This window comes from Staurois parvus, unplaced genomic scaffold, assembly GCF_062004578.1.
Source record: "Staurois parvus isolate SC_StPar_1 unplaced genomic scaffold, SC_StPar_1.0 ptg002918l, whole genome shotgun sequence".
In the NCBI taxonomy this organism is placed as follows: domain Eukaryota; kingdom Metazoa; phylum Chordata; class Amphibia; order Anura; family Ranidae; genus Staurois; species Staurois parvus.
Window position 1 is genome coordinate 62637 of NW_028320714.1, and position 125414 is coordinate 188050.

The 125414-nt window shown below is 48.2% G+C and overlaps 1 protein-coding gene across 4 annotated transcripts; it reads left to right on the forward strand.

Moving 5' to 3' along the window:
• The first annotated feature begins 67121 nt into the window (after positions 1-67121).
• On the forward strand, positions 67122-121090 carry MOCS1 (molybdenum cofactor synthesis 1). Of its 4 annotated transcripts, none has more exons than XM_089666929.1 (11): positions 67122-67256; positions 94411-94540; positions 99047-99214; positions 101515-101679; positions 102568-102629; positions 104921-105032; positions 106162-106274; positions 107500-107610; positions 108681-108801; positions 114450-114497; positions 119885-121090. In XM_089666929.1, exons 2-11 carry the CDS (start codon positions 94438-94440, stop codon positions 120658-120660), a joined length of 1779 nt encoding a protein of 592 aa, XP_089523055.1. In that variant the 5' UTR covers positions 67122-67256; positions 94411-94437; the 3' UTR covers positions 120661-121090. The 4 variants fall into 4 exon arrangements, with proteins under 4 accessions (XP_089523055.1, XP_089523059.1, XP_089523058.1 ...); XM_089666933.1 differs by having other exon boundaries at positions 114450-114513; positions 119885-120026; XM_089666931.1 differs by lacking the exon at positions 67122-67256 and adding an exon at positions 71650-71767 and having other exon boundaries at positions 94414-94540.
• Positions 121091-125414: the final 4324 nt, after the last annotated feature.

Genomic DNA, 125414 nt, shown 5'->3' on the forward strand with positions numbered 1-125414 from the left:
CACAAACTATGGTATAGATCTGAATATTGATCAATCCTGAAGTACTGACAGCCAATCTAATTTCTTGAGGTCCAAGAATGTCAGAATAGTACAGATATCCCCCAAATGTCAGGACGGTACAGATATCCCCAAATGACCCCTTTTTGCAGAGTAGACAGTCCGACGTACTTCATAAGAGGCATGGCGAGTTTTTTGAAGTTGTATTTTTTTGTCATAATTTTTCCGAAAATGAAAAAATGAAAAATATTATTTTCACTATTTTTTTTTTTACATACTGTCACCAGTGCAGTACAGCGTCATCATATAACTGGCATGGCGGTGAACAGGGACACTGACTGGTGACAGTATGAAAAAAAAAAAAATTATATTTTTTTTTAATTTTTTTTTATTTTTTTATTATATTTAATTTTTTATTACATTTTTTTTTATTTTTTTTAAGATTTTTTTTCATATTTTACTATGACCAAAATAGTACAATGTTACCATAGTAACATTGTACTACTTTGGGGAAGTGATCAGTATTTTTTTTTTTTTTTTTTTTTACACAATTTGCTTATAGCAAAGAATTACTTTGCTATAAGCAAGCATTTAGCTGAATGAAATCGATTCATTCAGCTTTTTTTTTTTTTTTTTTTTTGTGCTTAGCTGTGATTTGGTCACAGCTAATCACATGACATGTGCATGTGATTAGCTGTGACCATTCACAGCTAGGCACTAGTATACAATGGATGGCATCATGAATGAAGCCATCCATTGTATACAACTGTCATGTGACCTGCTGTGATTGGTCGCGGCAGGTCACATGGTACCGGCAACGGGAGCCGGTACTCGGATCTGTCATCGGCCGTGTCCGAGGTGCACGGGCGGTGACAGATCCCGCTGCTGCGCCGCTCTGCAATAGCGCAAATGGCGCATGTGCGGGAGCACGCCAAATGGCGTGGACCCGGAAAGCTGCAGCGCTTTTCAAGCCGCCAAACGGCTATTGGCCGGGCGGCTAATGGTTAAGGATAGGCACAGGAGAACCTCCCAAATGCCCAGAATGCACTGAAAAGTGGTAAATTATTAACTATCTCAGACTGTTTCAGAGAAATACAGAGAGTAGAAGCAGAGACAGCAGTATGTGTTGAGATTAGCTTAGGTGTGAGTTGCTCATTAACATTTCTTTTGTTTCCAAGGGTGGGAAAGGTGTCTGGTGGAGGGAGTCATTAAGGCCACCTTGCAGGGGGTCTTCATGAGGAATTTGAGGTGTGAATGCTCATTAACATATCTTTTGTTTCCAAGGGTGGGAGAGGTCTGAGGTATGAATTGGTCATTATTATATCTGTTGTTTCCAAGGGTGGGAGAGGTCTGAGGTGTGAATTGGTCATTAACATATCTTTTGTTTCCAAGGGTGGGAGAGGTCTGAGATGTGAATTGGTCATTAACATATCTTTTGTTTCCAAGGGTGGGAGAGGTCTCAGGTGTGAATGCTCATTAACATATCTTTTGTTTCCAAGGGTGGGAGAGGTCTCAGGTGTGAATTGGTCATTAACATATCTGTTGTTTCCAAGGGTGGGAGAGGTCTGAGGTGTGAATTGGTCATTAACATATCTTTTGTTTCCAAGGGTGGGAGAGGTCTGAGGTGTGAATGCTCATTAACATATCTTTTGTTTCCAAGGGTGGGAGAGGTCTGAGGTGTGAATGCTCATTAACATATCTTTTGTTTCCAAGGGTGGGAGAGGTCTGAGGTGTGAATTGGTCATTAATATATCTTTTGTTTCCAAGGGTGGGAGAGGTCTGAGGTGTGAATTGGTCATTAACATATCTTTTGTTTCCAAGGGTGGGAGAGGTCTGAGGTGTGAATTGGTCATTACAATGTGTGACAAGCTCAGTAGGAACATCCTGTGTTCAGTGTTTTGTCCATCTAAGTACCTTGAAAACGCTTTGCATACATTTTTCATGATGAAAAAAGGCTCAGGACAGCACCGAGAACTGGACGAGTTTAAAATTTTTTAACCGCAAACGCTTATAAACACGATTTGCCGCGTTTTGTGTTTGAAATGCTGATAAAATCGACTGCTCAACGCAAGTTTCCTACGTTCAAAAAAACAACTGTAAACTCAACTGCCTGTAAATGACGATGTGGACACACAGGAAACATTAGGGAGAGTTCAGGGGCTGCTGAAAAAAACGCAGAAAAGCTCCTAAACGTGATTTTTGCGGCTGCAGTGTACATGAGCCCTAACACCCTGCTACATGATCATAGCTGGTGCGAGGAGCTCTACATAGGTTCCTGAAAACAGCAGACTGCTTAGTTACCCTTCGTATATGATTCTGAGCCTCCACGATTGAATGAGCTGCATTCCAATAACAGAAAAGCGCGGGTTCAAGGACAATCAAGCTAGGGAGGAAAGAGGTAGATGATGCTTGACGTCCTCTGGGTGCAGCTCTAACTGACTTGCTGCAGCTTCTAATACACATTGTGAGAGGCTCATAGTGTGCAGTAAATCAGAGCAAACAGGAAAGAAACCCGTACGGCTGCTTTAACACCGAAATATACCTCCTAGGCAGTGGCGTCCTCAAGCAGGTGCGGGGGGGGGGTGTGTGTGCCGCACTGCGGATTGAGCATAATGGATCGAAGTCCGATCCATTATGCTCCCCAATCCGCAGATCTGATCCATCCTGCGGGGTTCGTCGGCTTTCTTTACAACTTAAATTTTCGTGGAGCGGGTCCGGTGTCACCCCGTATAGGTTGCATGCTGATGATCCCCGCAGGATGGATCGGATCTGTGGATTGGGGAGCATAATGGATTGGACCAGGGGCGGACTGCCAACTCATGGGCAAATGGGGATCATGGGGCCCCTGTGTCCTCGCCCACACCCAAAAAAGCCTATGAAAAAGCCAATGAAAGGTACCAGGGGCATCTCATGGGGCCACCTACTGACCCCGGGCCCTCGAGTGCTTGAATGGTCAGTCCGCCACTGGATTGGACTCAATCCGCAGATCTCATCCATTCTGCGGGGATCGACGGAGGGGGTGTCACCAAGTGTCACCGGGTGACACCAACACTAGGGACGCTCCTGCTCCTAGGTGGAGGTGACTTCTAAGCTGACCCCGTCTTCAGACAGCATCACAGTACAGGTTCAAAGTCCTGGTACAAGTGAAATGATAACTGCGTGGGGGGGGGGGGGTCCTGACCTCAGATTCACTCCTCCATCCCCTGAATGAGTGTTTTGTAGGGTGTTACCTCCCAAGCCCGGCCAGGTGACGTCACGCGCGTTCACTTCACAAGTCCAAAATAACCAACCCGGACAAAGCGCAACTTGTGTTCTGACAAAAATAACAGCGGAAAAAAATATACACAGGAAAAAGCCGGAGTGTTCATCAGTTGCAGGGATCTGGCTTCATCTCAGTCCAGGAATGGAAATGAGACCTCGGAGAGAAGAGCGCGCTGTGCCTTCAAGGAGAACGAAAAATTCAAACCCTAGGAGCCAAAACTGTTCAATGCTGAAGTTTAGAAAACATTTTTCTCTACAGCTTTAGTTACATAACTTACCTGTAATGAAGGTAGTCCTAGGCTGCTGGATTGTGTAGAAATCTTCACTGCAGAGATGCCCTGTCTTCTTCCTGCTGATGAGCTTCATGGAGTTAACAGCTTGGGGTGCTCAGATTCAGCTGGACTAAAGATAATCCGACAAGATCACGGCCCTCCTGTCCTCTCCTCCAATAAGAAAAGTTATTTCACCGATTACAATGTAACATGATCTATGATTGAGGAAGAGCCTGATGAGTCACATGATTCTCCCCTCCATTCACAGATCATGTTACAGAGTAATCAGTGAAAGAACTTTTTCTCACCCCATCTTTAGTGGCCTCATTGGAGGCAACGTGTCCCCATCAGATCATATTTAATGCAACTGAGCTTGGAGACCCAAAGTTGTTGACCCCCACAGTGCTGGAAGTTCATCAGCGGGAAGAGGACAGGGCAGTAAGAGGATGTCACGTGGGGGTTTTATCTCTAATTCTATCCACAAATTCAAATAATTAAAAGTGAAGTATAGCTTTTTCTCTACAGCCTCAGTTACATTACTTACCTGGAATGAAGAATCTCCCACAATATGCAGGCTGCTGGATTCTGTAGAAAAGGGATGCCCTGTCCTCTTCCTGCTGATGAACTTCTGGCGCCATGGATTTAACAGCTTTGGGTCTCCAGACTCAGCTGGACTAAAGAGGATCTGACAGGGACAGATCCATCCAGTCCTCACACACCCCTCCTGTCCTCTACTCCAGAAAGAAAAGTTCTAGCTACATTGTAACACAATCTGTGAATGAGGAAGTGTCAGGATTGGACTCACCACTGGTGGTGGGACTCATCTGCCGTGTGGGCTGCAGTACCAGGGCTGGCCAGCGGGTGCTCTCAGCAGTCAGAAGCTCACTCCTGCAATCAAGTCATCACCTGAGGCTGATTGCAGGAGGTGTATTTAAGGAGTGGCCAGGCCTGCAGTCAGTGCCTTGGTGTATAGTTTCCCTTGGCCCCGGTATCCTGATCCTGCCTGCTTGAATCCTGACTTTGCATGAACTCTGCCTGTACTGACCTCGGCTATTCCTGACTACTCTTCCGCCTGCTCCTTGTACCTTGCCAGCCCATTTGCTACCGACCCGGCCTGCCCGACTACGTTTAGTATTGTTCTTATTGTTATATGTTGGAGGTTTGGTTTGGTTGCACTGTGTTTATGTTTCGTCTTGCACTGCGTTTATGTATTGTTTAGTCTTGAATAAATTGTATTGTTTATACTATACCTGAAGCCTGCGGTTCCCTGTGTCAGTCCACACACCTCTGGTCATACCTAGAGCCCTGACAGGAAGAGTCTGATCAGTCACAGGATTCTCCCCTCTATTCACAAATCATGTTACAGTGTAATCATTGCAAATATTTTTTTCATTGGAGGAAAGGGTAGGAGGCGGCTTGTCCCCATGGGATCATCTTTAGGGCAGCTGAGCTTGGAAACCCAAAGCTGTTAACCCCCACAGTGCTAGACGTTCAGCAGCAGGAAGAGGATGTCATGATATGCAGGCTGCTGGATTCTGCAGAAATCTTCACTGCAGGGATGCCCTGTCCTCTTCCTGATGATGAACATCTGGTGGCATGAAGTTAACAGCTTGGGGTGCCCAGATTTAGCTGGATTTAAGATAATCCGACAAGATCACATCCCTCCTGTCCTCTCTTCCAATAAGAAAAGTTATTTCACCGATTACAATATAACAAAATCTGTGAATGAGGAAGAGTCTGATGAGTCACATGATTCTCCCCTGCATTCACAGATCTTGTTACAATGTGATCAGTGAAAGAACTTTTTCCATCCCATCTTTAGTGCAGCTGAGCTTTGAGACCCAAAGCTGTTGATCCCCACAGTGCTGGAAGTTCTGAGGCAGGAAGAGGACAGGGCAGTAAGGGGATGTCACATAGAGGTTCTATCTCTATCCAAAAATTCAAATAATTAAAAGTGAAGTTTAGCTTAAAAACTATTTTCTCTACAGCTTCAGTTACATTACTTACCTGTAATGAAGAATATCCCACGTTATGCAGGCTGCTGGATTCTGTAGAAATCTTCACTGCAGGGATGCCCTGTCCTCTTCCTGATGATGAACTTCTGGCGCCATGGAGTTAACAGCTTTGGGTCCCCAGACTCAGCTGGACTAAAGAGGATCTGACAGGGACACATCCATCCTCTCCTCACACACCCCTCCTGTCCTCTACTCCGCATAGAAAAGTTCTAGCTACATTGTTACACAATCTGTGAATGAGGAAGAGTCTGATCAGTCACATGATTCTCCCCTCTATTCACAAATCATGTTACAGTGTAATCATTGCAAATACTTTTCTCATTGGAGGAAAGGGTAGGAGGTGGCTTGTCCCCATGGGATCATCTTTTAGGGCAGCTGAGCTTGGAAACCCAAAGCTGTTGTCCCCAGCTGAACTAAAGATGATCCGACTAGATCACCTCCCTCCTGTCTTCTCCTCCAATAACAAAAGTTATTTCACTAATTACAACGTAACACGATCTGTGAATGAGGAAGAGTCTGATCAGTCACATGATTCTCCCCTCCATTCACAAATCATAATACAGTGTAATCAGTAAAAGAACGTTTCTCATTGGAGGCAGCGTGTCCCCATGGGATCACCTTTAGTGCAGCTGAGCTTGGAGACCCAAAGCCATTAACCCCCACAGTGCTGGAAGTGTTGAAAACATTTTTCACCACTGCTGCCCTGTCCTCTTCCCGCTGCCAAACTTCTGGAACTGTGGGGGGTCATCTGACAGGGACAGGCCCCTTCCTGTAATCTCCTCCAATAAATATATCCTATATTACAGTTACATGTACTTAGTGAAATAAATTTTCGGACTTGAGGAGAGAATCGGAGGGGGTGTGTCCCCATCGGATCATTGTTAGTGCAGCTGAGCCTGGTGACCTGAAGCTGTTAAACATCAACAGGAAGAGGACGGGGCAGCAGGAAGAGGACGGGGCAGCCCTGCAGTGAAGATTTCTACAGAATCCAGCAGGAAATCTCCCCATCAAGGACATAGACAATAAGACTGTGTTACATGGGGGTTCTCTCTAATGTTTGGACAGAATTAGGGATTGTTATAGTGTCCTTGATGGAGAGCTTTCCTCTCAGATCCTCTCCTGGACTGGAGTCACCTAAAATGAACACAATCTGGTTGGGTGTTGCTCTGTAGATTTAGGCTAAGAAAAAGATACCTCCTTCGAATCGGAAAAATAGCCACACGTCCACCATTTCTTCTTTAGCCATTGCTTCAAAAAGTTTGGATACTTAGGCTACTTTTGCAGGCTCCTATTTCATTTGAGCCCATCCACTTTTTTGTTGGGCCTTCCTTTTTCAAGCCTCTCCAGATTTGCCGGGAAACTATCCTCCCATGTCTTGATGACGGCCAGGAGAACCATTCCCATGCACCGGCTTTCTACTACATCTCCTACGAGATCGGAATTGGTGAATGTTATAGCAGAGATTAGGAAAACGGAATACATTGCTGTTTCGCCTACTAACTCTGCCCCCATTACCAACTCTGCCCCCATTACCAACTCTGTCCTCATTACTAACTCTGCCCCCATTACCAACTCTGCCCCCATTACCAACTCTGCCCCCATTACCAACTCTGTCCTCATTACTAACTCTGCCCCCATTACCAACTCTGCCCCCATTACCAACTCTGCCCCCATTACAAACTCTGTCCTCATTACTAACTCTGCCCCCATTACCAACTCTGCCCCCATTACCAACTCTGCCCCCATTACCAACTCTGTCCTCATTACTAACTCTGCCCCCATTACCAACTCTGCCCCCATTACCAACTCTGCCCCCATTACCAACTCTGCCCCCATTACCAACTCTGTCCCCATTACAAACTCTGTCCTCATTACTAACTCTATCCCCATCACTAACTCTGCCCCCATTACCAACTCTGCCCCCATTACCAACTCTGCCCCCATTACCAACTCTGTCCCCATTACAAACTCTGTCCTCATTACTAACTCTATCCCCATCACTAACTCTGTTCCCATCACTAACTCTGTCCCCATTACTATCTCTGTCCCCATTACTATCTCCGTCCCCATCACTAACTCTGTCCCCATTACTAACTCTGTCCCCATTACTATCTCTGTCCCCATCGCTAACTCTGTCCCCATTGCTATCTCTGTCCCCATCACTAACTCTGTCCCCATTACTATCTCTGTCCCCATTGCTAACTCTGTCCCCATTTTTGAGGGAGTTTGGGAACCGTGGGATCTTTCCTTTTCCGATTTGCCTACTCAGTTGTCTGAACATGATGACTAACTCATTGTTATGTATTGACATTGGATGTACCTAAATGCCTCTCATCAATGAGCCTATTTCTCTGTTCTTTACTACTTTGTGATTGTTATTTTGCGATTCTATACACTTCTGTTTGTTGTATGCATTTTGCAAATCAATAAAAAGTAAATTATACAAAAATAAAAACGTTTGGATACAAAGTCACGGCTCTCCACTAGACCCTTCTTCTTCTCCTCCAATGTGTTTCCCCCCCAGCAGGTGCTTAGCCATAGCGGATATGTTCCATCCCAGAGGACATGTTTGACCCCGACAGGACTTGAGTTGGCCATACACTGGTAGAATTTAATTTGACATTTTTAGTACCTATGATTTTCCCTTTCAGATCCTCTCCTGGACTGGAGTCACCTAAAATGAACACAATCTGGTTGGGTGTTCCTCTGTAGATTTAGGCTAAGAAAAAGATACCTCCTTCGAATCGGAAAAATAGCCACACGTCCACCATTTCTTCTTTAGTCATTGCTTCAAAAAGTTTGGATACTTACGGCTACTTTTGCAGGCTCCTATTTCATTTGAGCCCATCCACTTTTTGTTGGGCTTTCCTTTTTCAAGCCTCTCCAAATTTGCCGGGAAACTATCCTCCCATGTCTTGACGACGGCCAGGAGAACCATTCCCATGCACCGGCTTTCTACTACATCTCCTACGAGATCGGAATTGGTGAATGTTATAGCAGAGATTAGGAGAACGGAATACTTCGCTGTTTCACCTACTAACTCTGTCCCCATTACTATCTCTGTCCCCATTACTATCTCCGTATCCATTACTAACTCTGTCCCCATTACCATCTCCGTCCCCATTACTAACTCTGTCCCCATTACTATCTCTGTCCCCATTACTATCTCCGTCCCCATTACTAACTCTGTCCCCATTACTTACTCTGTCCCCATTACTATCTCTGTCCCCATTACTAACTCTGTCCCCATTACTTACTCTGTCCCCATTACTATCTCTGTCCCCATTACTAACTCTGTCCCCATTACTTACTCTGTCCCCATTACTAACTCTGTCCCCATTACTATCTCTGTCCCCATTACTAACTTTGACCCCATTACTTACTCTGTCCCCATATGTGAGGCAGTTTGGGAACCATGCGATCATATTTGACCCCAACGGGAGTTGAGTTGGCCACACACTGGTAGAATTTAATTTGAAACCTTTAGTACCTATGGTTTTCTAATAATGGGGTGAAATTATTTTTCATTTTGAACCACAGTGCCAAATTTCAACCAATTTGTTCTAGAAATCAGAAATGTGTTCCCTAATCAAATGCTAAAAGAAAACAAAATTTCATCAAACCTTCATCAAACATCGAATGTACTGAGAATGTCTGTATGACTGTTCAAACAAACGTTCGTTTGAAAATCTCCAAGTGTATGGCCAGCTATAGTCCTAGAGGACGAGTTTTATGCCTTCAAAAAGCTTTATTACAACTATTACAGTCACCAAGTCAAGCCGAAGCACGTGGTTCTCCACCAGATCCTGCTTCTTCTCCTCCTCTAATAGAGGACCATGATTAAAGCTGGCCATAGAGTAGCAGAAAATTCCTATGAATGACTTGTCGAAGGTCCTTCGAATGTTCTTACTGTTCAGACTGCAATCCCCGAATATCCCTGCAGATATCTGTCCACCAGTGGGAGACTCTTCCAGAAAGCTGACAGAGGAGACCCTGTAGGGGGAAGCCTACTCTTTAGCCGGTCATACACGGGTTGAATTCCGAACTAATTTTCTTTAGAAGATTGGAAATTTTGTGCGTTTTTATAATCCGGCGGCGCCACCATTGATTTCGAAATTCAACCAACCGAGCCTTTCATTTCAGCTCATGTTCCTACAAAAAAGAATTTTCGTGGCCAAGAATTTTTTCTTTCCAGGTCACGGCATTTCTTGTCCAATTCTTCCATCATTGATTAGAAATTTGTTTGCTTTTCAAAAAATTTTGAACATGCTTGATCACTCAAATTCGAAGGTCGCTTGAAAATCGGCCATTTCTGTGGCCTACTAATGGTGCGAAATTTGAACGAAAACTGTTAGAAAAGATTTTCTAAAGAAAATACTTTTGGAATTCAACCCGCGTATGGCCGGCTTTTCCCTCCTCGGCAAGTACCGGCACCTCTCTGTGACAGACCCAATCAGGACAGGGTCTCTTGGAGGGGACTGCAGGCTAGCCTCTTGCCTACTGACTATGGACCCTAGCATTTGAGAGGGCTCTTGTTCTTTGGGAGATGTGTGCCTGGGGAACCTTTCGGCGCAGTTTGACTTCAAGTCCATGTCTCACCAAAACGCACAGATTCTAAGAACTGGAGGACCAGGATACAGATTTGGGGGTCTCTGTACCCAAATCAGGATTGACTGCTTCAACCCCCTCCCTCCTAGACTTACGTACTCTAAGGAGGTGGTAATATAATCAGCTCAACCCAACCTGATACTGAAGTCTCTTGCTGTAATCGGTTACAAATCGGGATGTGTCTACCGTTGTATCTTTGTCCCATTGTTAATTGAGCTAAATGAGTCACCTATTGTTTCTGTCTATTGGCTAGTCCTCCAGGAGGTTCCTACATGATGGGATGAGTCTGGTGTCAACCTGACCACGTTACCTAATCAGTGTGGGATGTTTATCCCAATGTGTAATGTTTGTTTTTATTGCTCATGTGGGGATTGCCCCTATTTCTGCAGTGTATAAAAACCTGTATTTCTGTTCAATAAAACAGTTCCAGTTGCACATCAGCTAGTGTCGTGTAGTTCTTGGGTGCAATGCCCAGTTATAATACCTTGGTCCTTTGTCCCAGCGGTGAGGAAGCAGTTTTCTGACGGAAGCACCCAGGCGGGGGGCCAGGCAGTCCCTCACACTCTCCCTAATGCTACTCCTACTCTCTTCTTAATCTTCAGGGTCTTTGTTCCTATCTCCTACTTATTTTACAAGATTTTGGTATCCGATAGGATTGCTGTCCTCCCCATGATGGTTGTCTGGAGCCCATAGAAGAGGACAATCAGTCCTCAATGGGCTCCTGCCAGCTTGAAGAAACAGCACAGTGCCACCTTTCAGTCGGAGGATATACTGCAGCCTAAAAGCGGGCTTCAGAGCTTAGAGGTTGATGAGGCATGGAAGAGAGGTGCAGAGGTGAGCTGTGGACAGGGGTTGGCTATCACACTGATGCTGACTTGGGTGGGAGGTGCACGTTTGGCGTCTTTGCACCGGGCCCTGGATGACCTAGTCCCAGCACCGGCACAGTTTTAAATGCAGCAGAAACCTCATGGAAGGGGTCTCCTTAGACATCAAGTGACATCACCAACACCGTATTTGGGTTCAGTCCAAACATAGGTGACTATATGTGTGGCAGCTGAACACCAAGCTGGCCCCCAAGCAGCGGGAACACCGATTGCTTCCAGTCACCTGGATTATAGGGGTCACGAGTCACGGCGTTCCTGACATGACCCCATCCTTCAAATGTGAGGGGCAAGGCAGGGTCGCCTGGTGTCAGTCTGCTGTGTTCACACCTGATCCAGTGTCTGTGGGATTTGGCTCCAACAAGGTATTCATCACCAACGACTCCAGCATCCCTTTTCTGACCGGGGCGAAAAAATTCCCACTGAACGCAGACGCGACAACCTCAGGTGTGGAATTCCTGCGCTCACCACAGACCTCCGCTGCCGCTAATGCATTCTGCAGGAAGGGCCCGAGGAGCTCCCAATTCTAACACAGGGAACTGCAATGTGAGACTGGAGGGAAAGGAAAGAGGTGTCCCGGGATTTACCGTCCGTGTCCGTGAAACAAAAATGTCTCCCACCCTCTGCAATGACAAAAATCCCCCCCCCCCCGGGGTGGTATGACAACGCCGAGATCTGGGCTGTGCATGGCAGAAGCATTGAAAGAACAAAGCATAGCCAGATCCGAATTGTAACTCCATTGCATTTGGATTTCTAGCAGATTGACGGGGATTGTTCTGCATTTGCAGGGTCTTTGCTTCGTGCCAGCCGGCCCATTGCTACCACCAGTACCATGACAGGGTGTACAACGCCCAGGGCGAGGATCCAGAATTGTGCCCCCCTCCCTTACTGTTAATATATGCTGTAGAATGGGTGCACCACTCTGTGTTCGGTCTTTGCCTCCTTCCCACATGGGGGCAATATATTTTAAAATATATTGAAATAAAATATATTTGAAATATATTCTTCCCAAATACATTGACATATATTGGAAATATTACAATTTTGTCCGTATTCAATATATTTAAAAAAAAATATTATATATATATATATACACACAAATATATATTTTTCTATGTTAAAAAAAATCTGAAGAATATTTTAAAAAAATATATATTTTTAAAAATATTTTTCATATATTTTGTAATATATAAAAAACACATTTCAACATACAGTGTATATATATATATATTTATATATATATATATATACATACAGTGAAGGAAATGCGTATTTGCTCCCCGGCTGATGGTGAATATTCGCCCCTCACACAGAAATGATCGGTCTAACAATGGAATGTTCGCCCCTCACACAGAAATGATCGGTCTAACAATGGAATGTTCGGTGTAACACTGAGAGACAGAATACAACAACAAATTCAGCAGAAATGCGTCTAACAAATGATGACTGATCTGCATGTTCATGAGGGAAAGAAGGATTTGATCCCCTTCACAAAACATGACTTAGTACTTGGTGGCCAATCCCTTGTTGGCAATCACAGAGGTCAGACGTTACCTGGAGTTTGCCCCCAGGTTCGCACACATCTCAGGAGGGATTTTGGCCCACTCCTCTTGGCAGATCCTCTCCAAGTCATTAAGGTTTGGTGGCTGATGTTTGGCAACTCGAACTTTCAGCTCCTTCCACAGATTTTCAATCGGACGAAGGTCTGGAGGCTGGCTAGGCCACTCCAGGACCTTGATGTGCTTCTTCTTGAGCCGCTCCTTTGTTGCCTTGGCCGTGTGTTTTGGGTCATTGTCATGCTGGAACACCCATCCACCACCCATTTTCAAAGGTTTTGAATGTTCGACCGCGAACCGAACAGGGAGGTGTTCTGCCCCTCACTACTGTTCTATTATCAGCCTGACTGCACCAAGCTGCTAAAAGTGACATCACAGGTCACATGACCAGAGTGGTGCCGCCAACTTCAGAGGTCAGCAGTCAGTTTGGTCTCTTCTCTCTGGATTCTCTCCATCATAGCCGTGTCGTTATGTCAGCCCATAGTGCGCTTCACTTGCAGCTTCTTCATCTCCCTATTCAGATGGAGTGCCGTGCCTCGCAATCACAGGCCGCATGTCTCGCACCAGTGCAAACCGGGCCTTAAAGAGCGCCTGCTGGTAGATCATCCACTCTCTGGATGGTTTTAATTTAGAACTTTATTAACCACTTCCAGTCCGGACACTTTCCCACCCTTCCAGTCCAGACACTTTCCCTCCTTCCAGTCCGGACACTTTCCCCCCCTTCCAGTATAGACACTTTCCCCCCCTTCCAGTCCAGACACTTTCCCTCCTTCCAGTCCGGACACTTTCCCCCCCTTCCAGTCCGGACACTTTCCGCCCCTTCCAGTCCGGACACTTTCCCCCCTTCCAGTCCGGACATTTTCCCCCCCCTTCCAATCCGGACATTTTCCCTCCTTCCAGTCCGGACACTTTCCCCCCCCTTCTAGTCCGGACATTTTCCCTCCTTCCAGCCGAACTCTTTCCCCCCCCTTCCAGTCCGGACACTTTCACTCCCTTCCAGTCCGGACATTTTCCCTCCTTCCAGCCGGACTCTTTCCCCCCCCTTCCAGTCCGGACACTTTCCCCCCCTTCCAGTCCGGACATTTTCCCTCCTTCCAGCCGGACTCTTTCCCCCCCTTCCAGTCCGGACACTTTCCCCCCCTTCCAGTCCGGACATTTTCCCTCCTTCCAGCCGGACTCTTTCCCCCCTTCCAGTCCTGACACTTCAGCCCCTCCCAGTCCGGACACTTTCCCCCCCTTCCAGTCCGGACACTTTCCCCCCTTCCAGTCCGGACACTTTCACCCCCTTCCAGTCCGGACACTTTCCCTTCTTCCAGTCCGGACTCTTTCCCCCCTTCCAGTCCTGACACTTCAGCCCCTCCCAGTCCGGACACTTTCCCCCCCTTCCAGTCCGGACACTTTCCCCCCCCCCAGTCCTGACACTTCAGCCCCTCCCAGTCCGGACACTTTCACCCCCTTCCAGTCCGGACACTTTCCCTCCTTCCAGTCCGGACACTTTCCCCCCTTCCAGTCTGGACACTTTCCCTCCCCTCCCAGTCCGGACACTTCAGCCCCTCCCAGTCCGGACACTTTCACCCCCTTCCAGTCTGGACACTTTCACCCCCTTCCATTCCGGACACTTTTCCCCCTTCTTGTCTGGACACTTCCCCCCCCCTCCCAGTCTGGACACTTCAGCCCCTCCCAGTCCGGACACTTTCACCCCCTTCCAGTCCGGACACTTTTACCCTCTTCCAGTCCGGACACTTTCCCCCCCTTCCAGTCCGAACACTTTCCCCCCCTTCCAGTCTGGACACTTTCCCCCCTTCCAGTCCGGACACTTTCCCCCCTCCAGTCCGGACACTTTCACCCCCTTCCAGTCCGAACACTTTCCCCCCCTTCCAGTCTGGACACTTTCCCCCCTTCCAGTCCGGACACTTTCCCCCCTTCCAGTCCGGACACTTTCCCCCCCTTCCTGTCTGGACACTTTCCCCCCCTTCCAGTCCGGACACTTTCCCCCCTTCCAGTCCGGACACTTTCACCCACTTCCTGCCCGGACACTGCCCCCCCCCTTCCAGTCCGGACACTCCCCCCCCTTCCAGTCCGGACACTCCCCCCCCTTCCAGTCCGGACACTCCCCCCCCCCTTCCAGTCCGGACACTCCCCCCCCCTTCCAGTCCGGACACTCCCCCCCCCCTTCCAGTCCGGACACTCTACCCCCTTCCAGTCCGGACACTCTACCCCCTTCCAGTCCGGACACTCCCCCCCCCCTTCCAGTCCGGACACTCTACCCCCTTCCAGTCCGGACACTTTCACCCCCTTCCTCTCCAGGCCAATTTTCAGCTTTCAGTGCTATCACACTCTGAATGACAATTGCGCGGTCATGCAACACTGTATCCATATGAATTGTTTATCATTTTTTTTAAGACAGATAGAGCTTTATTTTGCTGGTATTTAATCACCTCGGGGTTTTTTTTTTTTGCTAAACAGACCAAAAACCACTGAAAATTTTGGGAAAAAAAGTTTTTTCTTAGTTGTTATAAAATTTTGTAAATAAGTGATTTTTCTCCTTCACTGATGTGCGCTAATGAGGCTGCAGTGATGGGCACTGATAGGCTGCACTGATGGACACTGATAGATGGCACTGATGAGGAGGCACTGGTAGGTGGCACTGATCGGCATTGACAGGCATCACTGATGGGCACTGAAAGGCAGCACTCATATATGGCACTGATAGGTGGCACTGATAGGCAGCACTGACTGGCACTGTTAGGCGGCACTGACTGGCACTGATAGGCAGCACTGACTGGCACTGATAGGCAGCACTGACTGGCATTGATAGGTGGCACTGAAAGGCAGCTCAGATGGGCACTGATATGTGGCATTGATGTGGCACTGATGGGCACTGACAGGTGGCACTGCTGAGGCTACACTGATTATCAGTGCCCTGATGATCAGTGTACATGTCCCCTCCGAGGAATGCTGATTACCGGCATTTCCCTATTTACATGTGATCAGCTGTGATTGGACACAGCTGATCACATGACCGAACCGACATCTTCGGCTCTTTCCGTTGATCGGTGATCCGCTGTGTCCGAGGGACACAACACACCACCAATCGCCGCGCTACACGCTTAGAATGGGAGGACGTCATATGAAGTCCTCCCAGAACGAGAGAACCGCCTTGCGCCCGTCATTACCTTATATGGCAGGTGGGAGGCGGTTAAAGTATATAACTAAAGACAAAACATGTTTTTTTTAGTTTTGGATGGAATGGAGAGGGTTTAGACCCCCTGTCAGTATTTATTGCTGTCTGTGTCCCCGTTAAGGAGATCCCCCCTCTCTATTTGTCCTGTTTACCGAGATCCTCAAAAGTGAGAGTAAAAGAAAATTCCAAATTTTGGGTTTTCCCCAGAAAACGTAATAGAGGAGAAATCTTCCAACAGGGACACTAGGTCTGGTGATCCCCAAGGAATTCCCATGATTTGCAGGGATTTACTCTCACATCCTGTTTGACTTTGAGACAGGAAGTGAAGGGAAATCTCCGAAATGGGACATGGATGGCGAAACGGACGGAGATTATAACCCTCCCTTACTCTATCCAAAATGAAAAAAAAATTGCCTATAGTTCTACTTTAAACCTTTTTACTGTATTGGTGACACAAAAAGTGGAGAAAAAAAGCCAAACTGACGCATTCCACGCAAAACCTCAAAAATGGACTGGACAAAATTATTGGCACCCTCCATGTAATATTTGGTGGCACACCCCTTGGAAAATATAACGGAAATCAATGGCTTCCTGTCACCATCAATTGGCTTCTTCCACCTCTCTACTGGAATTTTGGATCGCTCTCCTTCCTCCAACTGCTCCGGGTCTCTCAGATTGGAAGGTTCCTTTTCCCAACTGCTGGTCTGGGATCTCTCCACAGGAGCTCTATGGGATGGAGATCTGGACTCATTGCTGGCCAGTTCAGTCCTCTCCAGCGCTTTGTCTGAAACCATCTCTGGGGGCTTTGTGACGTGTGCTTTGGGTCATTGTACTGCTGGAAGACCGATGACCTTTGATGGAGACCCAACTTTCTGACACCGGGCCCTACATTGCACCCCAGAATTCTCTGGTAGTCTTCAGATTTCATAATGCCATGCACACGGCCAAGACATGCAGTGCCTGAAGCAGCAAAGCAACCCCAAAACATTAGTGACCCCCCCCACCATGTGTGACTGTAGGGACTGTGACCCCCCCCACCATGTGTGACTGAAGGGACTGTGACCCCCCACCATGTGTGACTGGAGGGACTGGATTCTTTAAGACCTCATTGCTTTTTTCTGAAAACAGTAGAATGATGGGCTTTACCAAAAAGCTGCCATTTTGTTTTGTCTGTCCACAGCACATTCCTCCAAAAAAGATTTTGGCTTCCTCAGGTACGTTTTGGCAAATTTTGATCTGGCTTTTTATGTTTCTGTGTCAGCAGTGGGGTCCTCCTGGGTCTCCTCCCATATTTCCGTGTCAGCGGTGGGGTCCTCCTGGGTCTCCTCCCATATTTCCGTGTCAGCGGTGGGGTCCTCCTGGGTCTCCCACCATATTTCTGTGTCAGCGGTGGTGTCCTCCTGGGTCTCCCACCATATTTCTGTGTCAGCGGTGGTGTCCTCCTGGGTCTCCTACCATATTTCCGTGTCAGCGGTGGTGTCCTCCTGGGTCTCCCACCATATTTCTGTGTCAGCGGTGGTGTCCTCCTTGGTCTCCTACCATATTTCTGTGTCAGCGGTGGGGTCCTCCTGGGTCTCCCACCATATTTCCGTGTCAGTGGTGGGGTCCTCCTGGGTCTCCTACCATATTTCTGTGTCAGCGGTGGGGTCCTCCTGGGTCTCCTACCATATTTCTGTGTCAGCGGTGGGGTCCTCCTGGGTCTCCTCTCATATTTCTGTGTCAGCATTGGTGTCCTCCTGGGTCTCCTCCCATATTTCTGTGTCAGCAGTGGGGTCCTCCTGGGTCTCCTCCCATATTTCTGTGTCAGCGGTGGGGTCCTCCTGGGTCTCCTTCCATATTTCTGTGTCAGCGGTGGTGTCCTCCTGGGTCTCCCACCATATTTCTGTGTCAGCGGTGGGGTCCTCCTGGGTCTCCTACCATATTTCCGTGTCAGCGGTGGGGTCCTCCTTGGTCTCCTACCATATTTCTGTGTCAGCGGTGGGGTCCTCCTGGGTCTCCCACCATATTTCCGTGTCAGCGGTGGGGTCCTCCTGGGTCTCCTCTCATATTTCTGTGTCAGCAGTGGTGTCCTCCTGGGTCTCCTCCCATATTTCTGTGTCAGCGGTGGTGTCCTCCTGGGTCTCCCACCATATTTCTGTGTCAGCGGTGGGGTCCTCCTGGGTCTCCTCCCATATTTCTGTGTCAGCGGTGGGGTCCTCCTGGGTCTCCTACCATATTTCCGTGTCAGCGGTGGGGTCCTCCTTGGTCTCCTACCATATTTCCGTGTCAGCGTTTGGGTCCTCCTGGGTCTCCTACCATATTTCCGTGTCAGCGTTTGGGTCCTCCTGGGTCTCCTACCATATTTCCGTGTCAGCAGTGGGGTCCTCCTGGGTCTCCTACCCGATTTCTGTGTCAGCGGTGGGGTCCTCCTGGGTCTCCTCCCATATTTCTGTGTCAGCGGTGGGGTCCTCCTGGGTCTCCTCCCATATTTCTGTGTCAGCGGTGGGGTCCTCCTGGGTCTCCTCCCATATTTCTGTGTCAGCGGTGGGGTCCTCCTGGGTCTCCTCCCATATTTCTGTGTCAGCAGTGGGGTCCTCCTGGGTCTCCTCCCATAGCGTCCCTTTTCATCAAAACTGAGTAATTGACAGAAAGATTGGAATCAGATTTCAGTCAGACAGACAGAGCCTCAAGCAAGCTTCATCTGCTCTGCTATATCTTTGGCAACTCACAGGGCTTTGGGAATCCTTTGTCGTGTATTTCATGTATTTTTTAAAACTGCCGAGAGTTTTCCTTTTAAAGTTTTTATCAAGCATTAAGTTACATACACAGCTGAGTAATTGCAAGAAAGATTGGAATCAGATTTCAGTTAGACAGACAGAACCTCAAGCAAGCTTCATCTGCTCTGCTATATCTTTAGTTCACTCATGGGGCTCTGGGAATCCGTTGTCATGTATTACCTATATCTGCCGAGAGTTCAGCTATAAAGTTTTTATCAAGTATTAAGTTACATACAAAACTGAGTAATTGCAAGAAAGATTGGAATGAGATTTCAATTAAACAGACAAAACTTCAAGCAAGCTCTTATCTTCTCTGCTATATCTTTAGCTAACCCGTGGGGCTCTGGGAATCCTTTATCATGTATTTTATGTTTATTTATAAAACAAAGGTTGTTTATAGATAAAAAAAAAAGAAACAGATATAAAACAACTGTTAAAGCAGTTTGTCACCAGGGCAGAAAGTCCTATGAGCTCTTCCCAAAGAGGACCATGACAGCACCTTACAGAGGTTCTATACTCTTCCCCATCCCATCCAAAACTTCTCAGAAAGACCTTTGGTTGGAGCTGGTCCTATACGTTGGCCATTATACAAGGCACATAATTCACAAAGGCTGGGAAAGGCTCCTCTAAGGTTACACGTTACTCTCAAGCTCGGTATAATTTATGGGGCTATGCCTCCCTGGCTTCAAAGCTTCTGAAGGATGGGGAAAGTTAGAGACGCAGAGGCCGCAGAATAATCTGACACTTCCCGGGGACTCATTAATGCAACGCACAGGAAAACGTACACAAGAAACTAACACTGCCTATCACACCTAATGAAAGTTTTAACCATGCGCCAGAGCCGAGCCGACCACACAGCGGCAAGACTGCAGCCAATGCCAATACTGGATCGGGTATCAAGCTGTGTACAGAATTCTATCCATCTATATAATGGTGATCAGGCACAACATGACTTTTAGTATCTAAATTTCCCCTAAAGCGGAGTTCCGGCCCCCGCCACCTCCCAAAATAAACGTTAAAAGTCAGCAGCTACAAGTACTCTGGCTGCTGACTTTTAATATTAGGACACTTACCTGTCCAGGCATCCAGCAGTGTCCTCCCCCAAAGCCGATTCTTCAATTGGAGCCGCCATCTTGACTAAGGGAAACCAGCAGTAACCAGAAACCAGCGCTCAGATCCTTCTTGCTGCACTCAAAAATATGAAATCCAGCACTTGCTGAAGTGTCGCCTGTGATAGATCGGGGAATCTTGATACTAGCAGCAAAGAACAAAACAGGGCGCACTCTCCTCGTGGCATTACCGTGGTAGTAAGAAAAAGTGGAAGCTGTGCTTTTCTGCCAACTGCCCCCCTCGCTGCCACATTTGGCACCTTTTGGGGGGGAGGGGGGGAGCAGGTACCTGGTTTTGACAGGTACCTGCTCCCACTTCCAGCTCAGTTCACCATGGCGAACTGAGCCAGACGTTCAGCACTCCCCGCAGCCCTATGGGACACTTCCAAAGTCCCAGCCTATTCACACTGTGCAGCGCACTTCGCGCATGCGTAGTAGGAAACCGCAAGGCTTCACTGCTGGTCTCCCTTAGAAGAAAACAACAAAACAGGGCGCACTCTCCTCGTGCATTACCGTGATAGGAAGAAATGTATTATAAAAATACAAATGCATACTCAGAAGCCAAAAAGGTCATAACAACAGAGACAAGGAGTCAAAAGCTGCCAGTCATGGGCAACAATGGTCCTCGGGGGAAGTGCTAACGTGTTTCGGGAGTCAAACTCCCTCAGAGCAATAGATTAAAAAAAACTGCTTTTCTTTGTGTGTGTGGTCCCATATGATCTGAGGAAGAGGGGGGGGAGAGAGAAGGGACAGAAAGAGAAGAGAGAGAGGGGGGAGAGAGAGAGGGGGGAGAGAGAAGGGACAGAAAGAGAAGAGAGAGAGGGGGGGAGAGAGAAGGGACAGAAAGAGAAGAGAGAGAGAGGGGGGAGAGAGAGAGAAACAGGAGAGAGAGAAGGAAGAGAGAGAGGAGAGAGATGGTAAAGAGAGAGAGGGAGAAACAGGAGAGGGAGAGGGGGGGGAGAGGGGGGAAGAGAGAGAGGGGAGAGAGATGGGGAAGAGAGAGGGGGGGGAGAGAGGGGGGGAGAGAGAGAGAGGAGAGAGAGGGAGAAACAGGAGAGGGAGAGGGGGGAGAGAGAGGGGGGAGAGAGAGGGGGAAGAGAGAGAGGAGAGAGAGATGGGGAAGAGAGAGAGAGGGGGGAGGAGAGAGAGAGGGGGAAGAGAGAGAGGAGAGAGAGAGGGAGAAACAGGAAAGGGAGGGGAGAGAGAGAGGGGGGGAGAGGAGAGCTAGAGGGAGAAGAGAGAGAGAGGGGGGGGGAGAGGGGGAGAGGGAACAGAGAGGGGGAAAGGAGAGAGAGGGGGGTAGAGATGGAGGAGAGAGGGGAGAGAGAGGAGAGAGGGGGAAAGAAAGAGAGAGAGAGGAGGGGGGAGAGAAGATAGAGATAGGGAGAGAGAGGGGGAAGAGAGGGAGAAAGCAGAGAGAGTGAGGGGGGGGGGGGGAAGAGAGAGAATCCTATATACATACACACACTTATTGAACTCTCTCGCTCTCATTGTGGAGGGGGGCACAACATTTTTGTGCTGCCTTGGGCAGCACAAAATCTAAATACTCTACTGGGTACACCTGTGCAAGACCGAAGGGGAGGAGCCGGTACACCTGTGCAAGACCGAAGGGGAGGAGCCGGTACACCTGTGCAAGGCTGAAGGGGAGGAGCCGGTACACCTGTGCAAGGCCGAAGGGGAGGAGCCAAGACACCTGTGCAAGACTGAAGGGGAGGAGCCGGTACACCTGTGCAAGACTGAAGGGGAAGAGCCGGTACACCTGTGCAAGGCTGAAGGGGAGGAGCCGGTACACCTGTGCAAGACTGAAGGGGAAGAGCCGGTACACCTGTGCAAGGCTGAAGGGGAGGAGCCAAGACACCTGTGCAAGGCTGAAGGGGAGGAGCCAAGACACCTGTGCAAGACTGGAGGGGAGGCCGGAGGGAGGATTTATTAATGCACCATGAAACTTTTCCGATGTTTGTGGGTGGACTCGCCTTCAGCAGATTTGCTTTTAGTTTGGGATGAATACTTTGACACGAGGAGAGGAAACAAACATGAGCCGCCATCTGCGGCGTACAAATACACAGAGCGCGAGCCTCTCGCTAATCTAATTACAGGCTAGAGGAGGACATTTTCCAGGAATCAGATAAGGTGACCGCTCTGCAGAGAGATTTACGAATGTCCTCAGAATCCTCGGAGAAGATCACACCATGAGGTCAATGAACACACAGATGGCCCAGTGAGGGTCACAGAGACACGGACTCCGGCCCAAGAGATGAGACGATTCGTATGATTTATATCATTGTTAGGAATTAATATTTTTGTTGTTATTAAGACTACTATTAATAATGATGAATAATCACAAATGATTTTATTTTTTTTAAATAATTGTTAACACTTCAAATATTAGTAACAGTACTTATTATTATTATTCCAGCTCGGAGCCGTCTCCAGCAGATCTCTCTCTCGGCTCTCACAGGAGACTCGGCAGTAGAGGGAGCCATTGAGCCCAGCCCCTCTAGTGACCCCCCATTGTCAGTGACTCCTGTGTCTCCAGTGACCCCTACACTCCTGTGTCTCCAGTGACCCCTACACTCCTGTGTGTCCAGTGACCCCTACACTCCTGTGTCTCCAGTGACCCCTACACTCCTGTGTCTCCAGTGACCCCTACACTCCTGTGTGTCCAGTGACCCCTACACTCCTGTGTGTCCAGTGACCCCTACACTCCTGTGTGTCCTGTGACCCCTACAGTCCTGTGTCTCCAGTGACCCCTACACTCCTGTGTGTCTAGTGACCCCTACACTCCTGTGTCTTCAGTGACCCTGGTAGTCCTCTATCTTCGTTGACCCCAGTGACCCCTACACTCCTGTGTCTTCAGTGACCCCTACACTCCTGTGTCTTCAGTGACCCTGGTAGTCCTCTATCTTCGTTGACCCCAGTGACCCCTGCACTCCTGTGTCTCCAGTGACCTTACAGTCATCAGTGACCCCATTATCTGCAGGGACCTTGGCACTCCTGTGTCTTTGGTGACCCCAGTGACCCCTGTATTCCTGTGTCTCCAGTGACCCCAGAGTCCTCAGTGACCCTGCCAATCCTGTGTCTTCAGTGACCCTAACCCAAACTTGCAATGTACAGTCTGATCACTGTGGGGGAGGGGGAGACTGAGGAAATGCTTCCTTTTCCTTCTACAAAGTTACAATGTACGGTCTGATTGCTGTGGGGGAGGGGAGACTGAGGAAATGCTTCCTTTTCCTTCTACAAAGTTACAATGTACAGTCTGATCGCTGGGGGAGGGGAGACTGAGGAAATGCTTCCCCCTGCCTGCAGCAAACTGATGGCATCATCTCAGCCCAGGCAAAGTCACTGACTGGAGCTCAAGGACGACTTTTTAATGATACACAAGTGGAGTGTTTCTGAGAAATGATATTATTGCTGTAATGAGATTCCGGGATGTGTTTTTACTTCTAAAGACGTCTGTAGTGTCAGGGCTGAGCTGTCATAGAGATAATTGGCAGTCGGGGTTCACTGTCCTTTCCACAAACTTCTTCATCATCTAAAACGAGAAAAAAAAAAGTTTCTTTGTCAGGAAAGAATTCCAACTGGCTGGGAGACAAAGCGCGAGAACAAAACCAAACGATTTCTATGAAGAGCGAAGTTCTATCGGGAGTCTTTATTAAAACCATCAGAGATGTCTTAGAAGTGCTTGTAAACATCAGAGTCTCGGCCCCTCCGCCGCGCACAGTGCGCCCGCCGCCCGCTATTTATAGCCTCGCCGTCAGCAGACTGAAGACGCTTCGCAGACCCGGACACATGAACAGACACCGAGGAGCCCTACAGACATATAAAGGAGTCCGGGCCAATCGGGTGAAAGATCTCCAAGATCTGAGGGCCCCAGAAAGCCCAACTCCAGCCAACGTTTTTATTTTGACTTGGAAGGGTTAAATCTGACCTCCGGCCCCCCCTTCAGTCTTGCACAGGTGTCCCGGCTCCTCCCTCTTCAGTCTTGCACAGGTGTAGAGGCTCCTCCCCTTCAGTCTTGCACAGGTGTACCGGCTCCTCCCCTTTGCTTGCCTCTATCTGGCCCTTGGAACACCATTTCTCCAACTAACACCAATGATGAGGTACCATTCCTCCCACTGACGCCATCAATGGGGCACCATTCCTTCCACTGACACTAATGATGGGGCACTATTCCTCCCACTGACACCAATCATAGGGCACCATTCCTCCCACTGACACCAATGATGGGGCACTATTCCTCCCACTGACACCAATGATGATGCACTATTCTTCCCACTGACACCAATGATGGGGCACTATTCCTCCCACTGACACCAATGATGGAGCACTATTCCTCCCACTGACAGCAATGATGGAGCACTATTCCTCCCACTGACACTAATGATGGGGCACTATTCCTCCCACTGACACCAATGATGGGGCACTATTCCTCCCACTGACACCAATTATGGGGCACTATTCCTCCCCCTGACACCAATGATGGGGCACTATTCCTCCCACTGATACCAATGATGGGGCACTATTCCTCCCACTGACACCAATGATGGGGCACTATTCCTCCCACTGACATCAATGATGGGGCACTATTCCTCCCACTGACACCAATGATGAGGGACTATTCCTCCCACTGACACCAATGATGGGGCACTATTCCTCCCACTGACACCAATGATGGGGCACTATTCCCCCTCCTAATACCATTAATGGGACATTTTCTATTCATACTGGACCCCTGGTCTAGCCCCTTCCTCTGCAGCCTGACTGCCCCGGCCCTCCACTTTTATTCATTGAATTTCAGTTTGTCTAATCATGGAGGCTCGGCATCACAAGTGTTCCTTACGGTGGTCCTTTCCAAATTTATTTTCTCTTGCCTGCTCTTTTCATCCATTGGATTGCAGTTTGTTTAACCATGGAGGCTCAGCATCACATGTGGTCGGGCCCTGGGCAGTCCACTGTCTTCAGGAACCAGGGGCGCACTGACAACTCATAAGGCCCCCGGGCAATAGGGGATCATGGGGCCCCTGTGTCCTTGCCCAAACTCAAAAAAGCCTATGAAAAAGGTACCAGGGGCATCTCATGGGGCCCCCTACTGACCCCGGGCCCTCGGGCAGTGCCCAAGTTTCCAAATGGTCAGTCCGCCCCTCAGGAACCTATGTATGGACCCTTCCACTAGACACAATCTGCCTACATTGTAACAGGGTGTTAGATGTGTAGTTCACACTTTTCACCACTAGATGCCCCCGTCAACCTTTCATTTCTTAATTGGGATCGTTTTTCCAGAGATTTTTTCCCTTTTGTTCTATGGAGGACAAGGCACCTTACAGGGGATTGACCGGTTCTCTGTATTGGGCTTCCAGTGGCCAGTTTGGGAAGCCAATGGTTGAGATTTGGGCAGCAGAGATAGCCCCTGCTTGGTCTTGTGGGGAATCCTGCAATGTGGGGAGTGCGAGATAGTGACAGAGATACACTGGCTAGGGATAGGGATGGGCAGAGCTGGCGCTCCTCATTGGGGGCCTGGCTGTCTGAACCTGTGTGCGCCAAGATGGCGTCATGAAACTCCAGCGTGATCAGCAGATTACTGCAGGACAACCTTAGAGATAGCCCCTGCTTGGTCTTGTGGGGAATCCTGCAATGTGGGGAGTGCGAGATAGTGACAGAGATACACTAGCTAGGGATAGGGGTGGGCAGAGTTGGCGCTCCTCATTGGGGGCCTGTCTGTCTGAACCTGCATGCGCCAAGATGGTGGCATGAGACTCCAGCATGATCAGCAGATTACTGCAGGACAACCTTAGAGAAAGCCCCTACTTGGTCTTGTGGGGAATCCTGCAATATGGGGAGTGTGAGATAGTGACAGAGATACACTGGCTAGGGATAGGGGTGGGCAGAGCTGGCGCTCCTCATTGGGGGCCTGGCTGTCTGAACCTACTTGCACCAAGATGGCGGCATGAGACTCCAGTGTGATCAGCAGATTACTGCAGGACAACCTTAGAGATAGCCCCTGCTTGGTCTTGTGGGGAGTCCTGCAATATGGGGAGTGTGAGATAGTGACAGAGATACACTGGCAAGGGATAGGGGTGGGCAGAGCTGGCGCTCCTCATTGGGGGCCTGGCTGTCTGAACCTACTTGCACCAAGATGGCGGCATGAGACTCCAGTGTGATCAGCAGATTACTGCAGGACAACCTTAGAGAAAGCCCCTACTTGGTCTTGTGGGGAATCCTGCAATATGGGGAGTGTGAGATAGTGACAGAGATACACTGGCAAGGGATAGGGGTGGGCAGAGCTGGCGCTCCTCATTGGGGGCCTGGCTGTCTGAACCTACTTGCACCAAGATGGCGGCATGAGACTCCAGTGTGATCAGCAGATTACTGCAGGACAACCTTAGAGATAGCTCCTGCTTGGTCTTGTGGGGAATCCTGCAATGTGAGGAGTGTGAGATAGGGACAGAGATACACTGGCTAGGGATAGGGGTGGGCAGAGCTGGCGCTCCTCATTGGGGGCCTGGCTGTCTGAACCTACTTGCACCAAGATGGCGGCATGAGACTCCAGTGTGATCAGCAGATTACTGCAGGACAACCTTAGTGATAGCTCCTGCTTGGTCTTGTGGGGAATCCTGCAATGTGAGGAGTGTGAGATAGGGACAGAGATACACTGGCTAGGGATAGTGGTGGGCAGAGTTGGCGCTCCTCATTGGGGGCCTGTCTGTCTGAACCTGCGTGCGCCAAGATGGCGGCATGAGACTCCAGCGTGATCAACAGATTACTGCAGGACAACCTTAGATCTGCTGGGCAGGTGAGTGATTTCTGACGCGTTAGACCAACTTCACAGGTAAATGGGGACGGATGGATGAAAAGCAAAGGGGAAGTGAATTTCCTCTTAAAAAATTAGGCAAAAATTTTTTCAAAATTGTAAGAAATTTTAGACAAATTTATTGCTGCTCCAAAAAATATATTTGTGTTTCAACCTGGCGGTTGAATTTTCCTCGTGAACGTTTTTATTCCTCGTAAGGCAACGGCGAGGATATTCGGCAAGGAATGCCGCGCACACATGACCTTGTTAAATAAATTAACGTAAAAAAAAAAAAAAATCCTGCTTCTCTAAACAAAAGAAATCCGCAAAAAAAAAAAAAAAGCGAAACCATCTGCCGTAACGAGCCAGGTTTACAAGCAATGTACTTGGATTATTTTTCTTAGCACATAGTAAAAAAATCATTAATGCAAAAAAGGTAAAAAGTGCTTGTCGAGAGGCCCGCGTCCGCTCCCAGCGACAGACCCGAGCCAAATGGAGAGATTACGAGAGCGCATTCTGCACGGGGGCTCGGAGTTGGGGGCGGGGGAGGGGGTTCTTGGCGGGAAGCACTTTCACATTTTATCACATAATATGGGAGCAAAGACCAAAAAAATAATGGACTTTCCAGAGAAGACCTTTGTTTTCTGCAGAGGCAAGCAATAAAAGGAGCGAAGTTTACCCGAAAAGTCAGCCGCTTGCCAACCAGGGAATTTTATTAATAAAAAGAGGAAAAAGGATGGCCGCTCCTGGCACCAGCCGGAGGTGACAGAACTCGCTCTGGGTCTCCCTGTCTATAAACCGAATCACGCATGCATGATGGTTTTTACTTCTGTAATAAGGAACATCTGTAACGGAATCGTTTGTGACTGCGAGTGTTTCGTTCTTCTACACAGCGCCGTATGAAGGACAATTTCCTCTTTTTTAGTTATTTCTTTTTAGACTGAACTATAATAGTGTCAAAAGTATACGTAGATCCTCCATGCCACCAGGTGGAGATGTTCAGGTAACCTGAAGATGCTGGACTCTGGCCTCTCTTTTCAGCCCTCCCTCTTCATTGACCTACCTCTGCCTCTGCTATCTTGTTGACCTCCCTTTTTGGTGGTCTACCTCTGTCTCTATTATCTTGTTGATCTCTCTTCTTATTGGCCTCCACCTACCTATTTTGCTTTTTTGACCTCTCTTGTCATTTTAACTTTACTTCTACTATCTTGCTGATCTCCTTCCTTGCTGGCCTACCTCTACCTTGACTGCCTTGTTGACCTCCCTCCTTGTTGGTCTACCTTTACCTCTTTTGCTTTGTTGACCTCCCTCGTCAGCTTACCTTTACCTCTACAATCTTGCTGACCTCCCTCCTTGTTGGCCTACCTCTAACCTTACCGCTTTTGCTTTGTTGACCTCCCTCGCCAGTTTACCTTTACCTCTACTGTTTTGTTGACCTCCCTTCTTGATGGCCTACCTCTACCTCTTTTGCCTTGTGGACCTCACTCCTTATTGGCTTACCTTTACCTCTATCTTGTTGACTTCCCTTTTTGGTGGTCTATGTCTGTCTCTGCTATCTTGTTGATCTCCCTCCTTATTGGCCTCCCCCTACCTCTTTTGCTTTGTTGACCTCCCTCGTCATCTTACCTTTACCTCTCCTATCTTGTTGACCTCCCTCCTTGTTGGTCTTCCTTTACCTCTTTTGCTTTGTTTACCTCCCTCGCCAGTTTACCTTTACCACTACTTTTTTGTTTACCTCTCTTCTTGTTGGCCTACCTCTACCTCTTTTGCCTTGTTGACCTCACTCCTTATTGGCTTACCTTTACCTCTACTACCTTGTTGACCTTCCTCTTTGTTGGCCTACCTTTACTATTTTTTTCACCTCATTCCTTATTGGCCTACCTCTACCTCTATTGCTTTTTTGACCACACTCTTTATTGGTTTGCCTTTACCTCTACTATCTTGTTGACCTCCCTCCGTCTTTGTTGGCCTACCTCTGCTATCCTGTTTACCAACCTTGTTATTGGCCTACCTCTACCTCTATTGCCTTGTTGATCTCACTCCTTATTGGCTTACCTTTACAACTACTATCCTGTTGACTTCTCTCTTTGTTGGCCTACTTCAGATTTTACTACCTTGTTGTCCTCCCTCTTTGTTGGCCTACCTCTACTATTTTGTTGACCTCCCTCTTTGTTGGTCTACCTCTACCTCTAATATCCTGTTAACATTCTTCCTTATTGGCCTACCTCTACCTCTATTGCCTGTTGACTTTACTCCTTGTTGGCTTACCTTTACCTCTACTATCTTGTTGAACTCCCTCCTTGTTGGCCTACCTCTGCCTTTTCTACCTTGGTACCTCCCTCTTTGGTGGCCTACCTCAAACTCTACTACCTTGTTGACCTCCCTCTTTGTTGACAATTTCGTCTTTTATAGTTTTTGCTTTAGACATAAGTAGAATAGTGTCAATAAAATAGGCAGATCCTCCATACCACCAGGATAAGGTAACTTGAAAATGCTAGACTCTGATCTCTCCTTTTGGTCCCTCATCCAATAACTGTACAAATCTTGCCACCTTCACCTCCATAATATTTCCAACATTTGCCTCTTCTTAACCAATGAAACAACCAAGGTACTTATTCACTCTTTTGTTATCTCTTTTTTTGACTACTGCAACTCTCTGTTGGTCTACCTCTACCTCTACAACCTTGTTGACTTCCCTCTTTGTTGGCCTACCTCTACCTTTTTCTCTACTATCTTGTTGACCTCCCTCTTTGTCGGCCTACTTCTACCTCTACTATCTTGTTGATATTCCTCTTTGTTTGTTTCTTAACCAATAAAACCACCCAGATACTCAATCACTTTTTTGTTATCTCTCTCCTTGGCTATTGCAACTTCCTAATTGCTGGCCAACCTCTACTGCCTACCTCCACCTCTACTACTCTTGCTGGCCGAGCTCTACTACCATGTTGACCTTCCTCCTTGCTGGCCAACCTCTACTGTCTTGTTGACCTCCTTCCTTCTTGATCTACCTATACCTTTGCTACCTTGGTGACCTCCCTCCTTGTTGGCCTACCTCTACTTCTACTACTCTGTTGGCCTTCCTACTTTTTGGCCTACCTTTACCTCTACTATCTTGTTGACCTCCCTCCTTATTGGCCTATCTCTACCTCCACTACCTTTAGATTCCCTCATTGTTGGTCTACCTCTACTCGAGCTATCCTCCCCCTCATAGTTTCATGAATGCGGTTGCCAGAGTCTATCAAATTACTAATTACTCAGCGTTTGCAACCACACTCTATTATTACTTCCATGGGCTTCCAATCACCCAACGAATAACATTCAAATACTAGCACCAGTATACAAAGCCATGCAAAACTCTGCCTCCAGTTAGATCATCAACCTTGCCTCAAAATATCAACTAAACCATCTTCTTCACCCTTCCCAAGACCTCCTGCTCTCTAGCTCCCTCATCACTGACTTCTATGTTCACCTCCAGAACTACTGCAGAGCCTCTGCTCTCCTTTAGATCTCCTTACCCCAATCTGTCCAGATCCTTGCCCATCCTCTGGAACCCCCTAACCCAATTGTTCCAGAGCTTCTCCCATCCTCTGGAACCCCCTCCCCCAATCTGTCCAGAGCCTTTCCCATCCTCTGGAACCCCCAAACCCAATTTTTACAAAGCTTCTCCTATCCTCTGGAACCCCCTCCCCCAATCTGTCCACAGTGTCTCCCATCCTCTTGAGCTCCCTACCCCAATCTCTGCAGAGCTAGGGGGTTTCAAATTTGCTGCGGAGTAATTGCATGTCCTTGTTTAGGAGGGTGACTTTGGCTCAACTGCCTACCACCTGCCCACCCTGTGAATAATCCCTTCGAGATGCTTCTGAGATCATTCAGAATACGATGACAGGTGCATTTGTCCTTCTGTTGACTTTCTTCTGATCTACATTTGACTTGGTTTTAGATTCACATGAACTTGTATGGGGAGTGATACAGTTGTGGTGCAAACCAAAGCCAGTCGACCCGTGTCCATCAGCACCGGCCCTTATGGTGTTTATTGCTCTCAAAATGTCATTGTCAACGAACAGAAATGTTTTTCTGTAAAACTGGATTGGACATTGAAGGTTGTGCAAGACGTTGGGAAAGCTGAAATATCGTAGAATGTCTTTCCAAGCCGAGACACAAAGCCAATCTGTGTTTTTCCTCTGGAAAATAATCCTCTATAACTCTATCTTCGTTCTGACAATCTGCACTGCGCTGCGGTCACAAAGCTCCGATGTGAGGAGAGCTGAATGAAGGAATCCAGCACAAACCCAGCAAGAGGTCAGTCTAGAGAAACCCCAAGATAAGCATCTTCTGTAATGTTAGTTTTGGAGAAACTTATCACCAAATGTTCCCAAAGCTTTGAAAAGTGAAGAATGTAATGGTTTTCACAATTTGTTTACTGCAAGCCAGGCTGAATGCTGGGACATGGGGTCTGCCATAAGCCATGGGCTGTGGTTTGATTCCTAAAATATAAAACATTGACTGGCAATGCCTTAAACACCCAACACACCAAAAAGAAACAGAGTAAAATCATCCATTCACTAGAGAGCGCTGACATCACTGAGAATGCAGCCTATCCATTCACTAGAGAGCGGTGACGTTACTGAGAATGCAGCCTATCCATTCACTAGAGAGCGCTGACATCACTGAGAATGCAGCCTATCCATTCACTAGAGAGCGGTGACGTTACTGAGAATGCAGCCTATCCATTCACTAGAGAGCGGTGACATCACTGAGAATGCAGCCTATCCATTCACTAGAGACCGGTGATATCACTGAGAGTGCAGCCTATCCATTCACTAGAGAGCGGTGACGTCAATGAGAATGCAGCCTATCCATTCACTAGAGAGCGGTGACGTCAATGAGAATGCAGCCTATCCATTCACTAGAGAGCGGTGACGTTACTGAAAATGCAGCCTATCCATTCACTAGAGAGCGGTGACGTTACTGAGAATGCAGCCTATCCATTCACTAGAGAGTGGAGACATTACTGAGAATTTAGCCTATCCATTCACTAGAGAGCGGTGACGTTACTGAGAATGCAGCCTATCCATTCACTAGAGAGCGGTGACGTTACTGAGAATGCAGCCTATCCATTCACTAGAGAGCGGAGACATCACTGAGAATTCAGCCTATCCATTCACTAGAGAGCGGTGACATCACTGAGAATGCAGCCTATCCATTCACTAGAGAGCGGTGACATCACTGAGAATGCAGCCTATCCATTCACTAGAGAGCGGTGACGTTAATGAGAATGCAGCCTATCCATTCACTAGAGAGCGGTGACGTTAATGAGAATGCAGCCTATCCATTCACTAGAGAGCGGTGAAGTTACTAAGAATGCAGCCTATCCATTCACTAGAGAGCGGTGACATCACTGAGAATGCAGCCTATCCATTCACTAGAGGGCAGTGACATCACTGAGAATGCAGCCTATCCAATCACTAGAGAGCGATGACATCAATGATAGTGCAGCCTATCCATTCACTAGAGAGTGGTGACGTCAATGAGAACGCAGCCTATCCATTCACTAGAGAGCAGTGACGTTACTGAGAACGCAGCCTATCCATTCACTAGAGAGTGGTGACGTCACTGAGAATGCAGTCTATCCATTCACTAGAGAGCGGTGACATCACTGAGAATGCAGCCTATCCATTCACTAGAGAGCGGTGACATCACTGAGAACGCAGCCTATCCATTCACTAGAGAGCGGTGACATCACTGAGAACGCAGCCTATCCATTCACTAGAGAGCGGTGACATCACTGAGAATGCAGTCTATCCATTCACTAGAGAGTGGTGACATCACTGAGAACGCAGCCTATCCATTCACTAGAGGGCGGTGACATCACTGAGAACGCAGCCTATCCATTAGCTAGAGGGCGGTGACATCACTGAGAACGCAGCCTATCCATTCACTAGAGGGCGGTGACATCACTGAGAACGCAGCGTATCCATTCACTAGAGGGCGGTGACATCACTGAGAACGCAGCCTATCCATTCACTAGAGGGCGGTGACATCACTGAGAACGCAGCCTATCCATTCACTAGAGAGCGGTGACATCACTGGGAACGCAGCCTATCCATTCACTAGAGAGCGGTGACATCACTGAGAACGCAGCCTATCCATTCACTAGAGAGCGGTGACATCACTGAGAACGCAGCCTATCCATTCACTAGAGAGCGGTGACGTGGCAAAGGACTCCCAGAGCAGTATGGGTTAGCTAACAAGACAGCACATCTGTAATCATCTCCTTCCATGCATCTGAGCTCTCACCGATATCCTGACAAGTACAAACAGGGAAGGAAAATATGTATAAAACCGTCACACATTCGCTTGAAGGAAAATGACCATTTTCAGTAACAGAAAACTGCGGGGCAGCTTACTCCGGGATATATATAGATTTATTTTCCACAAACAACAAATCCCTGGAATCATCATGTAAGCTCCGCCTCCGCTATTGTATCATGTCATTGTTATGTGTTGCTAAACAACCCTATGTATGTCCTAATCATTGGAAAGTCACTTTTTCTCTCCATCACTTTGCACTGTGTCGTGGAACATGATGGTGCAAGGAAAGAAAACGAATAAAAATAATAACAATAAAATATGACATGAAAAACCATAAAGAAAAAATTGGGCTGGAGATCATTTATTTCTGCAAGTAGGACAAACAAAAAGCAAAAGCCCCCCTCTAGTGGTGCTATACTGCCATCTAAAGAGCATCATTGGTAATGCAGATGAAAAGGTCAGCTAATAGGGAAATATTATTATTATTATACAGGATTTATATAGCGCCAGAAGGTTTGCTCAGCGCTGTACATTATAGTGGGGACAGAACATGAGACAATACAGTAACAATACAATACACGAGGGGTTCGAGGGCCCTGATCCTGGGAGCTTACAATCTAGGAGGGAGGGGGTAGTGGTACAGGAGGAGATGGCTGTGGGGGATGGAGTGGTAGGAGGAGATCGGCTGTTAGGTGAGGGCGGGGTCGGCTTCCCTGAAGAGATGGCTTTTCAGGGTGCGCCTAAAGGTGAGGAGGGTAGGTGACAGTCTGATGGATTGGGGTAGTGAGTTCCAGAGGATGGGGGAAGTCCTGGAGAAGTCCTGCAGTCGGGCGTGGGAGGTGGAGACCAGGGAGCTAGAAAGTAGGAGGTCTTGTGAGGAGTGAAGGGTGTGGGTTGGGTGGTATTTGGGTATCAGGTCAGTGAGGTAGTTTGGGGCGGCGTCATGAATGGCTTTGTATGTCAGTGTTAGTAGTTTGAATTTAATGTGCTGGGCAATCGGGAGCCAGTGGAGGGAATGACAGAGGGGGTGAAGCCAGTGGAGGGAATGACAGAGGGGGGTGGAGCCAGTGGAGGGAATGACAGAGGGGGGTGGAGCCAGTGGAGGGAATGACAGAGGGGGTGGCAGAAGCGGAGTGGTTGGTGGGGTGGATGAGTCTGGCCGCTGAGTTCAGGATAGACTGAAGCGGGGATAGTCTGTGATGAGGTCGGCCGGTGAGGAGGGAGTTGCAGTAGTCCAGACGTGAGATAATAAGGGAGTGAACAAGTAGTTTAGTAGTGTCTGGGGCAGGGGTGGACTGACAACTCATGGGGCCCCCGGGCAATAGGGGATCATGGGGCCCCTGTGTGCTTGCCCAAACTCAAAAAAGCCTATGAAAAAGGTACCAGGGGCATCTCATGGGGCCCCCTACTGACCCCGGGCCCTCGGGCAGTGCCTGAGTTTCCAAATGGTCAGTCCGCCCCTGGTCTGGGGTTAGGAACGAACGTATTTTGGAGATGTTGCGGAGGTGGAGCCTGAGTTTGCCAGCGATTGGACAAGGGGTTGGAAGGACAGGTCTGAGTCTAGAGTGACACCTAGGACTTTGGCTTGTGGGGTGGGACTGATGGTGGTGTTGTTGCTCGTGATGGAGAGGATGGGGGGGGCGCACGGACTGGGGGGAGGACTAGGAGCTTGGTTTTGGAAAAGTTCAGTTTGAGGAAATGGAGCGACATCCAGTCTGATAAATACTGTATTGCTCTGCAGTGGGGTATCTACATCTAATCACCCCTAATTCCAGGCGCTGAAATCAGCAACATTTTGTGTTTTTATGTACTGCTAGGCTGGCTTTGACTGGCAGAAGTATCATCTGCAACAGGGGCGGACTGACCATTTGGAAACTCGAGCACTGCCCGAGGGCCTGGGGTCAGTAGGGGGCCCCATGAGATGCCCCTGGTACCTTTTTCATAGGCTTTTTTGAGTTTGGCCAAGGACACAGGGGCCCCATGATCCCCTATTGCCTGGGGGCCCCATGAGTTGTCAGTCCGCCCCTGGTCTGCAACATGCTTTTATTTTTCTGAAAAAAAAAAAAGGACTTTCTTCTAGATCACTAATTTTACCAGGTATAGTGGTCATGGCAGGGGAGGAAGTTCTGGGTTTATAAGGTATGCCCAAATACTTCAAGGGGTTAACCCAGGGGTGGGCAAACTTTTTGACTTGAGGGCCGCAATGGGTTCATATATTGGACGCGGGGGCCGGACTAGCTGCTGGCCGGCCCAGCCACTACCATGCCATCCATAGTAAGCATAGTAATTCATCCCCCATAGTAATTCATCCCCCATATAGTAATCCATCCCCCCTATAGTAATTAATCCCCCATATAGTAATTCATCCCCCATAGTAATTCATCCCCCCCATAGTAATTCATCCCCCATAGTAATTCATCCCCCATATAGTAATTCATCCCCCATAGTAATTCATCCCCCATATAGTAATTAATCCCCCATATAGTAATTCATCCCCCATATAGTAATTCATCCCCCATAGTAATTCATCCCCCATATAGTAATTCATCCCCCCTATAGTAATTAATCCCCCATATAGTAATTCATCCCCCATAGTAATTCATCCCCCATATAGTAATTCATCCCCCATAGTAATTCATCCCCCATATAGTAATTCATCCCCCATAGTAATTCATCCCCCATATAGTAATTCATCCCCCATAGTAATTCATCCCCCATATAGTAATTCATCCCCCATATAGTAATTCATCCCCCATAGTAATTCATCCCCCATATAGTAATTCATCCCCCATATAGTAATTCATCCCCCATATAGTAATTCATCCCCCATATAGTAATTCATCCCCCATAGTAATTCATCCCCCATATAGTAATTAATCCCCCATAGTAATTCATCCCCCATATAGTAATTCATCCCCCATAGTAATTAATCCCCCATATAGTAATTAATCCGCAATAGTAATTCATCCCACATATAGTAATTCATCCCCCATATAGTAATTCATCCCCCATATAGTAATTAATCCCCCATATAGTAATTCATCCCCCATAGTAATTCATCCCCCATAGTAATTCATCCCCCATATAGTAATTCATCCCCCATAGTAATTCATCCCCCCTATAGTAATTCATCCCCCATATAGTAATTCATCCCCCATATAGTAATTCATCCCCCATATATAGTAATTCATCCCCCATAGTAATTCATCCCCCATATAGTAATTCATCCCCCATAGTAATTCATCCCCCATATAGTAATTCATCCCCCATATAGTAATTCATCCCCCATAGTAATTCATCCCCCCTATAGTAATTCATCCCCCATATAGTAATTCATCCCCCATAGTAATTCATCCCCCATATAGTAATTCATCCCCCATAGTAATTCATCCCCCATATAGTAATTCATCCCCCATATAGTAATTCATCCCCCATAGTAATTCATCCCCCCTATAGTAATTCATCCCCCATATAGTAATTCATCCCCCATAGTAATTCATCCCCCCTATAGTAATTCATCCCCCATATAGTAATTCATCCCCCATAGTAATTCATCCCCCATATAGTAATTCATCCCCCATAGTAATTCATCCCCCATATAGTAATTCATCCCCCATATAGTAATTCATCCCCCATAGTAATTCATCCCCCCTATAGTAATTCATCCCCCATATAGTAATTCATCCCCCATAGTAATTCATCCCCCATATAGTAATTCATCCCCCATAGTAATTCATCCCCCATATAGTAATTCATCCCCCCTATAGTAATTTATCCCCCCTATAGTAATTCATCCCCCATATAGTAATTCATCCCCCATATAGTAATTCATCCCCCATAGTAATTCATCCCCCATAGTAATTCATCCCCCATATAGTAATTAATCCCCCATAGTAATTCATCCCCCATATAGTAATTCATCCCCCATAGTAATTAATCCCCCATATAGTAATTAATCCGCAATAGTAATTCATCCCACATATAGTAATTCATCCCCCATATAGTAATTCATCCCCCATATAGCAATTAATCCCCCATATAGTAATTCATCCCCCATAGTAATTCATCCCCCATAGTAATTCATCCCCCCTATAGTAATTCATCCCCCATATAGTAATTCATCCCCCATAGTAATTCATCCCCCATATAGTAATTCATCCCCCATAGTAATTCATCCCCCATATAGTAATTCATCCCCCATATAGTAATTCATCCCCCATAGTAATTCATCCCCCCTATAGTAATTCATCCCCCATATAGTAATTCATCCCCCATAGTAATTCATCCCCCATATAGTAATTCATCCCCCATATAGTAATTCATCCCCCATAGTAATTCATCCCCCCTATAGTAATTCATCCCCCATATAGTAATTCATCCCCCATAGTAATTCATCCCCCATATAGTAATTCATCCCCCATAGTAATTCATCCCCCATATAGTAATTCATCCCCCATATAGTAATTCATCCCCCATAGTAATTCATCCCCCCTATAGTAATTCATCCCCCATATAGTAATTCATCCCCCATAGTAATTCATCCCCCATATAGTAATTCATCCCCCATATAGTAATTCATCCCCCATAGTAATTCATCCCCCATATAGTAATTCATCCCCCATATAGTAATTCATCCCCCCTATAGTAATTCATCCCCCATATAGTAATTCATCCCCCATAGTAATTCATCCCCCATATAGTAATTCATCCCCCCTATAGTAATTCATCCCCCATATAGTAATTAATCCCCCCATAGTAATTCATCCCCCATATAGTAATTAATCCCCCATATAGTAATTCATCCCCCCTATAGTAATTCATCCCCCATATAGTAATTCATCCCCCATAGTAATTCATCCCCCATAGTAATTAATCCCCCATAGTAATTCATCCCCCCTATAGTAATTCATTCCCCATATTGTGTCAATTCACTTACCTTTGCTCTGCGCGTTCCTCTCGCCGTGTTCCCGCGCCGTTCGGGTCTTCAGGGCGGACTGTGAGAGGAGAGGAGTTCGTCACGCTGCCCCGCCTACATCCTGACAGCCAATGTTTGCCACGCTTTAACCGGATTAAAAGGGCCGCCGGGCCGTATATGGCCTGCGGGCTGTAGTTTGCCCATTGCTGGGTTAACCACTTGCCCTCCGAAAGGTTTTACCCAGGCCGTTTTTTTCCTGTTCGGCACTGCGCTGTTTTAACTGGTAATTGTGCGGTCATGCAACACCGCACCCAAAAGAAATTGATATATTGTAAAGCGCTGAGCAAACTGTTGGCGCTATATAAATCCAGTATAATAATAATAATATAATTTTTTTTTCACACAAATAGAATTCTTTTGGTGGCATTTAATGACGACTGTTTTATTTTTTTTTTGCTAGAAAAACAAAAAAAGATACTGAAAATTAAAAATAAAAAAACAAAAACATTTTAGTTTCTGTTATAAAATCTAGCAAACAAGTAATCTTTCTTCATTCATTTAGGCCAAAATGTATTCAGCTACTTTTATTTTGATATAAATAACCCAAATCAGTGGATATTGTTTAGTCTGCGTGGGAGCTACAGAGTCCACAAACTACGGGATATGTATTTGAAAATCGATCAATCCTGATGTACTGACGGCCGATCTCATTTCCTGAGGCCCTAATATGCCAGGAAAGGACAACTACCCACCAAATGTCAGGACGGTACAAATCCCCCCCAAATATCAGGACAGTGCAAATCCCCCCCAAATATCAGGACAGTGCAAATCCCCCCAAATGTCAGGACAGTACAAATCCCCCCCAAATGTCAGGACGGTACAAATCCCCCCCAAATATCAGGACAGTGCAAATCCCCCCCAAATGTCAGGACAGTACAAATCCCCCCCAAATGTCAGGATGGTACAAATCCCCCCCAAATGTCAGGACGGTACAAATCCCCCCCAAATATCAGGACAGTGCAAATCCCCCCCAAATGTCAGGACAGTACAAATTCCCCCAAATGTCAGGACAGTGCAAATCCCCCCCAAATGTCAGGACAGTACAAATTCCCCCAAATGTTGGGACAATACAAATCCCCCCCAAATGTCAGGACAGTACAAATCCCCCCAAATGTCAGGACAGTGCAAATCCCCCCCAAATGTCAGGACGGTGCAAATCCCCCCCAAATGTCAGAACGGTGCAAATCCCCCCCAAATATCAGGACAGTGCAAATCCCCCCCAAATGTCAGGACAGTACAAATCCCCCACAAATGTCAGGACGGTACAAATCCCCCCCAAATGTCAGGACGGTACAAATCCCCCCCAAATATCAGGACAGTGCAAATCCCCCCCAAATGTCAGGACAGTACAAATTCCCCCAAATGTTGGGACAATACAAATCCCCCCCAAATGTCAGGACAGTACAAATCCCCCCAAATGTCAGGACAATACAAATCTCCCCCAAATGTCAGGACAATACAAATCTCCCCCAAATATCAGGAGAGTGCAAATCCCCCCAAATGTCAGGACAGTGCAAATCCCCCCCAAATGTCAGGACAGTGCAAATCCCCCCCAAATGTCAGAACGGTGCAAATCCCCCCCCAAATGTCAGGACAGTACAAATCTCCCCAAATGTCAGGACAGTACAAATCCCCCCAAATGTCAGGACAGTATAAATCCCCCCAAATGTCAGGACAGTGCAAATCCCCCCAAATGTCAGGACGGTACAAATCCCCCCAAATGTCAGGACAGTACAAATCTCCCCAAATGTCAGGACAGTACAAATCCCCCCAAATGTCAGGACGGTACAAATCCCCCCAAATGTCAGGACAATACAAATCTCCCCCAAATGTCAGGACAGTACAAATCCCCCCAAATGTCAGGACAGTACAAATCTCCCCAAATGTCAGGACAGTGCAAATCCCCCCCAAATGTCAGAACGGTGCAAATCCCCCCCAAATGTCAGGACAGTACAAATCTCCCCAAATGTCAGGACAGTACAAATCCCCCCAAATGTCAGGACGGTACAAATCCCCCCAAATGTCAGGACAGTGCAAATCCCCCCAAATGTCAGGACAGTGCAAATCCCCCCCCCAAATTTCAGGACGGTACAAATCTCCTCAAATGTCAGGACAGTACAAATCCCCCCCAAATGTCAGGACAGTACAAATCCCCCCCAAATGTCAGGACAGTACAAATCTCCCCCAAATGTCAGGACAGTACAAATCTCCCCAAATGTAAGGACAGTACAAATCCCCCCAAATGTCAGGACAATACAAATCTCCCCCAAATGTCAGGACAGTACAAATCCCCCCAAATGTCAGGACAGTACAAATCCCCCCCAAATGTCAGGACAGTACAAATCCCCCCCAAATGTCAGGACAGTACAAATCCCCCCAAATGTGAGGACAGTACAAATCCCCCCCAAATATCAGGACAGTGCAAATCCCCCCCAAATGTCAGGACAGTACAAATCTCCCCAAATGTAAGGACAGTACAAATCTCCCCAAATGTCAGGACGGTACAAATCCCCCCAAATGTCAGGACAATACAAATCTCCCCCAAATGTCAGGACAGTACAAATCCCCCCAAATGTCAGGACAGTACAAATCCCCCCAAATGTCAGGACAGTACAAATCCCCCCCAAATGTCAGGACAGTACAAATCCCCCCCAAATGTCAGGACAGTACAAATCCCCCCAAATGTGAGGACAGTACAAATCCCCCCCAAATATCAGGAGAGTGCAAATCCCCCCCAAATGTCAGGACAGTACAAATCTCCCCAAATGTCAGGACAGTGCAAATCCCCCCCAAATGTCAGAACAGTACAAATCTCCCCAAATGTCAGGACAATACAAATCCCCCCAAATGTCAGGACAGTACAAATCCCCCCCAAATGTCAGGACAGTGCAAATCCCCCCAAATGTCAGGAAAGTACAAATCCCCCCCAAATGTCAGGACAGTGCAAATCCCCCCAAATGTCAGGACAGTGCAAATCCCCCCAAATGTCAGGACAGTGCAAATCTCCCCAAATGTCAGGACAGTGCAAATCCCCCCCAAATTTCAGGATGGTACAAATCTCCTCAAATGTCAGGACAGTACAAATCCCCCCCAAATCTCAGGACAGTACAAATCCTCCCCAAATGTCAGGACGGTACAAATCCCCCCAAATGTCAGGACAGTACAAATCCCCCCCAAATGTCAGGACAGTGCAAATCCCCCCCAAATGTGAGGACAGTACAAATCTCCCCCAAATGTCAGGACAGTACAAATCCCCCCAAATGTCAGGACAGTACAAATCCCCCCCCCCCCCCAAATGTTAGGACAGTACAAATCCCCCCCAAATCTCAGGACAGTACAAATCCCCCCAAATGTCAGGATGGTACAAATCCCCCCCAAATGTCAGGACAGGACAAATCTCCCCAAATATCAGGATGGTACAGATCCCCCCAAATGACCCCTTTTTGGAAAGTAGATAGACCAAGGTATTTACTAAGTGGGTGGTGAGTTTTTCAAAGTTATAATTTTTTTGTCAAAATTTTTGGAAAATGAAGAAATATAATAAAAATGTGTTATTTTTGACAATTTGGGTTTTTTTCCACATGCAGATGAAACTCACAAAATGAGAGTATAGAGCAGAAGTTGATTTATTTCAGTGCAGCAACTTAAAAGGTGAAACTAATATATGAGACTCATTCCATGCAAAGCAAGATAGTTCCAGCCGTGATTTGTCATCATTGTGATGATTATGGCTTACAGCTCATGAAAACCCCAAATCCACAATCTCAGAAAATGAGAATATTGTGAAAAGGTGGAATAATCTCGGCTCAAAGTGTCCCACTCTAATCAGATCATTCAGCCATAACACCTGCAAAGGGTTCCTGAGCCTTTAAATGGTCTCTCAGTCTGGTTCAGTAGGAATCACAATCATGGGAAAGACTGCTCACCTGACACCATCACTGACACCCTCCATAAGGAGGGAAAGCCTCAAAAGGGAATTGCAGAAGAAGTTGGATGTTCCCAAAGTGCTGTATCAAAGCACATTAATAGAAAGTTATGTGGAAGGGAAAAGTGTGGAAGAAAAAGGTGCACAAGCAGCAGGGATGACCGCAGCCTGGAGAGGATTGTCAGGAAAAGGCCATTCAAAAGTGTTGGGGACTTTCACAAGGAGTGGACTGAGGCTGGAGTCAGTGCATCAAGAGCCACCACACACAGACGGATCCTGGACATGGGCTTCAAATGTCGTATTCCTCTTGTCAAGCCGCTCCTGAACAACAAACAATGTCAGAAGTGTCTTACCTGGGCTAAAGAAAAACACACCTGGTCTGCTGCTCAGTGGTCCAAAGTCCTCTTTTCTGATGGGAGCAACTTTTGCATGTCATTTGGAAAACCAAGGACCCCAAGTATAGAGGAAGAATGGAGAGGCCCAAGGACCCCGAGTATGGAGGAAGAATGGAGAGGCACAAGGACCACGAGTATGGAGGAAGAATGGAGAGGCATAAGGACCCCAAGTATGGAGGAAGAATGGAGAGGCCCAAGGACCCCGAGTATGGAGGAAGAATGGAGAGGCACAAGGACCCCGAGTATGGAGGAAGAATGGAGAGGCACAAGGACCCCGAGTATGGAGGAAGAATGGAGAGGCACAAGGACCCCGAGTATGGAGGAAGAATGGAGAGGCACAAGGACCCCGAGTATGGAGGAAGAATGGAGAGGCCCAAGGACCCCGAGTATGGAGGAAGAATGGAGAGGCCCAAGGACCCCGAGTATGGAGGAAGAATGGAGAGGCACAAGGACCCCGAGTATGGAGGAAGAATGGAGAGGCACAAGGACCCCGAGTATGGAGAAAAATGGAGAGGCACAAGGACCCCAAGTATGGAGGAAGAATGGAGAGGCACAAGGAACCCGAGTATGGAGGAAGAATGGAGAGGCCCAAGGACCCCGAGTATGGAGGAAGAATGGAGAGGCCCAAGGACCCCGAGTATGGAGGAAGAATGGAGAGGCACAAGGACCCAGAGTATGGAGGAAGAATGGAGAGGCCCAAGGACCCCGAGTATGGAGGAAGAATGGAGAGGCCCAAGGACCCCGAGTATGGAGGAAGAAAGGAGAGGCCCAAGGACCCCGAGTATGGGGGAAGAATGGAGAGGCCCAAGGACCCCGAGTATGGAGGAAGAATGGAGAGGCCCAAGGACCCCGAGTATGGAGGAAGAATGGAGAGGCCCAAGGACCCCGAGTATGGAGGAAGAATGGAGGGGCACACACTGCAAGATGCTTGAAGTCCAGTGTGAAGTTTCCACAGTCTGTGTTGATTTGGGGGGCCATGTCATCTGCTGGTGTTGGTCCACTGTGCTTCATTAAGTCCAGGGTCAACGCAGCCGTCTACCAGGAGATTTTGGAGCACTTCATGCTTCCTTCCGCAGACCAGCTTTATGGGGGAGCTGACTTCATTTTCCAGCAGGACTTGGCTCCGCCCACACTGCCAAAAGCACCAAAACCTGGTTCAATGACCGTGGGATTACTGTGCTTCATTGGCCAGCAAACTCGCCTGACCTGAACCCCATAGAGAATCTATGGGGCATTGCCAAGAGAAAGATGAGAGACATGAGACCCAACAATGCAGAAGAGCTGAAGGCCGCTATTGAAGCATCCTGGTCTTCCATAACACCTCAGCAGTGCCACAGGCTGATAGCTTCCATGCCACGCCGCATTGAGGCAGTAATTGCTGCAAAAGGGGCCCAAACCAAGTACTGAGTACATATGCAGCTTCTACTTTTCAGAGGTGCGATATTGTTCTATGTACAATCCGTGTTTTATTGATTGCATGGAATATTCTCATTTTCTGAGATTGTGGATTTGGGGTTTTCATGAGCTGTAAGCCATAATCATCACAATGATGACAAATCACGGCTGGAACTATCTTGCTTTGCATGGAATGAGTCTCATATATTAGTTTCACCTTTTAAGTTGCTGCACTGAAATAAATCAACTTTTGCACAATATTCTCATTTTTCAAGTTTCACCTGTACTGTGACCAGTGCAGTACGGCATCATCATATAACTGGTGTGGTGGTGGACACTGACTGGTGACAGTAGGTTTAAAAAAAAGTAATATTTTCTTTTACATACTGTTACCACAGTGACAGCGTACTACTCTGGGGAGGTGATCAGATTTTTTTTTTCACCATGATTGCGTGTTACAGTGATGATCGCTGTATCAGCTATCGCTTGAACTGTCGCGAATGGCTTCAATTCATGGCTCATTACTTACTTATGTGATGCTGTGATTGGCCACAGCTGTCACATGGTACAGGGTGCTGCTGTGATTGGCCCAGGTACCATGTGACCAATCACAGATCACACACAGCAGTAAAGAATGATGTCATGAACGGATTCTATTCATGACTGGTGTTAACTAGGTGACACGTGACCGCTGTGATTAGTTACAGCGATCACATGGTATACGGGCCAATCACAGCAGCCCGATCTCGAGCACTGTAATTCACAGATCGTGCTGCTGCATTCATGAGGCGCTATATTGTGAGGGCGCACCAGTACGTTGTCTGGGAATACAGAGCCGCCAGCCAGCAGTAAAATGACTACTTGTCGGTTGGCAAGTGATTAAATATACCTTGTGTACAACACATACATAGACAAGCTCAGACTAAATAGCAATCGCACACAATGTAGTGGAAATTAAACTATTTAGACTTTGCCTGTGTTACACACCTACAATATTAGCATTAACTGTTATGTAGCAGAACCAGGGGCGGACTGACAACTCATGGGGCCCCCGGGCAATAGGGGATCATGGGGCCCCTGTGTCCTTGCCCAAACTCAAAAAAGCCAATGAAAAAGGTACCAGGGGTACCACTGGGCCCCCTACTGACCCCGGGCCCTCGTTTCCAAATGGTCAGTCCGCCCCTGAGCAGAACACTAATACTACAAAATTTGATTTTTCAGCATATAATAATTTATGATTATATTTACCCAGAATTTTTTAAGACATTTACAGCAGCAATGTTATCGATGGCACCGCCCACATGGAAGAGAAATATATTTCCAATATATTTAGAACAAAAATTATATATATGTGACACATATTTACAATATATTGGCCTACGCTAATATATTTTTAACACGTATTCTAAAAAAATGTTAATTCAAATATATTTTCTAAAGGCATCTATTTAAAAATATATATTTTTAAAATATATTCTTCCAATTTTTTTTTAACATATAAAAAAGTCATTTAACATATATTTTTATACATATATTTGTAAATGCGTTCCGAAAATGTAGATGAAGTGTATTTTCAAAGACATGCAATTGAAAATGTATTTTTAAAAATATTTTTCATATATTTTTTAATAAATAAAAAAATGCATTTCAACATACAGTATATATATATATATATATATATATATATATATATATATATATATATATATAAAATATATAATATAATATATATATATAAAATATACAGTTGCAAGAAAAAGTATGTGAACCCCTTGGGATTACGTGGAGTTTTGCATGAATTGGGCATAAAATGTGCTCTGAACGTCATCTAAGTCACAACAATAGAAGAACACAGTCTGCTGAACATAATACTACACAAACGTTAGATGTTGCCATGGTTTAATTGCACATAACATGTAAACATTCACAGTGCAGGGAGGAAAAAGTATGTGAACCTTTGGACTTAATAACTGGTTGACCCTCCTTTGGCAGCAATAACCTCAACCAAACGTTTCCTGTAGTTGCAGATCAGACCTGCACAACGATCTGGAGTCATTTTGGACCACTCCTCTTCACAAAACTGTTTCAGTGTAGCAATATTCTTGGGATGTCTGGTGTGAATCGCTCTCTTAAGGTCATGCCACAGCATTTCAATCGGGTTGAGGTCAGGACTCTGACTGGGCCACTCCAGAAGGCGTATTCTGTGCTGTTGCAGCCATTGTTTTGTTGAATGACTTGTATGCTTTGGGTCATTGTCCTGTTGCATCACCCATCCTCTGCGGAGCTTCAGTTGGCGGACAGATGGTCGTACGTTTTCCTGCAAAATGTCTTGATAAACTCTGGAATTCATTTTCCCATCAATGACAACAATCCGTCCAGGCCCTGAGGCAGCAAAGCAGCCCCAAACCATGATGCTCCCTCCGCCATGTTTCACAGTGGGGATGAGGTTTTGATGTTGGTGTGCTGTGCATTTTTTTCTCCACACATAGTGTTGTGTGTTCTTCCCAAACAACTCAATCTTGGTTTCATCTGTCCACAGTATATTCTGCCAGTAGTGCTGTGGAACATCCAGGTGCTCTTTTGCAAACTTCAAACGTGCTGCAATATTCTTTTTGGACAGCAATGGCTTCCTCCGTGGTGTCCTCCCATGTACTCCATTCTTGTTTCATGTTTTCCTTATTGTAGATGTGTCAACAAAAATGTTAGCATGTGCCAGAGATTTCTGTAGGTCTTTAGCTGACACTCTGGGATTCTTCTTTATCTCATGCAGCATTCTGTGCTGTGCTCTTGCAGTCATTTTTACAGGACGACCACGCCTAGGGAGAGTAGCAACAGTGCTAAACTTTCTCCATTTGTAGACAGTCTGTCTTACCGTGGACACATGAACATCAAGGCTCAAGGAGATACTTTTGTAACCCTTTCCAGCTTCATGCAAGTCAACAATTCTTGATCGTAGGTCTTCTGAGAGCTCTTTTCTGCGAGGCATGGTTCACATCAGACAGTGCTTCTTGAAACCAGTAAACCCAAAACAGGTGTGTGTTTTTTAAGGGCAGGACAGCTGTCAGCAACACATTCAATATCCTCACACTGATTGGAGTCAAGGTTGGCTCACTCCTGGCTCCAATTAGCTCAGGGAGAAGTCATTAAGCTAGGGCCTCACATACTTTTTCCTCCCTGCACTGTGAATGTTTACATGTTATGTGCAATTAAACCATGGCAACATCTAATGTTTGTGTAGTATTATTTTCAGCAGACTGTGTTCTTCTATTGTTGTGACTTAGATGACGTTCAGAGCACATTTTATGCCCAATTCATGCAAAACTCCACGTAATCCCAAGGGGTTCACATACTTTTTCTTGCAACTGTATATATATATATATATATATATAAATAAATAAATATATTTTTGAAATAAATTGAATACGGACAAAATTGTAGTATTTCAAATATATAATGTCAATATATTTGGGAAGAATATTTTTAAAATATACTTAGCTTTCCACGTGGGCATTAGCAGTGCCCTAGTTAGGTGCCTCTGGTTACCTCTTGGGGGTCACCCATCTTACGTCTTGATCTGTCACTCCTGAAGAATCTGTAGAAAGCACACTACATGGCCAAAAGAATGTGAACCCCACTTCCCCCCAACTTTCAAACAACGGAGTTCATGTGTCTCGAGTGAAGGGTCTTGGTAATACTACATCATGGAAAGACATTGTAGACAATTGTGCTCTTCCAGTCTTGTGATAACAGTTTGGTGAAGACCCTTTCCTGTGCCACCATGACAGTGCCCTTGTGTACAAAGCCAGCTCCATAAAGACATGGTTTGACCAGTTTGGTGTGGAGGAAGACTTTGGTGTCCTGCACAGAGCCCTGACCTCAACCCTAATGAACACCTTTGGGATGAACTGGAATCATTGTGAATCATTGTGAACCTGGTCTTTTCCTCCAAAATCGGTACTTGACCTCATGAATTGGCACAAAGACACCCTCCAACATCTTGTGGAAAGTCTTCCCAGAAGAGTGGAGAATGTCATAGCTACAAAGAAGGGAAGGAGTAGGGACCAACTCCATATTAATGGCCATGGTTTCTGTCAGAAGAATACTTTCAAACTTTGTAAACAATGGTGCTCTTCCAACCTGTAGTAACAGTTTGGTGAAGACCCTTTTCTGTTCCACCATGACTGTGCCCCTGTGTACAAGGCCAGTTCCATAAAGACATGGTTTGACCAGTTTGGTGTGGAGGAACTCGAGTGTCCTGTACAGAGCCCTCAACCCTACTGAACACCATTGGGATGAATTTGAACTGAGCCAGACCTTCTCATCCAACATCAGTACCTAACCTCACCAATAATACAAATTCCTACAGACTGCCTCCAAAATCTTGTGGAAAGTCTTCCCAGAAGAGTGAAGGATGTTATAGACATAAAAGGGAAGTCAACTCCATCCTAATGGCCATGGTTGTGGAATGGGATCAGAGAACAAGCTCATATAGGTGTGATGGTCAGGAGATGTCTACCAACTTTTGGAACTCAAGTGTCCTGCACGAAGCCCTGACCTCAGCCCTACAAAACACCTTTGGAATGAACTGAAACACCGATGGTGAGCCAGGCCTTCTCATCCAACATCAGTACCTATCCTCACCAATAATACAAATTCCCACAGACTGCCTACAAATCTTGTGGAAAGTCTTCCTAGAAGAGTGGAGGATTTTATAGACATAAAAGGGAAGTCAACTCCATCCTAATGGCCATGGTTTTGGAATGGGATGGAAGAACAAGCTCATATAGGTATGATGGTCAGGAGATGTCTACCAACTTTTGGAACTCAAGTGTCCTCCACTAAGCCCTGACCTCAGCCCCACAAAACACCTTTGGAATGAACTGAAACACCGATGGTGAGCCAGATCTTCTAATCCAACATCAGTAAACGACCTCATAAATGGGAAAAAAAAACCCTACAGACCCACTCAAAGTTGAACTGGGACACTGGGGCCCTCCAGATGAACTGAGATCTGGAGGGTCAACCTCATGGTGATGCATATAGCATTCCATTGCAGACAGTGCCACGTGTACGTTGAAACATTGCTGTTTTTCGGGACATTATTAGATAGTGACAGGCCTACAAATTAGGCAATGGTGATGGCTGATTTACTAACAATGGAACGTGCAAAATCTGGTGCAACTGTACATGGTAGCCAATCAGCTTCTAACTTCAGCTTGTTCAATTAGGCTTTGACAAAAAAAAAATCTGGAAGTTGATTGGTTTCTATTCAGATTTTGCACACTCCAGTTTTAGTAAACCAACCCCGTTGTCTCTATAGTACATTACGGTCCTACAACACATAATACCATGGCACTAGCACAGGGGTGTCAAACTGGTGGCCTCTACAGCTGCGGCGAAACCACAAGTCTCGTCATGCCTCTGCCTTTGGGAGTCACGCTTGTAACTGTCAATCTTGCAATGCCTCATGGGACTTGTAGTTTGGCAACAGCTGGAGGCTGACACCCGCGCACTAGCATATTATAGACACACTTGGAGGGGTGAAGGGTAGGAGGTATTAGTGGCGCTCACAGAACATTGCATCCAAACAGATGCACAGGTAGTGGTGCTAGTGCACCGATGCCACCTATGGGGCTAACAGTGCTGCTGCAAATGGTGATAATGGCCGGCAAGGAAGTTGCCACAAATGGATTGCTTAAAGCCAGAGGCGTAACTAGAACCTTTCAGGGTTCGGGTGCAAGAAACCATAAAGGGCCCTCCTGACCCCTAACTTATTCTGGGACCCTATACGCCTGTCACAGGGGCCCTTTATTACAGACCCTTTCACATGTTCTGCAGTGGGCCCAATTCCTGCTATCTCAGGGCCTCCCTCAACGGTGGCAGAACACCAGGGACTGGTCGCAAGTGCAACCTTTGCAACCCTGGTAGTTCCGCCTCTGGTGTCAGTAGTTTTTTTTCTTGTTATTTAATTTTTTTTATTCTTATTTATCAAAAAGGAATTCTCCAAGACTTTTAGAAAGCAGTATTACATGGAATCACCCTATACATGTAATATAGAGGCTTACAGCGCAACGCAACAGCACGGGGTCCAAAACACGTATGGGTTTGGTGAACCATTTACAACGATACAAAGTCAAATGCGAACCATTAATGGTCTATGGTTGAACTGGATGGACTTTTGTCTTTTTTTCAGCCAGACTAACTATGTAACCAAGGATAGATCCCGGTCAATAAAGACCAATTGAAGCCCATAGTGGCAAAAATGGTGTAGACATAAAGTCCAGAGGAAAACCAACTTAATTTTAGCATTTTACATAGAAGGGAGGAAAGAAGAAATAATAAATTAAAGGTAAAGAGAAGGGGAGAGAGAGAGAGGGAGAGGAGGGGGGAGAAGAGAAGAAAGGAGAAGAGAACTGGGGTGCCACCAGCACCTTCAACTGGCGGAACCAGGTTCAAAAATGGCCTCACCTTCTTCAGAGTAGGCAAAAATGTTCCAGAAGGGAAGGGAAGAATGTTCCAGAAGGGAAGATTGATTGTCTTTATGGCAAGAATTATTCCAAAGCCTCGCTCCCGGCGTTCATCACGTTATTATCTAACATCACAGACTGATCTGCTCTCTCCATGTGACCAGAGGCCGGACCGAGCTCCTTTTTCCATGCTCTGACCATATGAAGCAGACAAAATCCCCGGTCTCCTCCATGGGCCATAATCATTGGGTAGAAGGCTAGCCCCTAGTCCCCTCCAAAAGCCTCTGTCCAGGTTGGGTCTGCCACACCATCCAGCTTGACCTGCAGTAACCCCACCCTGATCTCTCTGTACGTCTGGAGGAAAAGAAATGTAATCTCCAAACACGGAAAGGTTTCTTCACAGTGAGAGCTGTGAGAATGTGGAATAGACTCCCTCCAGAGTTGGTTGTGGCCAGCTCAGTGGATTGCTGTAGGAAAGTCCTGGATTCTTTCTTGGATACACAGAATATAACTGGATATAACCAGGGGCGGACTGACCATTTGGAAACTCAGGCACTGCCCGAGGGCCCCTGGTACCTTTTTCATAGGCTTTTTTGAGTTTGGGCAAGGACACAGGGGCCCCATGATCTCCTATTGCCCGGGGGCCCCATGAGTTGTCAGTCCGCCCCTGGATATAACATTTATAGGTAAAGTTGATCCAGGGAATATCCGATTGCCTCTCGGGGGATCAGGAAGGAATTGTTCCCCTGAAGGAGCAAATTGCATTGTGCTTTGCTGGGTTTTTTCGCCTTCCTCTGGATCAACTGTGTTTGTAGGATGCTCATACAGGAAGGTAAAAAAGGGAAAACCCCAACGATACTGATGTCAATTGATGCCGAGAAAGCATTTGATAGAGTGAGCTGGGGCTTTATGATGGACACCTTGGAGGTGTTGGGGATAGGAGATAGAATGAGGAAGTGGATCGGAAGGTTATATAGAGGGCCTACTGCCGCTATCATGGTTAATGGAGGAAGATCTGAGCTTTTCGAGATGTCAAATGGTACAAGACAGGGATGCCCATTATCCCCACTGTTATATGTTCTATCATTGGAGCCACTGCTGTCTACGATAAGGAAGAACATAGATATAAAAGGAATATGGATAGGAGATAGAGAACATAAGGTGGCGGCTTATGCGGATGATTTGATGTTCTATGTTGGAAATCCCAGAATGTCACTTCCAAATTTGATGAAGATACTGAAGGAATACGGGGAATTTTCAAATTTAAAAATTAACCCGACAAAAACCGAAATCTTAAATATAAACCTTAAAAATAGTGAAAAAGAAAAAATACAAGGAGAATTCCCATTTATTTGGAGAGATAAAGAACTAAAGTATCTAGGGATAAAGCTGTCAGCCTTAACCAAGAATCTATATAAAGCTAATTATATTTCACTATTAAATGAACTTAAGGAGGAGCTGAAGAGAGTGGGAGGTGGTCGCATAAATTTGATAAAAATGGTAATTGTGCCCAAAGTATTGTATAAATTTCAAATGATTCCAATTAAACTCCCAGAGACATATTTTAAAGAACTTAAAAAAATGATAATAAGATTTATATGGAGGAATAAAAAGCCTAGAATACGCTATAAAGTCTTGACTAGAAGTAAAGAAAGAGGCGGATTGGGTGTACCAGACTCTAAGAGATATTATAAAGCAGTGATAATGGCGGGAATTTTTGACTGGACTCATAATCCAGAGAAAAGCTGGGTCAAAATCGAAAATACACTGAGTGGATCAAATTTAAGTAAGATTATATGGGTGCCAGCACAATATAGGGCAGCGGTTCTCAACCTGGGGGTCGCGACCCCTTTGGGGGTCGAATGACGCTTCCACAGGGGTCGCCTAAGACCATCGGAAAACACATATTTCCGATGGTCTTAGGAACCGAGACACCGCTCCTCGCCGCCGCCGCCGCCACCGCCGTCTCCAGGTGTGGGCGGGATGACATGCCGCCCCTGTCATCTGGACACACCTCGAGATCAATCCTCGCCTGTGATTGGCCGCCGGCACTGTAGCTCAGGAGAGGCACACAGGCGGCCAATCACCGGCAAGGAGGTGGAGCTTGGAGAGGAGGAGCCGAGCGGCACCGCGAAGATCGAGCGAGTGAAGAGGAGGAGAGCGGCCGGAGAAGGAAGACATCTGACAGGTAAGTGTCGGTACCATGGGAGAGGGAGGGAGCGAGCGAGCCCAGGCTGGAGCAGGGGTCTGCAAGGTAAGTATCATTGGTGTCAGTGGGAATAGTGCCCCATCATTGGTGTCACTAATACCAATGATGGGGCACTATTCCTCCCACTGACACCAATGACGGGGCACTATTCCTCCCACTGACACCAATGATGGGGCACTATTCCTCCCACTGACACCAATGACGGGGCACTATTCTTCCCACTTATACCAATGACGGGGCACTATTCTTCCCACTGATACCAACGATGGGGCACTATTCCTCCCACTGACACCAATGACGGGGCACTATTCTTCCCACTGACACCAATGACGGGGCACTATTCCTCCCACTGACACCAATGAAGGGGGCACTATTCCTCCCACTGACACCAATGATGGGGCACTATTCCTCCCACTGATACCAATGATGGGGCACTATTCCTCCTACTGCAAAATTACAGTTATGAAGTAGCAATGAAAATAATTTTATGGTTGGGGGTCAACACAACATGAGGAACTGTATTAAGGGGTCGCGGCGCTAGAAAGGTTGAGAACCACTGATATAGGGGATTAGAGGAAAGCACAAGCACGTATACTTTTAATGTTTTGAGAGTGTGGGAAATGTTACACAGACAGAGGGGATGGGCTTTTAATTCACAGTTAATGCCACTAAGGAACACAAAATATTTTACCCCTGGGCAGGAAAACATTGCAGGAAAATGGATTATAAAACAAGAGGCACAATTGAGAGATATAATGGTTGGGGAGGAATTGGGATCATTTGGAGAGTTTGAGAAAAAAAAAGGGAGAAGTTTTCAATAAGATGGATAGATTCCGATATTACCAACTGAAACATTTCTTTGAAAATCTCCCAAAGCCTATGAGAACTAGAAAAGAGTGGAATCCATTGGAGAGATTGTTGGACGCACGGGGAGATGGGAGACACGGAATTGCAAAAATATATAAACTATTAACCGAATTAGACACTGATATAAAATTAATATATATAGAGAAATGGGAAAGAGATATGGGAAGGGAAATAGATGAGGAGGAGCAAAGGAAAATGTTCAGATTAATTCACGAAAATATTAGTATGCGAGAGGTGGAAAAAAATTACAAGTGTTTGGTGAGATGGCACATTACACCTAATGTAGAGCATGAATTGAATGGGGAGATTTCACGGATGTGTTGGAGAAGTTGTGGAGAGATAGGTATGTGGTATCATACGTGGTGGGAGTGTTCAAGAATACAGGTGTTTTGGCGGAAAACAGTTTATTTAGTAAGGAAAATGACTAAAATTAATATTGGACTAGACCCAGAGCTATGTCTCCTCCATATCACAGAGCTTCCAGTGAAATTATATAAGGCCTTGGGGATATGGCATTACTTGAGTGCAGCGAAGAGTCTGATGTGTAGGTTCTGGAAAAAAAGAGAGGTGCCAACTAGAGATGAGCGAATCGAACCAGGCGAACCGGAATTCGATACGAATTTCAGGAAAAATTCGATTTGCGTCGAATCCGAATATTTGCCTACTTCGGGTGCGCGAATCGGATTTTTCCCGATCAGCCAGCAAAAGTGTCCCTGCAGAGAGCTCCGCTATTTCTGACAGTTCTCTGACAGTTCCTTCACATGTACAGCGGTTGAAACATTGTATCTATTAGTTTCCATTTAGGATACAGATGTTTCAACCGCTGTACATGTGAAGAAGCTGTCAGAGAACTGTCAGAAATAGAGGAACTCTGCACATACACTTTTTGCCGGTTTGGAATTCTTATTTTCATCCTACTTCTTCTTCTTCTTCTTCATCCTCATCCTCAGAAGAAGAAGAAGAGGATGAGGATGAAGAAGAAGAAGAAGAAGAAGTAGGATGAAAATAAGAATAATTCCAAGCCGGCAAAAAGTGTATCTGCAGAGCTCCTCTAAGTGTATCTGCAGAGCTCCGCTATTTCTGACAGTTCTGGGACACTCACTCCATACAGCGGTTGAAACATTGTATCTATTTGTTTCCATAAATGGATCCATTTATGGAAACAAATAGATACAATGTTTCAACCGCTGTATGGAGTGAATGTCACAGAACTGTCAGAAATAGACAGAAACTGTCACAGAACTGTCCTTCTTCTCATCCTTCTCCTTCTTCTCATCCTTCTTCTCATCCTTCTCCTTCTTCTCATCCTTCTCCTTCTTCTCATCCTTCTCCTTCTCCTTCTCCTTCTTCTCATCCTTCTCCTTCTTCTCATCCTTCTTCTTCTCATCCTTCTCCTTCTTCTCATCCTTCTTCTCATCCTTCTCCTTCTCCTTCTTCTCATCCTTCTCCTTCTTCTCATCCTTCTCCTTCTTCTCATCCTTCTCCTTCTCCTTCTTCTCATCCTTCTCCTTCTCCTTCTTCTCATCCTTCTCCTTCTCCTTCTTCTCATCCTTCTCCTTCTTCTCATCCTTCTTCTCATCCTTCTCCCTCTTCTCATCCTTCTCCTTCTCCTTCTTCTCATCCTTCTCCTTCTTCTCATCCTTCTTCTCATCCTTCTCCTTCTTCTCATCCTTCTTCTCATCCTTCTTCTCATCCTTCTCCTTCTTCTCATCCTTCTCCTTCTCCTTCTTCTCATCCTTCTCCTTCTCCTTCTTCTCATCCTTCTCCTTCTCCATCTTCTCATCCTTCTCCTTCTCCTTCTTCTCATCCTTCTCCTTCTCCTTCTTCTCATCCTTCTCCTTCTTCTCATCCTTATTCTCATCCTTCTCCTTCTTCTCATCCTTCTCCTTCTTCTCATCCTTCTCCTTCTCCTTCTTCTCATCCTTCTCCTTCTTCTCATCCTTCTCCTTCTTCTCATCCTTCTCCTTCTCCTTCTTCTCATCCTTCTCCTTCTCCTTCTCCTTCCTCATCTCCAAGGGCATTTAAATTAAAGATACAGTGTTCTGCACTAATTTAAAGGCTCTCTGAAGCCTAGAAACCCTTTTTATAAGTTAACTTCGTAGCGAATTAATTCGCATCGAATCGAATTTCTTCCTGAAATTCAGCGAATCAGCCGAATCGAATTTTTGAATAATTCGCTCATCTCTAGTGCCAACAGAGGAGGATTGGATGGGCAGAGTGAAGCAGATATGCGGGTTAGAAAGATTGTATTACATGCATATAGATAAGATGGAGATGTACAATACAAAGTGGAAAAAATGGGAAGAGTATAGAGAAAAAGTGAAATATATGAGGATATAACACCCTTGAAATAGATTTAGAAATAACAGAAATGTATGGTGTGAAGGAGAAGAGAAAAAACGCAGAGTGGGAGAGGCAGGTGGGGGGGGGGGGGGGCTGAGGAGGGGGGGGAGGGGGGAAGAGGGAGGATTGAGGAGAGGGATTTAAATAATTTATGTAAATAGGAGGATATTATCTAAATGTCTTTTTAATAGAAATGTGAATATGATTTGTATTTTGATTGATAAACTAATAAACATTTATAATAAAAAAAAAAACTGTGGGTGTAGGATTATAACTTTTTTGCTGGTTGACCTGGATGGACTTTTGTCTTTTTCAGCCAGACTAACTATGTAACTATGTACAGTTGTGTTCAAAATAATAGCAGTGTGTTGAAAAAAGTGAATAAAGCTGAAAATCCTTCTAATCCTTTTATTTCCATCCACACAAATGCATTGGGAACACGACACATTCTATTCCAAATCACAACATGAAGAAAAATACATCAAATTTGTGTTGTTCCTCTAAAGAAATGGAAGAAAAGTGAATATTAGACGGTTCAAAAAAATCTCAGTTTTTGTATTCTTCTTTACAAACTCAAACATTCACTATATAAACTGAGAAATGTTTGAAGATTTTGCTTTCCTTTGAATGACTTCATGAATATTTGGTTGTAGTCGCACTGTTTCTGAGAACTGCTGTACATCTGTGTTGCATGGAGTCCCCCAACTTCTGCCCCTGTGATCAGGTATTCCAGCCCAGGATGATTGGACCACATTCCACAGTTCTTCTCTATTTCTTGGTTTGGCCTCAGAAACGGCATTTTTGATGTCACCCCACAAGTTTTCTATTGGATGAAGATCCGGGGATTGGGCTGGCCACTCCATAACGTCCATCTTGTTGGTCTGGAACCAAGATGTTGCACGTTTACTGGTGTGTTTGGGGTCGTTGTCTTGTTGGAACACCCATTTCAAGGGCATTTCCTCTTCAGCATAAGGCAGCATGACCTCTTCAAGTATTCTGATGGATTCAAACTGATCCATGATCCCTGGTATGCGATAAATAGGCCCAACACCGTAGTATGAGAAACATCCCCATATCATGATGCTTGCACCACCATGCTTCACGGTCTTCACAGTGTACTGTGGCTTGAATTCAGTGTTTGGGGGTTGTCTGACAAACTGTCTCCGCCCACTAGACCCAAAAAGAACAATCTTACTTCCATCAGTCCACAAAATGTTGCACCATTTCTCTTTAGGCCGGTCAATGTGCTCTTTGGCAGATTGTAACCTCTTCAGCACACGTCTTTTTCCCAACAGTGGGACTTTGCGGGGACTTCTTGCAGATAGCTTGGCTTCACATCGGCGTCTTCTAATTGTAACAGTCCTCACAGGGAACGTCACACCTTCTTTCATCTTCCTGGAGCTGATTGTTGGCTGAGTCCGCCCCATTTTGGCTATTCTTCTATCCATTCCAATGGTAGTTTTTCGCTTTCTTCCTCGTCTTTCAGGTTTTGGTTGCCATTTTAAAGCATTTGCCATCATTTTAGCTGAGCAGCCGATCATTTTCTGCACTTCTTTATATGTTTTCCCCTCCAATCAACTTTTTAATCAAGGTACGCTGTTATTCTGAACAATGTCTGGAACGACCCATTTTCCTCAGAATTTCAGAGAGAAATGCCCTGTAACCAGCATGTCCAACATTTACTGCCTTCCTTCCTTAAATAAGGGCAATAATTGCCGCCTGTTTATCAAAGAATGAATGACCTCACTAATAGAACTCCACACTGCTATTATTTTGAACACGCCCCTTTCATTGAGTGATTCAATGACACAGAATCAGCAGCATGCATGTCATGACTGTTGGGTCTGTTGGATTTCTATGACTCTACTACACCTGCTAGGAAATTATTTGCCATGTAGAAATATCATTTCCACCAAAAACAGCGATTGATCCGGTTAGTGATGTCTGACGGCTATTATTTTGAACACAACTGTATGTAATCACAGACGCGCATGGTTACCATGAGTCATATATAATAGATTTCCCTGCACTACTCTAGTAGCACACTAGAAGGCGCTCCTCAGGTCCAAAAACATTATTGATCTCCTAATAGATATTCCCTGACTGCAGGTACTGGATAGTCTGAGCTGCTCATTTGCTTTGTTGGAGCGCCGTCTTGTGGAAACTCTCAAAAAGACATCTGAAAAACATTCTCCATCATCAACGCATGTAAGGGCCCCATGTACACTGCAGCTGCTGAACTGAAGTTTAGGAGCAGGTGAGCGTGTTTTTTTTCAGCAGCCCCTGAACTCTCTGTAATGTTTCCCTCTGTGTCCATGTATGTATGTCGTCATTTACAGGCATTATTCTGAAAGCACAAAAATCGCATTCATGAGTAGAGTTTACCGGCGTTTCAAACGCTTGTACTCGAGTGTAAACCCCACATACCTTTACATACATACATACTACCCCACATACCTATACATGCTGCCCCACATACCTATACATACATACATACTACCCCACATACCTATACATGCTGCCCCACATACCTATACATACCTATACATACATACTACCCCACATACCTATACATGCTGCCCCACATACCTATACATACATACATACTACCCCACATACCTATACATGCTGCCCCACATACCTATACATACATACTACCCCACATACCTATACATACATACTACCCCACATACCTATACATGCTGCCCCACATACCTATACATACATACATACTACCCCACATACCTATACATGCTGCCCCACATACCTATACATACATACATACTACCCCACATACCTATACATGCTGCCCCACATACCTATACATACATACTACCCCACATACCTATACATGCTGCCCCACATACCTATACATACATACATACTACCCCACATACCTATACATACATACATACTACCCCACATACCTATACATGCTGCCCCACATACCTATACATACATACATACTACCCCACATACCTATACATACATACATACATATTACCCCACATACCTATACATACATACATACTACCCCACATACCTATACATACATACATACTACCCCACATACCTATACATACATACATACATACATATTACCCCACATACCTATGCATACATACATACTACCTCACATACCTATACATACATACATACTACCCCACATACCTATACATACATACTACCCCACATAACTATACATACATACTACCCCACATACCTATACATACTACCCCACATACCTATACAAACATACTACCCCACATACCTATACATACTACCCCACATACCTATACATACATACTACCCCACATACCTATACATACATACTACCCCACATACCTATACATACATACTACCCCACATAACTATACATACATACTACCCCACATACCTATACATACATACTACCCCACATAACTATACATACATACTACCCCACATACCTATACATACATACTACCCCACATACCTATAGATACTACCCCACATACCTATACATACATACTGCCCCACATACCTATACATACTACCCCACATACCTATACATACATACTACCCCACATACCTATACATACATACTACCCCACATAACTATACATACATACTACCCCACATAACTATACATACATACTACCCCACATACCTATACATACTACCCCACATACCTATACATACATACTGCCCCACATACCTATAGATACTGTGGCAGTGCGGTATCCTGCCACGGTGGAAAGCACGATGCTGACCCAGGATTCTCAACCATAGAGGTTGAGGGGCTCCAGGCAGATCTCCTAATGCAGAGGAAACTGGTTTATCAGTTTCCTCTTTGGTTGGTAAAGCCTGTTTTGGGACCTGTAGCCTGGAGATTTCTTAGAGATTTGGGAGGGATGAAATCTCCAATCCTGGGCCCATATTTTGGGAGCAGCCAGCGTGCTGATTGCACAGGTGTGTGCAGGCCTTTTAGTGGAGGCCAGGCCATGATTCTGGGCTCCACCCCGGCAAACAGAGTCGGGAGGGCTCCACCCCAGCAGGAGGATTCCACCCCGGCAGGCAGGAGGTCTCTGCCGTGGAGTCAGGTGGGCTACACCTAGGAGAGGTGGAAGCCAGACTAGCTGTGTGCTAGTGCCATACTTTGGGAAGAGTCTGCAGGAGGCAGACTTAAAACTGCATACAAGCCAGGAGGCTGAATACTGTTCATTTGAATTCGTGTGATGGTGGATACCCCTGCGTGGGAAACCTTTATGTTATTGAACTGTCATTTAAATAAAAGTGGGCAAACAGGCCCTTAAAAAATAAGCGAGTTGCCGTGTGCTTTGAAGAAGCTCTACCACTTGAAGCGAGGTCCCACATATGGTGGAGGATGCGGGCATAATTGGAGATCCCTGCAAAAGTAAGTTCATCAGTTATATGAACTGTGTTTCTGTGCAATGGACAGCACAATTTGGTGTGTGTGCAGGTGAGGAGAACCTGCCTTAAAGAGACAGTGCTTCATTTCTTGGTTGTTGGACTGTGCAAAAGTGTTGTGAAGTGACTGTGAAGATGGGGCGGTCAAAGCAAAGAAAAGAAGCAAGATTTGCTGATATGAGAGACCGAGCCCTGTGGCTGGAGGGGTTGTTATCCCCAGAACAAGCCCCATACATAAATGAACAAAGTTTGCCAAAATGGGAAGTGCATGTTGTTGCTGCTGGCAACACTGGTGAAAGGAGACCAGCTATGAATGTGCAGAGTCCTAAGCTGGAAAAAGGCTGCAATGTGGGGAGCCTGGACAAGACACGCTGGCAAGAGCGATGCTTGCGGTGCAGGGAGTGGGGGCACACTGTCTCTAAATGCCCTTTGTCTCAGCCTCCATTGCAAAGTTGCATATCAAAGCAAAGGACTGCATCTGTGTTAGGCAAGCCGGCTCTGAGTGCAATGAAGGAGCGACAGCCTGACCACAAGTTTGAGAAGAATGTGGTTGCCCATAGCAACACCTGTGACGTCAGGCCTGCGGACCCTGTAAGAGGAGTGTCTGCAGAGGATTGTGACAACGCAGAAATGAGAGTTCAGCGCATCTGGAGGAACCCACAAAGTTCAGCTGGGAGAGTGCCATCTCCCATAGCAACAGGAGAAAGCCTGGCAACCAGGAGAAGGGGCTACAAGGGAGATGTCTTTCCGTATCCCAAGAAGGTTATCGGTGGAACCATACCCTGCCTGGAATGTGGTCAGTTTGGGCATGGTATCTTTTCTTGCCCCAGATTATGGAATACCACTGATGAGGGTGCTACTGAGCAAAAATCTTCATCTGCAAGCCCAGATTCCTTTTTAAAAATGTTGGCAGCCACCTATGGCAACAGTGAAAAAGTACCTGTTGTGCCTGCAGGGGGTGCCAAGGAGTCAGAAGTGCCTGCCACGGTATCATCCTATAGCTGCATGGATGAACTGGGTGGCCAAAGCCAAGCAGAGGAGAGACTACGCACTCAAGTGAAGGCTATGACACCTGCTTCAGGAAATGGTAAGACTGTTTGTGGGACTGAGTCCAAGGAAGTGAGAGTGTGTCCTTCAGGGAGTTCCACAATACAGATGGACATGGACTGGCTGCTGTGTGCTACCCGGAGTAGTGGGGAGGCACAGGGAACAGCCCAACGATTAGCAGGACTAAATATGGAAAAGGACATGGGGACTCTGCAGGTGCCTGCTATAATCCAGCAGAAGGCTGGGGATGGTAACCTAGGGGTGACCAAAACTGCCATGGCACCGTGTTCCCTAGTGATAGGTGCTGCAGAGATGCCCAGGGAAACCTCCCAGGAGCCCGCAGTGACGGAGCAGAGGATTTCCCAGGTCAGCTATGGAGCTGCAGTCATGTCTATAGGTAATGAGAATGCTGATGGTCATGCCAACAAAAGTGTTACTGTTGGTAAATGTAATGTTATGGTTGGTGATGAGCTAGCACAGCTCACTAAGGATAACAGTGTTGATGTGAATATGATTGAAGATATGTTGTTGCCCTTGGCAACAGTATCCAAGGCTGCAAAGGTGTCCATGGAAACTTCCTGGGAGCTCTGTGTGTTGGAGCCAGAGGTTGCCTGGGACAACTATGGTGCTGCTCTGGACAAGAGAGTACTTGACACAAATGATGATTTAAATGCTAAAACTGAAATCTTTGAAAATGCTCATGGTGATAATGGGCTAACTGAGTCTCAGTACTGACAATATGTATGGAAGTGTTCCTGAGGTGAATGAAGCGCCATCAGAGCACGGTGGTGAAGGTGTGGTATTGCAACCTGTTGAGGTTAAAAATTTAGTGCCACAGTTTTGGTTGAACAAAAGTGATATATGTGATGTGTCTGCTGAGCCACTCTGTCCTGTGTCTCCTCCGGCAGTTGGTGCGGTACTGCGTAGTACCTCTGATTGGAGCGCAGAGAAAGTAGACTGGGACAGATGGGCTGAAAACCTGTTGGCTTTGTTGAAAGGGACCTCTGCTTCCAACAGTGGAGTGGACACGACTTCTGCTGTGCTAAATGGAGGGACTGCAGAGCGGCTTATAGACAAGGGCACACTTGCTGTTGCTGCAGATGATCTCCCTCCCAATATGGACGGGCCAAGTGAGATTGAGCACATAGCAGAGATCGTGCCCACAACCCACAAAGGATCCAATGGTGTAGGATCGAATAGTGTGATACCAAATGAGCCAGTGTTGGTGGAAGTGTCAGATGGCACAAATCAAGTGATTGGGGTCAGTAAACCAAATGTGGAATTGTGTTATGACCGTCAGGTGTCAGGACAGTTGCTGGAAGAGGTACATGTGCCAGTGGAGCTGGTGGATAGCGACGTTGCCATGGGAGACAACCACTCCACGCTGTGCACTTGGTCTCCAGACACTGCCCTGCCAAACTTTGAAATTAATTCTGACAAAGGTGTGGATGTTTCTGGCCAGGAGGAAAAATGCAAGGCCCGTGTAAATGTTGATGATGAGGAAAAGTGCGATGCACTGGTAAATTGTAAATATAATGATGTGGTAGACACAGCTGAGGAAAAAGCTGCAGCTGAATTAGGCCCCCTACAGGTTCAGGAGGGTAGTCTGGGAAGAGAAACTTTAAATAGCTTATCTGCCCAGAGGGAAAACTTTAAGGAAGTGGATAATTTAAAGAGGTCCCCTGACATAAAAACATCTGAAGAGCAAGACAATCGGTCTGTCCTTCAGAAGGATAGTAGGACATTGCTGTCATCTGAGACTGTCAGTGACCAAAGGAAGCATGCAGTGTATGGGGGGAAACCAACCGAGCTAGGTTTTGTCAGCAAGAAGATGCCTGTACATAGAATGCAGCGAGGGTCTAAGGTAACCCCAATAAAAGAGCCCACACTTTTTGTGTTTAAAAGTGTGACCCCTTCAAAGGTAAAGGGAAACCGGCGGTTGAGAGTGCAGTGTAGCTGTAATGTTATCCGACACCGAAAACTCAGGCGTCAACCTCATCCTCAGAAAGGTACGAAGTTTTGGAAGTTCCTTAATGGGAAGGTGATTTGGGTGGCCCCAAGGAAAATAGAGCGGCAACGCTTTTGGAAGCGTACCCGTAAAAAGGCGCAGTGTCTTTATAGGGCCCAAGTCCGTGTAGTAGGAGAACACAGGGAAAGTTGCCTCGTAACAGGGAAAGTTGCCTCGTAAGACAGGAAGGAAAGTTTCCCTTTGAAAGTGATGTCAGTCAGGAATGGGCTCATATAGGTGAAAGCTGGCACAGAGGTGCCAAAGTAAAGAATTTGGGCTTGTGTGTTCTGCCCCCTACGGGATCAAAACAAAGGGGGGGGATATGTGGCAGTGCGGTATCCTGCCACGGTGGAAAGCACGATGCTGACCCAGGATTCTCAACCATAGAGGTTGAGGGGCTCCAGGCAGATCTCCTAATGCAGAGGAAACTGGTTTATCAGTTTCTCTTTGGTTGGTAAAGCCTGTTTTGGGACCTGTAGCCTGGAGATTTCTTAGAGATTTGGGAGGGATGAAATCTCCAATCCTGGGCCCATATTTTGGGAGCAGCCAGCGTGCTGATTGCACAGGTGTGTGCAGGCCTTTTAGTGGAGGCCAGGCCATGATTCTGGGCTCCACCCCGGCAAACGGAGTCGGGAGGGCTCCACCCCAGCAGGAGGATTCCACCCCGGCAGGCAGGAGGTCTCTGCCGTGGAGTCAGGTGGGCTACACCTAGGAGAGGTGGAAGCCAGACTAGCTGCGTGCTAGTGCCATACTTTGGGGAAGAGTCTGCAGGAGGCAGACTTAAAACTGCATACAAGCCAGGAGGCTGAATACTGTTCATTTGAATTCGTGTGATGGTGGATACCCCTGCGTGGGAAACCTTTATGTTATTGAACTGACATTTAAATAAAAGTGGGCAAACAGGCCCTTAAAAAAATAAGCAAGTTGCCGTGTGCTTTGAAGAAGCTCTACCACTTGAAGCGAGTTCCCACATAACATACATACATACTACCCCACATACCTATACTGTACATACATACATACAGTCAGGTCCTTAAATATTGGGACATCTACACAATTCTAACATTTTTGGCTCTATACACCACCACAATGGATTTGAAATGAAACAAACAAGATGTGCTTTAACTGCAGACTGTCAGCTTTAATTTGAGGGTATTTACATCCAAATCAGGTGAACGGTGTAGGAATGACAACACTTTGCATATGTGCTTCCCACTTGTTAAGGGACCAAAAGTAATGGGACAGAATAATAATCATAAATCAAACTTTCACTTTTTAATACTTGGTTAGAAATCCTTTGCAGTCAATGACAGCCTGAAGTGTGGAACGCATAGACATCACCAGACGCTGGGTGTCATCCCTGGTGATGCTCTGCCAGGCCTCTACTGCAACTGTCTTCAGTTCCTGCTTGTTCTTGGGGCATTTTCCCTTCAGTTTTGTCTTCAGCAAGTGAAATGCTCAGTCGGATTCAGGTCAGGTGATGGACTTGGCCATTGCATAACATTCCACTTCTTTCCCTTTGGTTGCTTTTGCAGTCTGCTTTGGGTCATTGTCCATCTGCACTGTGAAGCCTCCAATGAGTTGTGAAGCATTTGGCTGAATATGAGCCGATAATATTCCCGAAACACTTCACAATTCATCCGGCTGCTTCTGTCAGCCGTCACATCATCAATAAATACAAGAGAACCAGTTCCATTGGCAGCCATACATGCCCACGCCATGACACTACCACCACCATGATCACTGATGAGGTGGTATGCTGAGGACCATGAGCAGTTCCTTCTCCATACTCTTCTCTTCCCATCACTCTGGTACAAGTTGATCTCGGTCTCATCTCTCCATAGGATGTTGTTCCAGAACTGTGAAGGCTTTTTTACATGTCGTTTGGCAAACTCTAATCTGGCCTTCCTGTGTTTGAGGCTCACCAATGGTTTCCATCTTGTGGTGAACCCTCTGTATTCACTCTGGTGAAGTCTTCTCTTGATTGGTGACTTTGACACACATACACCTACCTCCTGGAGGGTGTTCTTGATCCGGCCAACTGTTGTGAAGGGTGTTTTCTTCACAAGGGAAAGAATTCTTCGCTCATCCACCACAGTTATTTTCCGTGGTCTTCCGGGTCTTTTGGTGTTGCTGAGCTCACCGATGCGTTCCTTCTTTGTAAGAATTTTCCAAGCAGTTGTTTTGGCCACGCCTAATGTTTTTGCTATCTCTCTGATGGGTTTGTTTTGTTTTTTCAGCCTAATGATGGCTTCACTGATAGTGACAGCTCTTTGGATCTCATCTTGAGAGTTGACAGCAACAGATTCCAAATGCAAATAGCACACTTGAAACGAACTCTGGACCTTTTATCTGCTCATTGTAATTGGGATAATGAGGGAATAACCCACACCTGGCCATGGAACAGCTGAGAAGTCAATTGTCCCATTACTTTTGGTCCCTTAACAAGTGGGAGGCACATATGCAAACTGTTGTAATTCCTACACCGTTCACCTGATTTGGATGTAAATACCCTCAAATTAAAGCTGACAGTCTGCAGTTAAAGCACATCTTGTTCGTTTCATTTCAAATCCATTGTGGTGGTGTATAGAGCCAAAAATGTTAGAATTGTGTCCATGTCCCAATATTTATGGACCTGATTGTAGATACATTCTACCCCACATACCTATACATACAAACATACTATCCCACATACCTATACATACAAACATATTACCCCACATATCAATACATACATACTACCACACATACCTATACATACAAACATACTACCCCACATACCTATACATACATACTACCCCACATACCTATACAAACATACATACATACAACCCCCACATACCTGTACATACATAGAACCCCACATACATACTGCCCCACATATCTATACAAACATACATACTACCCCACATAGCTATACATATATACTACCCCACATAACTATACATACATACTACCCCGCATACCTATACAAACATACATACATACTAACCCACATACCTATACATACATACATACTACCCCACATACTTATACATACATACAACCCCCACATATCTATGCAAACATACATACTACCCCACATACCTATACATGCATACATACTACCCCACATACATACATACATACTACCCCACATACATACATACATACTACCCCACATACCTATACATGCTGCCCCACATACCTATACATACTACCCCACATACCTATACATACATACTACCCCACATAACTATACATGCATACTACCCCACATACATACATACATACTACCCCACATACCTATACATACTACCCCACATACCTATACATGCATACTACCCCACATACATACATACATACTACCCCACATACATACATACATACTACCCCACATACCTGTACATACATACTACCCCACATACCTATACATACATACTACCCCACATACCTATACATACATACTACCCCACATACCTATACATACATACCTATACATACCACATACATGTACACTCATACACACACTTACACATCTGTCTGCACTGTTTGAAAATATCTTTAAATAACATAAATGACGGAGATGTAAGCCCCGCCCACTGTTCGCCCAATCCATCCAATCCGAAGAAGAAGAAGAAATAATAATAATAAAAATGATGATGATAACAATTAATGATAAAAAAATATAGATAGTATTAATTAATAATAATATTAGCAATAATATAACAACAACATAATGATAATAATAATAATAAGATGATAGCGATAAAGAAAAAATAAAAATAGTAAAATAGTATCAATTGATAATAATATTGTTAATAACACAACATAAAAAAGATAGTGATAAGAAGAAGAATATTAAATAAAATAATAATAATAATTATTATTATTATATTAAAAACACTAGGCTGCATTGTACAAAGTGTCCTTTAGGGGGAGCTCCGCCACCTCTCAGTACAAAACACGTGCGGTGTAAATACACCGACTACATTTCCCGGCAACGCTGAGGGATCAGGAGCTCCGTCTCTGATTGGCTGAGGCCCTGATCGCAGAAGGTATACAGGAGGGAGGAAAAGTTCACGTGTAATGCAGAGAGGGGATTGGTTCTTCGGTGACACAGGGGCAGGGATTGTATAAGGGAGGACGACTGGATTGGGGATAGGCGTGAGTGAGGCGGAGCTAATAGGATAGAGGCATTGCAGGGATTGGACTAGGAGTGGAAGCGGGGCGGAGATTGGAAGGAGTGTATGAGCTGGGCAGGCGGTAAAGGAAGCGGGGCGTGGGTTGGATGAAGAATGACAGCGGGGCGGGGTCTTGCAGGATAGTGACAGTAGGCGGGGTCTTGTGGACGGGGCGCTGACTGGGGCCTCGGAGCTCCTGTGGTCGGTGATGGCGTGGTGGATGTGGTCGGTCCGGGGGAGATGTGGCCTGTCCGGGGCCTGGAGGTCCGCCTCTAGGGGGTGTGTGACCCGAGCCTGTACCGAGGCCGGAGACCCAGGGGTGAGACACCTCCCCCCCGCAATACCTCCCCAGCCCCCCCCCATAATATCCCATACTTCTCTCCCCCCCATAATAATCCAGACCTCTCCCCCCCCCCCATAATATTCCATACTTCTCCCCCCCCCCCATAATATTCCAGACCTCTCCTCTCCCCCCCCCCCCATAATATTCCATACTTCCTATCTAATTCTCCCCCCCCCCCATAATATTCTATACTTCTCCCCCCCCCATAATATTCCATACTTCTCCTCCCCCCCCCCACCATAATATTCCATACTTCTCCCCCCCCATATATTCCAGACCTCTCTCCCCCCCCCCCCATAATATTCCATACTTCTCCCCCCGCCAGAAATTCCATACTTCCTCCTCCCCCCCCCCATAATATTCCATACTTCTCTTTCCCCCCCCCATAATATTCCATACTTCTCCTCCCCCCCCGCCATAATATTCCTTACTTCTCCCCCCCCCATAATATTCTATACCTCCCCCCCCATAATATTCCATACTTCTCCCCCCCCCCCATAATATTCCATACTTCTCCTCCCTCCCCCCATAATATTCCATACTTCTCCTCCTCCCCCATAATATTCCATACTTCTCTCCCCCCCATAAGATTCCATACTTCTCCCCCCCATAATATTCCATACCTCTCCCCCCCCCCATAATATTCCATACTTCTCCTCCCTCCCCCATAATATTCCATACTTCTCTCCCCCCCCATAATATTCCATACTTCTCCCCCCCCATATATTCCATACCTCTCCCCCCCCCCCCATAATATTCCATACCTCTCCTCCCCCCCCTAATATTCCATACCTCTCCTCCCCCCCCTAATATTCCATACCTCTTCCCCCCCCATAATATTCCATACCTCTCCTCCCCCCCATAATATTCCATACCTCTCCCCCCCCCCCATAATATTCCATACCTCTCCTCCCCCCCCATAATATTCCATACCTCTCCTCCCCCCCCATAATATTCCATACCTCTCCCCCCTCCCCATAATATTCCATACCTCTCCCCCCTCCCCATAATGTTCCATACCTCTCCCCCCCCCATAATGTTCCATACCTCTCTCCCCCCCCCCCCCATAATGTTCCATACCTCTCCCCCCCCCCCATAATGTTCCATACCTCTCTCCCCCCCCCATAATGTTCCATACCTCTCTTCCCCCCCCCCATAATGTTCCATACCTCTCTCCCCCCCCATAATGTTCCATACCTCTCTCCCCCCCCCATAATGTTCCATACCTCTCTCCCCCCCCCATAATGTTCCATACCTCTCTCCCCCCCCATAATGTTCCATACCTCGCTCCCCCCCCCCATAATGTTCCATACCTCGCTCCCCCCCCCCATAATGTTCCATACCTCGCTCCCCCCCCCTAATGTTCCATACCTCTCTCCCCCCCATAATGTTCCATACCTCCCCCCCATAATGTTCCATACCTCCCCCCCATAATGTTCCATACCTCTCTCCCCCCCCCATAATGTTCCATACCTCCCCCCCATAATGTTCCATACCCCCCCCCCATAATGTTCCATACCTCCCCCCCCCCCATAATGTTCCATACCTCTCCCCCTCCCCATAATGTTCCATACACCTCCCCACCCCCCATAATGTTCCATACCTCCCCCCCCATAATGTTCCATACCTCCCCCCCCATAATGTTCCATACCTCCCCCCCCATAATGTTCCATACCTCTCCCCCTCCCCATAATGTTCCATACCCCTCCCCCCCCATAATATTCCATACCTCCCCCCCCATGATCCATACCTCTCCTCCCCCCCCCCCCCCCCATAATCCATACCTCTCCCCCCCCCCTAAAATTCCATACCTCACCTCTCCCCCCCCCTAAAATTCCATACCTCTCCCCCCCATAATAATCTATTTCTCTCCTCTTCTCCCCCCCCCCCATAATAATCTATACTCCTCCCCCCCCCCCATAATATTCCATAACTCTCTCTCCCCATAATGTTCCATCGATACCTTCCCCCCCCCCCATAATGTTCCACCCCCATACCTCCCCCCTCCCCCCATAATGTTCCACCCATACCTCCCCCCCCATAATATTCCATACCTCTCCCCCCCCATAATAATCTATACTCCTCCTCCCCATAATCTATACTCCCCCCCCCCCCCCCCCATAATAATCTATACCCCCCCCCATAATATTCCATACCTCTCCTCTCCTCATAATGTTCCATCGATACCTTCCCCCCCCCCATAATGTTCCACCCATACCTTCCCCCTCCCCCCCCAGAATGTTCCACCCATACCTTCCCCCTCCCCCCCAGAATGTTCCCACCCATACCTTCCCCCTCCCCCCCAGAATGTTCCACCCATATCTCCCCCCCCCCCCCCATATGTTCCACCAATACCTTCCCCCCCCCCCCATAATGTTCCACCAATACCTTCCCCCCCCCCCATAATGTTCCACCCATACCTTCCCCCCCCCCCCATAATGTTCCACCCATACTTCCCCCCCCCATAATTTTCCACCTATACCTCCTCCCCCCCCATAATGTTCCACCCATACCTCCCCCCCCCCCATAATGTTCCACCCATACCTCCCACCCCATAATGTTCCACCCATACCTCCCCCCCCCCATAATGTTCCACCCATACCTCCCCCCCATAATGTTCCACCCATACCTCCCCCCCATAATGTTCCACCCATACCCCCCCATAATGTTCCACCCATACCTCCCCCCCCATAATGTTCCACCCATACCTCCCCCCCCCCCCCCCATAATGTTCCACCCATACCTCCCCCCCATATGTTCCACCCCTACCTCCCCCCCCCATAATGTTCCACCCATACCCCCCCCCCCATAATGTTCCACCCATACCTCACCCCCCCATAATGTTCCACCCATACCTCCCCCCCCCATAATGTTCCACCCATACCTCCCCCCCATAATGTTCCACCCATACCTCCCCCCCCCCATAATGTTCCACCCATACCTCCCCCCCCCCATAATGTTCCACCCATACCTCCCCCCCCCATAATGTTCCACCCATACCTCCCCCCCCCATAATGTTCCACCCATACCTCCCCCCCCATAATGTTCCACCCATACCTCCCCCCCCCATAATGTTCCACCCATACCTCCCCCCCCCATAATGTTCCACCCATACCTCCCCCCCCATAATGTTCCACCCATACCCCCTCCCCCCATAATGTTCCACCCATACCTCCCCCCCCCCCATAATGTTCCACCCATACCTCCCCCCCCCCCCATAATGTTCCACCCATACCTCCCCCCCCATAATGTTCCACCCATACCTCCCCCCCCATAATGTTCCACCCATACCTTCCCCTTCCCCCCCATAATGTTCCATACCTCTCCCCCCCCCCCATAATGTTCCATACCTCCCCCCCCCATAATGTTCCATACCTCCCCCCCCCCATAATGTTCCATACCTCCCCCCCCATAATGTTCCATACCTCCCCCCCCCCCCCCATAATGTTCCATACCTCCCCCCCCCATAATGTTCCATACCTCCCCCCCCCATAATGTTCCATACCTCTTTCCCCCCCCCCCCCATAATGTTCCATCCATACCTCCCCCCCCCCCCCATAATGTTCCACCCATACCTTCCCCTTCCCCCCCATAATGTTCCATCCATACCTCCCCCCCCCCCTTCCCCATAATGTTCCACCCATACCTTCCCCTCCCCCCATAATGTTCCATCCATACCCCCCCCCTTCCCCATAATGTTCCATCCATACCTCCCCCCCCCATAATGTTCCATCCATACCTCCCCCCCCCCCATAATGTTCCATCCATACCTCCCCCCCCCATAATGTTCCATCCATACCTTCCCCCCCCCCCCATAATGTTCCATCCATACCTTCCCCCTCCCCCCCATAATGTTCCACCCATACCTCCCCCCCCCCCCATAATGTTCCATCCATACCTCCCCCCCCCCATAATGTTCCATCCATACCCCCCCGCCCCCCCCTTCCCCATAATGTTCCATCCATACCTCCCCCCCCCCCATAATGTTCCACCCATACCTCCCCCCCCCCCCCCATAATGTTCCATCCATACCCCCCCCCCCCATAATGTTCCATCCATACCTTCCTAACTAAAAACTAATAAGAAGGAAAATCCTAGCGCTGCATTTTGCAGAGTGGCCCACAGGGGCGCCCCTCCTCCTCTCAGTACGGAACACATGCAGTGTAAATGGTCTATATTCCCATCTGATTGGTCGAGGCCCCAATCCAGAATGAGTGCAGAGGGGAGGGAAAGTCCATGTATAATGCAGACAGGGGATTGGTTGTTCAGTGACGGAGGGGCGGGGACTGTTATGACAAGCAGGAGTTGGGGAGGCGTGAGTGTGTTGGAGTATAAATGCTGAGGAGTCGGGTCCTGGGAGCTCCTGTGGTCGGTGATGGCGGGATGGATGTGGTCAGTTCGGGGGAGGAGCCACCTGTCCAGGGTCTGGAGGTCCGCCTCTAGGGGTGTGTGACCCAAAGTGTGCAGGGCCTGGACAGCCAGGTGAGACAATGACCTCCCCTTTTTAACAACCCCGTGCCTCCCCCCTTCTAACACCCCGTGCCTCCCCCTTCTAACACCCCGTGCCTCCCCCCTTCTAACACCCCCGTGCCTCCCCCCTTCTTAACACCCCGTGCCTCCCCCCTTCTTAACACCCCGTGCCTCCCCCCTTCTTAACACCCCGTGCCTCCCCCCTTCTTAACACCCCGTGCCTCCCCCCTTCTTAACACCCCGTGCCTCCCCCCTTCTTAACACCCCGTGCCTCCCCCTTGTAACACCCCGTGCCTCCCCCACCATCCCTTCCAATACCTCCGTATGTGTCCCATTGACTGTTTGAGTCCAGCTTTATTTCTGTCATCCTCTGCTCTGGCGGTCTCTTGTAACGGGGGGCGCCGGCCTCTGATAACGGGGGGTGCGCTGGTCTATTATAATGGGGGCTGCCGGCCTCTGGCGGTCTCTTGTAACGGGGGGGGCCGGCCTCTGATAACGGGGGGTGCGCTGGTCTATTATAATGGGGGCTGCCGGCCTCTGGCGGTCTCTTGTGATGGGGAAGACGCCGGGCTTTGGCTGTCCCTGGTAATGGGGGGCGGTAAAGCAGCTCTCAGGGCTGAGTTGATGGGTCAGTATAATGTGTGTGGGGTGTACACAGCAGGGGGCGCTCCTTTGCATGTTGGGGGGTCTTCAGAACAGGAAACTTCCTGACCTTCCCCCACTCTCTCTACAGAAACTTCACCTCAATCTGTGAATGTCTGTCCGGGGACGAGCTGCAGAGCTTCCCATGACTCCCCCATTCACCCCCCCCCCCCCCCCATGGTGTAGCTCCTAGTCGCAGTCCTGTAATCAGGATTAGTAAATGGAGACGGGGGGGGGTGGGGGGGAGTTATTGTGTGCGGAGATCATATTCCCGGATTGGTTTCCATTATTTGTCTGGCAGGTCACATGACGTCACATCGAAGGTTATTCCTCCTCATTCCTCACTGCATCCGGCATCACCTCTAAAATCACCTCCATGCCCCCCGAACACCCCCCTCTGTGCGCAGCAGGGGGCGCTCCTCTCCACTGAACACCCCCCTGTGTGCGCAGCAGGGGGCGCTCCTCTCCATGAACACCCCCCTGTGTGCGCAGCAGGGGGCGCTCCTCTCCATGAACACCCCCCTGTGTGCGCAGCAGGGGGCGCTCCTCTCCATGAACACCCCCCTGTGTGCGCAGCAGGGGGCGCTCCTCTCCATGAACACCCCCCTGTGTGCGCAGCAGGGGGCGCTCCTCTCCATCAACACCCCCCTCTGTGTGCGCAGCAGGGGGCGCTCCTCTCCACTGAACACCCCCCTGTGTGCGCAGCAGGGGGCGCTCCTCTCCATCAACACCCCCCTGTGCGCGCAGCAGGGGGCGCTCCTCTCCATCAACACCCCCCTCTGTGTGCGCAGCAGGGGGCGCTCCTCTCCATCAACACCCCCCTCTGTGTGCGCAGCAGGGGGCGCTCCTCTCCATGAACACCCCCCTGTGTGCGCAGCAGGGGGCGCTCCTCTCCATCAACACCCCCCTCTGTGTGCGCAGCAGGGGGTGCTCCTCTCCATCTACACCCCCCTGTGTGCGCAGCAGGGGGCGCTCCTCTCCATCAACACCCCCCTCTGTGCGCAGCAGGGGGCGCTCCTCTCCATCTACACCCCTCTCTGTGCGCAGCAGGGGGCGCTCCTCTCCATCAACACCCCCCTCTGTGTGCGCAGCAGGGGGCGCTCCTCTCCATGAACACCCCTCTCTGTGCGCAGCAGGGGGCGCTCCTCCATCAACACCCCTCTCTGTGCGCAGCAGGGGGCGCTCCTCTCCATGAACACCCCCCCTACCCCTTTTGCCCCTCCCAACACAGAGCCCAGAACCGGGGTGACACCAAGTCAGTCCCCCCCCCCCCCCCCAGTGTGTCAGAATGCCTGCCGCAGTCCCACTATAAGTCGCTGATCGCCGCCATTACTAGTAAAAAAAAAGAACCTCCCAGTATCTTTCCCGCCATTTGTAAACGCTATAACTTCCACATAAACCAATTAATTTACACGTATCGGGATTTTTTCATTAGCGAAGACACGGAGCGGGAGACATTTTGGCCGAAATTTATGAAGAAATTAGATTTTTTGGATTTGTGTGTCCTAACCTACATTTTAAGTGTTTGGTTTTTTTTGTTTTTTTTTTCTCTCTGAAGTTTTGCATTTGTTGCAAATATGGTGCAATATTAAAAATTACAACAGCCACCGTTTTATTCTCTAGGACCTCTGATTTCAGAAAATATATCATGTTTGGGGCCCTTTTTTTTTTTTTTTTTTTTTTCTTAGCAAGAAAAAAAATGCCGATTCTAACCACTTGCCGCCAGCCACTGTATAAGTAGGGCGGGACGGCTGGGCAAAACCACGTTTTAAAACATGCGTTTTGTAAACAGGTAGGGGGGCGCGCGCGAGGTGCACAGCCGCCCTGCCTGTCCCGCCGATCACAGCCGCAGATGTCAGTCGCCGGGTCACAGCCGGTCGTTACCGGCTATGTCCCGGCGATCGGCGACAAGCAGTGACAGAGAGCACAGCTGCAGTAGCTGTGCTTTCTGTCACTTCCCTGACAGCTCCTGACATGCTGAGCCAGAGAGAAGAGTTTCTCTCTCCCGATCAGCGGTGTTCCCTGCAGTACACACCCCCCACCCCGCCCCCTAGTAAAACACTCCCCCTCACACAGTTAACCCTTTCCCTGAATAATAAAGTTAACCCCTTCCTCCCCAGTGCCATTAGTACAGTGTCAGTGGTTTTTTTTTTTGCACTGATCACTGTATTGGTGTCACTGGGGATGTCAGTGACCCCAAGTCAGTACCCCCCAGTGTCAGAATGTCCGCCGCAGTCCCGCCATAAGTCCCTGATTGCCGCCATTATTAGTATAAAAAAAACCTCAAAATCCCAGTATCTTTCCCGCCATTTGTAAACGCTATAACTTTCACGTAAACCAATTAATTTACACGTATTGGGTTTTTTTTTTTAGCAAAGACGTCGCAGAATGCATTTTGGCAGAAATTTATGACTAAATTTGATTTTATAATTTTTTTTTACTGGACATGTTTTATAGCAAAAAGTCCAAAATATTGTTTTTTCCCTCAAAATTGTCAGCCTTTTTTTTTTATAGCGCAAAAAATAAAAACCGCACAGGCGATCAAATACCACCGAAAGAAAGCTCAATTTGTGGGAAAAAAAAGGATGTAAATTTCATTTATGTACCATGTTGCATGACCGCGCAATTGTCCGTTAAACTAGCGCAGCGCTGTATAGCAGAAAAATGGCGTAAATTCCATTATCTATCCCATAGTTTGTAGACGCTATAACTTCACACAAAGCAATCAATATACACTTATTGGGGTTTTCTTTTACCAAAAACATGGAGCGGAATACATTTTGGCCTAAATTTATAACCAACTTGGAGTTTACTATATATTTTTTATAGCTGAAAGTAAAAAAATATTGTTTTTCTTAAAAATGTTTGGGCTTTTTTTGTTTATAGCGTGAAAAATAAAAAGCGCACAGGTGATCAAATACCACCGAAAGAAAGCTCTATTTGTGTGAAAAAAGGACGTAAATTTCGTTTGGAAGCAGCATTGCATGACCGCGCAATTATCAGTTGAATTAGTGCAGCGCCGAGTAGCAAAAAGAGGCGTGGTCATTAAGGGGGGTAAATCCTCAGGAGGGCGAGGGGTTAACATAATGTAGCAGTGTGTTGAAAAAAGTGACTAAAGCTGAAAATCCTTCTAATCCTTTTATTTCCATCCACACAAATGCATTGGGAACACGACACATTCTATTCCAAATCACAACATGAAGAAAAATACATCAAATTTGTGTTGTTCCTCTAAAAAAAATGGAAGAAAAGTGAATATTAGACGGTTCATAATAATCGCAGTGTTTGTATTCTTCTTTACAAACTCCAACATTCACTATATAAACTGAGAAATGTTTGAAGATTTTGCTTTCCTTTGAATGACTTCATGAATATTTGGTTGTAGTCGCACTGTTTCTGAGAACTGCTGTACATCTGTGTTGCATGGAGTCCCCCAACTTCTGGCCCCTGTGATCAGGTATTCCAGCCCAGGATGATTGGACCACATTCCACAGTTCTTCTCTATTTCTTGGTTTGGCCTCAGAAACGGCATTTTTGATGTCACCCCACAAGTTTTCTATTGGATGAAGATCCGGGGATTGGGCTGGCCACTCCATAACGTCCATCTTGTTGGTGTGGAACCAAGATGTTGCCCGTTTACTGGTGTGTTTGGGGTCGTTGTCTTGTTGGAACACCCATTTCAAGGGCATTTCCTCTTCAGCATAAGGCAGCATGACCTCTTCAAGTATTCTGATGGATTCAAACTGATCCATGATCCCTGGTATGCGATAAATAGGCCCAACACCGTAGTATGAGAAACATCCCCATATCATGATGCTTGCACCACCATGCTTCACGGTCTTCACAGTGTACTGTGGTTTGAATTCAGTGTTTGGGGGTCGTCTGACAAACTGTCTCCGCCCACTAGACCCAAAAAGAACAATCTTACTTCCATCAGTCCACAAAATGTTGCGCCATTTCTCTTTAGGCCGGTCAATGTGCTCTTTGGCAGATTGTAACCTCTTCAGCACACATCTTTTTCCCAACAGTGGGACTTTGCGGGGACTTCTTGCAGATAGCTTGGCTTCACATCGGCGTCTTCTAATTGTAACAGTCCTCACAGGGAACGTCACACCTTCTTTCATCTTCCTGGAGCTGATTGTTGGCTGAGTCCTCACAGGGAACGTCACACCTTCTTTCATCTTCCTGGAGCTGATTGTTGGCTGAGTCCGCCCCATTTTGGCTATTCTTCTATCCATTCCAATGGTAGTTTTTCGCTTTTTTCCACGTCTTTCAGGTTTTGGTTGCCATTTTAAAGCATTTGCCATCATTTTGGCTGAGCAGCCGATCATTTTCTGCACTTCTTTATATGTTTTCCCCTCTAATCAACTTTTTAATCAAGGTACGCTGTTCTTCTGAACAATGTCTGGAACGACCCATTTTCCTCAGAATTTCAGGGAGAAATGCACTGTAACCAGCATGTCCAACATTTGCTGCCTTCCTTCCTTAAATAAGGGCAATAATTGCCACCTGTTTATCAAAGAATGAATGACGTCACTAATAGAACTCCACACTGCTATTATTTTGAACACGCCCCTTTCAATGAGTGATTCAATGACACAGAATCAGCAGCATGCATGTCATGACTGTTGGGTCTGTTGGATTTCTATGACTCTACTACACCTGCTAGGAAATTATTTGCCATGTAGGAATATCATTTCCACCAAAAGCAGCGATTGATCCGGTTAGTGATGTCTGATCAGGGGCGGACTGACCATTTGGAAACTCGGGCACTGCCTGAGGGCCCGGGGTCAGTAGGGGGCCCCATGAGATGCCCCTGGTACCTTTTTCATAGGCTTTTTTGAGTGTGGGCAAGGGCACAGGGGCCCCATGATCCCCTATTGCCCGGGGGCCCCATGAGTTGTCAGTCCACCCCTGTGTTTGACTGCTATTATTTTGAACACAACTGTATGGGGGGGGGGGACATCAAGGGGTTAATATTGTAGACATAATCCGCAGCCAGCGGCACTATAAATGGATTAGTTGTGTAATCCATCCGTTCTGATCCCGGGAAGATGAAGCGGAGATCATGTGACCATTCATAGCACCGGCTCTAAGCCAATGACAGGCTGTCGGTAATGTTGGAGGATTCCTGGTGACAGCCGGACCTCCTGCCTGCCGTATAAGACCCAGAACATCCCAGAGGAGACCTCTCTGTTCCTCTAGGCCTGAACTCTGCCCTGATCTCTGCCTGCAGCCGGCTGCTCATAGAAATCAATCCGCTCCCATATATCTTAGTAGAGATGAATACTGCAGTGAGGGCAGCAGGGGCCCCCTGGAGTCGCACCCAATTCCTGATGAATACAGGCAACGTGTGCCACATTGCTGGAGAAGATCGCAAGAGACTGCCAGGTTGCGAATGAATACTTTTTTTTTTTTTTGTTTCTTGTGCTACAGGAGGCTGCTGGTGGGGGGGGGGGGCCTGACTCTGTGCTACAGGAGGCTGGTAGGGGCTGCCGCCACTCTACAGGAGGCTGGTGGTGGGGGGGGGCTGCCTCCGCTACTGCAGGCTGGTGGGGGGGGGCTGCCGCCGCTATACAGGAGGCTGGTGGGGGGGGGCGACCGCTGCTATACAGGAGGCTGGTTGGGGGGGGCTGCTGCGGCGCTACAGGAGGCTGGTGGGGGGCTGCTGCTGCGGCGCTACAGGAGGCTGGTGGGGGGGCTGCTGCGGTGCTACAGGAGGCTGAAGGGGGGGGGGGCTGCCGCCGCGCTACAGGAGGCTGGTGGGGGCTGCCGCCGCTATACAGGAGGCTGGTGGGGGCTGCCGCCGCTATACAGGAGGCTGGTGGGGGCTGCTGCTGCGCTACAGGAGGCTGGTAGGGGGAGGGGCTGCCGCCACTCTACAGGAGGCTGGTGGTGGGGGGGGGGGGGCATCCGCCGCGCTACAGGAGGCTGGTGGGGGCTGCCGCTGCTATACAGGAGGCTGGTGGGGGCTGCCGCTGCGCTACAGGAGGCTGGTGGGGGCTGCCGCTGCGCTACAGGAGGCTGGTGGGGGCTGCCGCTGCGCTACAGGAGGCTGGTGGGGGCTGCCGCTGCTATACAGGAGGCTGGTGGGGGCTGCCGCTGCTATACAGGAGGCTGGTGGGGGCTGCCGCTGCTATACAGGAGGCTGGTGGGGGCTGCCGCTGCTATACAGGAGGCTGGTGGGGGCTGCCGCTGCTATACAGGAGGCTGGTGGGGGCTGCCGCTGCTATACAGGAGGCTGGTGGGGGGGGGCATCCACCACGCTACAGGAGGCTGGTGGGGGGGAGGCTGCCGCCGCGCTACAGGAGGCGGGTGGGGGGGGCTGCCACCGCTATACAGGAGGCGGGTGGGGGGGGCTGCTGCCGCGCTACAGGAGGCTGGGGGGGGGCATCCACCACGCTACTGGAGGCTGGTGGGGGGGGGCTGCCGCCGCTATGCAGGAGGCTGGTTGGGGGGGGCTGCCGCCGCTATACAGGGGGTTGGTTGGGGGGGGGGCTGCCGCCGCTATACAGGAGGCTGGTTGGGGGGGGGGCTGCTGCGGCGCTACAGGAGGCTGGTGGGGGGGGGGGCTGCTGCGGCGCTACAGGAGGCTGGGGGGGGGGCTGCTGCGGCGCTACAGGAGGCTGGTGGGGGGGGCTGGTGGGGGGGGCTGCTGCGGCGCTACAGGAGGCTGGGGGGGGGGGGCGCCGCCGCCGCTATACAGGGGGCTGGTGGGGGGGGCTGCTGCGGCGCTACAGGAGGCTGGTGGGGGGGCTGCCGCCGTGGTACAGGGGGCTGGTGGAGGCTTTCCACCATGTTGAAAGACTGGTAGAAGCTGCCTCTCTGCCCCAGTAGACTGGTAGAGGCTGCCACCACACTACAAGAGTTTGCTTGAAGCTGCTGGTGTGTTACTAGAGACTGGTGGAGGTTGCTGCAAGAGAGTGGTTGAGGCTGCCGCTTTTCTAAGAGACTGATCTAGGCTTCTACCTTACAAAAGATTGTTATTTTGCTGCAAGGGACTTGCAGAGGTTGCTTCTGTGCTACAAGGTTGTTCCTTTTGCAGTACAGGAGGGCTGGTGGTGGGCCGCTTGGCAGGAGGGCTGGTGGTGGGCCGCTTGGCAGGAGGGCTGGTGGTGGGCCGCTTGGCAGGAGGCTGGTGGAGGCTGCTGCAGGCAGCTGGCAAACTAGAAGGGACTGGTAGAGACTGCTGCATGCTACAAGACTGGTATAGGCTTTTAGCATTTTACAAAAGATTGTTAGAGGCTGCGTCTGTGCTACAGAAGACTGGTAGAGGCTGCTGATTTTGTTTGTTTTTGTTTTTTTTTGCTTTTTTGTTTGCTACAAGAGACTGGTAGACTGCCACCATTCTACCATATTACAAAAGATTGTTTGCTGCAAGAGACTGCTGGAGGCTGCTTTGTTGCAACAAGAGGCTGGTAGGGGTTTCTTCCCTGTTGCAGGAGACTGGCAGAAGCTGCTGGTGTGTTTACAAGAGACTGGTAGAGACTGCTGCCACGCTACAAGAGGTAGAGGCTTCTAGCATGTTATAAAAGATTGTTAGAGGCTGCTTTCATGCTACAAGAGGCTGGTGGAGACTGCTGCCATGCTAATAGAGAGTGGTGAGGGTTGTGGTTGTGCCACAAGAGAATGGTAGAGGCTGCTTTTTTTTTTTTTTTTTTTTTTTTTTTTTTTTTTTTCCTTCCCCCTACAGGAGACTGATAGAGGCTGCCACTGGTGTGTCTGGGACCTTCCAGCTCTAGCACCCCCAGACTGACCCAGTGACCCCAGTACTGCAGAAAGTCTGTGGGTTTTTTTTTTCTTTTCTTTTTTTTGTTTTTGTTTTTTGTTTTTTTGTTGTGGTTTTTATTTATTTATTTTTTTTTCTTCAATTCCATCTTCCTCCTCTGATTGCGCCGCACGTGACGTGTGATTGGTCCTCCCAATACACAGACCTTTGGATTGCAGTGCCCTGTATGCGCTGTGCAGCAGGTCAATGATTGTCAGCTCTCCTCTCCCCTCTCTGTAGATGAGTGATAAGCTGGGAGAGGCTTCCTGCTCTGCAGGAGATAATGCCCCCCTCCCTCGTCCCCCCCCCCCCCTCGCCCACCCCGGATTATGACCCGTCATTGAAAGCACCAAATTCTGGCAGTTTTACCGATTTATTACTTTGCTCTGGGCGGTTCTGCAACTTTCTCTTCTATGTGGTGAGCAAGAAAAAAATGGAATGGATTGGATGTAGGGAGATCGTTCGTTGTAAATTGTATCCAATCTTTCCATTTTTCACCAATTATTTTTTTGCCAGCAATTTGCTCAGAATTGGGTGAGCTCTGTGTATGGCCGATTGAAGGGCGTCTGTCTGCATGTGATGTCTCCAGACTACGGCCTGCAGGTCATACCCGGCCCACAGCTGGGGTCAGTGGTGTATCCTCCATTCACACAGATCGAGGGTTCAGATCCGCATCAGAGTCCCCCCCTTACATCAGGGCCCCCATCCCATCAGAGTCCTCCCCCCTTACATCAGGGCCCCCAGAGTCCTCCCCCCTTACATCAGGGCCCCCAGAGTCCTCCCCCCTTACATCAGGGCCCCCAGAGTCCTCCCCCCTTACATCAGGGCCCCCAGAGTCCTCCCCCCTTACATCAGGGCCCCCAGAGTCCTCCCCCCTTACATCAGGGCCCCCAGAGTCCTCCCCCCTTACATCAGGGCCCCCATCCCATCAGAGCCCTCCCCCCTTACATCAGTGTCCCCATTAGAGCCCTCCCCCTTACATCAGTGTCCCCATCAGAACCTGATGTAAGGGGGGGGACTCTGATGGGGACCCAGATGTGGGGGGGGGGCTCTGATGTAAGGAGGGAGGGCTCTAATAGGAACCTTGATGTATGGGGGGAGACCCTGTTATAAGGGGGAGGGCTCTACTGGGGATACTGATGTAAGGGGGGAAGACTCTGATGGGGGCTCTGATGTAAGGGGGGAGGGCTCTGATTGGACAGGGCCCTGATGTAAGGGGGGAGGGCTCTGATTGGACAGGCCCCTGATGTAAGGGGGGAGGGCTCTGATGGGACGGGGCCCTGATGTAAGGGGGAGGGCTCTGATGGGACGGGGCCCTGATGTAAAGGGGGAGGGCTCTGATGGGACGGGGCCCTGCTGTAAGGGGGGAGGGCTCTGATGGGACGGGGCCCTGATGTAAGGGGGGAGGGCTCTGATTGGACGGGGGCCCTGATGTAAGGGGGGAGGGCTCTGATGGGACGGGGGCCCTGATGTAAGGGGGGAGGGCTCTGATGGGACGGGGGCCCTGATGTAAGGGGGGAGGGCTCTGATGGGACGGGGGCCCTGATGTAAGGGGGGAGGGCTCTGATGGGACGGGGGCCCTGATGTAAGGGGGGAGGGCTCTGATGGGACGGGGGCCCTGATGTAAGGGGGGAGGGCTCTGATGGGACGGGGGCCCTGATGTAAGGGGGGAGGGCTCTGATGGGACGGGGGCCCTGATGTAAGGGGGGAGGGCTCTGATGGGACGGGGGCCCTGATGTAAGGGGGGAGGGCTCTGATGGGACGGGGGCCCTGATGTAAGGGGGGAGGGCTCTGATGGGGACCCTGATGTAAGGGGGGACTCTGATGGGGTGATATAAAGGGAAATTTTAATGTAAGGACTCTGATCAGGGTTCTGATGTGAGGGAGAATTCTGATGGGGACATAAGGCGGAGTCTAATATAAAAGAGAGTCCAATAAGGACTCTGATGGGGATTTTATGGCTTATGGACATTTGTAATGTGGACTCTGATGTAGGGGGAGGGGTGTGTGATGTAAAGGGGGGGGGCTTTTATAAGGGCCCTGATGTAAGGTGGGTGGGGTCAATCATTTTCGATGCAAAAAAAAAAAAAAAGTTTTTTTTTTTCCTTAGACCCAACATCATCCTTCATATTTCACCAAACCTGGCTGTTATTTTCTGTGCACTAAAATTCATTTTACTGTCATTTATTTTCCTAAAAATTAGCATTTTGATAAACGGCTACACAAATCCTGTGTGACATAAAAAAAATATATATATTGCAACACCCGCCATTTTCTTCTCCAGGGCCTCTGCCTTCAAAATTATATTCAACGTTTGGGGTGGTTTTTCCGTTTTTTTTTTTTTTTTTTTTTTTTCTAGCAAAAAAAAATAAAAAAATTACTGAATTAGAGTGTAGAAAATTTTTAAATAAAAGTCCGCAGGCAACAAGTGGTTAAACATCCCCCGCTGGTTAAACGTGGGAGTTTCCGCTTCCAGCAGCACCCCCCCCCCCCCCTTCTTCAGAGACGGTGTTTCCAGCAAAGATAAAACCAGCCGCTGAGCGATCGTTTTGAAGGATTTCGGCTCGGGATCGGACCGGCTCGGTATGTACAGAACAGAAGCGGGTAACATTCCGTAGGCAATGGACAACGTAGCGAATCCATGTGATCTCCTGCGGGGAAGAGACGAGTGGATTAGCGCGGGATTTGTAGGTATTTCATGTCTTGTAACGAGATGACCGGCGAAGCGTTAGGCGGCCCAACCCGCTGATTACAAAGGAAACCGCGGCGGAAATAATGAAAATAAACCGACTTTGGGTCGTGTCCTCGGGTGATCCTGCGGTGATGGTGACGTTTACACGCATCAGACATTTTTTTTTTTTTTTTTTTTTTTTCGTTTTTTTTGTTTCTGCAAAATCACTGACGTTTTGGGGTTTTTTTTTGTTGTTTGTTTTTTTTTTTTTTTTTTTTCCCCTTCCTCTAAACTCCTACATGTGCCTGGATATATGGGGGGAGATATACTATAACCGGAGCACCCCGAATCTGGGGCAGCTGTGCATGGCAGCCAATCAGCTTCTCACTTCAGCTGGTTCAGTGAAGCTTTGACAATAAAACCCGGAAGCTGATTGGTTCCTGTGCGGAGCTGCACCAGATTCTGCACTCTCCAGTTTTAGTAAATAACCCCCATAGGCTAACATGCAGGGGCATTTAGAGGCAGAACCCCCCCCCCCCCCCCCGCCTTCCAGTGCAGCTATTCATGCATAGATCGTGCTTGAATAGCTGCATCCTCGGCTACACTAGACATGGAATGACAGCTGTGACCCCCCCCCCCCCCATCCCGAAGGAAAGCTTCTGGGGTTGTTTGTTGGATCGGGGGGGGGGGGGGGGGTGTTGGGTGCACTTTTGAGAATCCCATGAAACAGGGCTGGACAAGTTTGCTCCCGATCTACAAGTCAGCTAAAATGTTAGGAGCCAGTTTTTATTTATTTATTGCATTGAAGTCAGTAGGAGGCACTGTGTGAACCCAGGCACCAGGACGCAATTTCTAGTCGCCATGGTGACCTGGCGCCTGGGATTTGTCGAGCCCTGCCATTAAAAAAATGATGAGCCGCCTGGTTTGCTTTATTCTGAAAGTTTTTGTAGCGATGTGTTCCAGACTCACACATGATGGAGTAGAGTGGCATGCGGAGATGAGCGTTCTCATAGGATTGACTGGAGTTTTTGCATTGAAGTCAGTGGGAGGCTCTTTTTTTGCATTGAAGTCAGTGGAAGGCACTGTGTGAACCCAGGTGCCATGGTGAACTGGCACCTGGGATTTGTTGAGCCCTGCCATAAGAATGATGAGCCGCCTGGTTTGCTTTTAATCGGGAAGTTTTTGTAGCGATGTGTTCCAGACTCGCACGTGATGGATTAGAGCGGCATGTGGAGATGAGCGTTATCATAGGATTGAAGATTTTTGCATTGAAGTCAGTGGGAGGCGCTTTTTTTTTGCATTGAAGTCAGTGGGAGGCGCTTTTTATTGCATTGAAGTCAGTGGGAGGCACTGCGTGAACCCAGGTGCCAGGACGCACTTTCTAGTTGCCATGGTGACCTGGTGCCTGGGATATTTCGAGCCCTGCCCTAAAAATGATGAGCCGCCTGGTTTGCTTTAATCCGAGTTTTTGTAGCGAAGTGTTCCAGACTTGCAAGTGATGGAGTAGAGCGGCATGCGGAGATGAGCGTTCTCATAGGATGGACTGGAGTTTTTGCCATAAAGTCTATGGGAGGCACTGCGTGAACCAAGGTGCCAGGACGCAATTTCTAGTCGCCATGGTGACCTGGCACCTGGGATTTGTCGAGCCCTGCCATAAGTGACGAGCCGCCTGGTTCGCTTTAATCGGAACGCTCTTCGCCGGCTCTTGAAGCTGGGGCAATAGCAGCCATTGGTTCGCTTTTGACCACTTGTCTACCGTGATGTTTATAAACGTACTTTGGTAGGTAAGTGGTTAAGTCATAGGTGCTCAACTGGTGGCCCTCCCATCTGTTCGCCAACTACAAGTCCCATCATGCCTCTGCCTCTGGCAGTCATGCTTGTAACTGTCAGCGGCTTGCAATGCCTAGTGGGACCCGTCTAATGGGCCACCCATTGGTTGAGTGTACCTGACGTTTTTCTATGTACAGTGAAGGAAATGCGTATTTGCTCCCCGGCTGATGCTGAATGTTCGCCCCTCACACAGAAATGATCGGTCTAACAATGGAATGTTCGCCCCTCACACAGAAACGATCGGTCTAACAATGGAATGTTCTCCCCTCACACAGAAATTATCGGTCTAACAATGGAATGTTCGCCCCTTACACAGAAACGATCGGTCTAACAATGGAATGTTCGCCCCTCACACAGAAATGATCGGTCTAACAATGGAATGTTCAGTGTAACACTGAGAGACAGAATACAACAACAAATTCAGCAGAAATGCGTCTAACAAATGATGACTGATCTGCATGTTCATGAGGGAAAGAAGGATTTGATCCCCTATCATTCAGCAGGATTTCTGGCTCCCAGGTGTCTTTCATACAGGTAACAAGCTGAGATTAGAAGCAGTCTCTTAAAGGGAGTGCTGCTAATCTCATTGTGTTACCTGTATAACAGACACCTGTCCACAGGAGCAGTCAAACCATCAGATTCCAAACTCTCCACCATGGCAAAGACCAAAGAGCTGTCCAAGGATGTCAGGGACAAGATGGTAGACCTACACAAGGCTGGACTGGGCTACCAAACTATGGCCAAGCAGCTTGGTGAGAAGGTGACAACAGTTGGTGCAATCATTCACAAATGGAAGAAACACAAAACAAGTGTCAGTCTCCCTAGGTCTGGTGCACCATGCAAGATCTCCCCTCGTGGAGTGTCAATGATCATGAGAACAGTGAGGAATCATCCCAGAACTACACGTGAGGATCTTGTCAATGATCTCCAGGCAGCTGGGACCACAGTCACCAAGAAAACAATTGGTAACACACTACGCCGACAAGGACTGAAATCCTGCAGTGCCCGCAAGGTCCCTCTGCTCAAGAAAGCACATGTCCAGGCCCGTCTGAAGTCTGCCACTGAACATCTGAATGATGCAGAGGAGGACTGGTGGGAAGTGTTGTGGTCAGATGAGACCAAAATCCAGCTCTTTGGCATCAACTCAACTCGCCGTGTTTGGAGGAGGAGGAATGCTGCCTATGACCCCAAGAACACCATCCCAACTGTGAAACATGGTGGTGGAAACATTCTGCTTTGGGGGTGTTTTTCTGCTAAGGGGACAGGACAGCTACACCGCATCAAGGGGACGATGGACGGGGCAATGTACCCTCAAATCTTGGGTGAGAACCTTCTTCCCTCAGCCAGGGCATTGAAAATGGGTGGTGGATGGGTGTTCCAGCATGACAATGACCCAAAACACACGGCCAAGGCAACAAAGGAGCGGCTCAAGAAGAAGCACATTAAGGTCCTGGAGTGGCCTAGTCAGTCTCCAGACCTTCATCCGATTGAAAATCTGTGGAGGGAGCTGAAAGTTCCAGTTGCCAAACGTCAGCCACCGAACCTTAAGGACTTGGAGAGGATCTGCCAAGAGGAGTGGGCCAAAATCCCTCCTGAGATGTGTGCAAACCTGGGGGCCAACTCCAGGAAACGTCTGACCTCTGTGATTGCCAACAAGGGATTGGCCACCAAGTACTAAGTCATGTTTTGTGAAGGGGATCAAATCCTTCTTTCCCTCATGAACATGCAGATCCGTCATCATTTGTTAGACGCATTTCTGCTGAATTTGTTGTTGTATTCTGTCTCTCAGTGTTACACCGAACATTCCATTGTTAGACCGATCATTTCTGTGTGAGGGGCGAACATTCCATTGTTAGACCGATCATTTCTGTGTGAGGGGCGAACATTCACCATCAGCAGGGGAGCAAATACGCATTTCCTTCACTGTATTTTTAGTGTCTTTATTGCAGTGTAGACTTCTGCCGAGACAAAACCATCACATTGCAGAGCGCCTGTGTTCAATGTCACGGTTGTATAACACGCCGGTCACATGATTCTAGGCTGATGAACAGGATTTCTCTTTCTAATTGGTTGGGCGCGGTGATTGCCGTCAGGCTGAAGTACATGTGACTGCTCTTCCTCTACGTTGATAGACGTGCCATGAACGCGTGATAATTCTACGGCAGAAGCATGTGGGTAGCGTGACTTATGGATCCTGTATGTTCCTACGATTGGTGTAATGGAGAAATACAGGCAGCCAGAACCTCCTGGAAAATGTCGCCGCTTCTAGCCTCCTGACCAGCAGCATTCACGCAGATCCCTAAACCTACCAGCCAATCCCCACCACCCTCTCAGCCCATCCCAGGACACCAGTGTTCTGTTCATTGGCAGAGAGAGGAGGGGAAAAAATGGCGTAGCGCTTACCCCCCGAAGGAGCCACTTTTTGTGTAGGTCCCCTGTTCCCATGGTTCATGGCTCTACAAGCAGCACCACCACCACGCTCCTTGACCCACCCGGGCTGAAGAGGGTGTTTATTGTAACTGTTCTATCAAAAAAATTATTTTTGCAGCATCTGGAGAAATGGAAATGGCATCCACCCCTCCAACAAAGTAGCAACCAGGCTGTTCAGATGGTAAACCAACACATGAACCGTAAAAACAAGGGAATACGCTTGGTAATTGGCCAGTGGTCCGGAGATGGACCTGCTAAACCCTACAGCCCTGGCCAAACGTTTTGAGAACTACACAAATATTCGTTTTCACAAAGTCTGCTGCCTCTGTGTTGATCTTTGTGAGATGTTACTCTGGTATACCAAAGTATGTCAAGCATTTTATAAGTGTCAAAGGCTTTTATTGACCATGACCTGAAGTTTAGGCAGAGTCCATAATTGCAGTGGTGGCCCTTCTTTTTCAAGACCTCTGATTCCCCCTGGTGTGCTGGCAATCAATTTCTGGGTCACATCCTGACTGATGGCAGCCCATTCTTGCATAATCAATGCTTGGAGTTTGTCAGCATTTGTTGGGGTTTTTTGGTTCACCCGCCTCTTGAGGATTGACCACACGTTCTCAATGGGATGAAGGTCTGGGTACTTTCCTGGCCATGGACCCAAAATTTTGATGTTTTGTTCCCCAAGCCACTTAGTTATCACTTTTGCCTTCTGGCAAGGTGCTCCATCATGCTGGAAAAGGCCTTGTTCCTCACCAAACTGTTCTTGGACGGTTGGGAGACGTTGCCCTCGGGAGGACAGTTGGGAGACGTTGCCCTCGGGAGGACGGTTGGGAGACGTTGCCCTCGGGTGGACGGTTGGGAGACGTTGCCCTCGGGAGGACGGTTGGGAGACGTTGCCCTCGGGAGGACGGTTGGGAGACGTTGCCCTCGGGAGGACGGTTGGGAGACGTTGCCCTCGGGAGGACGGTTGGGAGACGTTGCCCTCGGGAGGACGGTTGGGAGACGTTGCCCTCGGGAGGACGGTTGGGAGACGTTGCCCTCGGGAGGACGGTTGGGAGACGTTGCCCTCGGAGGACGTTTTTGGACCATTCTTTATTCATGGCTGTGTTCTTAAGCAGAATTGTGAGTGTGCCCGCTCCCTTGGCTGAGAAGCGACCCCACACATGAATGGTCTCAGGATGCTTTACTGTTGGCATGACAGGACTGATGGTAACTCACCTTTTCTTCTCCAGACAAGGTTTTTTGCAGATGCCCCAAACAATTGGAAATGGGATTCATCAGAGAAAATGACTTTACCCCGGTCATCAGCAGTCCAATCCCTGGATCTTTTGCAGATTATCAGTCGGTCCCGGATGTTTTTCCTGGAGAGAAGTGGCTTCTTTGCTGCCCTTCTTGACACCAGGACATCCTCCAAAAGTCTTCTCTTTGCGCGTGCCGATGCATCACACCTGCCTGCTGCCATTCCTGGGCAAGCTCTGCACTGGTGGTGCCCCGATCCCTCAGCTGAATCAACTTTTAGGACACGGTCCTGCTGGACTTTCTTGGGTGCCCTGAAGCCTTCTTCACAACAATTGAACCTCTCTCCTTGAAGTTCCTGATGATCCGATAAATGGCTGATTTGGGTGCAGTGGTATCCTCGCCTGGGAATCCCTTTTTGTGCAAAGCAATGATGACTGTACGGGTCTCCTTGCAGGGATATTAATTAGGGCACTGAAATTTTGGTGGTCGAAACGTTTTGGCCGAAAAAAACCCATTGGCCAATATGAAAATAAGCACCGATACAGGTGCCGAAAATAAGCCCGCCCCCTCGTCGTCACAGCCTGCCACCGCTCGTTGGTTCTCAGCCTTATCTGAGAAACCACCAAACGATCCCGGTGCTGGGCATAGAGATAAGTGAAGGAAAGATGGCCTCCACTCATCTCTATGCCCTTGGAGGACCGGAGTGATGTCACTTCCAGTTCCTGTTGTAAATGAGGCCTTCCTTCCTTCCTTCCTTCCTTCCTTCCTTCCTTCCTTTTCTTCCTTCCTTCCTTCCTTTTCTTCCTTCCTTCCTTTTCTTCCTTCCTTCCCTCCTTTTCTTCCTTCCTTCCTTCCTTCCTTTTCTTCCTTCCTTCCTTCCTTTTCTTCCTTCCTTCCTTCCTTCCTTCCTTCCTTCCTTCCTTCCTTCCTTTCCTTCCTTCCTTCCTTCCTTTCTTTTCTTCCTTCCTTCCTTTCTTTTCCTTCCTTCCTTCCTTTCTTTTCCTTCCTTCCTTCCTTTCTTTTCCTTCCTTCCTTCCTTTCTTTTCCTTCCTTCCTTCCTTCCTTCCTTCCTTCCTTTCTTTTTCTTCCTTTCTTTTCTTCCTTTCTTTTCTTCCTTTCTTTTCTTCCTTTCTTTTCTTCCTTTCTTTTCTTCCTTCCTTCCTTTGTTTTCTTCCTTCCTTCCTTTCTTTTCTTCCTTCCTTCCTTCCTTCCTTTCTTTTCTTCCTTCCTTCCTTCCTTTCTTTTCTTCCTTCCTTCCTTCCTTCCTTTCTTTTCTTCCTTCCTTCCTTCCTTTCTTTTCTTTTCTTCCTTCCTTTCTTTTCTTTTCTTCCTTCCTTCCTTTCTTTTCTTCCTTCCTTCCTTCCTTCCTTCCTTCCTTCCTTTCCTTTCCTTTCTTTTCTTTTCTTCCTTCCTTTCTTTTCTTCCTTCCTTTCCTTTCTTTTCTTCCTTCCTTTCCTTTCTTTTCTTCCTTCCTTTCCTTTCTTTTCTTCCTTCCTTTCCTTTCTTCTTTCCTTTCTTTTCTTCCTTCCTTTCTTTTCTTCCTTCCTTTCTTTTCTTCCTTCCTTTCCTTTCTTCCTTCCTTTCCTTTCTTTTCTTCCTTCCTTTCCTTTCTTTTCTTCCTTCCTTTCCTTTCTTCTTTCCTTTCTTTTCTTCCTTCCTTTCTTTTCTTCCTTCCTTTCTTTTCTTCCTTCCTTTCCTTTCTTCCTTCCTTTCTTTTCTTCCTTCCTTTCCTTTCTTTTCTTCCTTCCTTTCTTTTCTTCCTTCCTTTCCTTTCTTTTCTTCCTTCCTTTCTTTTCTTCCTTCCTTTTCTTCCTTTCTTTTCTTCCTTCCTTCCTTCCTTTCTTTTCTTCCTTCCTTCCTTTCTTTTCTTCCTTCCTTTCTTTTCTTCCTTCCTTTCTTTTCTTCCTTCCTTCCTTTCTTTTCTTCCTTCCTTTTTTTCTTTTTTTTTTTTTCCCCCCCCATATCTCTCCATAAAGAGGACCTGTCACTACTTATTTCTATCACAAGGGATGCATTCCTTGTAATAGGAATAAAAGTGTATAAAAAAAAAAAAGTTTAATGTGCTGCTGTTCCGCCCCCCCAATCCCCCCCCCCCCCCCCCCGTGCTCTCACGTTTTGGTGATTGCAAACATAGGCCACGGCCACATATGTAAACGGTGTTCAAACCACACACGTGAGGCATCGCCACGAACGTCAGAGCAAGAGCAATGATTCTAGCACTAGACCTCCTCTGTACTTTTACACTGGTAACCTGTAAAAATTTTTAAAGAGTCTCTCATGGAGACTCAAGCGTGACGTGTTTGGTATCTATTTACTCGCCGTAACATCATCTTTCACATTTTACACAACAATTGGGGTATATATTGTGTTTGTGTTTGTTTTTGTTTGTTTTTGGGAATTTTTGGATTCGGTACCAGAATTTTCATTTCGGTGCACCACTAATATTCATATTTTTCTGTCATTCTTAAAACGTTTGGCGGGGGCTGTATACTAGGGAGTGGTATCTTACCGCATCAGACTGTGGTGTGTGTGTGGTTTTTTTTGTTTTTTTTGGTTTTTTCTGTTATGTCTATTTGCCCATTCTGGCGCTACAAGCAAGTCTATAGACACGTGGCTACCCCCAGCGTGCTCTCAGGTATTAATAAAATATAAAGAGCAACTCATGACTTGTAAAGATAAATTATTATTGGAGAAGAGTCAACTTTATTTTATCTTTACAAGTCATGAGTTGCTCTTTGTATTTATTAGTACATGAGCGCACACTGAGGGGAGTCGCATTTTGTAGACCTGCCTGCAGCACCAGGATGGGCAAATAGACTACAAAAAAACAAAAAAAAACCACTGGTCTATAGAGATGCGAGTCGACCCTCTCATGTATCAATATCGGGTATTAACAAAACTATCGTACAAAAAACAAACAAACAAAAAAACACATTATAGTAGAATAAAATGTATCAGTCTATTTAATCTTTCCAAGTCCGGGGTGTCTCTTTATATCTGATATTGATACATAAGGGCACTCTGAGGATGCAGCCCCCCCTTCTATAGACCGCCATCTTTTCTTGGTCTGTTTTATGTAGTTTGCCCATCCTGGTGCTACAAGCCGGCCTATGGAAATGGGCCGCTACCCTCGGGGTGCCCTTATGTATCAATATCCCATATAAAGAGGAAGCCACGACTTGGAAAGGTGAAATAACACACTTTATTATACCTTTTTGTTTTTTTTTTTTGTTTTTTTTAGCAGGTTAAAGCAACCTGTATCTGATATTAATCTATGAAAGCATTCTGATGGTAGAGACAGGTTTGTTTGCTTCGTTGGTGCTTTTTTTTATTTTTTATTTAATTTTTTTAAGTTGTTTTTTGTGTATTTGTGTTTTGGTTTTTTTTGGGGTTTTTTTTTTTTTGGTTTTTTTTTTTTTTGGTTTTGTTTTTCTGGTTGTCTCTTTCTGGTTGTCCTGTGTGTGTGTGTGGTTTTGTTTGTTTTTTTTTCTCCTCCATTGAGACTTCATGAGCTCCCCTATTTTTCCATACTGAGTTCTCAAAACTCTGATTTTTTTTTTTTGTTTTTTTTTCCAATGTGTAACCGCGTCATGTTTTGTCGCTGCATTGCACAGATCTCGCTCCAACATACATTCTGGTGCTACAAGTTCTATAATCCTCTCCCTGCCTCCCCCTCCAGCATTCTATGTACTCCCCCCGATCCTCCGTTTTTATTCACGAAGGAAATCATTTTACCTTCACTTTTTTTAGAATCTTTTTAAAGTGAAGCACACTTCATTTTAAAAGATTAAAAAGTCGGGAAGGGGCCCGGGGCAGCGGAGTCGGGTAAGGAAGGGGCAGGGAAGGGGCCCGGGGCAGCGGAGTCGGGTAAGGAAGGGGCAGGGAAGGGGCCCGGGGCAGCGGAGTCGGGTAAGGAAGGGGCAGGGAAGGGGCCCGGGGCAGCGGAGTCGGGTAAGGAAGGGGCAGGGAAGGGGCCCGGGGCAGCGGAGTCGGGTAAGGAAGGGGCAGGGAAGGGGCCCGGGGCAGCGGAGTCGGGTAAGGAAGGGGCAGGGAAGGGGCCCGGGGCAGCGGAGTCGGGTAAGGAAGGGGCAGGGAAGGGGCCCGGGGCAGCGGAGTCGGGTAAGGAAGGGGCGGGGAAGGGGCCCGGGGCAGCGGAGTCGGGTAAGGAAGGGGCGGGGAAGGGGCCCGGGGCAGCGGAGTCGGGTAAGGAAGGGGCGGGGAAGGGGCCGGGGCAGCGGAGTCGGGTAAGGAAGGGGCGGGGAAGGGGCCCGGGGCAGCGGAGTCGGGTAAGGAAGGGGCGGGGAAGGGGCCCGGGGCAGCGGAGTCGGGTAAGGAAGGGGCGGGGAAGGGGCCCGGGGCAGCGGAGTCGGGTAAGGAAGGGGCGGGGAAGGGGCCCGGGGCAGCGGAGTCGGGTAAGGAAGGGGCGGGGAAGGGGCCCGGGGCAGCGGAGTCGGGTAAGGAAGGGGCGGGGAAGGGGCCCGGGGCAGCGGAGTCGGGTAAGGAAGGGGCGGGGAAGGGGCCCGGGGCAGCGGAGTCGGGTAAGGAAGGGGCGGGGAAGGGGCCCGGGGCAGCGGAGTCGGGTAAGGAAGGGGCGGGGAAGGGGCCCGGGGCAGCGGAGTCGGGTAAGGAAGGGGCAGGGAAGGGGCCCGGGGCAGCGGAGTCGGGTAAGGAAGGGGCCCGGGGCAGCGGAGTCGGGTAAGGAAGGGGCAGGGAAGGGGCCCGGGGCAGCGGAGTCGGGCAAGGAAGGGGCAGGGAAGGGGCCCGGGGCAGCGGAGTCGGGCAAGGAAGGGGCAGGGAAGGGGCCCGGGGCAGCGGAGTCGGGCAAGGAAGGGGCAGGGAAGGGGCCCGGGGCAGCGGAGTCGGGTAAGGAAGGGGCAGGGAAGGGGCCGGGGCAGCGGAGTCGGGCAAGGAAGGGGCAGGGAAGGGGCCCGGGGCAGCGGAGTCGGGCAAGGAAGGGGCAGGGAAGGGGCCCGGGGCAGCGGAGTCGGGTAAGGAAGGGGCAGGGAAGGGGCCGGGGCACCGGAGTTGATATCTGGGATGGGTGGGGGCGGGGCTGGGAAGGACAGGGGGGTGTTTGCTCAAACCTCTGCTGGATTTCTGTAACAGAGACCGACAACGGTTCCAGGAGCCACCGAATTCAGCTGAGCAGGCAAACCGTTGTCAGTAAAGAACAGAAGACGGATTGTTTGGCGCAGGTTAGATTTTCTGAGCCAATCAGGAAGTCAGGGTGAACGCTCTCAGGGTGAACGCTCTCAGGGTGAACGCTCTCAGGGTGAACGCTCTCAGGGTGAACGCTCTCAGGGTGAACGCTCTCAGGGTGAACGCTCTCAGGGTGAACGCTCTCAGGGTGAACGCTCTCAGGGTGAACGCTCTCAGGGTGAACGCTCTCAGGGTGAACGCTCTCAGGGTGAACGCTCTCAGGGTGAACGCTCTCAGGGTGAACGCTCTCAGGGTGAACGCTCTCAGGGTGAACGCTCTCAGATTGTAATCAAACAGATTTTTTGACAAATTTTCAATTTTTTTGATTGGAATTCCACTTTTAACACAATCTCATGAAGCCAGTAACTTGGTATTTTTTTTTTTTTTCTCAGCCAATTCCCAGCTGTAGAGTCACCCAATTACTTTTTCAGTACAATGTACATGAAGCCCCTCCCCCTCCCCCCATGGTCTTCTGGAGGAATGGGAGAGCCCAGGGCCACAGTGAATGGATTCAGGATGGAGAGCAGGAGAAATTCCGGGTACACATTCCCTAATCTCCTCTGAATGATCCCGGAATTTTTTCTCTTCTGGGTTTAGAGCTGACAAACTGACACCCGTCCAATCATGCCATTTATGATATTTGCATAACTCCTCCCCCGAGGACCGGGGGAACTGCTTGCACTGAGACTGAGGGCTCCTGGAGAGGAGAACTGAGGAAGGGTGCTCAGGAAGCTATGTACAGCACCTTGCTGGCCCCTCCCAACCTCCATGATCTGCCTGCATTGCATAGAGAAGCACAGAGACCCAGTGATGATAGATATGGATAGAGATACATCTAAGCAGAATGATTGTCAGCTCTGCGGTCTCCTCTTGTCTACTCAGGTCTTGTCGGAGAGGAAGACCTTCATGAAGGAAAACCCGCTGCCGTTCTCCGCCTTCCTCACGGACAGCTTTGGACGTCAGCACAGCTATCTGAGGATCTCATTGACCGAGAAGTGCAACCTTCGATGTGAGTGGTCGAGCCGCTGGGCGTTCGTAGCGGAGCTGTCCAAGTTCACAGCATTTAGGGTGGAACATGTTCCAGCTGCCGCCAGTTCCCCTGATTTCCCCCCCCCCCCCCCCAATGTGACAGGGTGGGGATTCTTCTCTTCGCACCCCTTGCCACTTTTTGCAAAAAGCACGGCCCCACGGGGCTCCGCCCACACTGCCGCTTAATTTATTCCATTTTGTTTTGTATGAATGAACTACAACTGCCATCCGCCACCGTGGCTTGTAGTTCTGAATGACCTGTGGGGGGGCGCTGATGAGCGCTCTTGTAGTTCTGAATGACCTGTGGGGGGGCGCCGATGAGCGCTCTTGTAGTTCTGAATGACCTGTGGGGGGGGGGGGGGCGCCGATGAGTTCTCTTGTAGTTCTGAATGACCTGTGGGGGGGCGCCGATGAGCGCTCTTGTAGTTATGAATGACCTGTGGGGGGGCGCTGATGAGCGCTCTTGTAGTTCTGAATGACCTGTGGGGGGGCGCCGATGAGCGCTCTTGTAGTTCTGAATGACCTGTGGGGGGGGGCGCCGATGAGTTCTCTTGTAGTTCTGAATGACCTGTGTGGGGGGCGCTGATGAGTGCTCTTGTAGTTCCGAATGACCTGTGGGGGGGCGCCGATGAGCGCTCTTGTAGTTATGAATGACCTGTGGGGGGCGCTGATGAGCGCTCTTGTAGTTCTGAATGACCTGTGTGGGGGGCGCTGATGAGCGCTCTTGTAGTTCTGAATGACCTGTGGGGGGGCGCTGATGAGCGCTCTTGTAGTTCTGAATGACCTGTGGGGGGGCGCCGATGAGCGCTCTTGTTCTGAATGACCTGTGTGGGGGGTGCCGATGAGCGCTCTTGTAGTTCTGAATGACCTGTGGGGGGGCGCCGATGAGCGCTCTTGTAGTTCTGAATGACCTGTGGGGGGGTGCTGATGAGCGCTCTTGTAGTTCTGAATGACCTGTGGGGGGGCGCTGATGAGCACTCTTGTAGTTCTGAATGACCTGTGGGGGGGCGCTGATGAGCGCTCTTGTAGTTCTGAATGACCTGTGGGGGGGCGCTGATGAGCGCTCTTGTAGTTCTGAATGACCTGTGGGGGGGCGCTGATGAGCGCTCTTGTAGTTCTGAATGACCTGTGGGGGGGCGCTGATGAGCGCTCTTGTAGTTCCGAATGACCTGTGTGGGGGGCGCCGATGAGCGCTCTTTTAGTTCTGAATGACCTGTGGGGGGGCGCTGATGAGCGCTCTTGTAGTTCTGAATGACCTGTGGGGGGGGCGCTGATGAGCGCTCTTGTAGTTCTGAATGACCTGTGGGGGGGCGCCGATGAGCGCTCTTGTAGTTCTGAATGACCTGTGGGGGGGCGCCGATGAGCGCTCTTGTAGTTCTGAATGACCTGTGTGGGGGGCGCCGATGAGCGCTCTTGTAGTTCTGAATGACCTGTGGGGGGGCGCCGATGAGCGCTCTTGTAGTTCTGAATGACCTGTGGGGGGGCGCTGATGAGCGCTCTTGTAGTTATGAATGACCTGTGGGGGGGCGCCGATGAGCGCTCTTGTAGTTCTGAATGACCTGTGGGGGGGCGCTGATGAGCGCTCTTGTAGTTCTGAATGACCTGTGGGGGGGCGCTGATGAGCGCTCTTGTAGTTCTGAATGACCTGTGTGGGGGGCGCTGATGAGCGCTCTTGTAGTTCTGAATGACCTGTGTGGGGGGCGCTGATGAGCGCTCTTGTAGTTCTGAATGACCTGTGGGGGGACGCCGATGAGCGCTCTTGTAGTTCTGAATGACCTGTGGGGGGGCGCCGATGAGCGCTCTTGTAGTTCTGAATGACCTGTGGGGGGGCGCTGATGAGCGCTCTTGTAGTTATGAATGACCTGTGGGGGGGCGCCGATGAGCGCTCTTGTAGTTCTGAATGACCTGTGGGGGGGCGCTGATGAGCGCTCTTGTAGTTCTGAATGACCTGTGGGGGGGCGCTGATGAGCGCTCTTGTAGTTCTGAATGACCTGTGTGGGGGGCGCTGATGAGCGCTCTTGTAGTTCTGAATGACCTGTGTGGGGGGCGCTGATGAGCGCTCTTGTAGTTCTGAATGACCTGTGGGGGGACGCCGATGAGCGCTCTTGTAGTTCTGAATGACCTGTGGGGGGGCGCCGATGAGCGCTCTTGTAGTTCTGAATGACCTGTGGGGGGGCGCTGATGAGCGCTCTTGTAGTTCTGAATGACCTGTGTGGGGGGTGCCGATGAGCGCTCTTGTAGTTCTGAATGTCCTGTGGGGGGGGCGCCGATGAGCACTCTTGTAGTTCTGAATGACCTGTGGGGGGGCGCTGATGAGCGCTCTTGTAGTTCTGAATGACCTGTGGGGGGGCGCCGATGAGCGCTCTTGTAGTTCTGAATGACCTGTGGGGGGGGCGCTGATGAGCGCTCTTGTAGTTCTGAATGACCTGTGTGGGGGGGCGCTGATGAGCGCTCTTGTAGTTCTGAATGACCTGTGGGGGGGCGCTGATGAGCGCTCTTGTAGTTCTGAATGACCTGTGGGGGGGCGCTGATGAGCGCTCTTGTAGTTCTGAATGACCTGTGTGGGGGGCGCCGATGAGCGCTCTTGTAGTTCTGAATGTCCTGTGGGGGGGGCGCCGATGAGCACTCTTGTAGTTCTGAATGACCTGTGGGGGGGCGCCGATGAGCGCTCTTGTAGTTCTGAATGACCTGTGGGGGGGTGCTGATGAGCGCTCTTGTAGTTCTGAATGACCTGTGTGGGGGGGGGGGTGCTGATGAGCGCTCTTGTAGTTCTGAATGACCTGTGTGGGGGGCGCCGATGAGCACTCTTGTAGTTCTGAATGACCTGTGGGGGGGCGCTGATGAGCGCTCTTGTAGTTCTGAATGATCTGTGTGGGGGGCGCCGATGAGCGCTCTTGTAGTTCTGAATGACCTGTGGGGGGGCGCTGATGAGCGCTCTTGTAGTTCATTCACAAGCTTTGCAGCTTTCAGATATGGAGTTCGGGGCAGAAAGTTGCAGGGCCTGAGAAGCCGGACGTTGTACCCCCTGATCCCCCTGATCCACCGATCACCCATGCAATGCTCACCAGGCAAGAAAAAATATTTAATACACACTACAAATTTCTTCCTTTTTTTTTTTTTTTTTTTTTTTTTTTTTCATTTTTTTTATTTATTTTCTTCTGGAAAGGTGAATTTATACTTTAAGACCCCTTTCACATGGGTGTTCTGTTTTTTTTTTTTTTTTTTTTTTTTTTCATCAGTTCAGTCCGTTTTTTTGGTTTTTTTTTGGAATAAAAATAGGGTTTTCTTCCATCCAAACAAACCCGGATGTTAACGGATGCCGACATCTATGTATGTAAACAGATAACCGTCCGTTTACATCCGCTAGTCCATAGAAATACATGGGTGCCCGACAGATGAAAAACGGACATACAGAACGCCCGTGTGAAAGGGGCCTAAATCTTTAAATAATAATACAAATAAATTAAAAAAAAAAAAAAAAAAAAATATATATATATATATATATATATATATATTTTATTATAATTTTTTTTATTTGTATTATATTATTATTATTATTATTATTATTATTATTATTATTATTATACAGGATTTATATCCCGCCAACCGTTTGCTCAGCGCTTTACAAAATGAAGGCGGGCAATACAGCTACAATACACTTTGGAAACTGTTGGCACCATATAAATGCTGTATAATAATAATAATTTAGGGACGATGATTCCTTTTTTCAGTGGCGGTGCCGTGTCTGTCATCCTGTTGAGGGAAGATGGCGCTGGACTCTTGGGGGTCATCTTGCTGGTATTGATGTTGGTGTCACTGATCTGGTTCCCTGGCACCCCGGAGGATCTCCAGTCTCCTTGGGTTGTAATATAAATAGAATTGTAATTGAAGGGCCACAACACTGCTAAGAGGTCCACATACTTCATTCCATTAAAGTCTGGGGTACAGGAAAAATACCCAACGCGTTTCAGAGTTCCACGGTCCCCCTTCATCAGGGCTTGACTGGCAACGATGAACAACCCAGAAGTGAACTGGACCCACAATTGAGTGAATTACAAGCTCCGGGTCAGGTGCATCAGGCGCTTGGATCCCTGATGAAGGGGGTGGTGCTTGGATCCCTGATGAAGGGGGTTGGGGGAGGTGCTTGGATCCCTGATGAAGGGGGGGGGGGAGGTGCTTGGATCCCTGATGGGGGGGGGGGGTGCTTGGATCCCTGATGAAGGGGGGTGGGGGAGGTGCTTGGATCCCTGATGAAGGGGGGGAGGTGCTTGGATCCCTGATGAAGGGGGGTGGGGGAGGTGCTTGGATCCCTGATGGGGGGGGAGTGCTTGGATCCCTGATGGGGGGGGGAGTGCTTGGATCCCTGAAACGCGTTGGAGTCTTTGGATTGTATCCGTGACTTGTAATGGGAAGTTGTATTTGGACCTCTGAGCCGTGGTGTCCTCCTGGCGGTGATGTTCCGTGTCCCGGTACTCTTGTCTTGCAGGTCAGTATTGTATGCCGGAGGAAGGAGTACCGCTGACCCCGAAAAGCGACCTTCTCAGCACTCAGGAGATCCTCACTCTGGCCCGGATCTTCGTACAGGAAGGGGTGGACAAAATCCGCCTGACCGGTGGGGAGCCTCTGATCCGACCTGATGTGGTGGACATTGTAGGTGAGTCAGTGACACCAAGTCTGGGATTACACACGTCCGTAATGCATGGAGAATGACAGGGCACTGTTCCTCCCACTGACACCAATGATGGGGCACTATTCCTCCCACTGACACCAATGATGGGGCACTATTCCTCCCCCCTGACACCAATGATGGGGCACCATTCCTCCCCCCTGACACCAACGATGGGGCACCATTCCTCCCACTGACACCAACGATGGGGCACCATTCCTCCCACTGACACCAACGATGGGGCACCATTCCTCCCACTGACACCAACGATGGGGCACCATTCCTCCCACTGACACCAACGATGGGGCACCCTTCCTCCCACTGACACCAACGACGGGGCACCCTTCCTCCCACTGACACCAACGACGGGGCACCCTTCCTCCCACTGACACCAACGACGGGGCACCCTTCCTCCCACTGACACCAACGACGGGGCACCCTTCCTCCCACTGACACCAACGACGGGGCACCCTTCCTCCCACTGACACCAACGACGGGGCACCCTTCCTCCCACTGACACCAACGACGGGGCACCCTTCCTCCCACTGACACCAACGACGGGGCACCCTTCCTCCCACTGACACCAACGACGGGGCACCCTTCCTCCCACTGACACCAACGACGGGGCACCCTTCCTCCCACTGACACCAACGACGGGGCACCCTTCCTCCCACTGACACCAACGACGGGGCACCCTTCCTCCCACTGACACCAACGACGGGGCACCCTTCCTCCCACTGACACCAACGAGACCCAGATGATGGGGCATTCTCTACTCCCATTGGCCAATCCAGCCCTCCTAAAGCCTGAAGGACAGTAAGCGGGCCCTTTGTTTGGGGACCCCTGATGTAGCAGATGTGTGGCAATGCTATGAGTTGTTAGTGGTACCCCATACATCTGGGTATCTGCATGCATCTAACAGCACCGTGCGTTTCGGCACATTTTTGGAAAGGAGTCTGGGACCTCTCTTCTGCTCTTCTCCTGCATAGAGCCGCCCTACACACACCGCTGGATTGGGCGGAAACACATCCATGCTTGGCTACCAAGCCTCAGGCCTCATGCACACGGGGCGTTTTTACAGCTGCTGTTTTGGGTGTCAAATCCTTTTTTTTTTTTTCCTGCCTCTAAGCTCCCCTGCATGTTCCCCTGTGTTCACACACACATAGGCTTTCAGCAGCGCTTTCTGGCAGGAGGGATTGGTGGCAGAAAAAACCCCTCTGCCAGTGCGCTCCGGAGCAACAGTGGCAGGAGAAACGCTGACCGCCTCTAAAATCTGCTAAACGCCGATGCCCAGCATCTAGCAGAGTGTTTGTTTTGTCTTTTTGGGGTTTTTTTCAGTTTTTTTGGTTCTTCTATTTTTTTTTTTTTTTTAATTTTTTTTTTTTTCCACGGGTCGTTGAGAAGGTTGGGAAGCCTACTGCCACATTCCTAACAACAAATGAGTCGTCAGCTGTCAGTGGAGTTCCCCAATGCAATGGATTTTAAGGGGAACCCCACGCCAAAATGTTAAAAAATAAATAAACCTTTGCTGGCTTGTATGGATTTTAAGGGGAACCCCACGCCAAAATGAAAAAAATAAATAAAATCCATACAAGACAACAAAGGTTTAAGCGGAACCCCACGCCAAAATGAAAAAAATAAATAAAATCCATACAAGCCAGCAAAGGTTTATTTATTTTTTAACATTTTGGCGTGGGGTTCCCCTTAAAATCCATACAAGACAACAAAGGTTTAAGCGGAACCCCATGCCAAAATGAAAAAAAAAAACCTTTGCTGGCTTGTATGGATCTTATGGGGAACCCCACGCCAAAATGAAAAAAAAAAAAAACCTTTGCCGGGTTGTGTGGATTTTAAGGGGAACCCCACGCCAAAATGAAAAAAAAAAAAACCTTTGCCGGGTTGTGTGGATTTTAAGGGGAACCCCACGCCAAAATTAAAATAAAAAAGAAAATCTTTGCTGGCTTGTATGGATTTTAAGGGGAACCCCACGCCAAAATGAAAAAAAAAAAAAACCTTTGCTGGCTTGTATGGATCTTAAGGGGAACCCCACGCCAAAATTAAAATAAAAAAGTGGTGGGTTCCCCCAAAATCCAGACCCTTATTTGAGACTAAGCATGCAGTCTGGAAGGTCAGGAAAGGGGCGGGGCATGGAGTTTGGCTTTTAAATGCCCGTTCCCCGACATGCTGATCCTTCCATACACCTTCAGTGTCATTGCTGTGACTGTAGAGATAAGACCGGGAGGGTGTATTTCTGTTCCTGTTTTTGCATTTTTTTTGTCTTCCTGCAGCCCAGCTCCGGAAACTGGAAGGCCTGAAAAGCATCGCCATCACCACAAATGGGATCAACCTGAACCGCCAGCTGCCCCAGCTGAAGGAAGCCGGACTGGACGTGCTGAACATCAGTCTGGACACCCTGGTGCCGGCCAAGTTCGAGTTCATTGTGAGGAGGAAAGGTGGGCGCCTGTGATCTCTCCCACTACATTCCCAGTGATGTCACCGCTCTCTAGTGAATGGATAGGCTGCGCTCTCAGTGATGTCACCGCTCTCTAGGGAATGGATAGGCTGCATTCTCTGTGATGTCACCGCTCTCTAGTGAATGGATTGGCTGCGCTCTCAGTGATGTCACCGCTCTCTAGGGAATGGATAGGCTGCATTCTCTGTGATGTCACCGCTCTCTAGTGAATGGATTGGCTGCGCTCTCAGTGATGTCACCGCTCTCTAGGGAATGGATAGGCTGCATTCTCTGTAATGTCACCGCTCTCTAGTGAATGGATAGGCTGCGCTCTCAGTGATGTCACCGCTCTCTAGTGAATGGATAGGCTGCGCTCTCAGTGATGTCATCGCTCTCTAGTGAATGGATACGCTGTGTTCTCAGTGATGTCACCGCCCTCTAGTGAATGGATAGGCTGCATTCTCAGTGATGTCACCGCTCTCTAGTGAATGGATAGGCTGCGTTCTCTGTAATGTCACCGCTCTCTAGTGAATGGATAGGCTGCTCTCTCTGTGATGTCACCGCTCTCTAGTGAATGGATAGGCTGCTCTCTCTGTGATGTCACCGCTCTCTAGTGAATGGATAGGCTGCGCTCTCAGTGATGTCACCGCTCTCTAGTGAATGGATAGGCTGCATTCTCCGTGATGTCACCGCTCTCTAGTGAATGGATAGGCTGCGCTCTCAGTACTGGTCCATGCAGACACATAGAACTTCCCTCCATTCTGCAGAGAGCCGGGTTCAGTCCATTCCTGATGTGGTCAGCCAGAATCTCGGCATGTCATTTTATGAGTTGGCTTGGTTTGATACCCGCCCCCTGCCCTCCTGATCATCTGCGTTCTCCTCCTTGCAGGGTTCCACAAAGTCATGGAGGGGATCAACCGTGCTGTGGAGCTGGGATACAACCCTGTCAAGGTGAGAGACTCCCAGATCAAAGATCATCCAAATACCGCGCCAGGGCAGGGGAGAGATCAGGGGTCTAATGGACCCCTGATGTCTCCATAAAGAGAACCTGTCACCTGCCAATGCTGTTACATTATTGGCCTCCTTGTGACAGGATGATGGTAATACATTTTAAATAAAAAACTATGTTAAACCTAAATACTAAATGAAACTAAAATGACAAAAAAGAGAAAAAAAAAAAAAAAAGCAACCCCCTCTCCACCCCTCACCCCCCCCTTCCCGCGCACACAATCAAATACTCACGTAGAGCATTCATGTATGGATAAACACGTGTTATACATGTGAGGTATCGCCGCCAAGGGTAGGGTGGGAACAATAATTTCAGGGCCATCACTCATGGCGAAATGATGGAAAGACTTTTAATGCCTCACGGGTAATTTTGGGTAGCAACGCTTTCTGCCAATTCACGAGTGCGCACAGATTTAAGGCTTGACATGTTTGGTATCTATTGACTCAATGCAACCCCCATCTCTTATATTAAAAATATAAATATTTAACATTATACACAAATATTTTTAAAAAAGATATACAGTGGGGCAAAAAAGTATTTAGTCCCCACCAATTGTGCAAGTTCTCCCACTTACAGAGATGAGAGAGGCCTGTAATTGGCATCATAGGGAGACCTCAACTATGAGAGACAAAATGAGAAAACAAATCCAGACAATCTCATTGGCTGATCTGGAAAGAATTTATTTGCAAATTATGGTGGAAAATAAGTATTTGGTCGCCTACAAACAAGCAAGATTTCTGGCTCTCACAGACCTGGACCTTCTTCTTTAAGAGGCTCCTCTGTCCTGCACTCATTACCTGTATCAATGGCACCTGTTTGAACTTGTTATCAGTATAAAAGACACCTGTCCACAACCTCAAACAGTCACACTCCAAACTCCACTATGGTGAAGACCACAGAGCTGTCGAAGGACTCCAGAAACACAATTGTAGACCTGCACCAGGCTGGGAAGACTGAATCTGCAATAGGCAAGCAGCTTGGTGTGAACAAATCAACTGTGGGAGCAATAATTAGAAAATGGAAGACATACAAGACCACTGATAATCTCCCTCGATCTGGGGCTCCACGCAAGATCTCACCCCGTGGGGTCAAAATGATCACAAGAACGGTGAGCAAAAATCCCAGGACCACATGGGGGGACCTAGTGAATGACCTGCAGAGAGCTGGGACCAACGTAACAAAGGCTACCATCAGTAACACACTACGCCGCCAGGGACTCAGATCCTGCAGTGCCAGACGTGTCCCCCTGCTTAAGCCAGTACATGTCCGGGGCCCCTCTGAGGTTTGCTAGAGAGCATTTGGATGATCCAGAAGAGGATTGGGAGAATGTCGTATGGTCAGATGAAACCAAAATAGAACTGTTTGGTAGAAACACAACTCGTCGTGTTTGGAGGAGAGAGAATGCTGAGTTGCATCCAAAGAACACCATACCTACTGTGAAGCATGGGGGTGGCAACATCATGCTTTGGGGCTGTTTCTCCGCAAAGGGACCAGGACGACTGATCCATGTACAGGACAGAATGAATGGGGCCATGTATAGTGAGATTGTGAGTGCAAACCTCCTTCCATCAGCAAGGGCATTGAAGATGAAACGTGGCTGGGTCTTCCAACATGACAATGATCCCAAACATACCGCCCGGGCAATGAAGGAGTGGCTTCGTAAGAAGCATTTCAAGGTCCTGGAGTGGCCTAGCCAGTCTCCAGATCTCAACCCCATAGAAAACCTTTGGAGGGAGTTGAAAGTCCGTGTTGCCCAGCGACAGCCCCAAAACATCACTACTCTAGAGGAGATCTGCATGGAGGAGGAGATCTGCATGGAGGATGGGCCAACATACCAGCAACAGTGTGTGCCAACCTTGTGAGGACTTCCAGGAAACGTCTGACCTCTGTCATTGCCAACAAAGGATATATAACAAAGTATTGACATGAACTTTTCATATTCACCAAATACTTATTTTCCACCATAATTTGCAAATAAATTCTTTCCAGATCAGCCAATGAGATTGTCTGGATTTGTTTTCTCATTTTGTCTCTCATAGTTGAGGTCTCCCTATGATGCCAATTACAGGCCTCTCTCATCTTTGTAAGTGGGAGAACTTGTACAATTGGTGGCGACTAAATACTTTTGTGCCTCACTGTGTATATATCTTATATATATATATATATATATAATTTATTTTTTTTTTTCTGGAACTGACTGGTCTGTCTCTCTTTTCTCTGCACCGTCTTTCAGGTGAACTGCGTGGTGATGCGCGGCCTGAATGAAGACGAGCTGCTGGATTTTGTAGCTCTGACGGAGAAGCAGCCGCTGGAGGTGCGCTTCATAGAGTACATGCCCTTTGACGGTAAGTCACCCTGAGCTCGTTGAACTGTCTGTGACACCGTAGCCGGCTGCTGAGTCCTTTATGAATCTTACCCGACACCTATTGATGGAATATTCGTGCCGCCATCTTGGCCATGTGGGATCCCAGTCCTACGTTGGTAGCTTTGGTAGCTTTCAGCGCAGATGTCTTGGTACCCCATAGTCGGGGGCGGACTGACAACTCATAGCCCCCCCCGTGTCCCCGCCCTTACTCAAGCCACACCCACACAAAAGGAAATAACTGCAACTGATCTTTTGCAACTCTCACTGCCTCAGCTGGAGCAGGAGATGTCCGTTGCTGCAATGGGAGCCTCAAAGGATCGGCTTCAGTTCTTTCCCCCACCTGCTGCACCGATCACCTGCTGTGCGTGTGTACTGTATATAATATATTTGTGCATGTTACGTGCACATCAAGGAATTTACAATCTAAGGTCCCTAATTCGCATTCATACATACGTGTGGGAGGAAACCGGAGTATACCCACGCAGGCACAGGGACCTGCCTGGGAGTAAGAGGAGCAGGGACAGGGGGCAGGGACGGACACGGAGAGCCCAGCCGGGGGACCTGGAGCAAGTGGTGCGGGCAGAGGCCTGGGGGTCCAGGCTGCCATCATTCTGGTTCTGGCTTAGGCCCCCTAGGAACCCCCCCCCCCAGTCACATATCCCAGGAGGCTGCGGGAGTCCATTCACAGAACGGCCAGGGGGTCCAGGCTGCCTGAACTCAAGAGGCAACCTGCTAAAGAGGACCAAGATGGCGGCATGGTGGGGCACAGGCTGGTCAACGCTGGATCCACTGGGCAGGGATTACTGTTCCAGTTTGGCCTAGTTGGCCTCTTTCACACCTCCATTGTGAACGGTTTTCCCTCCCCCCCCATCCAAAAGATAGATAGTTGACATCTCTGCCTTGACACAATCAGTGGTGTTTGCACCCATTGGGGTAACTTGGTTGCCCCGATCCAAATAGCAGGAGAAGTTTCCAACACTAGTTAGAAGTGAGGAATCCTCGGGATGAGCTGCACCTTCAATATCACTACTGCTACTGGCTATAATGACTTCACCGTGCTTTGTGAAACCTTTTTTGTTTTTATAAATAAAGTTCTGTCTTTTTGACAGGCAACAAGTGGAACTTTAAGAAGATGATGAGCTACCAGGAAATGTTGGACTGCATCCGTCAGAGGTGGCCGGAACTAGAAAAACTGCCCACCGAACCGTCCAGCACTTCCAAGGTACAGAACAGGAGTTGGGTGTCGTGGATGCCCAATACCCCCCCCCCCCACCCCCACCCCTCAGGGGGTCATTTGTATGTGGACCGATGGTGGCTGGTAATCATATCAAGTGATAAAAATGGAAGCAACAAGACTTTATTCCCATTGGAGCAAATTAGAATTTCAGAGCAGGGGCATTCAGTTGAGTCACCCACCTAATATTGAGTAGATCCCCTTTTGCCACCAAACCGGCCCTGACCTATCAAGGCATGGACTCCACTAGATCTCTGAAGGTACGCTGTGGTATCTGGCACCACGCCGTCAGTAGCAGATCCTTTAAGTCACGTAAATTGGGAGGTGGGGCCTCCATGGATCAGACTTTTTTTTCCAGCACATCCCACAGATACCCAATGAGATCTGGAGAATATGGAGGCCAAGTCGGAACCTCAAACTCCTTGTGTTCCTCAAACTATTCTTGCACCATTTTTGCAGTGTGGCAGGGCACATTATCCTGAAAAAGGTCACTGCCATCAGGGAAAACCTTTTCCATGAAGGGGTGTAGTTGGTCCCCAGCAATGTTTAGGTAGGTGGTACGTGCCAAGTAACATCCACATGAATGTTAAGAGCCAAGGGTTCCCTGAAGAACATTCCCCAAAGCTGCCGGCTTGTCTTCTTCCCATACTGCATCCACATGATGGAAAAATGTGATTTATGTAAAACATTCTCACAGCTAGTCATACATATATTATAAGTACAATATATATATTTAATAAATTAGTACATAAATGGTTCATCTATAAATACAAAAAAAGAGAAAAAAGTGTGTATATGTGTGTGTGTGTGTGTATATATACAGTCAGGTCCATAAATATTGGGACATCGACTCAATTCTAACATTTTGGCTCTATACACCACCACAATGGATTTGAAATGAAACGAACAAGATGTGCTTTAACTGCAGACTGTCAGCTTTAATTTGAGGGTATTTACATCCAAATCAGGTGAACGGTGTAGGAATTACAACAGTTTGCATATGTGCCTCCCACTTGTTTAGGGACCAAAAGTAATGGGACAGAATAATCATAAATCAAACTTTCACTTTTTAATACTTGGTTGCAAATCCTTTGTAGTCAATGACAGCCTGAAGTGTGGAACGCATAGACATCCCCAGATACATAGACCTGATACATGAGGGAGGATCTCGCCAACAAATGAATTCATTGCAGCCATCTTCTTCCATTACTAGGCCTATCGGGTGCCCGGCTTCCAGGGGCGGATCGGCTTCATCACCTCCATGTCTGAACACTTCTGTGGCTCCTGTAACCGGCTGAGGATTACGGCGGATGGAAACCTGAAGGTACGGAGAAGATATGATTGTTCTTTGTTGTATGGTCAGAACAGAAGTCCTCCCATTGCCAAGTCCCATCCATTCACTGACATTTACCTACCTACCTACCTACCTACCAGGGCTGTTCTGACATTTCTCTCCTACATGTAAAAATCATTTTATTTTGGAAAATTATTTGGAAACCCCAAGCATTACATTTTTTTTTTTTTCAGCACAGGCCCTAGAGAATAAAACACATCATTTTTTTTCTTCTTTTTCTTTTTTTTCTTTCCTTTTCTTTTTTCTTTTCTTTTCTTTTCCTCTCCTCTCCTCTCCTCTCTCTTTCCTTTTCTTTTTCTCTCTCTTTCCTTTTCTTTTCTTTTTCTCTCTCTTTCCTTTTCTTTTCTTTTTCTCTCTCTTTCCTTTCCTTTTCTTTTTCTCTCTCTTTCCTTTTCTTTTTCTCTCTCTTTCCTTTTCTTTTCTTTTTCTCTCTTGTTCTTTCTCTCTCTTTGTTTCATATTGAAAATAAAGATGTTACTAAAGTTATAATAATTCTCATACAACTGAATACAACTTCAGAAGTGATGATCTGTATTGTAATGTATTCTTTTGTTTCTGAGCATGCATGGTCTTGGTTTCCATATATATATAATTTTTTTTTTTTTGGATGATTACTGTACTAATTAAAGGAACATTATTCATTCTGGTATCGTACAAGAACAAAATATGTCCCTTCGGATATTGTCTCACGAACTGTCGCGTTGGTCCCTCGGAAGCCGTATGCCAATGATTCGATTGGTGGACGATCGCTCCTCGTACGGAAAATTGAATTTGATTTTTCACATGGTTCGTGAACAGTGGTTTTTTTAAATGCAAATTTTTTGGGGAAAAAATTACAATTTAATGAATTTTGGTGCACAACAAGCACAATACAATACCCAGTTGTTTGGTATCTACTTACTTGACGTAACATCATCTTTTATATTTTACCAAACATGTAAAATTGTATACATCCATAGAATGGAGCCAAACTACAGTATCTCCTCGTACGGAACATTTCATTTGATTTTTCTTATGGTGTGTACGGGTCTCTCTCCCAGGTCTGTCTGTTTGGAAACTCTGAAGTGTCTCTCAGGGACTTGCTGCGGTCGGGGTCCAGCGAGGAGGAACTCATCCAGACCATCGGAGCTGCTGTGGGCAGGAAAAAGAAACAGCACGCAGGTAGGCGTCCGGGGTCTCTGCTGGCCTTGTGTATAGGATGGGACTTCTCTACACACTTCAAATGGCCAGCTCAGCTTTTGTAAAAGGTCCCCAGCAGGGTAAACCTCTTAAGCTCCGGAAGGTTTTACCCCTTTCATGATGAGACCTTTGTTTTTTTTAATTTTGCTATGCAGCACTGTGCTACTTTAGCTGGCAATTGCACAGTCATGCAACACTGTATGCAAATGAAATGACATGCATGCATACTTTTTTTTTTTTTTTAATAATCATATATATACACACATTTTATTTATATATAATATTAGATAATAATTTTTAATTGTATTTTACAGCAGAGAGTTAAAGTCTCTCTCTCTCTCCCTCGTCCCTCTCGCCCCCTCCCCCCCACCTCTTCCCCCCCCCCCCTCTCTTTCTCTCTCTCTCTCTCTCAATAGACAATTTAAAAAAAAATTTTAACTTTCTGCTGTAAAACATTCAATTAAAAAAAAAGAATCTAATTTCTTCATTAAATTTAGGCCGAAATGTAAAAAAAAAAAATTCCCAATAAGTGTATATCAATTGTAGATGCTATAACGTTCACGCACACCACTGGAATTTATTTTATACTAGTAATGGCGGCGGTCAGCGACTTTGATAGTGCAGCGGACAATCTGGCACTAACTGACATTATCAGTGACAATAATACAGTGATAATACTACACACTGTCCTTGTAGTGACCCTGGCTGGGAAGGGGTTAACATCTAGGGTGGACAAGGGGTTAAATGTGTAATGTGTGTATTATGTGCTGATATTTACTACAGACCAATTTTTGTTTCTTTTCCCTGCTTTGTAGCGAAAAGAAACAAACCAATCCTTCTCTCTGTTCAGAGCCCTGTGTTGTTTGTCAACAAAGGGCTCTAGGCTGTGATTGGACACAGCTAACCAGCAGGTCCCAGCCATAAATCATTGTCCAGGACCTGCTGACAAACTCCCACTGTGTCAAATCGCGTGCCCAGAACCGGGCAGAGACGTAGAAGTACATTGCTGTGCCTGTAGGAGGCGCCCCATCAGTTTATGTACTGTGTCGGGTCAGCAATGGTTAAAAAGCCACTCAGGCTGCAACTCCTACTTTCTCTCCGGCACTGCTAACTGCAGTACCTCTTCTCTACCACAATTCCTCTCACTGACACCAATGATGGGGCACTATTCCTCCCACTGACACCAATGATGGGGCACTATTCCTCCCACTGACACCAATGATGGGGCACTATTCCTCCCACTGATACCAATGATGGGGCACTATTCCTCCCACTGACACCAATGATGGGGCACTATTCCTCCCACTGACACCAATGATGGGGCACCATTCCTCCCACTGACACCAATGATGGGGCACCATTCCTCCCACTGACACCAATGATGGGACACTATTCCTCCCACTGACACCAATGATGGGGCACCATTCCTCCCACTGACACCAATGATGGGGCACTATTCCTCCCACTGACACCAATGATGGGACACTATTCCTCCCACTGACACCAATGATGGGGCACTATTCCTCCCACTGACACCAATGATGGGGCGCTATTCCTCCCACTGACACCAATGATGGAGGCACTATTCCTCCCACTGACACCAATGATGGGGCACCATTCCTCCCACTGACACCAATGATGGGGCACTATTCCTCCCACTGACACCAATGATGGGGCACTATTCCTCCCACTGACACCAATGATGGGGCACTATTCCTCCCACTGACACCAATGATGGGGCACTATTCCTCCCACTGATACCAATGATGGGTTGGTCTATCTAGGTACTTAGAGACCTCATCCACATGTACCCAGGTACACTGAAGAACGTATGAGTAGGAATCTTCAGAGGTGAATGTCTAATTAGCCCACGTGGACCTTTGCAGGGACTGTCACTGGGAAAGCCGATAAAACATGTATATTCGTGTATATATATCCCTGAGCTGACAAAAAATGAAAAAAAAGGACATAAATACTAATTCCCAGGAAAAAAACGGGAAAAGGGGAACACTTTTTAGTAAATAAAATAGGAACCCCAGGGTTCCATGGAACCCTGGTTGAGAAACCCTGTAGAGGACACCATGGTTCTCTTGACCTCCCCCTGCCAACTGCAATGTTGCTGCGATTGAGCGCCACCTACAGTGGAGAATATAGACTGCAGCTGCCTACAAGCAGTCCTTTTTATTTCCCTGGTACTGGTTGAGGAATGGAAGGCGACATTTAGTTGCTAGGGGTAACCACCCCGCTTTCGTTTTTTTTTTTTTTTTTTTTTTTTTTGGAAGCAGCATAAAAAAAAAAAAAAAAGAATCCTACAATCCCCATTGTTCCAGCAATTTGTGGGGCACCCTGTGCCAGGTTCACATCTGTGGGGGTGCTGCCGCTTCGGATCTGTGCAGCCGCACCACCCGCACATTGGTTCTAACGGCACGCTGCCCGCACTGGAAATCGCAACCGTACTGGTTACCTCTGCTGCATTTTCGGGGCCGGGACCTCTTCCCTGCGTGTCCTGGGGCACAGGACTCCTTTCAAATGAATGGACTCTTGTGCCCGTGCAAAACCCGGACCCGCAGGAACGCGGATATGTGAACCGGGGGTAATTCTGGGTGTTGAAATAATGCAGCTCCAGGGTGGAGTTTGCGTCAGTGTTGACCACCCAGTGAGCGAGGAGGGAAGGTGATGGACGCGGGGAAGGAGGGCGACGGACGCGAGTGGAGGGAGGGCGACGGACGCGAGTGGAGGGAGGGCGACGGACGCGAGTGGAGGGAGGGCGACGGACGCGAGTGGAGGGAGGGCGACGGACGCGAGTGGAGGGAGGGCGACGGACGGCGGGGAAGAAAATGACGGCAGGAGCCACAGATACACTGAAGGAGGTAAGTCGATCAGAATGTGATAAGTGCTCCCCAGTTCCAGCTCCGTCCGCTTCAAAGTAGAATTCCTGGATGAAGGGAATCTTAAAAAAATGTTCCCTCCCACCTCCCGACACCTCCTGACACCTCCCCGACACCTCCCGACACCTCCGCTGACTAACCTGTGTAATGACAGTGGATACACTGCACTTGCCTATTGTCAGCCGGCTCTGGTCCAGTCACATGATCCCTTGTGTCAGCCAGCAGTGGCTGCAGGGGAGAAGAGCGAGTACTCTGGCGGTGACTGGTAAAGCCTGGAGCTGTGATATCACCTGTAGGCCCCCATAGGACATTATCAGCCATTGTCGGCGCTCCCTCCTCTCCCCTTCAGCTGCCACCTTGACACAGGGGTGCTGGGTCACGACTGGAGGGGGGGCTGAAAACAGGGAGGGGAGGGGGGGGGGCATTTTTAGGAGTGGTTAGGCTTATCTTGGAGTTCTACATTAAAGCACAACATTGCCTAAAATCATCCTGTAGGTGTAGAGGGGGGTCTCCAATCGTGTTACATCGAGGGGCACATCGTATATTGTACACGCGGCCGGAAAAATCATTTTAGAAATAAGTCCACAGAAGAAGAATAGAATAGAATAGGATGTGACAGAATGCTGACAGCGGGGATGGATGGCGTTCGTGTTTCCCGCGTTGCGTCCCGTTCGTGTTTCCCGCGTCCCGGTACAGCGGGTGTCAATATTAAGTGAACGACACCCCAAATGCAGGATGCAAATATGTGGCGCCGAAGCCCAGCCACTGAAAGGTGCCAGCAGGTTAAATATGACATTCGACTTTGGGCAGCACAGCGGCTTGGTGATCAGCATTGCAGCGCTGTTATCCCCGTTTCGGACCCCCAGCTGCATGGAGTTTGTATGTTCTCCCTGTGCATGTGACGGGTTCCTCCGACATTCCATAGGCATGCTGGTAGGTTAATCGGCTCCTGCCGATCGTGTTCCTGCTACAGTTGTGGCCAAAATTATTCAACCCCCAATGCTGTAAAGGGGTTTAGGGACTATAGTGTACATTTGGAATTGTATTCAGAATCAAATCCTACAAGGACGTTGTAACTACCCAAATGCAACTAAAATGACATCAATTGTTTATGTAATACAGTAGTAAATGGTTCTTATGTGGTTTCTTCATTGCCACAATTATTCAACCCCTTAAAGACTACCACTCTGAAGAACAGAGGTTCATACAGGTGCTTTCCATCAGGTATTGAAAACACCTGTGGATGTCACCGAGCAGCAATCAAGCATAATAAGCACCAATTAGGCAGCTTTAAAATGACTGTGATACTCAGCTCCTTCTAGACATTTACTGGTGTGGTTACAAACATGGTGAAGGCAAGAGAATGGTCCAGGAAGACAAGAGAAGAGGTGATTTCTCTTCACAGGAAGGGCAATGGCTATAAGAAGATTGCAAAGATGTTAAACATACCAAGAGACACCTTAGGAAGCATCATTCGCAAATTCAAGGCAAAGGGCACTGTTGAAACGCTACCTGGTCGTGGCAGAAAGAAGATGCTGACTTCGACTGCTGTGCGCTACCTGAAGCGTAGAGTGGAGAGAAGTCCCCGTGTGACTGCTGAGGAACTGAGAAAAGATTTGTCAGATGTGGGTACAGAAGTTTCAGCCCAGACAATAAGACGCACACTGCGTAATGAAGGCCTCCGTGCCAGAACTCCCAGGCGTACCCCCTTGCTGTCTCCAAAGAATAAGAAGAGTCGACTGCAGTATGCCAAAAGCCATGTGGACAAACCACAAAAGTTGTGGGATAGTGTTCTGTGGACTGATGAAACAAAATTAGAACTGTTTGGGCCCATGGATCAACGCTATGTTTGGAGGAGGAAGAACAAGGCCTATGATGAAAAGAACACCTTGCCTACTGTGAAGCATGGTGGAGGGTCAATCATGCTTTGGGGCTGTTTTGCTTCTGCAGGTACAGGGAAGCTTCAGCGTGTGCAAGGTACCATGAATTCTCTTCAGTACCAGGAGATATTGGATGGAAACGTGATGCAGTCCGTCACACACCTGAGGCTTGGGAGACGTTGGACCTTTCAACAGGACAATGATCCCAAGCATACCTCCAAGTCCACTAGAGCATGGTTGCAGAGGAAAGGCTGGAACATTTTGGAGTGGCCATCGCAGTCACCAGACTTAAATCCGATTGAGAACCTCTGGTGGGACTTAAAGAAAGCAGTTGCAGTGCGCAAGCCTAAGAATGTGACTGAACTGGAGGCCTTTGCCCATGAAGAATGGGCGAAGATACCCGTAGATCGCTGCAAGACACTTGTGTCAAGCTATGCTTCACGTTTAAAAGCTGTTATAACTGTAAAAGGATGCTGTACTAAGTACTAAGATTGAATGTCACTTGGGGGTTGAATAAAACTGATAATGCTGTGAGCACAGAAAAGACATTTGTGGTTATTTCATTATAACTGTTATGTTATATTTGTCTGACCTACAAGTGCCTCTTTAATGTAAATGTAAGCAAGATGACTGAATGATCAAAAGCAATGTCAAACTGGCCAAAACACTCAATTTCAGTGGGGGTTGAATAATTTTGGCCACAACTGTATGTATGTGAGATGGGGATCTTAGATTGTAAGCTCCTTGGGGGCGGGGTTTGACTGTACAATGCTGCGTGTAAAGCGCTGTATAAATACATTTGTCACACGATGGATCCCGATCCTTTTCATGTATGAACTGAAACGTGTTTGTTCACACGCAGGTATGTTCAACATATCGCAGATGAAGAACCGTCCAATGATCCTGATTGGTGGGTGACACGGCCTGTACGTATGGGGTGGGCGGGGTCACTTTTTTGATGTGATTTTGTTGGCTTGGGGAGGGCACTTTCTTAGTTAATGCTGGGTGTTCTCTGATTGGATGAGGTGGAAATCGCGATAGATCTCCGCCTCATCCAATCAGAAAACACTTTGCAGAAATGTTACCTGAATGTAAAACAGAGGTGGGCTTTGTTCTAGAACACGGGTGTCAAACTGGCGGCCCTCCATGGGTTGAGGAACTGCAAGTCCCAGGAGGCCACAGGCAAGACTTCCAGAGGCATGATGGGACTTGTAGTACTTCAACAGCTGGAGGGCCATAGTTTGGAGATCCGTATTTTAGAATATCAGAACCTCTTTTCCTCTTGGATAGAGTAAGGGAGAGTTTTATATCCCCTGTCAGGTGTTTGTTTTTTTATTATTTTTTTTTCCTCTGTGTCCCATTGGGGGTCAGGAATTGAGAATACAATCCCTCTAAAGTGAGGGAATCCCTGGTTGTCACCAGGACTCGTGTCCCCACTGGAAGATTTCCCCTCTATTCCTTTTTCTGGTGACAAGAAAAAATTTGGGATTTCCTTTCACTTCCCACGCTTAGCCTACTTTCACAATCATCCATAGCAACAATGACCAAAATGTGTTTTTGCTGCATTTGGGGTTTTTTGTTTTTTTTTTATGTAGGACATGTGACTCAAAAACCACATAGAAAATGCAAAGTGGGTGCATTTTTGATGTGTTTTCATTGTATTTTTGGTGTGGTTTTCGAGTCACATATCCTATATTAAAAAAAAAAAACCTGCACCTCCATATATTGAAATCAACGAAAAATGCGTTTTTTTTTTTCCTGTTTTTTATATAGGACATGTGACTCAAAAACCACACCAAAAATACAAAGTGGATGCGATTTTCATCAATTTCGATATGGAAGTGCATCAAAAATGCACCCACTTTGTATTTTTGGTGTGGTTTTTGAGTCACATGTCCTATATTAAAAAAAAAAAAAAAAAAAAAAAAAAAAAACCTGCACCTCCATATTGAAATCGATGAAAAACGCATCCACTTTGTATTTTTGGTGTGGTTTTTGAGTCACATGTCCTATATAAAAAACAGAAAAAAACGCATTTTTCATTGATTTCAATATATGGAGGTGCAGGTTTTTTTGTTTTGGTTTTTTTTTTGTTTGTTTTTTTTTATATAGGACATGTGACTCAAAAACCACACCAAAAATACAAAGTGGGTGCATTTTTGATGCGTTTTTCATCGATTTCAATATGGAGGTGCATCAAAAATGCACCCACTTTGTATTTTTGGTGTGGTTTTTGTCACATGACCTATATGAAAAAAACGCACCTCCATATTGAAATCAAAGTGAGTGCATTTTTTTTAAGCGTTTTGCATTGATTTCAATATGGAAGTGTTTAGTTTTTTTTTGTTTTTTTCTCCAACTGCACCAAAAATGCACGTGTGTTTTTGTTTGGTTTTTTCTTCCGCTTTTTTAAGTGGAAAGCAAACTGATCAGTGTGAGAGGGTGAACCTCCCTAATGGGGACACAGAGTAAAAAAGACCTGACAGGGGTTCTAAACTCTCCACTCCATCCACTGATCCTCCTCCTCTTCTGTCCCCCACCCAGGCTCCTGGCACCTCCCCCTCCTGCCAAGTACTGGCATAGAAAGCAGCTTGTTATGGGGGAGGGGCATGGTTTATTGTACTTCAGAAAGATGACTTCTGGAGCTCCGCTGCTTGCTGGGGTCAGTTCCTTCAAGAGCAGAGTCGCTGGAACTATACCTGCCTTGCCCCTCCCCTTCGGCTGCCGATTCACAGAAGCCTTTGTATTAGGTGACATCAATCACAAAATACAAAGGCTTCTGTGAGGGAGCAGCAGAGGGGAGTGGCGAGCATAGCTGCTGTGTGCAATGGTGTATTTTGGTTTTGTGCTGCCCTAGGCAAGACTAAAATCAGGCACCCCCCCCCCCCCCCACCATCTAAATTTCTTACCCCTTCCTCTTTAGAGATCCACCCCTTATTTTATTCCATTATCGGTATCATTTGAAGGAATAGTGCCCCATCATTGGTGTCGGTGGGAGGAATAGTGCTCCATCACTGGTGTCGGTGGGAGGAATAGTGCCCCATCATTGGTGTCGGTGGGAGGAATAGTGCTCCATCACTGGTGTCGGTGGGAGGAATAGTGCCCCATCACTGGTGTCAGTGGGAGGAATAGTGCCCCATCATTGAGATCAGTGGGAGGAATAGTGCCCCATCATTGGTGTCGGTGGGAGGAATAGTGCCCCATCACTGGTGTCGGTGGGAGGAATAGTGCCCCATCACTGGTGTCGGTGGGAGGAATAGTGCCCCATCACTGGTGTCGGTGGGAGGAATAGTGCCCCATCGTTGGTGTCGGTGGGAGGAATAGTGCCCCATCGTTGGTGTCAGTGGGAGGAATAGTGCCCCATCGTTGGTCTCAGTGGGAGGAATAGTGCCCCATCGTTGGTGTCAGTGGAAGGAGTAGTGCCCCATCATTGGTGTCGGTGGGAGGAATAGTGCTCCATCTCTGGTGTCAGTGGAGGAATAGTGCCCCATCATTGGTATCGGTGGGAGGAATAGTGCCCCATCATTGGTGTCGGTGGGAGGAATAGTGCCCCATCACTGGTGTCGGTGGGAGGAATAGTGCCCCATCACTGGTGTCGGTGGGAGGAATAGTGCCCCATCGTTGGTGTCGGCGGGAGGAATAGTGCCCCATCGTTGGTGTCGGCGGGAGGAATAGTGCCCCATCACTGGTGTCGGCGGGAGGAATAGTGCCCCATCATTGGTATCAGTGGGAGGAATAGTGCCCCATCGTTGGTGTCGGTGGGAGGAATAGTGCCCCGTCGGTGGGAGGAATAGTGCCCCATCGTTGGTGTCGGTGGGAGGAATAGTGCCCCATCATTGGTGTCAGTGGGAGGAATAGTGCCCCATCATTGGTGTCGGTGGGAGGAATAGTGCCCCATCATTGGTGTCAGTGGGAGGAATAGTGCCCCATCGTTGGTGTCGGTGGGAGGAATAGTGCCCCATCGTTGGTGTCGGCGGGAGGATTAGTGCCCCATCTTTGATGGCGCCGCCCCCCCCCCCCCCCGAAAAGTGCCGCCCCAGGCAAGCGCCTTGTTTGTCTCACAGCAAATACGCCCCTGGCTGTGTGTGTCTCTCCTCTCATAGCCAGACTAGAGGTAAGTCCCGGAGGTGACATGCACCTACTTAGACTTAACCCATAGTGTGCCTGCACTCCTTTTTTTTTTTTTTTTTTTTTAATGCTGCTGAATTCCTGGAATTCAGCTTTAAAGGTGAATAAACTTCATATATCCTGGCCCCCCTCTCCGGACCCCGATGCACATAGCGGCTGTGATCCCCCCATGCGGCTGGTGTATCGTTCCATACACCCCAATACACATCCATGGAGTGAACATCCATTAAAATGCTTGTAATAGTAAGTGCTCATTGGTCGGCGCAGCCATGTGACCGAGAAGTGCCTCTATGGCTGCTTCCTCTGGTATGGTGTCCTAGAAGAAAGAAGTGCTTCTTGTTGGTCATGTGATAGCACTGACCAATCAGAGATTACCAAGATTTTCGGACCAGGGAATCATGACCACCATGTGCAGCAGGGCTGGGAGGGCGCGTGGCGGAAGCAGCCAAGATATTTAAAGGTAATTCACTTTTTAGATTTTTGGTGAAAAGGTAAATCTTTCCTCTAATTCTACATCTTCTCAGTCTGCAAATATGGAAGCCAAGGTGACCAGTCAACTAGCATTTTCAGGAGATGTTCGGCAACCGACTCATTACTTTGACAGGCAGTAAGTGAAAGTGAACCTACCTACCAGGCTAGTTTATGGATGTTCATTCTGACAGTCTCTGTTCAGGTGAAACATCCACAATGCAAGTTGGTAGGCAGATTCCATGTGATCTTTGCCGAGGGTTTAGTTCACACGAGGGTGCTCCAGGGTAGCCATGTTTATTTTATGTTGATGAAGCTGACCCGCCCTCTATTGGTCCCCCTGGGATGTGATTGATGAAGCTGACCCGCCCTCTATTGGTCCCCCTGAGGTGTGGTTGATGTAGCTGACCCGCCCTCTATTGGTCCACCTGGGATGTGATTGATGTAGCTGACCCGCCCTCTATTGGTCCCTCTGGGATGTGATTGATGATGCTGACCCGCCCTCTATTGTTCCCCCTGGGGGGTGATTGATGAAGCTGACCCGCCCTCTATTGGTCCCCCTGGGGGGTGATTGATGAAGCTGACCCGCCCTCTATTGGTTCCCCTGGGGGGTGATTGATGAAGCTGACCCGCCCTCTATTGGTCCCCCTGGTGGGTGATTGATGAAGCTGACCCACCCTCTATTGGTCCCCCTGGGATGTGATTGATGAAGCTGACCCGCCCTCTATTGGTCCCCCTGGTGGGTGATTGATGAAGCTGACCCACCCTCTATTGGTCCCCCTGGGATGTGATTGATGAAGCTAACCCGCCCTCTATTGGTCCCCCTGGGATGTGATTGATGAAGCTGACCCGCCTTCTATTGGTCCCCCTGGGATGTGATTGATGAAGCTGACCCGTCCTGTATTGGTCCCCCTGGGATGTGATTGATGAAGCTGACCCGCCCTCTATTGGTCCCCCTGGGATGTGATTGATGAAGCTGACCCGCCCTCTATTGGTCCCCCTGGGATCTGATTGATGAAGCTGACCCGTCCTCCATTGGTCCCCCTGGGATGTGATGATGCTGACCCGCTCTCTATTGGTTCCCCTGGGATGTGATTGATGAAGCTGACCCGCCCTCTATTGGTTCCCCTGGGATGTGATTGATGAAGCTGACCCGCCCTCTATTGGTCCCCTTGGGATGTGATGATGCTGACCCGCCCTCTATTGGTTCCCCTGGGATGTGATTGATGAAGCTGACCCGCCCTCTATTGGTTCCCCTGGGATGTGATTGATGAAGCTGACCCGCCCTCTATTGGTCCCCCTGGGGTGTGATTGATGAAGCTGACCCGCCCTCTATTGGTCCCCCTGGGGTGTGATTGATGAAGCTGACCCGCCCTCTATTGGTCCCCCTGGGGTGTGATTGATGAAGCTGACCCGCCCTCTATTGGTCCCCCTGGGGTGTCATTGATGAAGCTGACCCGCCCTCTATTGGTCCCCCTGGGATGTGATTGATGAAGCTGACCCGCCCTCTATTGGTCCCCCTGGGATGTGATTGATGAAGCTGACCCGCCCTCTATTGGTCCCCCTGGGATGTGATTGATGAAGCTGACCCGCCCTCTATTGGTTCCCCTGGGATGTGATTGATGAAGCTGACCCGCCCTCTATTGGTCCCCCTGGGATTTGATTATAGCTGATTTTTTTTGTTTTTTCCCTGTTTTGCAGGTAACGGGACGCTTCGGCAGAAAACTATGCAGGGGTGTTTAAATGAGCGAATTCAAAGACTCTGTTTGAAATCTGAACCCAATCCACACCCTATACTGTTGCAAAGTAATGGACGCTTCTACCGACCACTACCTGATTTTGTAGAGACTAGACCGAAAATCATGGTGCTTCCGCTGCGGGCTTTCTGCAGTGACCCGAAAAACTTGAATCCCGACCCAATGTGCCTTAATAAACAAGAGTCTCCTACTGACCGCCAATCCGATACGCACAATCCCTGTTCACAGGGAACCTCTGAACACTTGACACATGTTGACCGACGGGGGAAGGTTTCCATGGTGGACGTCGGGGCCAAATTAGACAAGAGGCGCACAGCAGTTGCTACGGCTGTTGTCCGCTTGGGGCCAAAGCTCTTCTACATGGTCCAAACCAACCAACTCAAGAAGGGTGACGTCCTCACGGTGGCACACATTGCCGGCATCCAGGGTGCCAAAGTGACCAGCCAACTCATCCCCCTTTGCCACAATATCCCCTTAAGTCAGGTCGACATTTCTCTAAACCTGGACAATTCTCGGTTTGCCGTGACGATCAGTGCCGAATGTAGCACTTATGGTAAAACGGGTGTAGAGATGGAAGCGCTGACCGCGGCCAGCGTGGCGGCTTTAACTATCTATGACATGTGCAAAGCTGTCACGCATGACATAGTCATCGAAGAAGTGAAGCTGGAGAGCAAAACCGGAGGACAGAGAGGAGACTTCCACCGTCAGCCAAAACCATAGCATTAAAGGAGGTGTCCCTTCAAGAACAATGTTCACAATGGATGGCTGTAGCATACGGCTTCTTGCATCTCTTGAAGGCTTCATGGCTGAGATATCTTCACCAGAGTTTGTGGCTCCACCCGGCCCCAAGGCAGCCAATAAAGGGGTCTCTCCCCCTTCTCATGCATTCAATGTAAAATTGACGTACCAGACAAGAGCTTCATTACTGCTTTTGGGAGGTGGTGGAGTTGGGAACTCTGGGGGGAAATATTTTGCAACTGGAGCAGTTTGAGAAGCTGGTTTTCAGAATTTTTAGCTGCCTGAGGGTTCCTACAGGGCCAGTCCCTGCTATGCTAACTAGAAATTGGTTTTCATAATCGGTTCTATTACATTTTGTCATTGGTCCTATGTATACACTTAATGCCAACTGGATAACACTGCTTTAGAAATATGTGACTTGTTATTCTTTGAGGGTCACTCCATCCGGAACTGATATTTCAGGATTGGGTGGAGCTGATAGTTTCTTATACTCTATATGGCCAAAGGGTTGTGGACACCTGACTATTGCACCTATATGGGCTTGTTGGAGATCTCATTCCAAAACCATGGCCATTAAATGGAGTTTCCCTCGTTGTAGCTATAACATCCCCCATTCTACTGGGAAGGCTTTCCATAAGATATTGGAGGGTGTCTAGAAATGTGTGCGGTCAGGTACTGGTTGAGCAGATCTGAACAGCACTGGGATGAATTAAAACACTGCTGGTGAACCAGAAGGGTTGAGGTAAGGGCTTTGTGTAGGACACTTGAGTTCCTTCAAAATCAAACCAATACAGTTGGTGCCACTCTGCGGGGCGGGCTTTCCATAAGATTTCGGTGGGAATTTGTGAGGTCGGGTATTGATGTTGGATGAGAAGGCTTGGCTCACCATTAGCATTCCAGATTATTCCAAAGGTGTGCAGTAAGGTTGAGGTCAGGGCTCTGTGAAGGACCCTTAAGTCTCCACCCCAAACTGCTCAAACCATGTTTTTACGGAGTTGGCTTTGTACACGGGCACAGTGCTAGTGCAACAGAAATGGGTCTTCACCAAACTGTAGACAATTCTGCTCTTCCAACCTTGTGGTAACAATGTCTTAGTAGGATGTAGTATTAACAGGACTCTTTACTGGAGACACCTAAACTGCACCAGTTGGAGGAGTGTCCACATCCTTTGGGCTATACAGTGTATCAGTTTGGAGTGGGATGCCTCTCTTCCCCTTATTGATAGTTTTTTTGTTTTTGTTTTTTTGAACCTCTTACTGACAGGACTGATGTTAGATGAGAGGACCTGGCTCACCATTGGCGTTCCAACATCCCAAAGGTGTTCAGGAGGGTTCTTTGTGAAGGACACTTGTGTACAAAGCCAGCTCCATAAAGACATGGTTTGACCAGGGTGTTGTGGAGGAACTCAAAGGCACTGTCATGGTGGAACAGAAAAGGTTCTTCATCAAACTGTTAGCACAAGGTTGGAAGAGCACAATTGTCTACAATGTCTTTGTAGGACGTAGTATTAGCAGGACCCTTCACTGGAGACACCTGACCTCTATAATCTAGAGAAGTGCTCACATACCTCTGGCCATATGATGCATCTCTTGTGGTCTCTCTTAATGATATTTCTGTGCCAAGTTCCCAGGACTGCATGCCTGCTGTGCCCATTATGAGGGGTTCCCACCATCCCTGTGCTGGGTTCTCTGGTCTGCACACCTGCTGTGCCCATTATGTGGGGTTCCCATGATCCCTATGCTGAGTGGCCGGGTCTGCAAAACTGCTTTGGAAATAGTAGTCCCCACCATTGTTGTGCTAGGTTTCCAGGTCTATTACACTTAATGTTCCCCTTATGAGGGGTTTCCCACCATCCCTGTGCTGAGTTCCCGGGTCTGTACCCCCGCTGTGCCCATTATGAGGGGTTCCCACCATCCCCGTGCTGAGTTCCCGGGTCTGTCCACCCGCTGTGCCCATCAGGAGGGGTTCCCACCATCCCCGTTCTGAGTTCCCGGGTCTGTACCCCCGCTGTGCCCATTATGAGGGGTTCTCAACATCCCCGTGCTGAGTTCCCAGGTCTGTACCCCCGCTGTGCCCATTATGAGGAGTTCCCACCATCCCCGTGCTGAGTTCCCGGGTCTGTACCCCCGCTGTGCCCATTATGAGGAGTTCCCACCATCCCCGTGCTGAGTTCCCGGGTCTGTACCCCCGCTGTGCCCATTATGAGGGGTTCCCACCATCCCCGTGCTGAGTTCCCGGGTCTGTACCCCCGATGTGCCCATTATGAGGGGTTCCCACCATCCCCGTGCTGAGTTCCCGGGTCTGTACACCCGCTGTGCCCATTATGAGGAGTTCCCACCATCCCCGTGCTGAGTTCCCGGGTCTGTACCCCCGCTGTGCCCATTATGAGGGGTTCCCACCATCCCCGTGCTGAGTTCCCGGGTCTGTACCCCCGATGTGCCCATTATGAGGGGTTCCCACCATCCCCGTGCTGAGTTCCCGGGTCTGTACCCCCGCTGTGCCCATTATGAGGAGTTCCCACCATCCCCGTGCTGAGTTCCCGGGTCTGTACCCCCGCTGTGCCCATTATGAGGGGTTCCCACCATCCCCGTGCTGAGTTCCCGGGTCTGTACCCCCGCTGTGCCCATTATGAGGGGTTCCCACCATCCCCGTGCTGAGTTCCTGGATCTGCACACCTGCTGTGTAAATTCTGAGGAGTGCCCACCATCCCTGCAGAATTTCTTTACTTTGATTTATTCTATGGAAGATGCAGCCGGATGATTGGGAACACCTTGAGGTGGACATGACAGGAACTTTTGGAGAAAGATCTCGCAACTGAAGATCTAATTATATTATTAACCAGACGTTGACTCCGCCCACCGCCATCCGACTGTTACTGAGACCTCACTTCCGATGGAATGTAGCCTTCAAAGAGGCCTCCATGTTTGAGAGACTTTAGGTCAGGAGTTCATAGAGGACGACACATGTTGGGTTTTAGCCTTTTTTATAATTATGTTTTTGTGTTCTGAGGCTTCTCACCTCTGAAGAGGACCTGTTGTATCTCTGAATGATAAAATGTCATTTTCTCACTTTTCTGCCTGTCAGTTAACAGCGACTCTGCCCTTCGTGTAAGAAAAAAAAAACAAAAACAAACCCCTTGTCTGTAAGGAGAGGTGTCGATTGCATTACCTGTCCCAGCACCTGCAGCGCTGATCTTGGCTGTTTTGAACAGTTGGGCGCCATGCAGGTTGGGCGTTTAGCTTCAGGCGGAGGGCATGGGTGTCACATCCAGCGCTGGTGCCGGCTGCCTGGGACGGAGAGGCCGATGGGTGCTGCAGCTGGATGGGACGCACCCGGCACTACGTCATTTACAATCCCGGGAACACTTGGAAAAGGCTTCTTGTGTTCCGAGTATTCGGCCATGGGACGCCGAAATGTTGGTAGGTGCACCGTCCAGCGGCTGTCAAACATGGTGGCAGTAGAACTGGAAGTACCACCTGTGCCCTACCCAGAGGCGTCCCTAGCGTTGGTGTCATCCGGTGTGATAACACTTGGTGACACCCCCTCCGAGGATCCCCGCAGGATGGATCGGATCGGCGGATTGAGAATAATGGATCGGAGTCCGATCTATTATGCTTCCCAATCCACAGATCCGATCCATCCTGCGGGGATCGTCGGCTTTCTTTACAACTTACCTTTTCTTGGAGCGGGTCCGGTGTCACCCCGTATAGGTTGCATGCCGACAATCCTGGGGGGGTGACACCGGTGTAGCGGCAAGACGCGTCTCCCATGAAGATATATCCCCCTTGAAGCAACTGCGCATGTCCCGGTTTCAGGCACGATCAATCGATGATAGCAGTTCTATCATCGATTGATCGCGCCTGAAACCAAGACATGCGCAGTTGCTTCAAGGGGGATATATCTTCATGGGGAAACACCGGTGTCACCCCGCAGGATCGTCGGCATGCATCCTATACGGGGTGACACCGGACCCGCTCCAAGAAAAGGTAAGTTGTAAAGAAAGCAGACGATCCCCGCAGGATGGATCAGATCCATCCAGCGGGGATCCGTCGGCTTGCTTTACAACTTACCTTTTCTTGGAGCAGGTCTGGTGTCACCCCGTGCGGTCGGTGTACCTGGTGCCCACCTCCCTGGGGACACTACTGGTCCTACCCCCCCCCCCCCCCCCCCAATGTAATGGCAGAGCCTCAGCCCAGGTTCACACTGATACGGTGCAAATTCCGCATCACCATCGCACCCCATTCATGCGAACCGCTGCGTGTGTGTTAACAACACCCCGAAAGCGGTCCACAAAACGCGGTCACATAGGTGTGAATACCCGTGAGATCCGATTCTAGTGCGTGTTTTTGGTGCGATTAGAGCCATACACAATGTACGACTCCGATCGCATGTGATTGGCACAGGAATGCGTGGCATTTAGAAGCAGATTCCCCATTGTCCCCCCTGCCTTCCAGTGCAGCTATTCATGCATAGATCGTGCTTGAATAGCTGCATCCTTGACAAGGAATGACAGCTGTGACCCTGAAGGAAAGTACATGTTGCTTCTAGGGTCATTGGTTGGAGTGGGGGGGGGGTTAGGCACTTGCTGCCCACACCAATGCAGTGCGGAATTTGCAGCGTTTTCAGTGTGAATTCCGCACCGCATTAGAATCGCACCCCGCTGCGGTGGTGTATGTTAACCTCTTCACGCCGGCCGCACGCAAATGTACGTCCTCCCGGTGTCTGGGCCCAGAGGC

What these genes read in the sequence shown, in the direction of transcription:
- MOCS1 (XM_089666929.1), top strand. Translation starts at nt 94,438, where the DNA reads ATGAAGGAAAACCCGCTGCCGTTCTCCGCCTTCCTCACGGACAGCTTT. An exon ending in CGAGAAGTGCAACCTTCGAT is followed by an intron (nt 94,541 to 99,046) that starts GTGAGTGGTCGA and finishes CTTGTCTTGCAG; the next exon opens with GTCAGTATTGTATGCCGGAG. An exon ending in GTTCATTGTGAGGAGGAAAG is followed by an intron (nt 101,680 to 102,567) that starts GTGGGCGCCTGT and finishes TCCTCCTTGCAG; the next exon opens with GGTTCCACAAAGTCATGGAG.